This window comes from Taudactylus pleione, unplaced genomic scaffold (genome assembly GCF_031769625.1).
Source record: "Taudactylus pleione unplaced genomic scaffold, aTauple2 ptg000327l, whole genome shotgun sequence".
Classification (NCBI taxonomy): domain Eukaryota; kingdom Metazoa; phylum Chordata; class Amphibia; order Anura; family Myobatrachidae; genus Taudactylus; species Taudactylus pleione.
The window spans coordinates 5,134,049-5,278,227 of record NW_028284728.1 but is presented as its reverse complement, the minus strand read 5'-3'; the positions used below and the strand labels follow the sequence as shown (position 1 = coordinate 5,278,227).

The following is a 144,179-nucleotide window of genomic DNA, read 5'->3' as shown; positions in this document are numbered from 1 at the left end:
TACTACTACATTTTATTTATAGGGTGCCACAAGTGGTCCGCAGCGCCGTACAGTAAAGGGTACACAGAACATTACATTACAATACAGTAACCAAAATATAAATAGAACACAAGTAACAATTAGCAACACAATCCTCCATACACAGTACATCTCTGAAGGTAAAGGCTGTCATAGAAGTACTAGAGAAGAAGGCTGTGAGACAGTGGGGAGGAGTACCCTACTCCTAGGAGCTTTCAATCTACAAACACCTGGTGTTGTGCTGACTCCTGATTCTCAATGCGAGAGGCAAGATATTGCAACATCCCTGCAGCCTGCGATCCAGTGCCTGGGCCTGTACAAACTGTCACCATCAGGCTAGGTTGTTTCTCTGCGACGGAGTTGGAAGACGTGGATCCAGCTGAGGAGGGAACAGGAGGCGAGGAGCCTGGATCAGTGTCTTCCTCATCCACTCGTACCGGATGTTGGTGAGACCTGACCAAAGGCACGGAATCTAACTTACTGGGAGGTGTTCACCAGTAACCCCTCCAAGTGGGATTTGGGCTTAAAGTGCACCCAAATGAAAGAACTATCACAGGGAAACAAAGGGGATAGAAAATTGAGTTTATGAATAGAGTGGTGTATAGAATACACACTTAATGAGTTTCAGACACAGAGCTGGCACTTGAGGATGATGTAATGAGATGGTACTTAAACACGCACACTGTGGCTTCAGACGCAGAGATGGCACAGCAGAATGGTATCACGAGAAGGTACTTGATGAATGTACTGAGGCCCTGATTCAGAGCCGGACGCTCTGACAGAGCACTCGCTCTGAATCAGGGCCGTCCCTCTGTTTTTTTAGAGCGGCCTCCTAGCCGCTCGTATAGCTGTGGGTGACCACCCACAGCTATAGCGAACGGCCATGATGATGGTCGCAATGGTCAAGACCATTGCGACCATTGGGCTTGCGACGAGACCCTTGTGGTAGGGTCTCATTGCAGCAAGCCCTGGAGTGCTTTTGGCTCTAACAGAGCCGAAAGCACTCCCACTGACATCACTTGTGATGTCTGTGGGGCCTGCCCGAGATGGTAGGCGTTCCCATGGGAACGCCTATGTCTGGGCAGCCACACCCCCGGCCCCCCCACCAAAGGTACGAGACCCGGAGCGACGGTTTGCCTGTCACTATCCAGGTCTCGCACATGCGCACGATGGAGCCGGCTCCGTCATGCGCATGCGCACTGGGCCACCATTGACCCGCTTGCGAGTGCTCAGCGCTCGCGAGCGGGTCTGAATCAGGAAATTATATACTCAGAAAACGTTCTGAGTACAAACACCGTAGAACACACTAGGAACATGTCACTAGAGAGAACGGAGCATAGAACTTGGAACGCTGCAACAGCAAGATTACACTGGAAGTAACAACGTTGTACAAGCAACTTCCTGTTGTCTAGACCCCGGTTATATACCCTAAAGTAGCAGTCCATTGGAGGACACTGTCAGCTGACAGAACCCAATGCTACCATTGGGTAAAGGGTTAGTCAGGTGAAAACAGACTGTCATGGAACCACAGAAACCATATCACAGAGCGAGCACATGGACATCCTAGCAGACCCCAGGTATAATCCTCAGCGCATCACTCGCCACCACACCTGGTGTCTGACCACTCTAGAGATCAGGGGAAGCCGGCACTGAGGTGAGTAATGGACGATCATAGGCCGCAACCTGACACTTCTCCTGTTGTCCAGACTGATCAGGGTGAAGAGTATGAGGTAAAGGAGATTATTGATTCTCGTTTCAGGAAAAGTAACTTACATTATCTGGTGTATTGGAAAGATTATGGTCAAGAGGAAAGATCATTGATTAAAGCTTCTGATGTTCATGTTCCAGATCTAATCAAAAAATTCCATCTCAAGTACCCTGCTAAGCCCCATCCTAAGTGTCCAGTGGCCTCTTGTGAAAGGGGGGGTACTACCACAAATCAGAGTCTTAGCATTGCTTTCAGACTCAGACATTTGTTTATTTCAGTTTCCAAGACATCCCAGGGATGCCTCCCTGTGATTAACTAATGTGCTCACCTGGTCAGTCTGACCAATGGCTATTCACCGCCTCCTATTTAAACCAGTTCTGTAAGCAGCCCATTGTCTGAACAACGTGTTCCTATCCAGGATAGCTCTAGGCATGCTCCAGTATCCTGTGATCGTGTCCTTTGTGACGCTATCTGCAACTTCGTGGATTCTCACCGCTGTGTTGTTACCTGTCAGTGCCGTAGTGTCCATGCTGCATACAGACCTGTTCCAACCACTTCATCTCAGCTAGCAAGTATAATGCTTTCCATCTGCAGCTATGTACCATCACCTATCAGTACAACAGCTACTTTGCTGCATACCAACTTGTTACTCCCCAGTGCAGAGCTGGCGAGTTCAACCGCAGTCTTGCAAGTACTTATGCTATTGTGCTCTATGCTCAGTGGTTGTCCAGGTTATCAGGTTAAACTATTGTGCTGACTTGTATTGGTTTCCCTACACTGTGTGCTATTGTTTTGGGCTGGTACAGAGATGGGTGTTGGTTTCAGGGCTAGCGTTCAGGTATCCAGTAAGCTTGTTACCTATCCTGACTCTCAGTTTCTGAGTTCCTCACTTGTTCCAGTTCCAGGTCTTGCATCAGAGCTGTACCATAGTTACAGCTTCCGTAAGTTGTACTCTAACTACATAACACTGATTCCTGGCTTGAGATCTGAGTTCCTATCTACCAATACTATGCTTTTTTGAGTACCGGGAATCACACTTGCCACTGGAGTATATTCTTGGTCTTACAGGCCTTCACAGGTCACTAGACGAGGGGTTGCCCAGTGACCTGGTCTGTTCACTCTGGTTCTAGTCCAGTAACCAGGCATATCACAAGTCTGTGGTTCCTACACTGTCATTAGTGTACCTAAGCTTCTGTTCATACCCATGAGCCAAAGTATCATCAAGCCACCTCATTTCCTATGCACGTCAGTCAGACCTAAGGGTCCCGAGCCACATCTACATAATACCCAGACCACGACAAGCAGTTGAGGATTAAGCAACAATCAACATCAGAATATAGAGTTGGATTATACATAATAAACTTTTTTTGCAACCTAAAACAAAGAGCTAATAACAGTGCCATGCAGTCATGTAAAAAAACAGAACATTATAGTGTTCACGCTAGGTTGTTATAGCAGACATTTCCCGCCATCTGCAGCTATTTCTGTGTCTCTGCTTCGCACTCAGGACCTGATTCAGGTTGGTTCGCAAGGCTGCATTCGCACGCAGCCAGACGATGTTTGTATTCTGCGCATGCATAGCAATGTGCATGCGCGATCTGTAACATGCGATGGGAACTGCATGAGCAGAGGCTACGCAGACACAAGGCAGAGTGATTGACAAGAAGTGCCGTTTGTGGGTGGTGACGAGGGAGTGGACGGGCGAACGCAGGCGTTCGAACGCCGTTGCAGGGGCGTGCATAAATTATACACAGCGAACCCATATGCAGCCTGAGTACTCACTAAGTGCAGGAAGTTTAGCAACTTCTGCAACAGGGTCATCTAAACCACAAGTGTGCGTGCAGCTCCAATGTTACCGATTATTTAACAAATTTCCACATTAGTACGGATGTTAGAAGAGGGTAAAGGGGTGGCATTATGTAGTGCTGGGCATCTGCATCTTGTGCTGCGATGGAAGTGCGAATACATTCATTAGCATATTCTCGCTCACCCCCCCGGGGTGCGTGCAATCAGGCCCTCAGCACAAATCCACAGCATATATCTGCCCTGCAGCAGCCAGCTCTGAGGTAAATACTTGGATGTACATGTGTTATGGTATATTTAATGAATTTACAAAATTGTTTTGTGGCATATTATGTATCCAGGGCATTCTACTGGCATAACTATGACCTTCGGGCATAGGCATGTGGCATATTATGTTTTGGGGCACTTTTCTGAGGCATAGTATGATTTTGGGGTTCTGCTGTGAAGCATATGATTAATTTAAGACACGTGTGGCATATCATGAGTTGGGGGCACTATGTGTGGCATTATTATTTGTTTGGACAGTTTTCTGAGGCATATTATCAATTGAGGGCACTGATGCGTGTCATTATGAATTGTGAGCACTGTTGCATGTCATTATGAAATGTGGACACTGCTGTTGTGAGGTTTATTATGAATTTGGGGCAAATCTGTGTGGCATAATATGGATTGGTTGCACTAATGTGCCATATTATCTATAACCACAATCTCTGCTCTGGTGGTAGCCACATCCAACTTCATGCATGAGAGGTCCGCAATTGCACATGCCCAGTTACAAGGGAGGAAATGTAAAGGGAATATTTTTATTACAGAAGGCAGTGGCACAGTTAGGACCAGGAGCTGCCACCACATTAAGGGGTCTATATATCAAGCTGTTTTTTACATAAAATTATGCAGAAACTGCAGTTTCTGCATGACTTTATGTATCGTGCCTATGTACTATTAGCACAATGCAGAAGATTTCACAGAAATCACCGACAGAGTGCTAATTAGCACTTCAGATCACAGTCCTCGTTATTATCAATGGGGACTACAATCTGACCCCTTTGTACCAAACTCCAAAATGTGAAGATTCTCGGAGCTTAATCCCGGTAGTTTACACCATCTTCAGATGGTGTAAACTGCTTTAAGCCTGTGAAGACTCCAGGAGCAGGAGTGAGATCTTTCAATCTCTCTCTGGCAGCCCCCAGCTGGCTCTGGAAGCTGACACTGTGCGCATGCACAGTGGGGAAAGTCTTTCACTTTTGTGAAAGACTTCTACAATTTGCAAACGCTATCCTAGCAAGTTCCCCTTTGTACATAGCTGGGATAATACAAAGCGATATTTATAGATAAATATCGCAGCTGGTCCGCGATTATTTCGATTATTAGTACATAGACCCCCTAAGTGATTTAACTGCACCCTATAAGCTCTTCAGCATAGAAAAATTTATTGAGACTCGAAAATTGTGACAAAGGAAGAGGAGGTAGGTTGAAATATACACAATAAATAGGTGCCTTCTATAAAAGGTTAGCAGGGGTGCAACTCTCCCACAGATCATAAAGAGAACATTAAGGGGGTGATTCAATTGGGAGTGAGGTTTAGTGAGGTAAAAAAACCTTGCGCCCCATTTTGGATTACCGCGGGTATGAACGCACCCGTTACCCGCGGTGTCCAATTAAAAAAAAAATGGTTGCAGGGTTTTCAGAGCCCCGCAACATAAAAAAAATAAAACTAAAAAAATTATACTCAGGTGTCCAGGGGTCTCACGTTGTCTCCGCGGCTCCCCTTCCATCTTGTCACTGGAGAGGGGACTTCTGGGAGTCCCGGGGGCTGCTGGGAGGCTCAAGGGCTGCTGGGAGATGTAGTTCTCCCAGCGCTGGCTACAGGGGGAAATACACTTACACGGTGGGGGGGGGTAACACACACAGATACTCATAAAGCTGCGCTCTCTCACACCCAAAAGGGGGCGGGTATGCAAATTCCATGATCGCACTGTCTGGTGTAAGGACGCCCTTTATGTCTTAGAGAGCGACGGCAGAGTGAGCGCACGCCGGTATAAAGACTTCTCTTTCTTAGCACACGTCATCTCTAGGAAGTGTATGATTAATCGGAACCATCTAGAGCCATCGGAGCTGCACGCAGCCCTTGAGGTAGACCCTACCCCAGCGCACGCACTGCGATCACTGCAGGCTGAAATCAACAAAATGACGTGTACAATGACGCTTCCATGCTAATTATGGATGCCCATTAAACACCGTTTTGATGCCAAGACACGCCTGCGTTCACAGCACCACTCCCCCATTCACAAGCACTTTCCCCTGTTACCACCCTCAAATGGCACATTCTGTTACTCAAATTAGCGTCCAGTCTGTTTTCTACGAGCGCACGATTCCCGGGCGCAGTGACTGGTTCACGCATGTTTATTTTGTCGCATACGCATGTGCAGACGGGCGACAATTGCCCATACGAGCACTTGTGGCTTAGCGTCTGGGTCTGAATCAGGCCATAAGTAAGCTAATTCTAAACTCCAAGTTGCTTAATTAGTCCTCAAAGGGGGTGCCGCCAGGGTCCCAGAGCAAGTCCTGCTGAATTTTCCTAAAATTAATGGTTACAGGAAAAATCAGACTTGCTCTGGAGGTGCGAGTAAAAAGACGCGGTCATTTCTATAGAATTAACTGTGTCCCATTTTCAATCCCCTAACTGAATAGCAAAACCCAGCACCGTGGGGTTTCTAAATTTCCTGCCTGCAAATGGATTCCCCCCTAAGTAATAGCATGATCAGAGATGCAAAAAGAGGATAAAAGCTCACAGGCAGTACTGGAGAAAAGTGTTGAGCAAAAGCAGAGAGGAAGAAACCCCCCTATACAGAACCAGTGCAATAGGGTGACAGAGGGTAACTGTGACGGACAAGACCTGACGTCCATATAGGCATCCTGAAAATTATAAAACATATTTCCACAATGATAAAAGAGAAACAAGAGAGAACATAATTTGGGGGAAATGTAAAGCTTGTAGGACAACACCCATAGGGCCTGTCCCATCCACTGCAGCCCAAACACACAAACCTGTATAACTGGATGCACTAAGGGCAGGCAGAGCGGGCTCCCGGGGCATTCAAAATTGTTTTCCTTCTGACTCATCTCAGGTGACTGAAACCAGTGAAAACCTTTCTGGTAACTTCCACAGTGATTTACTAAATCAGACTTTCATTTGTGCCGTAAGTTGGTAAATCTGGCAGCATCGCTTCCCCCATAGAGACCTACTGGGGCTGCGGCTGCCGGCAGGAATGGAGGAATCGCAGCTGAGATCGGAGATATGTGCTGTGGTCCCCCCTTTATACATGGGAGTGAGCCTACATTTTTGTGGTTACCCCCAGGTGTTTTTTGGGTAATAAGCCGCAAATATTTAATGACCATGTCGACCTTCAGTACCTGTCGACCTATTGCCTGTCTATCTTCCATTGTCTACCCAAACATTGTCTATCTAGACAATGAAGACCTTATGATCCACACCCGTGTATTACATGGTTTCCTGACTGCTGTCAGTGTTAAGAGACAATGTGCATCAATGTAGCAACATTACCTGGTTGTATAATAAATAATTATATATTGCTTCACTTATATTTTAAACATGCTGTTAGAACAGGAAGCGAAAACGAAACCACTTACAACTGGCACTTAACAGAGAAATAACTCATCTTCTATGCCAGATTTCCTAGCATGGAACAATGCAGCCCCATACCCCTCTGACCCACCAGCATGGAACAATGCAGCCCCATACCCCTCTGACCCACCAGCATGGAACAATGCAGCCCCATACCCCTCTGACCCACCAGCATGGAACAATGCAGCCCCATACCCCTCTGAACCACCAGCATGGAACAATGCAGCCCCATACCCCTCTGACCCACCAGCATGGAACAATGCAGCCCACATACCCCTCTGACCCACCAGCATGGAACAATGCAGCCCCATACCCCTCTGACCCACCAGTATGGAACAATGCAACCCACATACCCCTCTGACCCACCAGCATGGAACAATGCAGCCCACATACCCCTCTAACCCACCAGCATGGAACAGTGCAGCCCCCATTCTGACTGCACCACCAGCATCGTACAATGCAGCCCCTAGACCCCTCCTGTACCCACAGCAAGGAGGAATGCATCCCCCAGTGTCCCTGCACCCCACAACATGAAGCAATGCAGTCCCCAAAGCCCCTGCACCACCAGAATGGAGCAACACAGCCAAAAAGACCCCCCCCCAAAAAAAATAGAGATGCAGCTTCTAGACTTCCTGCACTCCAAACATGAAGCAATGTAGCCCCAGACCCCCTGCCCTTCTATCAGCAGTGCAGCCTCCAGACACCCTGCAACCCCCACCATGGAGTAATGCAGTCTCAGACCCTCTGCCCCTCCATCATCTGCATTGCAGCCTCCAGACACCGTGTATTCCCCCACCATGGAGCCATGCACCACCCATAATGGAGCTATGCAGCCCCCAGTACTCCTGCACCCTCATCATGGAGCAAACCAGCCCATAGATGCCCAGCACCCCCCATCATAAACAATGAAGTCCCCAGATACCATGCACCAACCAGCATGGAGCACTGCAGTCTCCAGGTCCCCCTCCCACATCCATTCTCAGTTCTGCCACAGCCAGTCCCAGCACAGACCTGGCAGTTTGTTATCTGCAAGGGCAACAACGTGTGATCATATGGGAGAACTCTCAGCTCTACTGTTTCTGGGTATTATCAGGGAACTACAGTTCTTGGCTTTGACTCACTGATGCGGGATCCCCAGTGCTCACACTACGCGCCCCCAGAACCCCACCACGTCCAGCCCGCACTCTCACCCCACTCAGCCGGATTCCGCCCTCTGTCATCGATGCCATCCTGCTTGAAGCACAAGAATGAATGAACTAGTGATTAAGAAAGAAATCAAGAGCAGAGAGCAGAGGGCTTCCCCTGGGCACTGGCCAATGACAGAGCGCCGCTCATCTCCTGCCCGGGCAGTTCAAACACTTAACCACAAGACCGGGCGGAGTACATTCACGTGAGAGCTTTTTGCAACATTCTTTAAATATTACATGTTCCTTTCGGTTTCTTTTATAATTTGCAGAATAGAATAGAAACAGCGCTGTAGTGGTGAATAATTTGCACAATTATATATAGGTAAAAAAAAAGTTTTTATTAAAAGACAGTTTTATTCAATGTGCATTCATAAGCATCTAATACAACTAATTTATAGTCATGCAATATTCACATACACATAATTCTATAGAATCACCTGTTTGCAGTTATCTTAATATTAAATGGGTGTAATCCAGAATATTATAATAAGTAATATGTCCCCACAAAGATTTAATTGTTGAGCACGGACATAACAACCAGTCTCTGATATTAGTTGTAAATAAAGCCAGCATATAGCTGCCGTGTACTCCAAAATAGTCACTCGCCACCAGTTTCCAACCACTATGAGGGTTGGAAAATAAGTTGCCGTCCGCCAGCTTCTCAACAGTGAAAGCCCGACATGGTACTATTGATAAGCTTTTAAATCAACCAGCATGCTGGGGAGGCTTGCTGGGACCTGCAGTTCTACTTGTAAAGACAATGCTTACTATTCTCTTTTTACACTACACTTACACTATCAACCCGGCACCCACCGCCCACAGGTCCCGGGGATAGCACCGGACTATCAGCCTAGGCTTGGGTTGCCCTGTAGAGGGGGACCCCTTTATTGGGGGGTCCCCAGCTCCCCAGGGATCCCGTTTCTGTGCTGACTAGCGGTCAGGAGTAATGTTTCGGCTGGTGAACCCGGTGATAAGGTTTCCCTGGCTGTGACATTATCCCCCTGCTAGAAAGGGTCCGGTGCTGGTTGTGGAAGTTACAGGGGAACCCTATGCATTTTTCCTCTGGAATTCCAGAACCAGGACCGGATCAGAACCCGGTGCTGGTTGTGCTAAGTACAGGGGAACTCTACGCAATTTTAAAAATGTTTTCCTTGTACTTACACAACCAGGACTTTCTATGAAAAGTTTGGGGCCAGTTGTGTATTTAGGGGGGACCCCACATCATTTTTTTTAAAAACATTAATGCTTTACAAGCTTTTTACAGTAAGATATATGCATGCATCTCACTGATGTATGCATGTATCTGTGTAAGAACAAACTGCTCATGCTGAAAATGAAAGCATGAAGCAGTTCTATTCATTTGGGGCTTGAAGTTCGTTTTAGATTGGGATTTGCTGTTCGATTTGGACATGAACCTGCAAAATTGAACAGCAAATCCCCTCTTAAACTGAAACAAGATCGAATTTGAGTTCAAAATCTAAAGCAAGATCCATTCTTTGTAAAGTTGACATTTGCTGAGGGATTTTGCTGTCCAAATTCGATTCGATCTCAGGAGATTTCAGAGATTCATAAAAATGAATCTCTAATCTCTAGTAAATTTACTCCATGGACTGTTAGGGTGCCCTGAGTACAGAGTTTGAGAACCTCTGAGACAACCCCAGACCCCCCCCCCCCCCCCCCGGAGAAGTGGGCAAGTCTCCCGGTCGGCTGCCTAAAACCCTCTTACAGCTCCCACAAAAACCCCCAGCATGGGGGAGGGGGCGGTGATGTGATTCACGTTGAATCGCATCATCATGGCCCTGCCACTTGCTTCACAATGCCAGTCATCTCTGCATTTTGTAGCGGAGGTGGGGCCAAAATGATGCGATCGCGTGATCACTGCAGCGCTTTCTAATTCCAGGTAATATCCTTAGCCTTTCCACGCACCCCGCTATGCCGACTGCCCAATTCCCAAAGGCATGCATGTCTTGTATCACTAGTTCTCAATGCAGAAGCTGCACCCAGACTGAGTGGTGCAAACCATTGATGGTTCACCATAGATTATTATTGTACCATCGATGGTTATCCCTAGAACACAGGACCTGATTCAGACCCACTCGCTAGGATGCATTCGCTCATAGCTGGCTGATGTTCGCATTGTGCGCATACGTACGCATAGCAGTGTGCAAGGGCAACCCGCAGCAAGAGACCAGAAAGCTGTCGCTCGCTGCGCATGGACAGCCCAGCATAGTGAGTGACAGGAGAGGCCGTTTGTGGGTGGTGACAGGGGCTGACCACTATAAACGGGGGAGTGGAGATGCGAACGCAGGTGTGCCTAAGCTTCTCAACGCCATTTCAGAGGCGTGCATAAATTATAGGCAATGTCATGGTACACGTCACCTGGCTGGTTTTTACACTGAAGTGCTCGCAGTGCAGGGTATGGTCAGCCTAAAACGCTGTGATTGTCGGGAGGCTCCCGGCAGTCCCAGAGAGTAGGCAAGTATGCCGCAGCCTCGCCCAGTGCTGGCACAATGTGGAGTGTGACACCATCCGAGGGGGTTGACACCAAAATAGCAGAGCAGTTCTGCTACTTTGGTGTCACCCCCTTGGATGGTGTCTGCCGATGCGGTCTGCACCCCTCAAGTGATACCACTGCAGGGACCACCGGCTAGGAATGGCCATCAGAAGGACACCATCAAATAGTTGCTGCTATAGCAACATGGTTTGCGATAGCATGTGACCATTGTTTAAAAATAGCATTAGATGGTCAGCCATCGATGATGTACTCTGTACTTATGTAGTTACCAATTATAGTTAGTGCATCCCCTGTCATCACCAAACACCAGGAAACCGCCATAGGAGTGAAACAACTAAAAAAAAATTATTTTTATCAGAATAAAAAAATCAATGGTTATGAACCGTCAGATTATGACAGCCATCTCTGTAATTTTTAAACATATGTTTAGTAGTTTATCAATGCCTTGCATGGGGAAACTATGGTATGAGAGCCACAGTGATGGCGCATGCAGAGTTGGGGGCGGTCTGAGTATCCAGAAACCACCCTGACAGACAATTTTTTTCAAGATTGGCCACAGGAGCCAACACAATGTCATAGGCCCCGCCCCTCATGACAAAATACCATAATTGGGGTGGGGTCTAATGACTTGATGCCCACTCCTGCCCCCATCCACAGCCTGCAGCTGCTGCATAGTAAGTGCATGTAAGTGTAAACGTGTGTGTGTAGTATATGTGTGAAATAACAGCCGTCGCAGTCAAGGCCGGCTCAAGGCAAGTTCTGTCAGTGTCCCTGCACAAAGGCACCATAACTGCAACCTGGGCGGCTCCAGGAGAACCCTACCCTCCACCCAGATCCTGAAGTTATTGGTATATTAACTCAGGGGGAGGCAGCGGGGAAGCGAATGAGCGGAGGGGAGAGCAGTGGGAGTGTCGCACAGGACATCACTGGGTACCAAGAAACTAACACCATGCAGCCAGTGTTGGTGCTACAGTCCCTCAGACACTCAGCCATGCACCCTGTAGCCTGTACAACTTCTCAAAGTGTCTGAAAAATGCTCCGGACTAGGGAGATGGTAGCAGAAGAAAGTCCACAAATGATATGGCTTTGAGAGATGATTGTGCAGCTTGGAGCTGGTTGCAGAAGAGAGTAATAGTTGATGCGGCTTTGAGAGCCAATGGTGTGGCTTGAAGCTGGTTACAGAAGAAAGTACACAATTGATGCGGCTTTGAGAGCTGATGGAGCTGCTCGGAGCCGGTACCAGAAGAGAGTAAACTATTGATGTGGCTTTGCAAGCTGATGGTGCGGCTTGGAGCCAGTAGCAGAAAAGAGTAAACAATTGATGTGGCTTTGCAAGCCGATGGTGCGGCTTGGCACCTGTAGTAGAAAATAATCAACAGTTGATGTGGCTTTGAGATCTGGTATACAAGTTTGTGTACTAGTTTGTGTACTAATTTGTGTACTGCAGCTTTGAGAGCTGATACACAGGTTTGAGTACCAGCTTGTGTACTGCTGCTTTGAGAGCCGGTACTCAAGTCTGTGTTCTATGGTACAGCTTTGTGAACCGGAGGCAGCACAGAAGTTTCTGGTGCGGCTAGGGAGCCGTTGGAGAGACTGGAGAGCCGGAGGCTACACGGAAGCTGCTGATGTGGCTAGGAAGCCGTTGGAGCAGCTAAGAGAGCCGGAGACACCACGGAAGCTGCTGGTGCAGCTAGGGACCCATTGGAGAGGCTAACAGAGCCGGAGGCAGCAAGGTGATACTGCTGGAGTATACCAGAGTACCCTTTCATGAGGTGCTATAGAATGTTGACGGTGCGGCTGAGCCGAGTGTACCTACAAGGAACGCTATAGTCGATGAGGCACCAAAAGGCCAGCGTGTACAAATAGGAGGACAAGCCAATCACACTGTGCTATGGATAACAGGTGACGACTTGAGGCGTGCAGAACGCCTAGCAACTGAGGGAACCGGAACAACAGCGTCATGAGAAGGTAAACTGCTAGAGGGAGACAAGTCATGACCGCGACTTGTAGCAGTCACATGCAGCCCTGTACTCACTAACACATCACTCATTTCCTGATATACTCTGTGCTTCTGAGGGACCCGGCTCTTTTCACTATATAACTTTCAGACTGTACTCTGGGCCTGATTCAGAAAGGATCGCAACTGCTAATATGCACGCAATTGGCCAATTAAGACTAAATAAAGCCTGGAAACATTAGTCCCAAAATCCCGGCAATTTTAGGTTCAAATCCCGGGATCCCGCCAATCCTGGGATTGGCCTCCCTTTACAGATAAAATCATGTAACCTTGACCTGTTGTTGTTCCTATAGTATTAATAACACAAATAACAGTCATGTCCACTCTAGTTGACCACCTCACAGCACCTGAAATCAGGAGGGAGGGACTTAAATGGTATCCAAAACACGCAAAATCCGTTTTTTTAGATCTGAGTTGCGTATTGTGAGAAGACCCAAGTCGGGCCTCGGTTCTACTCAGAACCACAAAGTGATCTGAACCCCTAAATTCAGGTGGTGTTCGGGTTTCTCAAAAACCAAACTGCTCATCAAGCTAATAAGTTAACCAAACGCAACTAGTTTTTATGCCTGTAGTAGATCCTAGAAAGGGGGCCAAGGGGCATGTGTGACAGGGAGGAATGTTGAAATCTGCTTCATCAGCCTCAATCTCTGATGCTTAATGTCGTGTTTCACCTTATCAGGCCCAGCGCAGAGTTGACCGATGACACAAATCTTATCTTCACGCAGTGGAGACAGAATTTGGTGATGTGAATCATGTCATCAAGAACCCCACCCACTTCTCCAGAAAACGAAGTGAGATCCAGGAGGGTGACTCTCTTGGGTGGGTGACTCTCTTGAATATTCTCACTAACAAGGTCCATGTGCCTCATGAATACATGTTGTATCTATCACAGTGGCAGAGAGGCAAATTGGTGTTTAATCTCCTTGTTGCAGACATCAGACAGAGGCATATTTCTTTGAGAAAAACAAAGCTATTTATTTAGCTACAGTATGTAAGATTTACAGCAAGACAAAGGAGGTTGGGTATGGGATGCCAGCGCTTGGGATCCCTGCAGTCAGAATCCCGACGCCGGCATCCCGAAAGGGTTAGGATACCGACACCTGTTGGTAAGTATCATAACCCTCCCTCCCTGCAGCCTAACCTAACTCTGCCCCCAGCATCCTAACCCTAACACTCCCCCCCAGCAGCCTAAACCTAACCTTTCCCCTAGTGCCTAACCCCTAACCCCAATACTTACCATTAGGATGCCAGAGGTTGGGATCCCGGTGCAATGATCCTGACAGGTGTCGGGATTTAGACACTGGCATTCTAAGCCCCGATTGTCGGTATTATAGCTACATCCCGAGAAAAGAGCAGTGAAAAAAAGCAATTGAAATTTGACAAGGATCACACACATACAGCTGAAAGTGAGCTGGACAATTTGACAACAGTGTGATGCCTCATATATATGTGCCCTGTTTTATTGTTAATATTGGGGCATACTACTGCAATGGACACAGCCCCTATCTGTGGTTTACTGTATGTTGTGGATTTCATTGGTGACAGTGGACACTTTTTTTGACACAGTTGTCTTTTGGGGTTTTCCCCACGTTTGCACCCCAAAATAAAAATGTGCCCTTCTTTTCTCCTGCTATTCAGGGGCAAATCTTTTTCACCTATTACATTGCATTGACTTTCCGCGTAGGTGAAAAACAGCTGGAATTGAATTTGGAGATAAGTTCCGACCACGGGAAAAGCCGTGATCGGCGTTTTTTTTTCACGGAAAACGGCTTTTCATGTCTAATTGAATATGGCCCTAAGGGGTAAATTTACTAAAGTGAGAGTTTTTAGAAGTTGTCGAAGCTGAATAATTGGCTGAGACAAGTTCAGTTTAAAATGTAATCGCGACGACGCCATTTTGCGACTGGCCTCAAGACACCATCTTGTGAATGGCAGCAAGACTCCATTTTAGAAAAGAAAGCTTACACAAGCGCCATTTTGTCAAAAATACATAGTACACAATCCACAGTGCAAAATTGCTAAAAGTAGCAATTTTGCTACTCACAACGCAAAGTTGCTAAAAAGTAGCATGAACAGCTTTTTCACAATCTTCCCCAAAACACCTACCGATGGTGTTTAGCAGACATAAAATAACTTTCCAACACATTAAAATCATCACAGACATATTTGAAAAGTAGCAAAGTTGCTAAAAAGTAGCATGAACAGCTTTTTCACAATCTTTCCAAAACACCTACCGACAATGTTTAGCAGACATAAAATAACTTTGCAACACATTAAAATCACCACAAACATATTTGAGCAATAGCAAAGTAGTGGTGTTTTCCCCTGCATTCATATTAACACATACGCGACGTAGCAAAAAGTAGCAAATTAGTGGTGTTTTCCCTGCACTTCGTGTTAAACATAGGACAACACAAAATAGCTATTTAGACGCACAGCCAGCTTTTTAGTGATCTTTCCCAAACCCATACTGGCATGCTCACACACATACACAGAAGCCTTTCCAACTTAGTGCTGGTCGCTAAGTGCCCCACAGACCCTCAAATGCACAACACAATTTAATGTCATTTCTCCCCACATACACATTTGAAAGCAATGGTCCCACAGCACGAAAGGAATGATTATTATTTGGTTTAATCGCAATGTCAGCATATAAAGAAGTGAATGTTTTCTGTAACTATGGTTTAGTAAATGGCAAGTGCACCATGATTGGTGCTGTCCTGATCTACTCTGTTCCCACAGCGTTCCGGTGGCATCGGTGAGAAGACCAGAACATGCGGCTATGAAATATGAATGATAGAGAGAATAACTCCTTGAAATGTTGTATGCCATAGTTTAGACTAGATTTATTATGCAGCGGGAAAGTGGACACAATCAGGCTGTTAGAGGCTGGGTTGAGTCTTTGCACTGACCTATGAATTGTACCGTAACGGAAGAAGCAAAAAGAGGAACCAATGAGAACCTGCCAACGTATTCTATTGTATTGCTTATCCCAGTACGGGTATATATGTGAGTGCTCTGAAACGAGATGCCAGTCTGCGGTGGTACTGTTATGCTGTTTCGATGAAGGTTTCATTACTGATGCCGGTATCTGGTCCCAGAGCGCACGCGTATGTATTGACTGTACCTTATGACCTAATAACTGTACAATTTATTTTGCGCTCATTGTTAGCTCATAGCGTGGTAACCTCTGTACTTTTACCTGAATAATAATCTTTAGCACGTTGGACCGCTATTCCACTGTCTTAGAGTTTTATTAATGGTATAATTCAACACAGTGCTAATTAGCGACACCTTATGGTTTTAGGAGGTATAGGCAGGTTTTGTCTTAGAGGTTCTAGGCAGGTGAATCTTAGAGGTTTATAGGCAGGAATGTACTAAAGGTTCATTGCACGATTCAACAGTTGGGGGCTTGTAGGTTTATCACGTTATCTGATACATGGTAACACTTGGTCAGTTCTCTCTCAGCAAAAGGGTGGAGGCGCCTTGTGAGAGACGCATTAGTCTTTCATTACCACAGTGTTGCTGAGAGCGTACTGCCGGTTATTGTGTAGAGGAAGTGCTGATCAGAATCCAGGGACAAGGAGAGAAAAGTTGTTTTTTCTCGTTGATAAAAGTTTAGAGGGAGTAGCCTAATAGTGTTTAGGTAATAACACGTGGGTCTGGTCGCATCACTGTGTACGCGACTAGTCGCACAAATTGTGTACACGTACTACCGGTTGTGCTGCCACGTGTTTGAACAAAGCCATTGAGGTTTACATTTTTTTCTATTACCAATATCTGGGTTAAACGTGTATTTTTCTGCACAGGAAAAAAGTATGTAACAGTGAATATTTGTTGAACAAAGTTAAGGGTATTGTATGATCCTTAAGGGCTAGGTGCAAGGGTTAGCCTAGTCGCTCGGTAAGCAGCTTTACCGTTCTATACACAGTAGCAGGTGTACATGTTGTCTTTTGTTGTATAGAGGTGTGTGAGAGTGGCCGACATATAAACTCTCATAGGCTTGGAAGTTGCCTTACTAAATCTTATCTGGGTGTGGAAGTTGCCTTTTTCAAATCTTATCCAGGTGTGGAAGTTGCCTTACTAAATCTTATCCAGGTGTGTGGGCGCCGCCGACTTAATTCGTCCGCAGGTAAGTGAAAGTATCTTGATTGTCTTTCACCGGTTTAATTTTTTATTGGGAAGCGTAGGAGTTGTCCCAGAATGGGAGCCATGCAAACAGTAGAAATGTTAGGCAATGATGTGCTGCTAATGGAGGCGCCGATCGGATCGGCCCGTCGTATCATGCCTACTAAGTACGGTACTTATGCAATAAGGTATTGTGATTTATGGTTTAATATGACGAGGAAGAGTGTTAGACTGTTTCCCAGAATTGGTAGTTTTGATAAAAATGTGTTAGACAATGTCCGGGATCACATCAGTTTGATGCGCTCCCGAGAGAAAAAGGTTAAATATTTTGAATGTTTAAAACTGTGGCAGCACAAGGGGGAAATGTGGCTGAAGGAGGTACCCGCGACGCAAGCAGGCGTCGCGGGCACAGTCTCGGGCAATGCGCCGGTGACGATAAATAGCGCCGCGGACGCATCACTTGATAGCGCGCACGCACTGCAAGGTAGCATCGCAGAAGGTAGTACAGATGGTTCACGCGCACCACCACCACCCTATGCGGATGGGGGTGTAGGTGCAGTCAATGAAAAAAAAAACCATAAAAATGTAACAAACAATTTGTACCCTCTCTTAAGCAACCTTAAAGAAAATGTTTATGATGTGGATGATGAGCCTATTGTAATGTCTGCCATTTCCCATGCTGTGCAAATGATAGATGCTGCATCACCACAATCACGGGTGGTGCCGCCATCTCCATCGGTAACAGCAAGGGAAGTGTTAACACACTCTGCACCCATAGAGGAAGTTGTTAATACCATACGTAGCAGTAGCAGATTAAACCCCCAGCCAGGTAACCAGGTCAAAGGTTGCAGCGCTACCGGTCTGCATCCCATTCGGACAATAACTGTTCCAAATGGAAATGCAGATGCAAACGGTATAGTGAACATGAGGGAAGTAGTAATGCATTGTCCTTGGACAAGAGCAGAACTAAATTCCATCATAAATGATTTCCCCGATCCCAAAAAGGAATTAGCCAAATGTCAAAGATTTTTGAGAAATTTGGGTAGTTCACATGAGCCCACTAATAAAGATTGGCGTGTGGTGTTAAGGGCCTGTCTGCCACGCAATACCGACGTGACAAAATTTATCATGGATTGTGTATTTTATGGTGACGTCCCCTTAACAGATCAAGTAAACCAAGGTAACATTTCCCGCATAGTAACTCAATTGGATATATATTTTCCAGTAGTAGTTAACTGGAACAAAATTTAAACAGAAAGACAGTGAGACTGCAGAAGATTACTGCGATCGGGCTCTGCAGGCTATCACCCAGTACACTGGGATAGAGGATATTAAAGATAGCACTCACCACCAGGGAATGATAGTCACAGTACTTGTGGACGGTCTGATAGAGAGTTTAAAAACTCGGGTACAGACCTCACAGCCTGGCTGGCGGGGACTTACAATAGATACCCTCATAGAAACCGCCATTGAACATGATAAGAACATCTCCAAAAAGAGAGAAGCCCAGAGCGAGAAACTGATGGCTGTCAGTATACAAGCTCTGGAGGGAATGACGGTAACATCACAGCCAACAGACACGCTTGCACTTGCACACACACCCACTCTCACTAACCCCACTCAACAACAAATGCAACTCTATCCCACTAACCCGATGCAACCACAGGTCCCAGGCTATCCAACAACTTCTTATCCCCCACAATACCCTTACCCTCCCTATCCTTACCCATATCCACCACCTTTACCCTCTGCGCAAACCTCACAACACCACATGTCTTCACCCGAAACACGAACATGGTTTAACTGTAAACAAACAGGACACTTAAGTAGAAACTGCACAGTAAAAGGTGTAGGAATCCCACATTAGGGAAAACCTAGATATCCCCATAAAGGATATGCACAAAGGCCAGAAAATGTTCAACAGGCACCAGCTCCAATTGTAGCCGTAAATGCTTTATTGGAGAACGGTAGCCAATGCTAGGGGTCAGGTCATACCTGTAGTCTACAGATAGTCAGGTTAACGGGAAGTACTAGGGAAGAACCGGTCATGATGGTTGATGTAGCTGGTACTGAATATCCTTTTCTTGTAGACACAGGGGCGACCAGGTCAGTGATGAAATCTCCCATTAATTTACAGGTGACCAACGAGACAGTACCAACAATGGGTGTAACAGGTAAAGTGGAACGTTATCCTTTAACAAAGTCCACAGAGGTTACTATTGGGCCGTTGCATACCAGACATTCTTTCCTTCTGGCTGCTGCGGCTCCTACTAACCTACTGGGCAGAGACTTGTTATGTAAGATGGGATGTGTTATATATTGCACCCCTGATGGTGTATATTTAGATATCCCAGAGAGAATGGTATACGAGGTGCGGGATATGTTAGACACTCCTCAAAGGATAATGTATCACTCTACAGTTTTAAATGAAACCCCATCACAAGTAGACGTAATGTTGTCCCTAATTCCAGATTCCCTTTGGACTAAGGATGGACAGGACACTGGATTAATGGCAAATGTAAGCCCTGTAATGGTAAACTTAAAAAACGGTAGGCAAGCTCCAAAAATTCCCCAGTACCCACTAAAACAGGAGGTAGAATTAGGGGTGTTTCCAATAATTGAGCGATTGTTACAACAAGGAATTTTAGTCCGTACAGCTAGTGTAGCCAACAGTCCCATCTTTCCAGTGAAGAAGAGTGGTGGGAGGGGCTATAGGCTGGTACAAGACCTTAGAGGTGTTAATAAGGTAGTAGAGAGCCAATTCCCCGTAGTGCCAAATCCAGCTGTCATTTTGATGCAGATCCCACCAAATGCAACCCATTTCACTGTCATTGACCTCTGTTCTGCTTTCTTATCTGTGCCTCTCCATCCTGCCTGTCAGTATCTATTCGCATTTACATACAGAGGTTTACAATACACATGGACACAATTACCCCAAGGTTTCATAGACAGCCCCAGTATCTTCTCCCAGGCATTGCACGACTGTTTACAATCTTTTCAACCTGCCAATGGATCTGTTCTAATTCAATATGTGGACAATTTATTGCTATGTTCTGACTCATTTATGTCATGTTTGAATGATTCTAAACTTTTGTTACTTCATCTCTCACAAACAGGACACACGGTGGCTAAGGACAAACTACAGCTGTGCCAAACCAGAGTAAAATATTTGGGACACTGCCTAACCAAGGGGTTACGACACCTTACAACAGATAGAATACAAGCCATACAAAACATGACACTGCCCCAGAATCAACAGCAAATTTGTACTTTCTTAGGAATGTGTGGATATTGCCGAATGTGGATCCCAGGTTTTTCTATTTTGGCCTTACCTTTACAGGAATTAGTCTCTTCCTCAAAGCCCGATCGTGTCATACACACAGAGGAATCAGAACAGGCTTTCCTTAATCTTAAGGATAGTCTGACAAGAGCTCCTGCATTGGGAATACCTGATTATGAAAAACCTTTTGATTTGTATTGTACGGAAGCCAATGGTTGTGCTGCTGGTGTCCTTACACAAAAACATGGTGATGCCAGTAGGCCCGTAGCATAGTACAGTGCCCAATTGGACACGGTAGCAAGATCACTCCCCACTTGTTTGAGAAGTGTAGCAGCTACCGCTCTATTGGTGAGTAAAAGTGAGGATGTAGTATTGGGCCATGATATGATTGTCTACACTCCCCATGCTGTATCTGCTCTGTTGAACTCAGCTCAAACCAGACACGTCTCCTCAGCTAGGTTCACCAAATGGGAACTAGCCCTAATCGCTCCTGCAAATATTACTGTTAAACGTTGCAGCACGCTGAATCCAGCAACATACCTACCATATGTACAACATGATGTACAAAGGGTGGAAGGAGAAGAGTTGCTGGTGGGAGGTGAGTTCGACAGACATAATGATACGCACGATTGTATGACATATCTGAATCAGACCTTTACTGCTAGACCTGACATACATGACACACCTTTAGAGAATGTGGATGTAACTTTTTATATGGATGGGAGTTGTCATAGACAAACAGACACAGGTGAGTTATGTACAGGTTATGCTGTTGTAAATGACACAGACATCATGGAAGCTAAACCTCTCGGTCCTCCTCACTCGGCCCAGGTGGCAGAGTTAGTAGCACTGACTAGAGCATGTGAACTGGCAGCAGGCAAATCTGCTAACATTTACACTGATTCGAGGTACGCGTTTGGGGTAGTGCACGATTTTGGGGCTCTATGGCATCTGAGAAATTTTATGACACCAGCAGGCACACCAGTTGCACACTCCCGACACATAAAACATCTCTTAGAAGCAATCCAACTGCCCAAGGCAGTGGCAGTAATTAAATGTAAAGCCCACACATGTGAGGATGGCCCGGTGTCACTGGGCAACAACAGAGCCGATGAAGCTACAAAATGGGCAGCAGGATTAAAAATGTTTTCTCCAACTGAAACAATTATGTAATTCCAAACCGTTGACATGCTAAAATTAATTGAGATGCAAAATTTGTGTTCAATTCAGGAAAAATCCATTTGGAAGTCCAAGGGGTGTGGGCAAGAGTCCTCTGGGCTCTGGAGGGATGGACATGGTAAACCAGTAGCCCCCAAGGCATATTACCACAGCATGGCTGAGGCAGCACACGGTCTGACTCACCTGGGTAAACAGGGTATGTGCAAGTTGGTGAGGGCATACTGGTGCGCACCAGGTTTTTCTTCACAAGCAGAGAAGATAGCAATGTCCTGTCTGACCTGCTTGAGAAAGAACATAGGGAAAGCGATCCCTACCGAACCGTCCCACATTCCACCGACTGATGGACCTTTCCAGGTGATACAAATTGATTTCATCCAATTACCACCCTGCAGGAACCTTAAGTATGTACTAGTGTGAACAGACATATTTTCTAACTGGGTTGAGGACTACCCAGCGGCCACTAATACTGCTGCATTTACTGCCAAGAAAATAGTTCAGGAATTCGTATGCAGGTATGGTATCCCTAGAATCATCGAGAGTGATAGGGGTACCCATTTCACAGGTGATGTTTTCCAAAATATGTGTAAGCTGATGGGTATTAATAGCCGACTTCACACCCCCTACCGACTGCAAGCCAGTGCCAAGGTAGAGAGGATGAACGGGACTATTAAAAAATAAGCTAAGTAAAATCATGGCAGAGACTGGACTAGGATGGCCAGAAGCATTACCCTTGGTCCTACATAGCATAAGGACCACTCCTAGACCTCCTCTGAATCTGTCTCCATTTGAAATATTGTTCGGTAGACAACCTCATTTGATTATAAGTCCACAGGAAGATCTAAAGGGTAACAACGAGGTAACTGTAAAGTATCTTATATTAATGAGTAGGCAGTTAAAGCAACAGCAGCAGAAACTGAAATTGTTGTCTAATGATATGCCTGAAACTAACTGTCATGATGTTGAACCAGGAGAATATGTAATGATCAGAAATTTCTTGTGTTCAGGTTGTTTGACTGACTGGCGGGAAGGTCCATACCAGGTGCTGCTGACGAGTACTACATCTTTGAAGGTGGCCGAGAGAGATACCTGGGTCCATTCGACTCACTGCAAAAAGGTCAATCAACCGGTGGAGAAACAAGTCAGAGACAAGGCTGATAGTGTGGACCTGTCACTCACGAGCTTGTTCCGGGAGGATTGAAAAGGTCATAGTGAGATACCTGAACCGAGAGAAATTTTGCAGAACTTGTTGTTAAAATGGACAGGCCTGCTGTGTTCATTTTCATATTCTCTTTTAGAGTCTTCACCATCCTGGTCAGTCCAGGGATATCCAGTGTCTGTGATGGGGGACCGATTGAGGAAACGGGAGCTGATGGCAGTGCCGATGGAGTGGAGACAGGAGGAGTGCAATGCCAATCAGGGGAGTGTCTTTCCAATCTTAGTACTGTTATTGTTAAAAGAGCTATCATTCCGGATACTGAGGATTCCTGTATTTGTGAGCTTTGTGGGTCCCTAGTTGATGAGAACTGTATCCAACGGTGCCAACCAAAATATAATCCGTACCGGGGAGGGTATCCTTTAGAGGATTATCATAGCATGGTAGGCAAAGTGTTAAATCAAACTGATTGCTGGGTGTGTTCACATGTGCCCCAGGGACAGCATAACATAGGGTTGATGCCATTTCCGCTGAATTCCCGGGAAATTTTAGAATTACAAAAAGGGAAAACATTGGATGGAAAATTCCTCTCATCCAAACCACCTCATTTCAAACTCTATCAATTCCAAGTAGATAGATCACTTTTGTGTTTGAACATAACCAACCACAATAAACCCGGGAGTTGGGAAGTGATGGGGAATAATCAGACGATGACCTTCTCACAAAGAGCTGATAATGAGTCCATAAACTATGATCTGCTACGCTCAATTAAATCCAGTGGGAAACATTTTAGGTACCGGTATACATTGAGTTCCACCAAAGAAATGATTGGTAAAGTACCAGATGGTTATTGTGCTAAAATAATACAACCAGAAACTTGCATATACCAGATGGAAGAGCCTGAGATAGGATTGTTTGCAAAAGAAATGTGCTAATGATAATGATGCATACCATTCCTTATGTTCTCCCTGATAATGTATATTTTATATGTGGAAGAAAAGCGTATAAATGGCTCTCCCCGAGTTCCGATGGTTTGTGTTACCTGGGAAGAGTAGTCCCAGAAGTTATGACCCTCACACATGTTGAAATGCTGAGTATACATAAAAACACACCGTCACCATATCTTCACACTCAATATGAACACAGAGGCAAGAGAAATATGATACCTGGTGATATGCATAAAGCCGCTCAGTTAATCAGTGAGAGAACTGGCTTCCAAGTTCTAGTCGCCCTGGATCCCACCAGAATTGCTAGGGGTACATTAAATTTTAGATATATCCAAGAACTTGCTAAATTAATAGATAATATCACCGAGATGTACGAAGACACATTCAGGTACACAGGGAGGGAATTGCAAGCGTACAAGAAAGAACTGGTGCAACACAGGCTAGTGTTGAATTATTTAACAGCTGTTACTGGAGGGTATTGCATAACATTGGCGACTCAATTTGGAGTAAAATGTTGCACCTATGTCACCAATGATACCAGCGACCCTAAGGAGGTGATAGACCGGAAGATGGATGAAATTCTGCAGCTAAAGTGGGAATTTCGCAAGAACCATAACGCTTCAGTGGCTGAAGTAGGGGAAAAGATAGAAGGATGGGTGTTATGGCTGAACCCAGTGAAATGGTTCTCGGGTCTAGGGGAATGGGTCCAGGAAGTGATCACCAGCATAGGCAAATTCTTGATCCTTATACTGATTGTCATCATAGTAATTGGCATATGCGTCCGGTGTGTTCCTATTGTGTTGAAGTGTGGAAAATGTAAAAACAGAGTGAAACGAAGGAATGAAACTATGATGGTGGTTAAAAATGATAATATGTATACTGAGGTAGATACAGAACTGCATTACAATCCTGAGCTAGGAAGTACCATCATTTAAATGTATAATATTTAGACATGCATAGAGGATATTATTGAAATGTTATTTATAGAACACCCAGACAATGTAAAGTCTCAAATTCCCCTTCAAGACTGCTGTTATAAGACTGGTGCATCCCCGCACCTGTCACATGATCTCCCAAGATCCGTGGTGTGCGTATAATAGTAGTTTTATGTCCCCACCCAGAGACACATTATTGATGGATTAAGAACCACCTTGTGCCATCCCATAATAACACTAAATAATATATAAATGTAAGCCTAAATTAAATCCTAATAGCAGATTGTGATAGCATGTTGTTTGCTATCAAAGGGTGGACTGTCGAAGCTGAATAATTGGCTGAGACAAGTTCAGTTTAAAATTTAATCGCGACGACGCCATTTTGCGACTGGCCTCAAGACACCATCTTGTGAATGGCAGCAAGACTCCATTTTAGAAAAGAAAGCTTACACAAGCGCCATTTTGTCAAAAATACATAGTACACAATCCACAGTGCAAAATTGCTAAAAGTAGCAATTTTGCTACTCACAACGCAAAGTTGCTAAAAAGTAGCACGAACAGCTTTTTCTCAATCTTCCCCAAACACCTACCGATGGTGTTTAGCAGACATAAAATAACTTTCCAACACATTAAAATCATCACAGACTTATATTTGAAAAGTAGCAAAGTTGCTAAAAAGTAGCACGAACAGCTTTTTCACAATCTTCCCCAAACACCTACCGACAATGTTTAGCAGACATAAAATAACTTTGCAACACATTAAAATCACCACAAACATATTTGAGCAATAGCAAAGTAGTGGTGTTTTCCCCTGCATTCACATTAACACATACGCGACATAGCAAAAAGTAGCAAATTAGTGGTGTTTTCCCTGCACTTCATGTTAAACATAGGACAACGCAAAATAGCTATTTAGACGCACAGCCAGCTTTTTAGTGATCTTTCCCAAACCCATACTGGCATGCTCACACACATACACAGAAGCCTTTCCAACTTAGTGCTGGTCGCTAAGTGCCCCACAGACCCTCAAACGCACAACACAATTTAATGTAATTTCTCCCCGCATACACATTTAAAAGCAATGGTCCCGCAGCACGAAAGGAATGATTATTATTTGGTTTAATCGCAATGTCAGCATATAAAGAAATGAATGTTTTCTGTAACTATGGTTTAGTAAATGCAAGTGGACCATGATTGGTGCCGTACTGATCTACTCTGTTCCCACAGCGTTCCGGTGGCATCGGTGAGAAGACCAGAACATGCGGCTATGAAATATGAATGATAGAGAGAATAACTCCTTGAAATGTTGTATGCCATAGTTTAGACTAGATTTATTATGCAGCGGGAAAGTGGACACAATTAGGCTGTTAGAGGCTGGGTTGAGTCTTTGCACTGACCTATGAATTGTACCGTAATGGAAGAAGCAAGAAGAGGAACCAATGAGAACCTGCCAATGTATTCTATTGTATTGCTTATCCCAGTACAGGTATATATGTGAGTGCTCTGAAATGAGATGCCAGTCTGCGGTGGTCCTGTTATGCTGTTTCGACGAAGGTTTCATTACTGATGCCGGTATCTGGTCCCAGAGCGCACGCGTATGTATTGACTGTACCTTATGACCTAATAACTGTACAATTTATTTTGCTCTCATTGTTAGCTCATAGCGTGGTAACATCTGTACTTTTTCCTGAATAATAATCTTTAGCGCGTTGGACCGCTATTCCACTGTCTTAGAGTTTTATTAATGGTATAATTCAACACAGCGCTAATTAGCAACACCTTATGGTTTTAGGAGGTATAGGCAGGTTTTGTCTTAGAGGTTCTAGGCAGGTGAATCTTAGAGGTTTATAGGCAGGAATGTACTAAAGGTTCATTGCACGATTCAACAAAGTGGAGATGTTGCCCATAGCAACCAATCAGATTCTAGCTATTATCTTCTATGAGGTGCTAGAAAAATGTTAAATACAATCTGATTGGTGATGGTGAACATAAGACCGAGAAGGCACATTGAAGGGTGAAGAAAGGAAGGGGCAAGAGGGTATGGGAAGGGCACTACGGCAGACTACAGGAAGCGTACCAGATGTCTTACCATGAGCTGTGGCACTTCTGCCTCTTTTGATATCCTGACACAAGGGTCTATTTGCTAAGCCTTGGATGGAGATACAGTGAATGGAGATAAGGTACCAGCCAGTCAGCTCCTAACTGTCATGTCACAGGAAGTGTTTGACTGTTAGGAGTTGATTGGTTGGTACCTTATCTCCGTTCACTTTATCTCCATGAAAAGCTTAGTAAATAGACCCAACAGTCCAGGATGCAAAGCACCACACCGGACTGTGTTCGGCATGAGCTAGGGGAATCTGTGCTACTCAATCTCTGGTGTGGTCCATAGGCAAACTAGGCCAAGGGGCAGGATGCACTATAGTAAAAATGTGGTAAAAACCCTGTTTTCTGGGTTTTTCCGCATTTTCTGTATGCATCATTCTCCTGGCCGTCGGGTCTCCTATGTGGTGGGTAGCCCTATAGAAGCCTATGGGCTTACCCTATAGTTACCCTATAAAACCCTATGGGCTTCTATGCGTCGTGCTGCTATGAGGGATCCGATCGGATCCCTCCCAGCATGCCCTGCAGCCATCGTGTCACTTTGCACATGCGCCAATGGACACCCGGGTCAAAAACTCGGAAGTCCACAGCGCATGGCATATCACAAAGGACAGCTCTTATTGGATGTTAGTGCATATGCGATCAGCAGGGAGGCGGTGTCCGGTGGTAAGTCAAACCTAGCACGCTCTTCAGTGATGTCCTCCTCTACTCCAGCAGCGAGTCCGGTTAGCAGGTACTTCTACTGCTCTGTCTCCTCAGTGGCGGCTCCATCTGGATCCTCTTGGTTATAACTACAACAGGGACTTCAGGTACTCTATTATTTCAGCAGTCCTCTGGCAAGCGGGGTCTTCTAGCAATACTCCAGTCTACCTCTGGAGGGCTGCAGGCACTCTTCGCAGGTTCTTCTTCAGAGAGAATAGATTATCAACATTTGAAAAAATGTTTAATATTAATACGAATTCTGATAATGCAGAACTGTTGGATGATGACTTAGAGGGTATTATTCCCAAATTAGAAATCATCCTTCAGAAGGAAAATATATTGTGGTGGGAGGTAATAACTATTGAAACATACTTAACCCACAAAATAATCCCACGGGATCTTAAAAGTGTTAAAGTAGCGAGTTTCTCTACATCCACAGAAGATTTTAAAAATGAATGGGATAGTATCATCAAAAATTGTTCATTCAGACTAATGGAATTAATCATGAAAGAAATTGATAAAATAGGGGAAGAATAGACACGTTAAAATCTTTTGCAACCCCTTTTTCAAACTTGGAAGATTTCAAAGAACTCAAGAGTGGAATTGAGTTTAGAATCATGAGAGCAGAAATGGCACTTTGACACAAAAGAACAGGGGGATCTGAATAAGGGGGAGAAGAAGTTAACAAAAAATATGTCAGATAAAGTGACTTTTGAACATTCACCCCTCAATTTGAAATATAAAAAGAGAAATCCCAATAAATCCAAATCAGTTTAAATATAGAAATACAAGGAGGGATGAAGACGATCTGTTAAGAAATGGTATAAACATGCAAAAGAGTATAGATATAAAACTTCAAAAGAGAAGAGTAAGATATATTGTAGCCCTAGTATAAATAATTGAAAAACCCCTGTTAGATATAAAAAAACAATTTATTGAAAAAATAAATCATTACCCATCCAACTGGGAGGAATGACAGTTGCCCCAGAGGAGAGCAAATGAGAGGAACTGGAGGGAAAAATCACAAAGTAGATCTTTTAATCATAACAAAAGTGCATCCACACTCCATGATCAATATGAAACAACACACCATAATTACTTCTCTCCATTGAGAAATTTGGAAAGAAATGAGACACCTTTTTTAGACGAGAGATGGAGATCAAGGAGACATCGATAGGTGCCTATAGATTTACACATCGGGGGAAAAGAGGGGGACAGCTAACTTCAAAAAAGAAAAATAGAGTCAAACAACATAAAAAAGAATGACTAAAAAGAAGGTTAACATACTAAATATTCAGACAAGTTCAAGTGAAAAAAGGAAGTATGCTACTGTAAAGATTTTCAATTTAAGTACACACAGTTTATCAAAAGAGCAAAGTTCATTACTAGAAAAAGGTTTAAAATATGCCCCCACAAATTTGATTAATCCTTTTGAAATATTTGTGGATACTCAGAAATTCATTCATAAAATTGCAATAAAAGAATTCTTTCTGAGTAAAAAAAAGAAATCCATGGCTATTTGGAATATGTCACCCCAACTCCTTTCTATTTTTTTCCCAACATGTAAAGGATCCATTCATAGACACCTTTAATGCTCTAATAATGGAGGACTTTGAAAATATGAATAAGACCAAAGGAAAACAAAATAATTATGTACCCAATCTAACGAATAAAGAATGAAAAGCCATAAAAGAACTAAGGGAAAATTATAAAATAATTATTAAGCCAGCGGATAAAGGGTGGGCGTTCATTGTCATGGATATAGAGAAATATGAGAAAGAAATGTATAGACAACTGGGTGATACAACCACATATAAAAAAATATGGTCAGATCCCAACAAATCAATTTTTGAGAAATTGAAGTGTCTTGTGAACACATTTTTTAAAAAAAGAAACAATCACAGATAGAGAGACACAATTTATTGTTAATGAGAACTGGGTTATTCCAGTCATTTATTTACTACCTAAAATACATAAAAGCCTCTTGGATCCACATGGTAGACCAATAATTTCGGGTGTTGAGTCGATTTCAGCAAACCTTTCTCAATATATTGATTTTTGCTGCAGCCATTGGTATTACAAAACCGATCACATTTGAAAGATACTAGAGATTTCATTACAGGCCTTCAGAAAATAACCTGGGTGGAAGGCGATATTTTAGCAACAGCAGATGTGTGTTCGCATTACACAATTATTGATCATAATCTAGGAAGAGAGGCATCTAAATATATTTTAGAACAAAGTGAAATCCCTAAAGAACACCAAAAATTTTTATTGGAGAGTATGTTATTCATTTTCAATAATAATGTTTTTTATTTAAAAATTTATTTTATATACAAAAGAAGGGTACTGCAATGGGCACTATGATCACTCTGAGTTATGAAAATGTATTTATGGGCAAATGGGAGTTAGACAACATATGGAACAACAACCCCTTCAGAGTGAACCTAGTGTCCTATATGTGGTACATCGATGATGTATTTTTATTTGGAGGGGGGTAGGGAACTTTTAGATGAGTTTTTTTATATCTGAATGATAACCAGCAGAATATCAAATTTACTTGTGAATTAAAGGAGGATACCATGAATTTTTTAGACATCACAGTCTATATTGAAGATGGAAAAATCCTCTCCAAAAATTATAGTTGGATAAATTCTATTCCAAAGGGTCAAATAACCCACCTTAGGAGGAACTGTACAGATTCAAAAGTGTTTTTGAAGCAGGCAACTGATATGGGCGATAAGTTTGAGGCCTGTGGTTATGACTCCATGAAAGTAGAGGAAATTATAGATAGAGTTAGAGATGTAGACAGACAAGAACTCTTAAAGCCTATGATTAAAAAGGATACATATAAAAAATTCCAATTTGCCTTTATTACAAATTATCCTAAAGAGCATAAAACCATTGAAAAAATTGTCAGAAAGCATTGGGGACTATTGAAGAAAGATCCAGTAATTGATTCACATCTCTCTCCGAATCCAGTCCATATATATATATAGAAGGGCACCAGACCTAAAATCTAAATTAGTATCCAGTACCCTAAAAACAGTGGATTCGATCCCACTTATAAAAACAACAGGATTCCACAGGTGTGGTAACTGTGTGGCATGCAAAAATATTATATATATAGGAAAGACTAAATTTGAGAAGATTTTGATTAATGGAATTGAAGTAGAAATTAAAGATTTCATTACATGTCACTCAAAAAATGTGATTTATGCCATTCAATGTTCCTACAAGAAAACCTACATTGGTAGAACATCCAGGCCACTCAAAATTCGATTGGGTGAACACCTTAGGAATGTGAGAAAGGGAGTTGAAACACATGCCCTCTCTTCACACTTCAAGGAATACCATGATTGCTCAAGTGCGCACATTGAGGGCTTTTATGGGATTCAACAAATTAAAGATAATAAAAGGTGTATTAGTACATCCAAACTTTTGGCTCAAACTGAGATGAAATGTATCTATCTATACAAAACCTTGATTCCAACGGGTCTAAATAAGGACTTAGAATTAAAATGGTTTGTGTAATATATGTAAAGGATATTATTTACGACATGAGGGATGGAACATAACAGCTGTTTGTATTTGAGTTATTTTAGACCTATAAAAACTTGGATTAAGATGTTACTCGTGGAATATCTATACATGGACTAAGGTGCGATAGTACCCATGAAGATACATAATCCCGTCACAAATTACCGATCAAGGAAGAGAAATAAGATCCTCAACATGGACATCTGGCCCCAGATGACATCAAGACCCTTATGTGGGACTCACAAATATAAAAATGAGAGATCTTTTCATGTTAGGTCATTTGTGTATATCGTGTATGTTTTTTTATATGGTATGAACATATTCTTACTAGTGCTTTGCAATCACTCAGATCAGCTGTTTGGATAACATACTTTTAAAAAAACAAACAGCTGATCTGAGTCATTGCAAAGCACTAGTAAGAATATGCAGCTTGGAGAATGGATAACATACTTTTTAAAAAACATTCTCCAAGCTGCATATTCTTACTAGTGCTTTGCAATCACTCAGGTTAGCTGTTTGTTTTTTAAAAAGTTTGTTATCCATTTCCATCTAGCAAGCTACATATTGTTCTTACATTTCTGCATCATGGAATTTATTTCTGTTAGGAAAGATTGAGATGTAATGACTTGATTGTAATTTGTATTACCTGGGTGGGGATGTTGTTCAGTGATGCCTAGTGTATTGTAGGATACTGCTTGTGTTTACACAAACCCAGTGCCAGGGTCGTTTCTAGGGGCGGGCGACCCGTGCAATCGCACGGGGCGTTCCGCCCTCAATGCAAGATACGCCGGGTCCGACTCCTGCATGAGCGCTAGCCTGTGACAACCTGTCTCCCTCCTCAACCAATCGGGTGGCACTACAGTAACTTCACGTGCACACGGCGCGCACCCAATAGCCGCCTTCCCTCCTCTCCTCCTGGGTGTCACATGACAGGAAGGGGGCGGCACACACATCAGCCGCACTGAAGAGTCTGTCCGGATGCCGGCTGCAAGTGACCTCCTCCTACTGCTTGCTGCACTCGACTCCTCACTCTCTCTCTGGGTGGTTGCCAGCTGCGCCTGCACTCCAGACTGGGCAGCACTGACTGGGCACGGGATAGAAGTGTGGCAAGCGCACAGCAGCTTCAACAGGTTCTAACTTCCAGGTAACTAAACTGCTCCTCTGCGGGGGGAGGGGGAGGGAGAGCGCGTGCAGCGTGTAAATAATGTCACTGTCAGTTGCGCAGGGTGCAAGCTGCCTGCAGCAGCATGTTGGGGCCTGGGGGGGGGGTGCAGCTTGTGTAATATCAATTGGGGGGGCAGGGGTGCAGCATGATGAGTAATATATGCTGGGGGGGTGCAGCGCAGCATGTTTAATATCAATTTGGGGGGGTGCAGCCTTTGTAATATCAATTGGGGAGGTGCAGCATGATGATGAGTAATGTATATGCTGGGGGTGCAGTGCAGCATGTGTAATATCAATTTGGGGGTGCAGCATGATGAGTAATGTATATTCTGGGAGGGGTGCAGCATGTGCTATGTCAGTTGGGGGAGGGGGTGCAGCATGTGCTATGTCAGTTGGGGGAGGGGGTGCAGCATGTACAGGGCCGTTTCTAGGGATGGGCGACCTGTGCAATCTGGTGGCACTACTACTTGGGGCTTTACTATTTGGGGCACTACTACAGAGGGAGCATTACTATTGGGGCCACTAATACAGGGGCATTAATACTGGGGAATGTATACAGGGGACACTACTACAGGGGGCATTACTATTGGGGCAATACAATTGGGGACACTACTACAGGGACCATTACTATTGGGGGCATTACTGATGGGGGCACTACTAATGGGGGCATGGCATAGGGAGCACTACTACTGGGTGCACTGCATAAAGGGCACCACTACTGTGGGCTCTGTATAAGTTGCACTACCACTGTGGGCACTGCATAAGGGGCATAAATACAGGGTGCACTGCATAAGGGGCACAAACACAAGGGGCACTGCATAATGGGGACCACTACAGGGGGCACTGCATAATGGGCACTTTTGCCTGAGAGCCAGTGGGGGGGGAGCCTAAGACCTGTCGGGCTGGAATTGCAAGGGAGGGGGCTGGAATGAAGTGTGTATTATGTGAATCTTGTTTTTTCAATGTGTTTTTATCATGTGGTCCAGGATTTCAAAATGTATTTTATGTGGAAGTGGTTTGTTGCAGTGTAATCCTGAAGTGTTTTTTTCAGTGTATTTTATGTGGACCTGGCTTGTATTTTCAATGTGCTGGTCTCGCCCTCCAGCGTGACTAAAAACGGGTGTGATACAAGGTCATACTCCTGCAAATGTCACACCAAAGGCATGCACAAACAAATGCGGCGTGAGCTTGACAGCTAGGCCACACCCCATTTTTTGAGCGCGCGCCTACGCCGCGCGCATCCTGTCAGTCTTTCTTTTAACTACATATATTTTTCAGTGCTTTGCCTCTGACAGGTTAGCCACCCCTGGGCTCAGTAGTCACAGCGGCTGACATTCTGTGGTCTTTCGAGACCATGCTCTCTTACTGTGATACCACACCCCCTCTCGATGAGGCCACACCCACTCCGCTTCTGGGGGGGGTGCATTTTGTCTGCTCGCACTGGGAGCCTCAGACCCTAGAAACTGCCCTGCCCAGTGCTAAATTTCTTCTTTGATTAGTGGAGCATTTGTGCTCAGCTGTAGCATGTCTCAATCAGACTTTCTTTAAATTCAGAAACAGTATAGAGGCAGCTGTGGATGATGATGGCAGCCGTGTATTATAAGCACTAAGTGTGTTATAACACAAAGTGTAATTTATGTAACAGTTAAAAAACAGTTGAACAAACATTGAACAACATCTATGACAAGGTAATTCCAATAGCATTCCTAGTAGTTTGTGTGTTGTATATTTTTGAATGTTTTGAAAAAATGTATTTCAAAAACTTCTATTAATGATCTCACTCCATGGAATCATCTCTAAGGCTACTATATCCTTTACTCTCCCTGCAGCCCATCTTTCTGTACATATTGCTACCTCATTACTTTTCTCTCCTCTTACAAACACACGTGAGCTTTTCAATTATCTATACACATTGACAATAACATCCACAACCTCTCGCCATAAAAATCATTCAGATAAATCCCACAAATATATATATATCTCTCCTGTTGCTTCTATTAGCTGGTGACATATCACCAAATCCATGCCCAACAAACATGCCACACCCACAGCGAACTAGAAATCCAGCTAACCTCATAAACATTGTGTGCCTCCCTTCACCCTCCAAGTCACTAAAATGTGCCTTATGGAATGCACGCTCTGTCTGCAACAAATTAACATTCATCCATGACCTCTTTATTTCAACCAACCTCAACCTTCTGGCAATAACAGAAACATGGCTCACACAAACAGACACTGTCTCCCCTGCTACACTTTCACATGGTGACCTACACTTCTCACACACCTCCAGGCCTGGTAATTGTAAAGGAGGTGGGGTAGGAATATTACTCTCCCAATCTTTCACATTCACAGTTCTCCCACAGGTACATTCACTCACATTTACATCATTTGAAGTACTATCAGAACTTTCACCCCTTTCTCTCTGCGAGTTGCTGCTATCTATTGCCTGCCTGGGCTACCTCAACAATTTCTGGAACATTTTTCAGCCTGGCTCCCTCACATCCTATCCTCAGACATCTCCACCATCATTATGGGTGATTTCAATATCCCCATTGACAGTCCACAATCTCCTCATGCCTCCAAACTACTCTCTCTAACTTCCTCTCTTGGCCTCTCCCAATGGACTGACTCCTCTACTCATAAGGAGGGCCACTGCCTTGATCTTGTATCTACCAGACTATGCTCAGTTTCTGATTTCCCTAATGCTCCTTTCCCTCTCTCAGATCACAATCTTATCACCTGCACACTCTCCTCCATTACATCTACTGTACCTCAATGTCAGTGAAATCAACCAAACCTCCTAAAACCTGCAGAAATATTAATGCTATTAACTTTCAACAACTATCTACCTCTCTACAACAACGACAGACTGCTGCATCACACCTAAACCAGATTCTAGAAAAATCCCTCGATGAAGTAGCTCCAGCTACCCATCACACACCACGTAGACTTAGACGTCAACCGTGGCATTCTACTTAACAAGGCATCTACAAAAACTCTCACGTAAAGTAGAACATCAGTGGCAAAAGTCTCATACTCCATGTGACTTCCTCACATATAAGACTATATTCAACTCTTATTGTACTGCTGTGGACGCTGCCAAACAAACATATTTCCAATCTCTTATCTCAAGCCTCTAACCCCAATTGACTTTTTAATACATTTAAACTGCTTCTTACCCCTCCCTCACCCAAGCCACCTGCTACTATCTGTGCGCATGATCTTGCTTCCTATTTTACGGACAAGATTGAAAATATCTGAAATTAAATGGTATGTTCTTCCTCAGCTAGTGACCTGCTCATTCCCTACCTTAACCCTCTGGCACATTCTCTTCATTTGACCTCACAAACAAAGATGAAGTATCTACACTCTTCTCATCCTCCTACTCTATTACCTCTCCTCTAGATCAGTAAAGCTCTGTCTCCTGTTCTCATCCCAACCCTAACTAAAATCTGAAATCTCTCTCTCTCTACTGGCAACTTTCCATCACTGTTCAAGCATGCAGTGATTACTCCCATTCTGAAAAAACAAATTTCTGACCCTAACACTCTCTCAAATTACCGTCCTATCTCCCAGCTCCCATGCCCCTCCAAGCTATTCACATAGATATTTTTTTTATCACTGTTCTAATTGTTTATTATTCATGTCATTTTAATTCTTTCTCATTTCATTAACACTTATTGATTTATCTTTACACATCTATTCTTTACACTTCACTATCACCTTTTTTCCCCTTTTTATGTGATGCCATGGGGATGATCCTGGGCTGGAATTTTTTGGGGTACCTTGCTTCTGGGACGTGAACCCCTTAATGTTAGGGACACCAGTATAGAGGAGCATTGACGATGGCCTGGTGCTTATTCAAATATTTGCAAATGTATGTAACTAATACCTCTGAATCACTATTATCATGTAGGATTTAAGTATTTTTTGTTAACATTTCTGCAGTGTGCTGGAGGGAATCTCTTTTTTTCTATGGTTCAGTGTAAACCCCGCCCTTTACAAGCACTTGTGCTATGTCATTAAGCTGATATGAGTGACCACCATACTTTTGGTTTTTCGTATCTACACTTTTCTCATCCTCCTACTCTATTACCTCTCCTCTAGATCCTATACCCTCACAAATATTGCAATAGTCTCCTTACTGGTCTTTCCAAAAACAAGCTATCGCTATTACAATCCATTATGAATGCAGCTGCGAGGCTTATTTTCCTAACATTCATCATCTGCTGCCCCGCTCTGTCAGTCCCTCCATTGGTTGCCGGTTTTCTACCGTATTCAATACAAAATACTGTTACTTACACATAAGGCCATTAACCAAACCACACCAACATACATCCCTTCACTCATCTCAAAATATCTCCCAACCCGACCTCTCCGCTCAGCACAAGATCTGCGTCTCTCATCCCCACACATTACTTGCTCCCATTCAAGACTTTTTTCAGGCTGCACCCACTCTATGGAATGGCTTACCACACACAATAAGACTTACCTCTAGTCTTCAATCCTTCAAGCGTTCCCTGAAAACTCCCCTCTTCAGACAAGCTCATCAGATTCCAGAACCGACCACATAACCTTCATAGCTTTCAAGTCTTATTACATCCCCTCTCACAGTCCACACATAACCTCACACATTATCTTTCCTTCACATACTCCTGACATTTGGCCGACATTCCTGTGTGACTGGATCATGCAACCCACCAAGAAACTCTGCATTCTGGCTGCACCAAATTGCAATATATAGCACCTATCCTTGTGTATCAATGCCTATTTCCCTATAGATTGTAAGCTTGCAAGCAGGGCTCTCTTGTCTCAATGTCTGTCTGTTATTACCCTGTTTTGTTCTCTAAATGTTTCCAATTGTAAAGCGCAATGGAATTTGCTGCGCTATATAAGAAACTGTTAAGTAATAAATAAATAAATAAATAATATGTAAGAAATATGTGCCTTTCATTCTGTTGAACTCTCCCCCAACAAAATGAGGTTGCTTAGAGATGTAATATCCACCTTATTACACTACATTTGAGTAGGACATTTGTACTCATATATATTTATATGAGATACAATTACTAGCCTGGACAGCATGTTTCACTTTGATTTATTACACAAGTGCCTGTGCGGAGTCATGTGATCATTCCAGGAAGTATGGATGGAACGCAAGTGACCCGCGCAGCAGTCTCGACCAGGAGAGGAAACGGAAGCCATGTGACCTCCAATGCGGCCACGTGTTGCTTTAGGAAATGTAGGTGGAACGTTGGTGACTCGCATACTTCCGTGTTCAGCCGATATCCCGTTTATACATGTATCGGGAGTACTACCACGGTAAAATTGGGAATGAAAGGCACTAGATCCCAATACTATATGTGATTAAGGTGGAAGAAACTTGCTTTAGAAATATTCTGTTGGCATGATTGATGTTTGAATAAAGAAAGAAAAAAAATGTATGATGTCATTTCCTGTATAGTTTTGATTGGTGGGCTGTTCTGTTAAATACCTGGCCCTTTCCACATAGTCCTCACTTCTCTTGATAAAGGCTCTGAATGAGCCAAAACCGGTTGACCTGAAACACTGTGAGGACTCTTTTTAACTTTATGCTTATCCCTGCAGACATTGAGGTAATTCACCATCCTTTTTTCATAGGTTAGGGGCTCACGGGGTGGAATTAGGGTTAGGCACCCCCCAGGAGGGTTAGGGTTAGGCTAGGGAAAGGGGAGGTTAGGGTTAGGCACCCCTGGGGGAGGCTAGGGTTAGGCAACCCCCGGGAGATGTAGGTTTAGGCTGCGGGGAAGGGGTGGTTAGGTTTAGGCACTTACAGGGGGGTTAGGGTTAGGTACCCCCCAGGAGGGTTAGGGCTAGGGGAGGGGGGTTAGGTTAGTAAATAATTAAAATACTTACCTGTTGGGATCTTCACTGCCGGTTTTCCAGCGTCGGGATTTGAACATGCGTCCGGCTGTATTTCATACCGATCCCCTCAGCAGAGCCCTTCTTTTAAAGAGCAGACTCTGACTTGCTCTGCCCCTAGAGCCCTGGTCTGGCTCTCCTTACTGGTCAGGTATTACAAGAGAATTGTAGGAGGAAGAAACAGAGGACTGGAGGAGCATGAGACAAGAAGATGGCCTGAGTTACAGTATGTGAACAACTTAATAGAAAGTTTAGAGACTGGGATTAGGGATAAGTAACAAAACAAAATCTGAAGCAGGCAAGCAGGGCCATAGGGAGGGGTGTGCAAGGAGTGCAGGAATGCCCAGGGTGCAGGAACCTGGAGGTGGCACTGTCATTGCCCCACAGCCTCTGCATTTGGCTAGCAGGGTACCCGAAATGCCATATTCTGGTCAGGAGTGCGGCTTTGGTGCTATACGGAGTGTCCAAAGGATACCCTAGGCATGCGGCCTGCAGTGTGTAGAGCATTCCATAGCATCCAGGCAGCTCTCTACACGTCTTGCAGGATGTCACGGGTTTGGGCAGAGCCAACACATGGCGCCATGGAGTCCTACTCTGGCACTAATGGCAGGGAGAGAGGACACAATAAGCACAAACCATAGATATGGAAGAGGCAAATAAATAAAATGTAAAGAGAACAAGTAAACAATTAAATGATTGGAATAATATAGTTAATAAAAGGTTATCTATCTATCTATCTATCTCATATCTATCTATCTATCTATTTCATATCTATCTATATACCTCATATCTATCTATCTATCTATCTATCTATCTATCTATCTATCTATCTATCTATCTCATATCTATCTATCTATCTATCTCATATCTATCTATCTATCTCATATATATGTATCTATCTATTAATATATCTCATATCTATCTATCTATTAATATATCTCATATCTATCTATCTATCTCATATCTATCTATTTCATATCTATCTATCTATCTCATATCTATTTCATATCTATCTATCTATCTATCTATCTATCTATCTATCTATCTATCTATCTATCTATCTCATATCTATCTATTAATATATCTCATATCTATCTATTTATCTATATAATATCTATCTATATATCTGATATCTATCTATCTATCAAGGGTCGAATTAAAGGGGGGGTTGTCCCGTGGCCCCCAAACATAAGGGACCCCCACACCCACTAGGGGTTAAAGTGGGCCAGAACGGGAGACAGAACCAGTTCCGCCTCCTCTGGCCCACCTTACCCCGGTGCCGCAGGGAGGCTCCATTAGCCTGGCGCCCGCTGAGATTTTGTTACCAGCGGGCGCCCAGATCCCTCCCCGCAGTGGCAGTTGGAGACTGGAGCCTACACCTGACCTCCGGCTTTCGGCTCCCGCATTTCGAAGGAGTGGCCTGCAAGATGGATGTCATCATGGAGGCGGGGCTTAAGGTAAGTATTGTGGGGTTTTTTTCCATATAAGTGGCTTTGCTACAGGGGGCATTACTACAGGGGGCACTAACACAGGGGGCACTACTACAGGGGGCATTACTACAGGAGGCAAGCATAGGGAGAACTGCATAATGGGCACCACTCTTGGGGGCACTACAACAGGGAGCACTGCTCAAAGGGCGCTACTACTGTGGGCTCTGCATAAGGGGAACTACCACTGTGGGCACTGCCACTACTAGGGACACTGCATAAGGAGCACCACTACTAGGGGCACTGCATAAGGGGCACTACCACTACTGGGGGCACTGCATAAGGGGCACCACTACTGGGGGAATTGCATAAGGGGCACTACCACTACTGGGGGCACTGCATAAGGGGCACCACTACTGGGGGAATTGCATAAGGGGCACTACTGCTGTGGGTATTGTATAAGAGGCACTACTACTGTGGGCATTATGTGTATTAGGGGCACTACTACTGTTGGCATTGTGTATAAGGGGCACTACTGTGGGCATTGTGTATAAGGGGCACTACTGTGGGCATTGTGTAAAAGGAGCACTACTGTGTGTCATTACATGAATAAAGGACACTACTATGTGGTGTAATGTGGATAAGATGCAAATGGTGAGTAAGGGTTAATTAGATAGGGGACATGTCTCCTATCAGTATTTAACAAACAGCGATGAGCTTATCTTATCGCTGTTTATCAATGTACCGTTTACGAGCAACATGCCCCCACATGTTTATGGACCAGGGGTCCCCACAGACCTTAATAGAGCCCTGTATCTATCTATCTATCTATCTATCTATCTATCTTATCTATCTGTCTATCTAGTCCAGGCTTGCCTACCTTCCCGATTTGGTTTGTAGCCTCTCGAATATCGGGCGCCGCTCCCAATCCCCCGGAAAAGCAGACAAGCCTCCTGGCTGCTGTCTGCCCAACTGGCTACTAATAGAAACCCTCACAGCAGGGGGGAGGGCACAATGATGCGATTCAAAGTTAATGGCGTCATCGTGGCCCTGTCCCCTGCTTCACAATGATAATAAAGAAAAACAGGTGAGCCTCTCATCTGTCTATATATAATTATATCTCAAACTGGCAGCTCCACCAGCAGGATCTGCTACCTGCTAAAAGAGAGAATCTACGCGGCACTTGGCTAGTGGGTATAATATAACATTGTGACAATATTACATGCTGGCAGTTATAAACTGTATTAATCAGAGACACATCCACAGACATGTACTTTATTTGGCAGTAAAGAGGAGTTCTTCATTTATAGATGTGTCATACCTATATAGGAATCGGCATTAGGAAAGTGGATAATAATTATTGAATGAACCTGGAATAAAAGATCAAAAGATTGATGTGAATTTTTTGGATTACTGTATAGAACTTGGAGCAAGCATAGCACTGAATTGTTATATAAATTGTATTGTACACATATGCAATAGTGTTATTAAATTATTTCTATAAACGTTTGTGTGGTTTCTCAAACAAGCGTTCCATCTATATATTCTTCTAGCTTATTCTGCGTACACACATATCGTTATCGTTCAGTAGGCCAAAAAATCGTTAATTTTCAGCCCCAAAACGATGAACGATAACTACCAATGTGCGCTCCCATTTGTAGTTGGTAGTTATTGTTCATCACCCGAACCTCTCGTCCAACCTGACGATATTGTCAGGTTGAACCTGTTCGGGGATGAGGGAGGGAGCCCGGCACTGAACTAAGTCGTTCTTGATTTCCTTCAGTGTTTCTGCTCAGTGTCGTTAATGACACTGAGCACACCCCTGCCAGGGACACACAGGACGATTTTGTTCATGGAGCAAATCGTCCGGTGTGTATGCACCTTTAGAATGATAGCCACATGTATCAAAATATCTCATTCAGATGTTTTCAATGAAAGTATTCTTTTTCTCCTATTGTAGCATTTCTCTGTCTTGTCACATATTTAGACTAAATATGCCTACACGCTTAGCTATATTTTATACGATTTGCCTGATTCCGACGCATAGTGACGACAAATCGTGTAAAATATGCCCAAATCGTGAGTGTCCACTAATGATGCCAATGCACATCCCCGCAGGTCGTACATCGCATCTTCAGATCTGCCATGCCGTAGGGCAGATCTGACAATCTCAGTCACGATGCACTGGAATAGTTAGGAGGCACGATAGATCGTTTGTCACATTAGACAGTTTTTAACACCAAATCGTGCCCACGACTGCCATGGCGCTGCTGGGGAGAGTTCAAGGGGAAATCAGACACAATGTCAGATCGTGAGCACATCGCCAAGTGTGTAGGCACCTTGACACTTACATAATCATTCTTACTGGAATGCCCATAATGATATCTTTAAAACTCAATCTGTCAGTCAGGAAAATAACCAATCTTGTGGAAAAACACTTACATTCAATTTCTTTCTCTTGTGCCCATAATGGTATATTTGCCTCAGCAGAGTCTTATGTATCCAGGGTACAACATGAGGAAGTTGAAACCCTGGCACCACTCTGACGCAAGACCTGGAACTGCTTATTGCATCTATATTCTGCATAGAACTTCATGCAATTGTGTGCGGATTTAAATGTACAGTATTTGACTGTCTCTCTTGCACAGATTTGTTTTTTTTTCCTGTATAGTCTGTATTGGTCAGTGAAGCATAGTTTATGGTATATATCTGGCCTGGTTTTTGCTGGAACTCAGAGCAAGTTATCTCCTTTGATCAGCAGACCAATTGAGTCAGATGTAGCCTGTCTTAATCAAGGATACCACTCCTTTATATTCAGTCTAGGGGCAGCTGGGGCTGTTTTCAACTGGGGTTAAAAGCACCAAGAGGGGAATTCAATATAAAACGTAAACTTCGCTGTCGAAGTTTACGTTTCATATGGGAGCTTTTACCTGGGATAAAGTATTGGGCGCGCACCCGCTTATCCCCGTATTCAATATGAAACTAACGAAAATGGGAGCCTGCGAAGTGGGATTTGCGTAAAGTTACAAAATTTTCCTTAAAAAAATTGTAGGACCCCCCTAAAGTTGTAAAAACATGGGGGATCACTATGGGTACCCTCGTTTTAACCTGCAAATGAAAGTCGGGGATTTAAATAGCCACAGCAGGTGTTTTTTTTCCCGACATTGAAGAAGTGTTGCAGAAGAGCACTTAGGTTATTTTTTTCATTTTTTTAAGTGGTCCCATCAAATTTGGGGTACATGAAAATGGGTACTAGCATATTTTTATGTCCCTAAAGTAAGTTTTTAAAAATTCTGCAACTACGCACCTGCCGCTAATAGCCTATTCTAGAATACACCTGCCGCATACTTGCAGAATAGCCCTGAACCTATTTCCCTATTTTTAAACAATTTTTCCCATTTTTTTTTTCACCCCAATTTTTTTATTAATTTTTTGGGGTGTTCCTTTTTTTTTTTTTTTTGACAGTTAATTTTAAAATGTTATTCCCAAGGGTGCAGGCTATTTTTTTTCAGCCTGCACCCCTAAACCCCAGTTCTGCACTTTTTTCCCCACCTATTCAGTGGTGAAAAGTTATCCCCGCTTTTTTTCAAAGACTTTTCGAACCACTGAGCACAGAGTAGAACAGCAAACAAGTAGCATGCAATGTCCAGCATATATATGGCATATACCACAGGTGAATACAGTTCAGGTAATAGGAATGGTATACTTGCAAAATGGAGTGCGATGGTATGCTGACTTGTATACAGTATGGAAACAGCAGACCAAGCAGGTAACAGAATGATGGTGAATGGTTCCCAGTTGGTGAATAGCGGGATCACTGTTAACTGGTGAAGTGAAGTCACAGCAACAGGTGAGTAGCCAGAACACAGCAACAGTTGGAATGTAGGAAGCCAGCATGGACGAGGTAATTGGAATATCCCAGTGTTACGGATGGTCACCTAGGATTCACAGTATAAGACACCTAGAACCACACTGATGAGGTATTCTGCCAATTACAGCCACCTGCTGTTCCCTTAGAATGTTAGACACTCACCGGTACTTAGGTGGCCGCTGGAAGTAATGCAGCTGTGGTTGGTACAGACTATGGATTTGGCTCAGATGGTCTGGGTGTAGATCTATTTGCCTACAGTAGGTACAGCTTTGAGAGCTGAGGTGCAGCTTTGGGAGCTGAGATGTGGCACTCAAGGCCACACCTAGCAGTTACTTATGCTGCTAGGTGTGGCCTTGCATGCCGAGGCACAGCCTTGAGGTCTAAAGTGTACTTTCGCAGCAAGGTGCAACCTTGAGGGCTGAGGGGCAGCCTTGAGGGCCGAGGTGTTAGTTTGACAGCAAGGTGTGGCAATGAGGGCTGAGTTGCAACCTTGAGGGCTGAGATGCAACTTCAGCAGCAAGTTGCAGCCTTGAGGGCCAAGGTGCAACCGTGAGAGTTGAGGTGATCAGAGCAGTGTGGATGTTGCTACATGGAGTACTGTAGCCGCAGGCACAGATCAGACCAGAGAATACTGCTGCTCATTGCATTGACACATCTAGATGGTGTAGTGAGAGTGTGGGTGAGAGATACAACGATGCGGCAGTGAAACACAGATACAGGCACAGACGGGTAGGAACATGACTGGCAGGAACCAGAAAAATATGAAGAACCTGCGTTGAACCCACAGGCTTGTAAAAGGTAAGGAACCAATAATCTTGCAAGGCAAGTTATTGAGGGTAGTCCGTCAGCCAGTATTCCCAAGATCACGTGCAGCAGTCCGGCATCTCAGACAGCAACTGTGGGTGCCATCCCAGTACGGGGTATGTATGTTTCTCAGCAATAGAAGGAACTGTCCGGATGTGTGGCTGGAGATCAGGATGTCCTGGAAAAGGTGCGACAACCAGGACATGAGGATGTAACAAGAAGTGCCGGGAACTTTTGACACCCAGCACCCAATGGTATACAGGTCTGTAGCAGTGTGGACGCGGATGCCGGCAGGTAAGTGATACACAGCAACAGATGATCACTAGCTGAATAATGGAGTAGCAGGAAGTCACAGAGGACACAGTACAGGATGCACTGTACTCCTGGAGCCTTGAACTATCCAGGGTAGGAACACAATGTTCAGGCAATGGGTTGCACACAGGAGTTAGCTTAAATAGGCAGTGGTCTCTAGCCATTGGCCTAGAATACCTGGTGAGTGCCACAGGTGAGGTAATCACAGGGAAACGTCCCTGTGATGTTTTCAGACAGAAATAAATGAAAGTCTGTTTTTCACAGGAATGCTAAGAGTGTGACAGTAAGTATGTGTATGTATGTTGTGTATGTGTGAGTGTGTGTAAGTATAAGTATGTTGTGTGAGTCTATGTAAGTTTATGTTAGTGTTTTTAAGTGATTGTGTGTGTGTGTGTGAGCCCCTTGGAAGGCAGCTACTGGGAGAACTACATCTCCTAGCAGCCCCTTGGCCTCAGCCCGCTCGACTCCCAGCAGCCCCCTCTGCAGATGACCGGGAGACATGGAGACCACCAGAGACCAACGGACCGGTAAGTAGGTTTTCTTTTACACACCGCAGGGTTTTTGGTGCTGAAAGCCCAGGGTGCATTTCTTTAAATTGAATACCACGTGTATCAGGAGCACACAATTCCACAATTGGATACGAGGTCTGCATGCTTTTTGCAGAGAAAACCTTGCTCCCAATTGTATATGTCCCACATAGTACAGTGCAAATTTTTAGGCAGCTAACTGCTGCAAAATAAGAATGCTTTAAAAAATAGAGGTGTTAGGCAAAGTGAATGAACAGAAGAGAAGTCTAAATCAAATCAATATTTCTGTCAGGAACCATATGGGAAGTTCCTCAGGAGAAGACAAAAGCCAGGGGGTTATGGCAGCTAGAGAACAACCAGGTAATTGACAGTACAAGGTCTCACTATTGCGGCAAACCCAGGTTTGGCTAGACCTGCCCAGAGGAGCAGAGTCTCACTTACTTGGTGGTCTTCACCAGTGACCCCTCCAGTTGGGATATGGGTTTTGCTGCACCAAGTGAGCAGGTCGCAGTCCTCTGGACAGCTACCTGGGAGTGGCAGGAAGACTGGAACTATATTAGAATGAATTAGCACTGGGAATCCTAGGGATGTAATAACACTAGAGGTCTGCAAAATAACTCAATAGCTAGGACACAAGGGATCAGCTAGAACTGAATACTTGAACACAGGAGAACACAGGAGATCAGCGTATGAACTGAATACTTGAACACAGGAGGACAGTGTATTAACTGAATACTTGAACACAGATCAGCATATGAACTGAATACTTGAACACAGGAGATCAGCGTATGCACTGAATACTGAACACAGGAGATCAGCATATGAACTGAATACTTGAACACAGAAAAATGTAACACAGCATGTACTGAGAATTGCTAGAGATCCAGCTGAGAGCTAACTAGTAATTAAAATGAATGCTGACATGAATGCTCTTGAGAAAGTCAATGCAGAAGACTAAAGCAGATTGGCTGCAAGGAATGCCAATCAAGTAACAAGGCACCTGATTGGCTAAGTTTCAGTATATGGGACCTGTCAACCTGGTGAACGGGTTGATTCTATGATTAAGCGGTTAAGGAAAACGTGCATCAGAGAGACACTCGGCAGATGGCACATGTTGCTGGCATGGTCATGATTTAATCTAGCTCCCTCTAACTCCCTCCAAACATGTTTAATATTTTCAAAATGTTGAATTGATTATATGTGCAAGAGTAACAATAAGTTAGTACCGCTAGCCAGTATACAATAAATGCTGGAAAGGATAACTATTAAGTTAATACTGATATTTACACTGATACAGCATTGTGAAATAAGATTGTTTAACATTTGGCAACATAATAAAATGCAGATTATGATTGACACAAATAGTTACTGTGTAACTTTTCTCCAACATGTCAAGATATGTAGCTGCTCACACCAGAATGATACACATGAGACTTAGCATTAAGCGCTGATGTGAGTAGTATAATTAGGAGCATTACTGCTGGTATCATAAATCACTAGTATTTATAAACACTGTGATTCAATTCTGATTCAGTTTATCCTGATGATTTTATTGATAATGTTGTACAGGGGCATTTCTAGAGAGGAGGGGGCCCATGTGCAGTCTTCGACACAGGCCCCCTCTTTTCTGTCTGTGGGCCGGTAGTGCACTGAAAAATGCGAAGCCAGCGCCGGAGTTATAGACTCTGGGCACTAGGATGTGCCCATAGCCTATAGTATATGCACAGGTCACCGGGAAAATGGCCGCCACGGCCAGTTGTTTTATAGTGCCGGACCACGCGCTGACGTGGGACTCCGGAGTGGTAAGTAATATTATTGGTGCAGGTGGTGTGGGGCCCGTGTTTCCCACACACCCTGCACCCGTTATAGATATGCCCCTGATGTTGTATAACAAGAGAACAATGAAGGAAATAGATACTATATAGAGTGTGGCTATCTAAACATAAACACCATGAACCTTCGATATCTATGGGGTTAACCTCTATATATTGGAGTAATAACCCAGACTCTATACTGGAAAAAGAGGTTTTAGATAATAGTAACAACGTCTGACTGACACATAACAATATTCCTGATTAATTGCTATATATTTAATGGAGTAATGTGAAAATATACATATATAATTCTCAACATACCTCTGTATTAGTTGATGAGGATGCAGAATATATGTAATGCAACTACCTCAACAATAACAGAGGAGTAATTTATTGTTACATTGATTCAGTTAGGCAAGTAAACAAACTAAATCAAAATTACCACTGCTCTATACTGTGTTAATTTATTCCCAGTTTGTGCCAATCAGACCTATTCAACATTGTCATTAATTAATATGGAGACCAATACATGATATTTACATGATACTGAGGGTCATTAGTGCCCCACTTTTCTTCTTTTATGCATTTGATTGTATCTATTATTCTGGGGTGCATCTTCCTACTGTGATAATTGAAATGTACCAGTATACTAGGGAAGGAATAATTTAATTTGATATCTGTGTGGGTATTTTGTTTTGCTTATCACCACAGTAATATAGAAAGGCAGCTGGGGAACCGATCAGCACAATAATAACAACACAAGAGCTGTAAAGTAAAGACCTGGAGTTCAGTGAGAGAACTTAACTGACACACTGGAAGTCAGCTTGGGAGCTGATATAAATAACACTGATATAAATAACACTGGAGGACAGCCCGAAGGCTGAAGCAACACACTGAGGACTTAACACGGAGAAACATTGGTGAGTATCACAGTCACTGGAACAGCAAAGTTGAACAGCAATTCCCTGTTCCAGGAGACAGATTAAATACCCCTTGGTAGCTGGTAATTGGATCAGAGGATCAGCTGTGTGACCACAGGAATACCATTGCGAAAGACTAGTCAGGTGATATGGACCAACATGGCTACACCCATGCCCGACACCCCGGAACCAGGATGCATGCACGGAAGCCCTAGCAGACCCCAGGGAGAATACTCAGGCACCACTCACCTCCTCTCCCAGCGACTGAAAACCTAAGCCCAAGGACACTGGCATGGAAGTGAGTAGCAGCCGATCCCAGGCCGCATCCTGATAGTACTCCCCCTTTCAGGGTCGACTCTAGTCACCAAGAAGAGCAGTAGAAAAACTTAAAAAACTTGAAACTTGAGACACCAGAAAAACTTGAAAAACTTCTTAAATCTTGATTGTGTTTCAGAAATCCTTCCAACTTTTGTATCCAAGAAAATTACTTTTGTCCTCAGAGCAGGTAGACCACTCACCCTTACTGCAAATGGAACTTTCCTCACCTAGGACATCCAATGTAACACCAGTATGAGGATCTTCTTCTAGAAATGAAGTACATAAAGACTTGATAGGTGGAACTGTAGATTGATATCTTGTATGGCAGGTGGATCTTTCTTCCATTCTTGGAAGAATAGGGTCAAATATCAAATCAAATGGTCTTCACGAAAGGAGTATTGTACAGGATCAAATTCAGACTCAGAGTCTGTAGCCAAAAGAAGAACGGAAGAGTTAATATGACTTGAAAACCCAGAGGATTTCGGAGATGAGCAGAGGGAAGCATAACCATTCTGATGGTATCAGGTTGTTGGTCTCTAATAGTTCTTCGAGTCTTTTTTCCCTTCCGAACAAATTGACTCAGAAGTTTTGTTTATCTCGGGGTTTAGTAAGGCCATAGTATGCTGGATCTTGAAAACTTGATTTTGCATTGATTGTGAAGAAATGGAAGACTGAGCACCAGTAGACTTTTTGGAGAAACCAGTAGAAGACTTATGCGAAAGCTCAGAACTAGAAACTTTACCAATGAAAGTGTTAGTAGGCAGACTCGTAGGAGCAAATCTTTCAAATACAACTGTATTGAAAGCATCCATATCTTGAAGGATTAGATCCTTGGATTATATGGGGTAAATTTACTAAATGGGAGTTCTATTAAGAACTGATGTTGCCCATAGCAACCAATCAGATTAAAAGTATTATCTTCTAAAAGGTGCTAGATAAATGAGAAGTAGAATCTGATTGGTTGCTATGGGCAACATCAGTTCTTAATAGAACTCCCATCTTAGTAAATTTTCCCCTATGAGTGTGTTAGCCCATTTCCAGGCCTCACCTCTGAAACTTGAAGGAAGAAATTTAACGATGTTTGAAGAAGTGATACCACATTTTGGAACAGTTCTCATAAGGGCTTCCACCTGTCCAAACAAAGTGACATACTGTGTCATATGTCCATCAAATAAATGAACGTTGGAACATCAGATGAGTTCCGGGTGGATGAATTACCATCAGGAGTAGAAATGGAACTACCTTGAGATTCCACAGACTGGTGAACAGAAGACATAACTGAAACTAATTGATGTTCCTTACTTAAATCAACAGATGGAACCGATGGAAAACCAGAGGAACTGGAGTTGGATATACTCAAAGAGGCCCTTGACCGGCCAGGTAGAGTCGAATTAGTGTTATACAACCCGTCATTCTCAAGTAAGATATGCTCGGAAAATGATTCATTGTTGGGCAAGGAGTACATTAATTTGAACAAACCATCCACATCAATAATCTTGATCCCAAGACTCTGCCTTCTTCTGTTCGGATTCATAACAATCACAGTTCATGATGAGATAGTTGGTTTCTAATATTTTCAGTAACTTTGCCCCAACACACTCTGTTAATGGCTTGAATAATTTATTTTCCCATGAGTCTCAAGACCCCCAATGATCACAAATGTCAGACCTTCAATGTAATTATCAACTCCCTGGGAAGTCTGATTGACATCAAGAGCTTGTGAAGCACATATGAGAGTTCCCAACTGGGATGGACAGGTCACTTGAAGCTTCCATCTGAAGTATAAAAATTGGAACCCCCTTTTGGGGCAGGACACTTGAAATCCTCTCCTGGGCAATGACACTTTGAACTCCCTCCTGGGGAATGAAACATGAAACAGACCTCCTCTTGGGGTATGAATCTTGTAAACCCCTCTTGCAGCATGATACTTGAAACAGAGATCCCCTCTTGGGGTGTGAAACTTGAAACAAAGATCCCCCTCTTGGGGTGTAAAACTCGAAATAGAGACCCCCCCTTCGGGTATGAAACTCGAAATGAAAACCCCCTCCTGGGGCATGAAACTCAAAACAGAGACACCCTCTTGGGGTGTGAAACTAAAAATGGAGACCCCCTCTTGGTGTGTGAAACTCAAAAGGAAAATCCCCTCCTGGGGCATGAAACTCAAAATGGAGACCCCCTCTTTTGGGGTGAGAAATTCTTAATGAAAAGCCCCTCGTGGGGTGAAAAACTTGAGACCCCCTCCTGGGGTGAGGAACTTGAGACCCCTCCTGGGATGGGAAACTAGAAACCCCCTCCTGGGGTGAAACACTTGAATCCCCCTCCTGTGGTGTGAAACTAGAAACCCCCTCCTGGGGTGAGAAACTTGAGACCCCCTCCTGGAGTTAGAGACGTGAAACACTCTGCTGGGGTACGAGACTTGAAATCCCCTCATGGGGTATGGGACTTGAAACCCCCTCCTGGGACAAGAGACTTGAAAAAGAAGAGCTTAAATCTGGAAGTTCAGATTGTTTTTCAGAGATGACAGGATGGAGTCTTCCATTAGAACCGGAAATTTCCGGACTGAGGGCCTGATTCAGAGTTGGGAATAGAGTGAGATATATTTCTCAACTGTGAACCTGAACAAACCATATTGCAATGCAAGGGGTGTAAATACATTTATTTCATTTTGCATGTAGGGTTAATACTGGCTGATTTTGCATGTAGCCCACAAATACTGCACAGCTTTATTATTACTGTAGAATTTAGATGTCAGTTTGGAAACACTCTTCCCAAATCTAAATCTCTCTGCACATTTTAAATCTTCCCCACCTGCAGTGCAGCATGGTTTCACCAAGATGATCAGTTGAGAGAGATATCTCTCTCTATTCCCAAGTCTGAATCAGGCCCAGAGACCGGCAGAGGCAATATCCGAGCTATGACCAGTAGAAAGGGAATCCAGGCTGTGACCAGCAGAGGCAAAATCCGGGCTGTGACCAGTAGAAACGGAATCCGGGCTGTGACACGTAGAAACGGAATCCTAGCTGTGACCAGTAGAAATGGAGTGAGAAGTGTCCCTGACTTTAGGAGGTTGAAATATTTTCCCAAAATTTCCTAGACGAGGGTAGAATCATCTTGTAACAGGGCCCCAATCAAAAACGTGAACTTTCTTTTGCTTAGTGGACATCAACTCCTTATCTGTATCTGAAGAAATGGAAACCACTGATGAGCAGAACTAAAAGCACAGACGTTGGGAGTCTCACACTTGCCACCACTTCTCGGTGGGCACAAAGTACAGTCTTTAAGTGATTGTCATAACCATAATATAAACACAGATGTAGTTCCCGACGCCGCTGATTTTCAACCTCAGTAAGTTTAGGGCGCAGGAAACTTTGATGCCTTACTTTAGTTTGATTGGAGATGTGAGTAAAGTCAGGAGCAGTACTAGAAAGCTTGGGAATAACTTTAAAAATTTTGGGAAGCCGACAGGGCTAAATTTACTAAAGGACGATTTGGCATTTTGAGTGATTTGAGGTGCAATTTTCTTTCGATTTGGCTTCGATTTTGCTTTTGGGTATTTACTAAAGGCCAAATCGAATGTAAAATCAGACTTCAAATTGAATTTTGAGTCAAATCGTCCTCAAATTGACAATCGGAAAAACATTGGTACTTATACGTAGCCCAACACACAAAAACCTTGGGCGTGATTCAGACCCACTCGCGAGCGGCTGTCCGCTCGCAAGTGGGTCGATGTTCTGGACTGAGCATGCGCACGACGGAGGGAGCTCCGTCGTGCGCATGCGCCAGACGCGACGAGCGAAGGAAAGTCCTTCGCTCGTTGTGTCTGATCAAAGGGGGCGTGCTGTTGATGTTGATTGACAGCACGCCCCCTTTGGTAGGCGTGCCGGGGGCGCGCCTCCCTGACTGGAGCGTTCCCACGGGAACGCCTCCCGTCAGAAGCCGGCCCACTGACATCACTAGTGATGTCAGTGGGAGTGATTTTGGCTCTGATAGAGCCAAAATCACTCCGGAGCTTGCGGTTGAAATCCTCAACCGCAGGCTCCGGCTCGCAGTTTCGATGGTCGCGATGGTCACGACCATCGCGGCCATCAAACTGCACGCTCGTATAGCCTGTGGGTGGTGACCCACAGCTATACGAGCATCCAGGAGGACGCTCCATTTTCATGGAGGCCGGCCCTCATTCAGAGCGTGCGCTCTGCTCTGAGCGTACGGCTCTGAATGAGGGCCCTTATTTGCTATCATTCGATTTTAAATCGACCTCAAAATCGGACTTCAAATCGAACTTCAAATCCCCTATACAATAAACCTGCTTCATGCTTTTGATTTGAGCATGAGCAGGTCAGATTGACACAGATAAATGCAGACATCAGTGAGATGCCTGCATGTATCTCACTGTAAAAAGCAAATAAAGAGTTACATTTAGAAAAATATTGACGTGAGGTCCCCCCATATCAGAAAGAGCACAGGACTGCTGAAACCCAGTTCTGGTTGACTAAGTACAGGGAAAAAATGACGTAGGGTCTCCCTGTACTCAGTACAACCAGCACTGGGCTATGGAAAGCAGGGCTGGTTCTGGATTTACAGGGAAAAACTTGCGTACCGTTCCCCTGTAAATCAGAGAACCAGCCCTGGACCCTTTCTAATGGGGGACTGATGCCACAGCCAGGGGAGCCCTGTCACCGGGCCCCCCTGCCGCAGCATCAGCCCTGACCGCTAGTCAGCCCAGGCCAGGGATCCTTGGGGAGTTGGAGACCCCTTCAAAAAAAGGGGTTTCCCTCTCCAGGGCACCCCTAGCCTGGGCTGATAGCCCGAGGCTATCCCCACCACCCTGGGCGGTGGGTGGCGGGTTGATTGTGTAGGTGTTGTGTAAAAATAGATAAAAATAAACATTGTCTTTCCAGTAGAACTGCAGGTCCCAGCAAGCCTCCCCCGCATGCTGGTACTTGGAGAACCACAAGTACCAGCATGCGGGGCATTAAGGGCCCACTGGGACTTGTAGTTCACCTGTAAAGAAATGTTGCAAGAAACACACACACACCTTACAAAGTATAAGTTTAATACATATATACACACTCACACAAACTCACCTATATTACCTTGAGTACCTTGAGGCATCCATGGTTTAAAATAATAAAATGAAAACCCGACCATCACATTAAGGAGTAATCATTCTAACCAGAATAGTTACTCCTTCCTGAATGAAGCACACAGATGCGGCTTACTCCTTTGAAGCTCCGTGTCTGTGCATTCATTGGCAGAGAGAGGTCAGGCCCCGCCTCTCAGCCAATGAATGGCTCTATCCATTGAAGTCACTGGTGGGAGCCGCAGGATAAACTTTAGTTACTCTGCGGCTCCCACCATTGAGTACAACTGAGGAGCTGTGTATTGTTCCTATTACGGCCAAAGCCAGGTTTGGCTAGACCTGCCCAGAGGTGAGTCTAACTCACTTGGTGGTCTTCTCCAGTGACCCCTCCAGTTGGGATATGGGTTTTGCTGCTCCGAGTGAGCAGGTTGCGGATCTCTGGACAGCTACCTGGGAGTGGCAGGAAGACCAAAACAATATTAGAATGAATTAGCACTGGGAACCCTAGGAATGTATTAACACTAGAGGTCTGTGGAAGAACTAAATAGCTAGGACACAAGGGATCAACTAGAACTGAATACTTGAAGACAGGAGACCGGCGTGTGAGCTGACTAGTTGAACACAGTAGAACAGCGTATGAACTGAATAATTAAACACAGGATACCGGTGTGTGAGCTGAATACTTGAACAGAGGAGATCAGCGTATGAACTGAATACTTGAACACAGGAAGACAGCATATGAACTGAATACTTGAACACAGGAGAACAGCATATGAACTGAATACTTGAACACAGGAGAACAGCATATGAACTGAATACTTGAACACAGGAAAATGTAACACAGCATGTATTGGGAATTGCTAGAGATCCAGCTGAGACCTAACTAGTAATTAGCATGAAAGCTGACACCACAGTAACACAGAGAGGCAGCTGCAGAACTGAACAGCACAATAATAACAACACAAGAGTTGTAAAGTAAAGATCTGAAGTTCAGTGAGAGAGCTGAACTGACACACTGAAAGTCAGCATGAGAGCTGATATTAATAACACTGGAGGACAGCGAGAAGGCTTAAGCAACACACTGAGGACTTAACACAGAGAAATACTGGTGAGTATCACAGTCACTGGAACAGCACAGTTGAACAGCAATTCCCTGTTCCTGGAGTCAGACTGAATACCCCTGAGCAGCTGGTCATTGGATCAGAGGATTAGCTGAGTAACCACAGGTCTACCATTGGGAGAGACTAGTCAGGTGATATGGACCAACACGACTGCGCCCATGCCCAGCACCCCAGAAATGAGGTCGCATGCATGGAAGCCCTAGCAGACCCCAGGGAGAATACTCAGTCACCCCGCACCTCCACTCCCAGTGACTGAACACCTAGGCCCAAGGCTGCCGGCGCAGAGGTGAGTAACGGCCGATCCAATGCTGCATTCTGACAATTTGGTGTGACCACCCTTTGACTTCAAAACCGCATCAATTCTTCTAGGTACACTTGCACAACATCTGGGATTTTGTAGGATTTTATTCAGGTGTATGATTAACCAATCATACCAACCAGGTGATAATGATCATCATTTTCATATGTAGGTTGAGACACAGTCATTAACTGAAACAGAAATAGCTGTGTAACAGAATAACAAAAGTAATTATATATACATATATTATAACAATAGGGACAGACAACGCTGTCCTAATATATTATATTGGTTTCTGGAGATAATGAAAACAGATGTGTCAGACCTTAAATAATTTTAATTGACCCACATAAAATCTTTCCAATAATAAATATGAAAAATACACAATGGGCATAACATTCACTAAGTAACAAACAAATAACACAATGTACTGTAACAAATATAAAAACAATAATGTTGCAGATCTCTTTGGCTCTTTTGATTGTATAAATAGCTACAGCAGTTCCTTTAGGCATGTTCCAGGAACAACCTCTCTAGTTAAAATTCCAAAGATTACCGGCTGTGTATTGTTAATACTGACACCTCAATAGTGAAAAAAAGGAATAGTGTCCCAACTATGGGCCTTGATCAGAGCAGGAAGCTCCCTGGGGCTTGCGCTTGCCGAGACCCAACCTTAGGGTTTTGTCGCAAGCCCCGATAGTCGCGATGGTCCTGACCATTGCGACCATCAACCTGGTCGCTCGCTAGAGCTGTGGGTGGTAACCCACAGCTTAGCTAGCGACCAGGAGGCCGCACTTCACACCACAAGCGGCCATCCTCATTCAGAGCGACCGCTTTTATCTAGGGGTGTGCACCGACCACTTTTCGTGTTTTGTGTTTTGGTTTTGGATCTGGATCTTTCTTCGTGTTTTGGATCTGGATTGGTTTTGCCAAAACCACCCTTCGGTGTTTTGGGTTCTGGGTTTTGTGTTTTGGATCTGTATTTTTTTTTTAAAAAGCATAAAAACAGCTAAAATCACAGAATGTGTTGATTTTTCTGCTCCTATGCTATTATTAACCTCAAAAACCTTAATTTCCACTCATTTCCAGTCTATTCTGAACACCTCACACCTCACAATAGTGTTTTTATGTCCAAAAGGTTGCAACGAGGTAGATGGATGACTATGCTAAGCGACACGAGTGGGCGGCACAAACACGTGGCTCATCTAGGAGTGACACTGCAGTGGCAGTTTGAAAAACTAGGCCCCAAACAGTACATAATTCAAAAAAAAAAAAGAGGTGCAAGATGGAATTGTCCTTGGGCCCTCCCACCCACACTTATGTTGTATAAACAGGACATGCACACTTTAACAAACCAATCATTTCAGCGCCAGGGTCTGCCACACGACTGTGGCTAAAATGATTGGTTCGTTTGGGCCCCCACAAAACAAGCTGGCAATTAATCTGTCCCTGCACAAACTGGCTCTACGGAGGCAAGATGTCGTCCTCATCCTCCTCATCCACCGATTCCTCACCCTCTTCAGTGTTGTGTACATCCTCATCCTCACAGAGTATTAACTCGTCCCCGCTGGAATCCACCACCACAGGTCCCTCTGTATGTTCTGGAGGCTGGTCTCCCTGGAAGAGTTGATAATTCATTTTTATGAACATCATCTTCTCCACATTTTGTGGAAGCAACCTCCTACGCCTTTCGCTGACAATGTTCCCGGCAGCACTAAAAACTCTTTCGGAGTACACACTGGAGGGGGGGCAACTCAGGTAAAATAGAGCCAGTTTGTACAGGGGCCTCCAAATTGCCTCTTTTTCCTGCCACTACAGGTACGGACTGTCTGACATGCCTACTTGGATGCTGTCACCGATGTAATCCTCCACCATTCTGTCAATGGTGACAGTATCATATGCATTGACAGTAGACATGTCAGAAATTGTTGCCAGGTCCTTCAGTCCAGACCAGATGTCCAAACTTGGTCCTGCCTGCCCTGTATCACCGCCAGCGGGTTGCTTAGGATACCTAAGTTTTTTCCTGGCAGCCCCAGTTGCGGGAGAAAATGAAGAAGGAGCTGTTGACGTGTCACGTTCCGCTTCAGCTGATAGTGTTTTCACCAGCAGGTCTTTGCACCTCTGCAGGCTTGTGTCGGCCAGAAAGAGAGATACCACATAGGCTTTAAACCTAGGATCGAGCACGGTGGCCAAAATGTAGTGGTCTGATTTCAACAGATTGACCACCCTGGAATCCTGGCAAAGCGAATGAAGGGCTTCATTCACAAGTCCCACATGCCGAGCGGAATCGCTCCATCTTAGCTCCTCCTTCACGTTCTCCAGCTGCTTCTGCAAAAGCCTGATGAGGGGAATGACCTGATTCAAGCTGGCAGTGTCTGAACTGACTTCACGTGTGGCAAGTTCGAAGGGCTGGAGAACCTTGCACAACACAGAAATCATTCTCCACTGCACTTGAGTCAGGTGCATACCCCCTCCTTTGCCTATGTCATAGGTGGATGTATAGGCTTGAATGGCCTTTTTCCACCGCATCACAACCTCTTGCTTCAGGTGATGGCAGGTTCAAGAGTGTTTGCTGGCGCTCCAGTCTTCGGCACACAGTCGCTGAATGGCGAAAGTGGCCAGAAATTTTTCGGGCCACCCAAAGCGTCTCCTGCACGCCCCTGTCGCTTTTCAGAAAATTCTGCACCACCAAGTTTATTGTGTGAGCAAAACATGGGACGTGCTGGAATTTGCCTAGATGTAATGCCCGCACAATATTGGTGGCGTTGTCAGATATCACAAATCCCCAGGAAAGTCTAAGTGGGGTAAGCCACTGGGCGATGATTTCCCTCAGTTTCTCTAAGAGGTTGTCGGCGGTGTGCCTCTTACTGAAACCGGTGATACACAGCGTAGCCTGACTTGGAACGAGCTGGCGCTTCTGGGATGCTGCTACTGGTGACGCTGCTGTTGTTGCTGCGTAAGGTGATACATCTACCCAGTGGGCTGTCACAGTCATATAGTACTTAGTCTGCCCTGTTCCACTTGTCCACGTGTCCGTGGTTAAGTGGACATTGGGTACAACCACATTTTTCAGGACACTGAGGACACCTTTTCTGACGTTTCTGTACAGTCTCGGTATCGCCTGCCTAGTGAAGTGGAATCTAGACGGGATTTGGAACCAGGGACACACTACCTCCATCAATTGTCTAAATCCCACTGCACTAATGGCGGATACCGGACGCACGTCTAACACCAACATAGCAGTCAAGGCCTCAGTTATACGTTTTGCTTCAGGATGACTGCTGTCGTACTTCATCCTCCTCGCTAAGGACTGTTGGAGGGTCAATTGTTTAGTAAAAGTAGTGGTGTTCCTACTTCCTCTCTGGGATGATGAACGACTCCCAGCAGCAGCAACAGCAGCAGCGGCAGCAGGAGGCGTAGCAATGCAGGAACCTCCGGAGGAATCCCGGACAGGAGAGTCAGTCATGCCAGTGACATGGCCTGCAGGACTACTTCCGATCCTGACTAAGGAGGAAATTGATGAGGAGGGAGTTGACGGTGTGGTTTGCAGGCGCTTGGATACAACAGGACAACGGGATTTAGGTGTCCCTGGACTGCTTACGGTCTTAGCCAAAGTTTCTGAACTTGACAGTAACTTTTTATGAACGCGCTGCAGGTGCCATATAAGGGAGGATGTTCCTAGGTGGTTAATGTCCCTACCCCTACTTATTTCACCTTTACATATGGTACATATGGCAAGACAGTTGTTGTCTGGATTTGGATAGAAATATTGCCAGACCAAAGAGGTGGAATGTTTGGTCTTCTGCCCAGGCATGACTGTGATGGGCTTTTTCATCCCACGGACAACAACTGTCTCCCCCGGAGCCTGATTTAAACAAACCACATCACCATCAGAATCCTCCTCGCCAACTTCCTCCTCAGTGCCAACTACACCAGTATCCTCATCCTGTTGTACTTCAACAGTGACATCTTCAATTTGCATATCAACAAGTGGACTGTGGGTGCTCCTTTCAGCACTTGCAGGGGGCGTGCAAATGGTGGAAAGAGCAACCTCTTCCCATCCAGTGCTGGGAAGGTCAGGCATCGCAACCGCCACCACACTTGGACTCTCCTTGGGGATTTGTGATATCTTCTTAGAACGCACAGTTCTTCGCTGTGCTTTTGCCAGCTTAACTCGTTTGATTTTTTTAGCAGGAGGAGAGCTTCCATCGTCATGTGAAGCTGAACCACTAGTCAAAAACATAGGGAAAGACCTTAGCCGTTCCTTGCCACTCCGTGTCGTAAATGGCATATTGGCAAGTTTACGTTTCTCTTCAGATGATTTAAATGTTTTTTTCAAGGTCATTTTCCTGAACTTTGTCATTTGGGATTGTATGTGCCCTCTACTATGACATTGGGCATCGGCCTTGGCAGACGACTTTGATGGCATGTTATCGTCTATGTCATGACTAGTGGCAGCAACTTCAGCACTAGGAGGAAGTGGTTCTTGATCTTTCCCTATTTTATTTTTATTGGAGAAAGTTTGGTCCTCAATTTATGTTATATTGATATATACGTGCGGCTAAGGCGCACACAAACACAGAAAATAATTTTTTATTTTTGTTGGATACTAGTGCACTTTGTGGGTTACACCACCCATTAAGAAATGAGCCAGCCGGCCCTTTACTTATGGGACACAGGCGCACGCTTGGCGCTGCTCCTTTGTTGATGCATGTGCAGCTACAGCCCACACAATTCACAAACACAGAAAATATTTTTTTATTTTGTTTGGAGTGCCCTTTGGGGGTTACAGCACCCTTTGACGGACAAGCCAGCCGGCCTTTTACTTATGGGACACAGGCGCACGCTTGGCGCTGCTCCTTTGTTGATGCACGTGCAGCCACAGTGCACACAATTCACAAACACAGAAAAAAAAAATTTATTTTGTTTGGAGTGCCCTTTGGGGGTTACAGCACCCTTTAACGGACAAGCCAGCCGGCCCTTTATTTATGGGACACAGGCGCACGCTTGGCACTACTTTGTTGATGCACGTGCGGCTACTGCGCACACAATTCACAAACACAGAAAAAATTTTTTTATTTTGTTTGGAGTGTACTTTGGGGGTTAGAGCACCCTTTAACGGTCAAGCCAGCCGGCCTTTTACCTATGTCAAAGGTGCACGCTTGGCACTACTTTGTTGATGCACATACGGCTACTGCGCACACAATTCACAAACACAAAAAAATATTTTTTTTTATTTTATTTGGAGTGCCCTTTGGGGGTTACAGCAACCTTTAGCGGTCAAGCCAGCCAGCCCTTTACCTATGGGACACAGGCGCACGCTTGGCGCTGTTCCTTTGTTGATGCACGTGCAGCCACAGTGCACACAATTCACAAACACAGAAAAAAAAAAAATATTTTGTTTGGAGTGCCCTTTGGGGGTTACAGCACCCTTTAGCGGTCAAGCCAGCCGGCCCTTTACCTATGGGACACAGGCGCACGCCTGGCGCTGCTCCTTTGTTGATGCACGTGCAGCCACAGTGCACACAATTCACAAACACAGAAAATATATATATTTTTTTTTGCACTTGGGGGGAGCACCCCTGATGGACAGAGCACCCCCTGGACAACACTACAGCACCCCTTTAGGACTGGGACACTGCATAGGACTTTGGAGTGGACACAGTCCCTATGGGCAACTGATATCACGGTCATTCCTTGGTCATTCATATCACGGCCCCCTCTCACCCATGATTTCATTTCTGTGCCTTATGTCCGAGTTTGACAGGTTCGGACGTGATTTGAGTGGCCAAGGAATAGGCAGAAAAGATGTCCTTACTCAAGACCATATTGAAAGTTGCCAGGAGGAAAACTAACTGGTCAACAAATGCTTTATAACATGTAATTGAAAACCCATCAGGGCTAGGGCTCTTGCCTGTAAGTGAGGCTTTGATAGCTCGGCAAAACTCTGTTTCAGTAATAGGAGAATCTAATGCTAGTAAGTCAGTTTCTGAAATACAAGTCAGGCAAATCTCATTATTATGAAGATGCATGTGCTGAGAAGTTAGCATTGGGGAGAGGTTAGAACAGTTTGGAGTAGAGAGCCTGGAAAGCCCAATGACCTGTGAATCTGTAAATTTCATAGTGCCACAATGATCTTTAATACACTGAATTTAGGTCAGACCTCTGGGTCTGGAGAGCTCTAGCGAGTAACTTGTCAGGCTTATTCCCCCATTGAAAATAGTGATTCCTGCACCCTATATATGCCTTTTTGAACCTTCATGTTGGAGACAGTTCAGAGATGCACTAGCATTTTGAAGCTCCACTAAGCAGGGCCGGCACTTCCATTAGGCAGCTGCCTATGGGCGTTGGGACCTGAGGGGCAGCACTCTGAGGCTTCCTTTGAGAGGGTATGGTCCTGCCTCTCCCAGAAGCCACTCCTAGCGAGTAACTTGTCCGGCTTTTTTCCCCCATTGAAAGTAGTTTTTCCTGCACCCTCTGTATGCCTTCATGACACCTTCATTTTGGAGACGGTTCAGAGATGCACCAGTATTTTGAAGCTCCACTAAGTTATTAGGGGATAGTGAGGATTTATGTCTTGTCTATAGATCTCAGATCTGGAGAAGGAGTGCCTCCGACATTCCAAACGTTGTTTCTAAAAAAAAAGACAACGATTGATTTCACTTCCCTTGAAGAACAACTTTGTGAGCTTCTCACAGTGTACTGTAATCTTGGAAATATCTGTGTCATTGAAAGCAATGTAGTCAACCATATCCTCCTCGAGTTGAGATTTACAATAGGAGTTTTGTGCAAGGATACTGGGTTTAGACTTAAGATCCATTAAATTTTACCGTATCCCCTAGGATTCGCTGGTCAGACAGGTCAGGAGAGAGTAAGGTATAATCACCTTAACTGCAAAAATTAATGTGACACTAATGAGGACAATAGTTACCATATAATCACAGGTACTAGGACCCCCTTTTAAAGACACCTGCCCAAATTTAACCAGTCTCCCTACAGAGACCCAACACCATCACACCCTCTCCTAAGTGGTCCTCATTCTCCACTGGAGAGGGAAGTGTAGGCTGGACCAAAGTGCGGGAGGATCAGGCTAGAGATTTACTCCAGAAGGAGAGTTTCCCCTAACTGGTGACTAACAGGGATTGGCCAGACTGCCGAGCTACTGTACATTTAAGAACAGTCAGGTAAGGCGTCTCTGCAGACTTGTTTCCAACTCCCTTTATCTGTGCCATACCTGATTAACACCAAACAATAACCGTCACCCAACCAAAGGTGAAAATCCAGACTGTGTGCTGTGAAGGTGAGGGGGCGGTCTGATAACCCATATCTTGGACTCCTCACAGCCCTTCTCCTTCATAAATCGGGAAGGCAGTTGTTAATCTGGAGTCAGGTCCATGACTTTCGACTCAGCCAGGTGGTTGACACAGTTCGGAATTCTCCTCTTCTCTGCATGACAGCCCATCGGGTTGGCATGCCCTTTCCTTCTTTTGTGGGAAATAACAGTTAAACCCTGGTAATGACAAACTTCATCTCAATAGTTTCCAATTTTCACTTGACGATTGCTTTAACCAGTGGAGGGGTTATGGTCAGTAATCACAGTTAACTCCTGGCTTTAGAGGTAGGGTTGCAACTTCTTTAAAGCCCACACGATTGCTAGGCACTCTTTATTCAATAGTGGAGTAGGCTATTTCTCGATCCACCATTTTTCGAGGGAGCTACAGTATATAATGGGAGGCTCTCTCCCATCCATCCCCACTTGACTTAACACAGTACCCAACCCATAGCCCAATGCATCAGTTTGTACCAAGAATCTACAAGTAAAGTCTGGAATGGCTAATAATGGGGATTGGGTCAAGAGAGCACTTGAGACCCCTCCATGGGCTATGGCACTCGAGACCCCTCCAGGGACTAGACTGCGAATCAGTTCAAATGCCAAATTTTTTACATGTTGCATCTCAGACCTGAAATGTCCCAGATCAAGTTTGAGCCTGCAGCGAGGTCAGGAGAGCAAAAAGTGTTCAAGACTGGCACAATGAAAACACAATTACTTATGTCTGCGAAAAGCTTGAACTGCCTCAGTAAGGGGAGCACGATGACCACTCAAAGCCATGATATATCTGGTTACTGGCTGTTCAACTTTAGAAGCTCCCATGACACACGGAGTGGTGACTCTCTCAGTATGGGTGCAGTAGAAAGCCCCATTTGGGTTACAGAGATGCAGATTTCCGTCAACAGTTCAGGAACTACAGTAGTACTGGAAGGGGAAATGGCTTGGAGGTGCAGACATTTTCATAAGAAGTTCAGGAAAAACAGGCAGAGTCTGTGCTATTTGGTCACTTCACAGCTCACAATATTGTTCACCAACATAGGCCAAAGGCTGGCTGGCTAATCTAAGCAACCAACAGAGCAGCAACACAAATACACGGCCGTTATTTCTGTTTACAAATGTTTTGCAAATGTATTAGCAATAACCAATCAAACTAACTCGCAAATACGTTCAATAGAAAACAATACAACACAGACATTTGCTAAAAATTTGTGCGTGGAATATCCTTGCTCAAAACAAATAGTGAACAAGCAGCACACAAAAACCCTAAACCATGTGTAAATAGCAACAGCAAACATGAATGCCCCCTACACAAATACACATGCCCCCAGCACATGCCTATTCTCAGTGCCCAATCTGTATTTCCCTCCTGGGGGTGCTGGGCCTCTGATAACTGGGACTCTGTGCTTAAGTAAAGCCCCGATCAATCAGCCTTTTTGTTGAGCAGTTCTCCAAAATCTCCCCAACCATAAAAACAGCGTTCCGTACCTGCGGGTCAGAAACAGTCCATGGTACAGTGCGGGTCGGATACAGCGCAGATCAGATACAGTGTGGGTTGGATACAGTGCGGTTCGGATACTGTGCGGGTCAGATACAGTGCGGGATATAGTGTGGGTTGTTTACAGTGCAAGTCGGATACAGTGCGGGTCAGGTACAGTGTGGGTCGGTTACAGTGCTGGATACAGTGCAGTTTACAAGTGCAGATTGGATACAGTGTGGGTTGGATACAATGCGGGTCAGGTACAGTGTGTGATATAGTGTGGGTTGTTTACAGTGCAGATCAGATACAGTGTGGGTCGGATACTATGCTGGTCGAATACAGTGCGGGTCAGATACAGTGCAGGATTTAGCGTGGGTTGTTTACAGTGCAGGTCGGACACAGTGTTGGTTGGATACAGTGCAGGTTGGGTTGGATACAGTGTGAGTCGGTTACAGTGCGGGATACAGTGTAGTTTACAAGTGAAGGTCGGATACAGTGTGGGTTGGATACAGTGCGGGTTACAGTGCAGATCAGATACAGTGTGGGTTGGACATACCAATAGTGCACTTACTGTGACAGCGGTGTCCATTTTGGCTGTGTCGGCAGTGCGGAGGTGCCAGCGGCGTCCTCAGTACAGGGTGCCAGCAAAAAATGGAAACTACATAAAAAAAATAGCATTTTCTACAAATATGACTTGGGACACACATCTATAAACATACGCTTTACATGGATTTAAATAAAATAATAATAATAACTATAACAACAATAATATATTTAGGTTTACTCTAACCGGACTAGACATCCACTTTGGAAGGTAACATTTCTGCTGATTTAAGGTGGATTATAAACATTTAGGATGTTTGTTCCGGACGTATGTTTCAGTATTTTGGCATTGGCTGTTCTCCTCATTTTATGTTATTTTGAAATATTGATAGTGTACATAGAAACTGCCCCTGTTTGCTTTCTTTGTTTTGTTTTAATTTGAACATCCATTTTTTTTTTTTTAATCTCTGAACATTTTGTACCTTTTGATGTAAACTGTATCTGAATATTAACCAGTGGAGGTTGACCAAAACTGCCGTTTAAACAATAAAATAAAGTCTGCTCCAAAAGCTGCTGCCGGGGAATGATCATTACAGTAAACTCACCAGGGAAGGATCAGCTGGGTCTTAAAACTAGCCAATGGGAGCTAATTGACACAGGAGTCTGGGGACGGGCTAATCAGACACGCCTGTCAATCACACAGAGACCCAGCTGATCCTTCCCCAATCGGCTTAGTGATAGTTTCCCGGCAACAGCGTTTGGAGCAGACTTAATTTTATTGTTTAAATGTCACCCCCCTCCCGGCAGTGTTGGTAAGGGCTGCAGCTCCCACCTTCCCACCGCCACTGATATTAACTTTAAAAACTTTCATCTAAAATAGAAAACAAGTCTCTCAATGTAATTTTAATATTTGTTTTCCTTACAGAACATATGAGCAACTTCCACAGGTACTGTATATATGTATATATTCTTCTTCTACATTAAACAATCTGATGCTGGTTTTATCACAATGTGATAATATTTAGCATTATAATAAGATATATTTATATTGCGGGAAAAATAACATTTCTCTAATTCTTATGTTGGTGAAGGTCTCTCGTACAAGTAGAAAAAGGCAAGCAGCTGTGGATCAGACATATGATATCCCAAACCCCTTCATGGAAGCTACCATCACAATGCCTGAAAGCACTGCCCAGCCTAATACCCAACCGGACAGGTAAAATATAATTAATGCCTTTTTTTATTTTTATAACTTATTTAAAAAGTGTCAAAAATATTTTAGACAAAAACCACAGCAAATGTCTGTGCCTAGAAATAGAATGAGCGACTAAACAGTAACAAAAACAGACAGCAGAACACATCAGCATACTCATGAACAGATATCACGGTCATTCCTTGGCCACTCATATCACGGCCCCCTCTCGCCCTTGATTTCATTTCTGTGCCTTATGTCTGAGTTTGATAGGTTCGGACGTGATTTGAGCGGCCAAGGAATAGGCAGAAAAGATGTCCTTACTCGAGACCATATTGAAAGTTGCCAGAAGGAGGAGAACTAACTGGTCAACAAATGCTCTATAACATGTAATTGAAAACCCATCAGGGCTAGGGCTCTTGCCTGTAAGTGAGGCTTTGATAGCTCGGCAAAACTCTGTTTCAGTAATAGGAGAATCTAATGCTAGTAAGTCAGTTTCTGAAATACAAGGGAAATCAGACAAATATCATTATTATGAAGATGCATGTGCTGAGAAGTTAGCATTGGGGAGAGGTTAGAACAGTTTGGAGTAGAGAGCCTGGAAAGCCCAACGACCTGTGAATCTGTAAATTCCATAGTGCCACAATGATTTTTAATACACTGAATTTAGGTCAGACCTCTGGGTCTGGAGAGCTCTAGCGAGTAACTTGTCAGGCTTATTCCCCCATTGAAAGTAGTGATTCCTGCACCCTATATATGCCTTCTTGACACCTTCATTTTGGAGACAGTTCAGAGATGCACTAGCATTTTGAAGCTCCACTAAGTAGGGCCGGCGCTTCCATTAGGCAGCTGCCTATGGGCGTTGGGACCTGAGGGGCGGCACTCTGAGGCTTCCTTTGAGAGGGTATGGTCCTGCCTCTCCCAGAACCCACTCCTAGCGAGTAACTTGTCCGGCTTTTTTCCCCCATTGAAAGTAGTGATTCCTGCACCCTCTGTATGCCTTCATGACACCTTCATTTTGGAGAAGGTTCAGAGATGTACCAGCATTTTGAAGCTCCACTAAGTTATTAGGGGCAGTGAGGATTTATGTCTTGTCTATAGATCTCAGATCTGGAGAAGGAGCGCCTCTGACATTCCAAACGTTGTTTCTTAAAAAAAGACACCGATTGATTTCACTTCCCGTGAAGAACAACTTTGTGGGCTTCTCACAGTGTACTGTAATCTTGGAAATATGTGTCATTGAAAGCAATGTAGTCAGCCATATCCTCCTCGAGTTGAGATTTACAATAGGAGTTTTGTGCAAGGATACTGGGTTTAGACTTAAGATCCATTACATTTTGTCGTATCCCCTAGGATTCGCTGGTCAGACAGGTAAGGAAAGAGTAAGGTATAATCACCTTAATTGCAAAAATTAATATGACACTAATGAGGACAATAGTTACCATATAATCACAGGTACTAGGACCCCCTTTTAAAGACACCTGTCCAAATTTAACCAGTCTCCCTACAGAGTCCCAACACCATCACACCCTCTCCTAAGTGGCCCTCAATCTCCACTGGAGAGGGAAGTGTAGGCTGGACCAATGTGCGTGAGGATCAGGCTAGATATTTACTCCAGAAGGAGAGTTTCTCCTAACTGGTGACTAACAGGGATTGGCCAGACTGCCGAGCTACTGTACATTTAAGAACAGTCAGGTAAGGCATCTCTGCAGACTTGTTTCCAACTCCCTTTTTCTGTGCCATACCCGATTGACACCAAACAATAACCATCACCCAACCAAAGGTGAAAATCCAGACTGTGTGCTGTGAAGGTGAGGGGGCAGTCTCATAACCCATATCTTGGACTACTCACAGCCCTTCTCCTTTATAATTCGGGAAGGCAGGTGTTAATCTGGAGTCAGGTCCATGACTTTCGACTCAGCCAGGTGGTTGACATAGCTCGGAATTCTCCTCTTCTCTGCATGACAGCCCGTTGGGTTGGCATGCCCTTTCCTCCTTTTGTGGGAAATAATAGTTAAACCATTGTAATGACAAAGTTCATCTCAATAGTTTCCAATTTTCACTTGACGATTGCTTTAACCAGTGGAGGGGTTATGGTCAGTAATCACAGTTAACTCCTGGCTTTAGAGGTAGGGTTGCAACTTCTTTAAAGCCCACATGATTGCTAGGCACTCTTTTTTTTCAATAGTGGAGTAGGCTATTTCTCGATCCACCATTTTTCGAGGGAGCTACAGTATATAATGGGAGGCTCTCTCCCATCCATCCCCACTTGACTTAACACAGTACCCAACCCATAGCCCAATGCATCAGTTTGTACCAAGAATCTACAAGTAAAGTCTGGAATGGCTAATAATGGGGATTGGGTCAAGAGAGCACTTGAGACCCCTCCAGGGGCTATGGCACTCGAGACCCCTCCAGGGACTAGACTGCGAATCAGTTCAAATGCCACATTTTTTACATGTTGCATCTCAGACCTGAAATTTCCCAGATCAAGTTTGAGCCTGCAGCGAGGTCAGGAGAGTAAAAACTGTTCAAGACTGGCACAACGAAAACACATTGACTTATGTCTGCGAAAAGCTTGCACTGCCTCAGTAAGGGGAGCACGATGATCACTCGAAGCCATGATATATCTGGTTGCTGGCTGTTCAACTTTAGAAGCTCCCATGACACACGGAGTGGTGACTCTCTGAGTATGGGTGCAGTAGAAAGCCCCATTTGGGTTACAGAGATGCAGATTTCCATCAACAGTTCAGGAACTACAGTAGTACTGGAAGGGGAAATGGCTTGGAGGTGCAGACATTTTCATAAGAAGTTCAGGAAAAACAGGCAGAGTCTGTGCTATTTGATCACTTCACAGCTCACAATATCGTTCACCAACATACAGTAGGCCAAAGGCTGGCTGGCTGGCTAATCTAAGCAACCAACAGAGCAGCAACACAAATACACGGCAGTTATTTCTGTTTTCAAATGTATTAGCAATAACCAATCAAACTAACTCGCAAATACGTTCAATAGAAAACAATACAACACAGACATTTGCTAAAAATTTGTACGTGGAATATCCTTGCTCAAAACAAATAGTGAACAAGCAGCAAACAAAAACCCTAAATTATGTGTAAATAGCAACCGCAAACATGAATGCCCCCTACACAAATGCACATGCCCCCAGCACATGCCTATTCTCAGTGCCCAATCTGTATTTCCCTCCTGGGGGTGCTGGGCCTCTGATAACTGGGACTCTGGGCCTCATTCAGAGGCGGTCGTAGGATGCAAGCGGTCATTCTGAAACAGGGCGGCCGCTTGCATCCTGAACGGCCGCCTCCATGTCGGTCGTTAGGCTGTGGGTTAACACCCACAGCTCTAACGACCGCTAAGGGTGATGGTCAAGACCATCGTGAACATCGGGGCTAACGACGAAACCCTAAGGTAGGGTCTCGTCAACCTTAAGCCCCAGGGAGCTTCCTGCTCTGTTTGAGCAGGAAGCTCCCCACTGACATCACTGATGATGTCAGTGGGGCCGCCCCCAAACGGTAAGCGTTCCGACAGGAACGCCTCCGTTTGGCCGGGCACGCCCCCGGCCCGCCCAGCAAAAGGAGCGAGCTGTCACTCAACATCGACAGCTCGCCCCGTCTGCTACGAGACCCCTAACGACGGATCACCCGTCTTGCGCATGCGTACTGGAGCAACATCGACCTGGTTGCGAGCTCTTAGAGCGAACGACCGGGTCTGAATAAGCTCCTCTGTGCTTATGTAAAGCCCCAATCAATCAGCCTTTTTGTTGAGCAGTTCTCCAAAATCTCCCCAACCATAAAAACAACGTTCCATACCTGCGGGTCAGAAACAGTCCGTGGTACAGTGCGGGTCGGATACAGTGCAGGTTACAGTGCAGATCAGATACAGTGTGGGTTGGATACAATGTGGTTCGGATACTGTGCGGGTCGAATACAGGGCCTGATTCAGACCCGGACGCTATTTGCGGCCGCTCGCTGGCTAAAAGGGGCCGGCTATTTAAATCATGCTCTCGCACTGCGTCGCGTAAAGCTGCCCACTAAGTAATAGCGAGCGGCCAAAGACGCCCCTTTGCCACCTGCAACACACGTCATCTACGGCAGTTGTAGGATTAATCGGGAACATCGAGAGCCATCGGAGCTGCTCGCAGCGCTTGCGGTAGCCTTTTCCCACCACAACACTGCGAGCAGTTCAGGCTAAAATACAAACCAGTCACGTGTGTAATGACGCTACTTTGCTAATTATGCACACCCATTAAAAGCCGTTCTGACGGTCGGGCACGCCTGCATTCGCACATACACACCCCCGTTTACAAGCACCATCCCCTGTTACCACCCACAAACGGCACTATCTGTCACTGAAAATAGCGGCCTGACTGCGGGCTAGGGGCGAGCACTTTCCCATCGCAGTGACTGGTTTGCGCACGCGCATTGCTAATTATACGCATGCGCAGTTTGAGAAAAATCGCTTAATGCGAGCGAGCGCAGCATAGCATCCGGGTCTGAATCAGGCCCACAGTGCGGTTCAGATCAGTGGTGGATCCACGGGGGTGCGATTAGGGCGATCGCCCCCGTACACATAGCCCTGATTCCAGGAAGTCTCCCCTACACATTTGAATGTGACTGTCACTGTCAGTCAGCCTGTCAGCGGCAGTACATCCGCGGGCTACAGCACGCATGCGGCAGCGACACAGTGACAGATCATGTGTGTGAGTGACAGTGACAGACTGTCTTACTCACACTCGACGGGGGCAGGGATAGCCGGGCGAGCGGTGTGTGGTGGCGGTGCGGCGGGCAGGCTGAGAGAGCCTGAGTCTCTTCCGCGGCTGGCCCTCTTGTCGTCCTTTGTGCACATGCAATGTCAGATTTCTGACATGCGCAGTCACGCAGTGAGGAAGCTGGGAATGGGATCCGTCGAAGCGGGCACCAGTTCTTAGGAGGCTGAGCAGCGGAGCAGACGGCTGTTGGATGAGGATCATGGTGGTCAGACTCAGAAAGTGAGAGTTGTCTTGTCCTGCGGCCTCCCTGTCACTTATTACTGTGAGTCATGGAGCATATTATTAGGGGTGGGGGTCTCTGTCTGGTGCACATGTGGGGCCTGGTGAGAGGGAGCCTGCTCTGCCTTTAACTGTGGGGCTTATTATTGGGGGGGCTCGAGGGAGGGGGTCTGGTGCACATGTGGGGATGGGGAGAGCCACTTTGAAAGGCATATTATTATTGGGGGGGGTCCCAGGGGTCTGGTGCACATGTGGGGCTCACTTGGAAGAGGAAGCTTGCTCTGTTTGTGGGGCTTCTTGTTGGGGGGTGGGGCAGGGGGGTCTGGTGCACATGTGGGGCCTGGTGGGAGGGAGCCTGCTCTGTAGGGCATATTATTATTGGGGGGGGGGCTTGCACTGTCTATGGGGCTTATTGTTGGGTGGGGCAGGGGGGTCTGGTGCACATGTGGGGCCTGGTGGGAGGGAGCCTGCTCTGCCTTTAACTGTGTGGCTTATTATTTGCTCAGTTTTATTCATGATCTATTTCCTGTTAATACTCATATTCAGTTTGTATGTTTTTTTTAGTATTTTTTTTAATGGGAGGGCAATTGTAAGTGGGAGGAGTTATAAATAGAGAGGGGAGGAGTTAGTATAAATTCTTAAACCGCCCCCCCTAAAAGTAAAGTCTAGATCCGCCACTGGTTCAGATACAGTGCAGGATATAGTGTGGGTTGTTTACAGTGCAGGTCGGATACAGTGTGGGTTGGATACAGTGTGAGTCGGTTACAGTGCTGGATACAGTGCAGTTTACAAGTGCAGGTCGGATACAGTGTGGGTTGGATACAATGCGGGTCAGATACAGTGTGGGATATAGTGTGTGTTGTTTACAGTGCAGGTCAGACACAGTGTGGGTCGGATACTGTGCGGGTCGAATATAGTGCGGTTCAGATACAGTGCAGGATATAGTGTGGGTTGTTTACAGTGCAGGTCGGATACAGTGTGGGTTGGATACAGTGTGAGTCGATTACAGGGCCTGATTCAGACCCGCTCGCGAGCGCTGAGCGCTCGCAAGCGGGTTGATGTTGGCCCAGTGCGCAATGCGCACGACGGAGGCGGCTCCGTTGTGCGCATGCGCGGGACCCGGATAGCGACGGGCAAGCCGTCGCTCCGGGTCTCGCTACAAAGGGGGCGTGCTGTCGATGTTGAGTGACAGCACGCCCCCTTTGGTGGGCGTGCCGGGGGCGTGGCTGCCCAGACGGAGGCGTTCCCATGGGAACGCCTACCGTCTGGGGCCGGCCCCACTGACATCACAAGTGATGAGTGGAAGTGGGAGTGCTCTCAGCTCTGATAGAGCCAAAAGCACTCCAGGGCTTGCGGCAACGAGACCCTACCACAAGGGTCTCGTCGCAAGCCCGATGGTCGCGATGGTCTTCCTGGCTGCTCGCTATAGCTGTGGGTGGTCACCCACAGTTATACGAGCAGCCAGGAGGCCGCTCTAATAATGAAGAAGGACGGCCCTGATTCAGAGCGAGCGCTCTGTCAGAGCGTCCGGCTCTGAATCAGGGCCACAGTGCGGTATACAGTGCAGTTTACAAGTGAAGGTCGGATACTGTGTGGGTTGGATACAGTGTGGGTTGGATACAGTGCAGTATACAGTGCAGTTTACAAGTGAAGGTCGGATACAGTGTGGGTTGGATACAGTGCAGGTTGGATACAGTACAGATCAGATACAGTGTGGGTTGGATATACCAATAGTGCACTTACTGTGACAGTGGTGTCCATGTTGGTGGTGTCGGCAGTGCGGGGTTCCAGCAAAAAATGGAAACTACATAAAAAATTGCAATTCCAACAAATATGACACACATCTATAAACATACGCTTTTACATGGATTTAAATAAAATAGTAATAATAATAATAATAATATATGTAGGTTTACTCTAACTGGACTAGACATCCACTTTGGAAGGTAACATTTTCTACTGCTTTAAGGTGGATGAGAAACATTTTGGATGTTTGGTCCGGATGTACGTTTCAGCATTTTGGCATTGGCCTTTCTCCTCATATTATGTTATTTTGAAATACTGTAAACAGTGTACATAGAAACTGCCCCTGTTTACTTTCTTTGTTTTGTTTTAATTTGTACATCCATTTTTTTTCAGTCTCTGGACATTTTTTTCCTTTTGATGTAAACTGAATCTGAATATTAACCACTGGAGGTTGCAAGGTGGGGGCTGCCGTTTAAACAATAAAATAAAGTCTGCTCCAAACGCTGCTGCCGGGGAATGATCATTACAGTAAACTCACCAGGGAAGGATCAGCTGGGTCTCTGTGTGATTGACAGGTGCAGTGGATTAGCCCGGCCCCAGACTCCTGTGTCAGCTATCTCCCATTGGCCAAAACTAGCCAATGGGAGCCAGCTGACACAGGAGTCTGGGGGCGGGCTAATCAGAGATGCCTGTCAATCACACAGAGACCCAGCTGATCCTTCCCCAGTGAGTTTAGTGATAGTTTCCCGGCAGCAGCGTTTGGAGCAGGCTTAATTTTATTGTTTAAATGTCACCCCCACCTTGCCACCGCCACTGATATTAACTTTAAAAACTTTCATGTAAAATAGAAAACAAATCTCTAAATGTAATTTTAATATTTTTTTCCTTACAGAACATATGAGCAACTTCCACAGGTACTGTATATATTGTGATATCTTGGGGGTAATTAGCTCGGCAGAGGGTGGATTGGTGCAGTGTTTAGGTGCTTAATGAGGGTCCATACACAGCTTTCAAGTAAATAAATGATGCTTTACTCTCCAGCATGGAAAGTCAGGAAACAAACAGAAAATAATAAACAACCTAGCCCCTATTTAGGGTGTCTAACTCACTACTTGAACCCTCTCTATAAGTGTGCAGCTAATCTGCCAATAAAGTCTCAGCCTGCTTCTCTACAGGTCTATCGCCGGCTCCAGCCTGGCTTGGCTGCTAGAGCTATACAAAAACAGTCAGTCTCTGTGCCTTCCCTGTATCCTCCAGGTATACAGTAGGCCCTGGCTTCCTTAGCCTGCAGCCCAGCTGCTTCAATTTCACACAGTCTGAGAGTTTGGGGTCCCCCCTGCCTCCTGCAGGTACAGACCCAGGCCTCCTGGCCCCCAATGGCTTGCTCAGTTTCACTGGGCTCTCTAGCTGCCACAGTCTCACATAGACTGTCTTCAACAGCAGCCTGACTGGTCTGCCTTCTCATCAGCCCACAACTGAGCTCTCTCCACAAGGCAGCCCTTACACAACTTCCCAGAATCCTTTTCTTCTCTGTGTGGGCGGATCTCTCCTGCCCCACACAGAATCTGCTGCTCACCAGTGCCATCTCTGGTGATACTGCCACAATATTATGCATTATAATAAGATATATTTATATTGCGGGAAAAATAACATTTCTCTAATTCTTATGTTGGTGAAGGTCTCTCGTACAAGTAGAAAAAGGCAAGCAGCTGTGGAACAGACATATGATATCCCAAACCCCTTCATGGAAGCTACCATCACAATGCCTGAAAGCACTGCCCAGCATTATACCCAACTGGACAGGTAAATATAATTAATGCCTTTTTTATTTTTATAACTTAGTTAAAAAGTGTAAAAAAATGTTTAGACAAAAACCATCACAGCAATTGTCTGTGTCCAGAAATAGAATCAGCAATTAAACAGTAACAAAAACAGACAGCAGAACACATCAGCATACTCATGAACAGATATCACGGTCATTCCTTGGCCACTCATATCACTTCCCCCTCTCACCCTTGATTTAATTTCTGTGCCTTATGTCCGAGTTTGATAGGTTCGGACGTGATTTGAGCGGCCAAGGAATAGGCAGAAAAGATGTCCTTACTCGAGACCATATTAAAAGTGGGCAGAAGGAGGAGAACTAACTGGTCAACAAATGCTCTATAACATGTAATGGAAAACCCATCAGGGCTAGGGCTCTTGCCTGTAAGTGAGGCTTTGATAACTTGGCAAAACTCTGTTTCAGTAATAGGAGAATCTAATGCTAGTAAGTCAGTTTCTGAAATACAAGGGAAATCAGGCAAATATCATTATTATGAAGATGCATGTGCTGAGAAGTTAGCATTGGGAAGAGGTTAGAACAGTTTGGAGTAGAGAGCCTGGAAAGCCCAACGACCTGTGAATCTGTAAATTTCATAGTGCAACAATGATCTTTAATACACTGAATTTAGGTCAGACCTCTGGGTCTAGAGAGCTCTAGCGAGTAACTTGTCAGGTTTATTCCCCCATTGAAAGTAGTGATTCCTGCACCCTCTCTATGCCTTCTTGACACCTTCATTTTGGAGACAGTTCAGAGATGCACTAGCATTTTGAAGCTCCACTAAGCAGGGCCGGCGCTTCCATTAGGCAGCTGCCTATGGGTGTTGGGACTGAGGGGCAGCACTCTGAGGCTGCCTTTGAGAGGGTATGGTCCTGCCTCTCCCAGAAGCCACTCCTGTCGACCCTGTGAAACCTGCCTACCCCAGTGACGGGCTCCCATCTATACCCTTGTCCAGATTTCTCTCCTGCCCCTGGAGCCTCCATAGGGTTAAGCAGTTTACACCATCTTAAGATGGTGTAAACTACTGGTACTAATCTCCAAAAAGCTTTGCTTTTTGGAGTTTAGTACATAGGGGTCAAATCATAGTCCCCATTTAGAATAATGAGGACTGCAATTTGCTGTGCATTGTGCTTTTAGTACATAGGAACACTACATAAAATTGTGCAGTAACTGATGCATGGGCTCACTTCAGCAGGCTGCACAAGGATTTTCTCCCAATGGTTCCACACTCCTGCTCCACTCTCTCTGTAGCTGAGCAAATACCCACAGCACAGCACTTCCATCCACACCTTTTGCTTTTCCGGCCCCCCTTCTTCTCCCTCTAACCACACTCACTCCTGAGTGGTCCTCAATCTCCACTGGAGAGGGAAGTGTAGGCTGGACCAAAGTGTGGGAGGATCAGGCTAGAGGTGACGTGGAATCGGGTCCAGCTGAGATGTACTCCAGAAGGAGAGTTTCCATTAACTGGTGACTAACAGGAATTGGCCAGTCTGCTGAGCTACATTTCAGAACAGTCAGGTAAGGCATCTCTGCGGTCTTGTTTCCAACTCCTTTTTCCTGTGCCCAAACTGATTAACACCAAACAACAATCATCACCCAACCAATGGTGAAAATCCAGACTGTGTGCTGTGAAGGTGAGGGGGCAGTCTGATAACCCATTAGCTTGCACTCCTCACATACCTTCTCCTTCTTAAATCGGGAAGGCAGGTGTTAATCTGGAGTCAGGTCCATGGCTTTCGACTCGGCCAGGTTCTCGACGTAGCTCAGAATTCTTCTCTTCTCTGCGTGACAGCCCGCCGGGTTGGCATGCGCTTTCCTCCTTTTGTGGGAAATTATAGTTAAACCCTTGTAATGACAAACTTCATCTCAATAGTTTCCAATTTTCACTTGACGATTGCTGTAACCAGTGGAGGGGGTTATGGTCAGTAATCACAGTTAACTCCTGGCCTTAGAGGTAGGGTTGCAATTTCTTTAAACCCCACACTATAGCTAGGCACTCTTTTTTGAATAGTGGAGTAGGCCATTACTCGATCCGCCATTTTCAGAGGGAGCTATATAATGGCGGGCTCTCTCCCATCCTTCCCCACTTGACTTAACACAGTACTATAATATTTTTTGGACACTTTTTTAAGGGGTTAATTTGGTGAATGCTCCAGGTTTTTCACAGGCTGCTGTAGTGTGTTTGCGCTGGTTATATAGATCCTTTTCCTTTATTTAACACAGTACCCAACCCATACCTACCCCAAAGCAGCAGTCTTTACCAAGAATCTACTAGTACAGTCTGGGATGGCTAATACTGGGCATCGGGTCAAGACTGTTTTTAACATATTAAAATATTTTTCACATTCAGATGTCCATAATATCTGGAGAATTATTTTCTAGGATGTGTCTTTCACTTGTGGCCAGTGCAAGGCTTGTCCCTGTATGTAAAAAACAACCAAAGTTAAAGATAAATACAATAAAGAGATCATCATTGATAACTACATTAGCTGTAATACCACTGAGGTCATTTATTGTATTACCTGTGATCGTAACACCAAATACGTGGGTATGACCACCAAAGCTCTGAAAAACAGATCCGTAATGAATCAGGCCCTCAAAGAATACAGAAAGTACAGTGTGTTTGTCTAAGTGCATTAATTGTGAACATTCCAATCTGTGTTTTCAATATTAGCAACAGTCACACTGTCACACAATTTTACACATTATGATAATTTTAATTATATTCACAGATGGTCACTATTACATATTTTTACCCTCTCAACTTCACACTATAATTGTTTATTCACTTCCATTTTTATATTTATTTTATTAATTTATTTTATTTATTTCACATTTTTTCATTCAATAATTTATATGCTACTTGCGACTCACCCCGGCTACGCACGGGAGCAAATTTGAATTTATGGCGATTGTCTTATTTTACCGAGGTATTATAAGATTGCCTTGTATACCACATTAGTTGGTTTTTCCTCCTGAAGTTAACGCGAAAACATTTAGTTTTGACGTGACACGCAAAAGGGTCACGTAAGGTTGTCCATGAGAAAAACAGTCTCCACTTATGTCAGCTGTTACGTAATGTCATGACAAAGCAGACTCTTACCGGAAATTAGACTCATTTGAAATTAAAGAATAGTTTTTCACATAAATGAAATAGGAACGGTAAAAAATGGGAAAAACTGAAATGTTTCAATAAACAGGGCTAACATCAATTTTTCTGGAGAAATCAGATAATACGTACCAATCTCTACAACGGTTTAGGTGGCGTAAGCCAAGAAAGCGACTGGACGTTTGTTTTCTTATTGACTTGCATCACTAAAATCATCACTGCTCAGCTCCCTTACGTCATACATTAATGTCTCATACACCTAAACCTTCCTCCGCAAATGCTCTATAGAATAGTGAAAATTGCATCAAAATCCGTCCAGAGGTTCACGAGATTATAACACTAACCCCCCCTTACCGCTCTTAACCTAACCCTCCCAGGGGGATGTCTATCCCTAACCTCTCCCTGGAGGTGCCTAACCCTAAACCTCCCCCCTAGGGGCGCCTAACCCTAACCTCCCCCAAAAAAACAACGCTAACCCCGCTAACTGCCCTAAACCTAACCCTCCCTCCTGCGGCTAAGAGGATGAGCGCCCCGGACCTACCAAGTTCGGGCCCACGTCGTCCTGGATTATGATAGGTGTCGGTATTTCAACACCTATCATGAATCCCTAGCCGCCATTCTGCCATCGGGATTGTGACCGGTGGCCGCAACATAACTACATCCCATTCAAATATAGCCGGATTAAAGTGGGAAGAGGTATGAAATACCACCGGCCGCATGGCCGGCAGTTCGAATCCCGGCAGCGTCAGGAAGACAAATGAAGAGATCCCGGCAGCGGCAGCCCGACAGCGCTGGAAATCCTGATCGTCCGTAGGTGAGTAATTACTAACCAAACAGCCCTAACCCTAACCCTCCTTAGGGGTGCCTAGCCCTAACCTCCCCCCCTGTGCCTAACCCTAATCCCCCCTCTAAGGGCCTAAACCTAACCCCCCCCCTTCCCCGCTGCCTAAACCTAAGTCCTCCGGGGGGGTGCCTAACCCTAACCTCCCCCCGGGGGTGCCTAACCCTCCCTCCCCCTAGCCTAACCCTAAACCTCCCGGTGGGGTGCCTAACCCTAAGGACCTCATTCAGAGCCAGACGCTATTTGCGGTCGTTCGTTCAGAAAAAAGGGGTGGCTATTCAAATGAACCGTTCGCTCTTTGCGGTCTGTTCACGCCTCTATGTCTGAACGAGCGAACAAAACTTGCAGTCGTTTTTTGGATAACTACGCCCCCTGGCCGCTCGCATCCTACGTCATGTCTGCTATTTATTTGATTAATCGAGTACATCGACCAGCGTATGAACTGCTCGCTATTCTTGTGGTTGGTTTTTCCTTCCACAATCTTGCGAGCAGTTCTGACTATAAAATAACCCAGTGACATGGTTAATGACGCTGCTGTATTAATTATGCACACCCATTAAACGCCCGTTTTGACCTTTAAGCACGCCTGCGTTCTGATCTCCACTCCCCGTTTTCAAGCACCTTCCCCTGTTACCACTCATATACGCCTCCTCCTGTCACTCAAAATAGCAGGCATTCGCTATTTAGCGAACAAACGATTTTCGGCCGCACTGACTGGTTCGCGCATGCGTATTACGATCCGTACGCATGCGCAGTTGGGCAAATATCGCTCGGAACGAACGTGCGGCCGCTCACGAGCGGCTCTGAATCAGGCCCTAAGTCCCCCCGGGAGCCCTAAACCTAACCCTCCCCCAACGCGGCTGTCCGCTCGCGGCGCCCGGCATCCCTTCGATCGGGATGCCGGGCGCCGGTCTCCCGGCGTCGGAAAAATTACAGGCGTCTAGATTTAGACGCCTGTCATTTAACCCTCGCCGGGATAAAGCAGTCGGGAAGCCGGCTATCGGGCTTACGTCAGCCAGCTTCCCGATTGCATCCCTTAATATGTGTCTATTTCATATAACTATGTTGCTAGTAAATAGTAGAGATGTGCGCTGACCCCCGTGTTTTGGTTTTCGTTTTGAATCTGGATCTCCCCTGGTTTTGGATCTGAATCTGGTTTGGGATTTTTTTCCTCCGTGTTTTGTTTTCGTGTTTTGGTTTGGATCTGGATTTTTTCTTTAAAAAATCATAAAAACAGCTAAAACCACATAATTTGGGTCTGTTTTTGTTCCTACAGTATTATTAACCTTAATAACAATGATTTTCAGGCATTTCTAGGCATTTTTAACTACCTCACAGCTCACAATATTGATTTCACTATTTTTCACCAATATAGGCCAAAGGCTGCAGCGAGCTGGCTGGCTAAAGTAAGCGACAGAGCAGCAGCACAAACGCACGGCTGTTTAAAAAAATATCAGACATCTATGAAACATTGCCACACAGCCGTGGCAGACAGGATGGCAGTATAATAAACTATAATAATGTCAGTCGGCAATGCCCCAAATTGTGCCCAATGTAAAGGAAAGAGGCGCAAGATGGAATTGTCCCTCCCACCCACTCTTATGTGGGATAGTAAAAAGGACATGCACAGTTTAACAAACCAAGCACTTTAGCGACTAGGACTGACACTTTCGTGGCTGAACTACTTGGTTTGTTTGGGCCCCACAAAACATTTTTTGGAAGGACTACCTTCAATTATTAAGGAGGAGGTTGATGATGAGGGTGTTGGTGGTGGAGATTGCATGTTATGGTCCAAACTGCTGGTAGCTGATACTAGACTGCTTGTTATTAATTTACAAATTATAATTTTGTTAAACAAATTGCATGAACTCGCTGCAAATGACGTAACAGGGAGGAGATGCCTAGATGGTTAATGTCCCTTCCTCTGCTAACTTTGGCTTTACAAATGGAACAGATGCCTTCACAACTGTAGTCAGAATTTAGACTAAAATAATTCCACGTTGCTTTTCTGGATTTCTTTTTATCATTAGCAAGAACTGCTGCCACTGGTGGCTGATTTACACAAACCACATCCTTATCATCATCATTGACATTAGCGTCAGATAGGACACAAATTTCCCCCTCATCCTCCTTTTGCACTTCCTCCACGCTATCATCCTAATTTTTTATTATTTCAACATCTAATACTAGCACAGCCGTCATGGCGTCAGTGATCCGCTGTGAAACTGGGTGACAGCTGTTATACTTACTTCCTTTATCAAAGGACTGTTTAATAGTAAATTGTTTTTTTAAATTACTTCCGATCACGAATGAGGATGTAGATGATGATGCAGGTGTTGATGTTGGAGATAGAAGGTGCTTGGATCCCACAGAGAGAGAGCAGGTAGGTGACACTGGACTTGTTACGTTTTGAGTTTTGGAACTTGGCGACATACACTTTGATATTTGATGAATGCGCTCCAAGTGACGTAACAAGGAAGAGGTTCCTAGGTGGTTTAGGACCCTCCCTCTACTCACTCTTGCATGGCAATGGGCACATATGGCTTGACAACTGTTGTGCGGACCGGGTTGGAAATAATTCCACATGTGAGAAGTAGATTTTCTTGTCTTTTGTCCCGGCATGACAACAATGGGCTTTGGCTTTTTCAATCCATGGGCAACAGCTGTTGCCTTACTTACAAAAAAGAACATCCTCGGCATCAACATCCTCATCACCAACATCTCCATCATCAACATCCTCATCATCCTTAGCACCTTCAACTACCAAAATATCCTCCTCCATGTGCAATTCCACAGAAGCATCCTCAATGACTACATGTGCAAGATGTTGACTGCCCTTCCCCACATTTACAGAGGGCACACAAATGTTGGAACTTGGAGGATCCTCCAGTAAACTAGTGTTTAGGTCGGGCACACACATGACAACCGCGGACACACTTGCACTCTCCTCGGGGATTTGTGATTTCAAATTCTCAGGGCACACAGTTGGTTTTCCCGGAGCTGTTTTAACAACTTTCACATTTTTAATTGGACCACCACCACTACTACTACAAGCAGAAGGGCTATCAGCAGTCTTCATAAAGAAAGGCCAAGGCCTTATCCTTTCCTTGCCACTTCGTGTAGTGAATGGCATATTGCTAATTTTTTGTTTATCTAAAGTCAAATATCCTTTCAATTTTTTTTTCTTAACTTCAGTAAAACCTGCTTTACCATATCGATGGCGTGACTTAAGCCCTGGGGCAAGGGCCTTCCTAGAGGACAAGGAAGTTGACGGCCTTACACTGCTGGAGGCAGCTACAACATGTGGGTTCTTGGCCTTGCTCTCCTGTCATGTGACAGCCCTCCATATTTTCTGCAGTCTAGAAGCAGTGTCACAATCACCAATAGTGTAGCCAAGGTGCGGTTACAAAATTCACATACATGCAGTCGTGCGCACACACAAAAATATTAGAAAAAAAGACAAATGATGATTTTTATTTTTTGTCAGCTCCAGAAGAACTTGGGCCCAGAGCACCGATTGATCACGACGGGAGTCGGGCGGCACAAGGTTGCAACTTGCGTTGCTGGCTGGATCTTGTGCGCTACTGCGGTTAAGCCTATCACCCACGAGCACGCACAGAAAAATATAAGACACTTTGTTTGATTTTTATTTTAGCACGACTGGAGTTGGGCTGGCTCTTGTGCGCTACTATGGTTAAGCCTAACACGCATGCACACACAGAAAAATATAAAAGATACTTCGAAATTTTTTTTTTTTGAAGTCCAGAACTTGGGCCCAGACATGGACACAGCACAAGCCCAGGACACAGCAGACAGCACAGTGACAGCACCGTGACCAGAGACCAGAATGGATCAGCAGTCACCAACCCAGGACACAGCAGACAGCCCAGATGGACCAGGAGACAGCACAGTGACAGCACTGTGACTAGAGACCAGAATGGACCAGCAGACAGCACAGTGACAGTGACAGCACTGTGACTAGAGACCAGAATGGATCAGCAGACAGCACAGTGACAGTGACAGCACCATGACCAGAGACCAGAATGGATCAGCACAGACAGCACAGTGATAGTGACAGCACCGTGACTAGAGACCAGAATGGATCAGCAGACAGCACAGTGACAGTGACAGCACCGTGACCAGAGACCAGAATGGATCAAATGAATCAGCACTCACCAGCCCAGGACACAGCAGATAGCACCAGCACCTCTCCCAGCCCTACACTACCCATCCTCCCTGTTCAGTCTCCACAGCCGGAGTGAAATGGCGTCCGTTGCATGATCCCTTATATACATTGATCATAGAGACGAAAGCTCGCGAACCGCAAGATTTCGTCTCTATGGTTTTGCCTCGATTTGAAAGATCCGAGTAAGGCGGGAACATCCGAGCCTGCTTGGATCCGACTCGGTTATGCTAAATTCGGGTGGGTTTGGAACTCTGGAATCCGAACCCGCTCATCTCTAGTAAATAGTACATATTGTAACAAAACCATTGTGGTTTTCTGTGAGCATATAAGAATCTATTAACCTTATGTCCCGCCTTTATTCTTATCATTTAAGACACATACTGTATGTGTCACTCATTACAATAAATGCCTATGATTGGCTGAATTGTACTATATCTCATCCCTCTATGGGGAGAGAATACTTTGCTGTTCACAATCCTATCCAGTGAAATGAGCGTCAGCAGCAAGGGGGGATAATTGATGCTACTCAGTGCATGGAACAGCATCTCGGAGCTTAGGAGAGACTGATCTGTTTACATGCCGCAAGACACTAGCCTGCTCACACAGACACGCTGAACACAAGATACGAGGGTTGTTTAAAAAGTAATGCCTAAATGCTCATAACTCTGAAATGATATGCAATATTTATTTGAAACTTTGTCAGTTTGTAGTTTAATATGTCTGCTAGCTATATATGTATTTTTGTTTAGGTAGTCCAAGAAATACCATGGAATCCAAGATGAAACAAAGAGCAGTCATTGAATTTCTGGAAAAAGAAGGCTGCAGTGCTACAGAAATCCACAGAAGACTGAAAAAAGTGTATGGTGAGCGTACAAGTGACTATAGCAATTTCAGAAGGTGAATGAATCATTTTCAATAGGGAGAATCATCCATGTGCAACAAACCTCGTGGTGGCAGACTATCAACTGCAGTGACAGCAGAGAACCGACACAAAGTCAATGCCCTGATTCAGAAAGACCGTCGTGTGACCATCAGAGATGTCAGTGATGAACTTGAATGTAGCCATGGCACTGTAAAAACACTCATCAATGATTTGGGATATCGTAAAGTGTGTGCTAAATGGGTTCCAATGCAATTAACCAGGGATCATAAGGCCCAGAGGGTGGAAGTGTGCAATGACCTTTTGACCAACTTTGAAGCCAACCCTGAGACGTTTTTGGAAAATGTCATTACAGGAGATGAGAGCTGGGTATTCCTTTATGAACCAGAAACAAAGGCCCAATCAAAGCAATGGAAACACCCAAGTTCACCTAGGCCAAAAAACTTTAAATCACAGCGATCCGTAAACAAAGTCATGGCCACATTTTTCTGGGATTGCCAAGGTGTTATTCTCGTCGTTTACTTGGAACCAAAGCAATCAATCAACAGTGATTGATACATCATTACACTTAAGAAGCTGAAAGAAGCCATCCGCAAGAAAAGGTCAACAATTCCACTGTCAAATGTCATCTTACACCACGACAATGCCAGACCTCACACTTCGATGGCAACATTTGCGGCCATTGCCAAAATGGGTTGGGCAATAATGCCACATCCACCATACAGTCCTGATTTGGCCCCTTCTGACTTTCATCTCTTTTGGCCCTCTCAAATACTGTCTCTGGGGTCAACATTTTGAAGACATAGAGGTTGTTAAAAATGCCATATGTTCCTGGGTCAAACACCAACCACTGGAATTTTTCCAAAGTGGATTCACAGCTTGGGTTGAGAGGTGGAGAAAATGTTTGAGGGAAGATGGTGAATTTTTTGAGTAGAGTCATTCTGTTACTAAGACTTCAAAGTATTTTACTGCAAAATGTAATATTTATTTATTTAAAATTTGAGTTGTGAGCATTTAGGCATTACTTTTTGAACAACCCTCGTAACACTCTAATTTCCTCACACTCTCACCATCATGATTCCCCATTTTGCAGCCTTGCAATGTTTATAATATCAGGACTGTTTTGTTAATAATAGCTGTTAGCATATGCAATATTTTCCTTCCATCCACATAGGAAACCTGTGTCTGCTCTCTCTTTGCACTGACCAAGCACTGATCACTGCATAGCAATAAGTGAAGCAGCAGAAGCAACACACCTGCTGTACACTATTCCTCTGTGTAAATACATTATACACTGTCTATAACAGGGATGGGGAACCTCCAGCCCGCGGGCCGTATAAGGCCCGATGAATAATTTAGTCTGGCCCTCTGAGCTTTTTTCTGCTAGCCTCATCTGGCTGTCAGGGTGCCTAGAATGACTACCTGTATAAACTGGTCATTCCTCAAGATGACCTTTGCAGGGGGTCAATTTAAAATTCCAACCTCTACAATTGCATGGTCTGTGTCCCAGTTCAGGAAGACCTGAGATACTGGTACAGTATATAAGCTTGCTGCCCCCTGGTGGTAACAAATCATACATGCTGGCCAGTTAGTACCTGCGTGTTAGGAATCAGGTTCTTTATGTTCCTTGTGGTGTACTGTCCCTCTCCCAGAACCAGATCCATTGCATTCACCCCATCCATCACCTCTGGCTCAGCGGGGACGAATCCCCTTGTTTTCCACTCTGATTTGATAATCCTCGGTGCATAATATACCAATGAAATAGGGGCAGAATGAGCCCTAGGGAAAGGGACAGAGGTTCATAAACATTCTTGTTGTAGGTGCCCAGTCTGATTTCATGATGACTTATCTGGTGCCAGTAGTCTCGGTGGTTAAAACATCAGGACCTGAATGTGGTTCTCTGTAATGATTGGGCTGGATCCAGAGGATCGATCATGAAAGATCGGCCTTCCCAGTCTCCAGCTTGTTCCAAAATCTGGTACACTGGGAGCTCTCCATGTTGGTCAATTTGTGACATAGGCCCTCATTCAGAGCCGTACGCTCTGAGCAGAGCGCACGCTCTGAATGAGGGCCGCCCTCCATAATTATGGAGCGTCCTCCTGGACGCTCGTATAGCTGTGGGTCACCACCCACAGCCTATACGAGTGTGCAGTTTGATGACCGCGATGGTCTTGACCATCGCGACCATCGAAACTGCGAGCCGGAGCCTGCGGTTGAGGTTTTCAACTGCAAGGCCCGGAGTGATTTTGGCTCTATCAGAGCCAAAATCACTCCCACTGACATCACTAGTGATGTCAGTGGGCCGGCTTCTGACGGTAGGCGTTCCTTTGGGAAGGAAGGCACGCCCACCAAAGGGGGCGTGCTGTCAATCAACATCGACAGCACGCCCCCTTTGATTAGACACAACGAGCGAAGGAAAGTCCTTCGCTCGTCGCGTCTGGCGCATGCGCACGACGGAGCTCTCGCCGTCATGCGCATGCGCAGTGCACAACATCGACCCACTTGCGAGCGGACAGCCGCTCGCGAGTGGGTCTGAATCAGGCCCATAGTCATCAACTAGCTCATCGGTCTGCTGCTCCAGGGAGACCAGTTGCTGGTCTGTAATCCACTCCTCAATCTCTGCGGCCATTTTCAACATTACTTGTTCCAGGATTACTATGTTCAATATCTGCTCTGCGGATGATGTCCTCTCTATCCCTCCAACCATTTGCTGCAGACATAGATATATTGTATAAAATTCAAAAGTCAACCTTATTGGCTCTAAATATCTTAACACGTCTACGGATAGCCTTATCTGATTAATTCAAACCAATTTTATATGAAATAGGATAACATCACTCTCATTTATTACTACACATATACCCTTTTATAGAAAACATCTTAACCCTATGGTTTCACTGAGCCCCTTCGGTTGCATAGATGCAACCGAGGGGCCTCATATTACTCTGCTTTGTACACCAAAACATTAGGGGTATCACCAGTGACGGCTCCAGGGGTAGGGCTGCAGTACAGTCCAAAATTCAAATAGGGGAGCCACACCAACTGCCAGTGAGTCTTGGCCGGCGATGTTTGGCAGCATTTGGGGTGGCCGTTGGTGTGCCACCCCTTTTTGAATTCTGAACTGCTCTGCAGTCCCACCTCTGGAGCCCCCACTGGGTATCACTACAATGTCGACATTAGAATGTTGACGTGGTTCAAACTGTTGACAGGCAACATGTTGACTTCCTCAGAATTTTGACATGTTTACAACGTCGACATTGGGACTGTCGCCATGTGACATGTCGACATGCTGAGGATGCCAACAGTTATGTTGTGGGCAGGAGAGTTAAGCTGCGGGGGGTTTGGGGGTTAGTAGGCTGATGTTTTTCCTAGGGTGCAGAGAAACTTTGCACTGGCCCGGCTTAGTCGTCATCTTAAACAGTTACATCAGCCACCTGATTCCAGTAAGCCCTGAGATAATTTGGCATGGCAGCCTTGTATCTGGGGGTGGTTATTTTTTTCAGACAGAAGATAAAACAGTGAAGGATAAGCAACAGAGCACAATACATGATGGTAAACCAGCAGATCCTGATAGGAAAGTAAAAAAAAAAAAGTTTTTTTCCCGGTATAGGAAAAAGAAACAGGAACAAAAAGTTGTAAAACACAAACTGATAGTAGACCAACAGGAATGGATAGAATATTCTAAAAATAATATTTATTTATATATATTTTTTTATTTATTTACAAAAGTCTACTGATGTATAATGATCCAGTACACAAACAGATATCACTCAATTTGCTATTTTTCAAATTTTATAGTTTCATAATATGATTTAATGTATTTTATTTTTTATTATCTTTAGGCTAAAACACCAATCTCCTATAGATTGTTCTCTGATCACTGAACCGGAGACCACTATACATTCAGAGAGGAGTGACGCAGAAGACACTGATAATGACATTTGTGATTTAACTGATGAAAAAAGCAGCACACCCAAACCAGAGAGTTATGCAAGCAACCTTAGTCTTCGCTCTGTCTCTATGGAGAGTTTGGATAGTGAGCCTCCAGAGATGCAGGGTACGGGAGGGATGGTTATAGCCGCCACCCAGACAGCGAGACCAACCATTGAAAAGGAAGAAGATTCCAGCAACTATGTTGGCTTTCAAGAAAGCCAGCAGGTACCAAATGAGAACGTCCCCTCCCAATGCAATGGAACCAACACACATGCAGAGCATAGACACCAAGCAAATAACCAGCATGGTCACACGTCTGCTGTTGGACATGAAAAACAATATTACAAAAAGAGCTGTAAAATGAAACATTTAGAGGATCACTCAGCCAAAGCACCAAACCAGCATTCAGATCAGTGTACACAGACTGATCTTGTCCAAACGGACCAGAGAGCAAGTGATTTGAATGAAAGACAACGGCATATTGAGGTATAAAATTTATATTCTACTTCACAGGTTCTCAAACTCGGTCCTCAGGACCCTAAACAGTTCATGTTTTCCATTTCTCCTCTCAGAATCGGCTCAAATGAAATAATTAGCTCAACCAGTGGATCTTGTAAAACGTGTCAGTAAGTAATGATTACACCTGTGCACCTGCTGGGTGACCTGGAAAATATGAACTGTGTGAGGTCCTGAGGATCGAGTTTGAGAACCACTGGTCTACTTTAACAGTATGCATTGAAATACTGTACATAAGTCGTTTTCTCTGAAGAGTGTAATCTCTATAAAGGTACACTTGAGTGGAAAGATGTTGCTGAGTAATACAAAGGTGCACGTGTCTGATGGATGCTTTGGTCATTAATGGCTTTTCATGGTGTTTGGCTACCAGCTTGGTGCGCACCTCTATCTCCCAATCCACTATATATAAAGTACATGTGCAGATTACACTGATGTGGTATAAATACACTGGGGGCAATCAGGAGATGGCTAATGCTACACTATGAAGTTAGGTGGATTAATGCATGGGTTTCCAAACTCGGTCCTTAAGGCCCCCTAACAGTCCAGGTTTTAGGGATATCCATGCTTGTGCATAGATGGTATAATCGAACTGACTGATGTACTAATTAAGGGCCTGATTCAGACCCACTCGCGAGCGGCTGTCCGCTCGCAAGTGGGTCGATGTTATGCACTGAGCATGCGCATGACGGAGGGAGCTCCGTCGTGCGCATGCGCCAGACGCGACGAGCGAAGGAAAGTCCTTCGCTCGTTGTGTCCGATCAAAGGGGGCGTGCTGTCAATGTTGATTGACAGCACGCCCCCTTTGGTGGGCGTGCCGGGGGCGTGCCTCCCTGACGGGGGCGTTCCCACGGGAACGCCTCCCGTCAGAAGCCGGCCCACTGACATCACTAGTGATGTCAGTGGGAGTGATTTTGGCTCTGATAGAGCCAAAATTACTCCGGAGCTTGCGGTTGAAAACCTCAACCGCAGGCTCCGGCTCGCAAATTCGATGGTCGCGATGGTCTCGACCATCGCGGCCATCACAAAGCACGCTCGTATAGCCTGTGGGTGGTGACCCACAGCTATACGAGCGTCCAGGAGGACGCTCCATGAAAATGGAGCCCGGCCCTCATTCAGAGCGTGCGCTCTGCTCAGAGCGTACGGCTCTGAATGAGGGCCTAAGTCTCCTGTTCTTAAGTATGGATATCCCGAAAACCTGGACTGTTAGGGTGCCTTGAGGGCCGAGTTTGGAAATCACTGGGTTAATGTATATCTCCAACTTCCGACATTTAGCAAGGACAATCACGCCATTATCTTCCCCTGTGTTTTATTTCCTGTCTGTAGCTAGGTAAGTCAGGTAGTGGCTTGTTATTTCCTGTAGTGCAGGGCTTTACCTCTCTCTTGGTCCCTGTGATGCTCCGTCAGTTAGTGAAGCTGTGGACAGGGCTGGGGAACACCACCAGACGGCTGACTTTGGGAGCAGATCTGGCTGTGAGAATGAAAAAAAAATGTGGCCCAGATGCAAGGTGTTATACCAGATAGTTCAGTTAGTAACCGTGTATTTCTTTTCAGTATTTCATAGGGTCTGTGGCAAAGAAAGATGATAGCAAGTCACAATTTATATAAAGTCTATGTAGCCTGAGACTCAACATTATTATTTCTCCAGTTGGGGGATACTTTGATCATATTGGGGTGTAATGGGTAAAGAAGGAATGTGGTCACTTTAAATCTGGAACACTTATTTGTGCTCCCAACCAGGGCCGATGCTAGGGTGTTCGGCGCCCCCCTAAAAACTATAAATTTGTGCCCTCCCATATTCTATGAAAGGACAGCGTGCGCAGCAAAAAAAGGGGTGTGGTCTCATGGAGTCCCAAGCCCCCTTTACCTCATTCCCATTGGAAGCACCCAGTTTCCTGATGCTGGAAGCCCTGTGGAGCAAGGTCACTGTTTCTCCAATGGGTGGTAACATCTGCTGTGGCTAAATTCATTAACCACTTAACTGGCGTGGTCTAACGGTGCTGTCACGGTTGCATCACATGTGATTGCGCCACACGCTGTGTCCCCTGCCTTTTAAAGAAGCTGACTCCCTGGACCCGAGGTGGTGATGCAGCGGTCCATGACAGCCGACATGACTGCCGGAATCACTCCCTCCGAATGCAGTGTGAATGGCATTCTGGAATACATGTGCTGGGGACATAAGTGCGAGAAGGGGAACTTTGTTACCGCCACCCCACCCCCCGAGCACTATTTGGCTGATCTCTACGAGGGCTGATTATCAGTTCCCCCTGACATGACATTCTACAAGACACAAGGGGTGCTCATTGTTTATTGTGATATGTTGTATATTTTTATTTTATTTACATAATCCGCTGAATGAGTCTGATGGTCTGATTCAGCATGAATCGCTATTCTGCTTATGGGCACTCAACTGCATTGCTAATATCAGTGGTGCTATTTAAATGTGGGCATTCACATTGCGTACACAGCCTGACATAAGGAAGCCCACTTCCCCTTACTCACATCCGTATACTTGGGCAACATAGCGAAACAATTGGTAATACTGAGTAACATCGGACCCATACGCACAGGTAAGGCAGGTCAGACCTCACTCAGGAATTACTAACTTCTGCGCACACTATGAGGCCTCAGACTGCGTATGGTATCACTGTGGATAATTTATGCACACCCATGCAACGGCGTGGAAACGCACTGGCACGCCTGCGTTAAAACATGTGGTGTCCGTGTACTGTCTTTTTTTAATATTTTGTTATTTTGTTTTATAGTTTTTTTATACAGGTGCCAGCGACCTGCTAGCACAGTGGTTCTCAAACTCGGTCCTCAGGACCCCACACAGGTCATGTTTTCCAGGTACTCATTACTCACTGACACAATTTAAAAGATCAGTAGGTGGAGCTAATTATTTCACTTGTGGTTCTGTGAGGAGACCTGGAAAACATGCACTGTTTGGGGTCCTGAGGACCGAGTTGGAGAATCTGTGTGCTAGCACTTGTGGTTCTACAAGTGCCACAGGGCAGGCTTGCTGGGACCTGTAGTCCCACTGTGAAGAACAATATTAGTACTATATTTAACCCATTACCCTTACATCCACCGCCTCCAGGGATGCAGGAAAAAGCCCGGGCTTCTCCCTAGCCCTGGGGTATCCTTGGGAGTGGGGACCCCTTTTTTGAGGAATCCCCACTTTCCGAGGAATACCAGAGCTGGGGTGACCAGTTCGGGGCTGTAGAATGTTTTGGCAGGGGGGACCCCACACTGTGTGTGTCCCCTGCTGTGACATTACCCCCGGCTGGTTGAGCCCGATGCAGATTACTCGAAATACGTGGGAACCCCACACTGTTATTCCCCCCACTTTTCCAAGACTAGAACAGGCTCAAAAGTCAGAAGCTGATTATACTTGGGGGGGGGTGCCTTTTTTTTTTTTAATATATATTTAACTCTTTTTTTTATACTACTGCACACAGAAGCACTGTACAGATCACACTGATCTGTGTACTGCTACTGCTGAACGTGCAGCTCACTGGCAGGTCTATTCATTTCAGTCCAAATATGCCTGAACCTGCACATGATGAAACACGATTCCATACATCATTGGAAAACACGATTCAGTCAAACATTATTCTTAGTAAATTTGTGTGTGTCACGCGTCCCAGCAATGCCCAGTGTATTTCAATCTCGGCCAGACATGATTCTTGGTAAAAATACCAATATGTGAACAATTATGTCATGTTTATGTTTGAGAAGCCTTGACTCACTGGGCCTCATTCAGAAGTGGTCGGAGGATGCAAGCGGTCGCTCAGAAACTGGGCGGCCACTTGCATCCTTACCGCCCGCCTCTGTTGGTTGCGGTCGGTAGGCTGTGGGTTAACACCAACAGCTCTAACGACCGCTCCGGTGATGGTCGCGATGGTCAGAGACCATCGCGACCATCGGGGCTTACGACGAGACCCTAGGGTAGGGTCTCACTTGTCGTAAGCCCCGGAGAGCTTCTGGCTCTGTCTGAGCCGGAAGCTCTCCACTGACATCACTAGTGATGTCAGTGGGGCCTCCCCCAAAGGTAGGCGTTCCCATGGGAACGCCTCCGTTTGGGCAGCCACCCCCCCGGCCCGCCTTCCAAACGGGGCGAGCTGTCAATCAACATCGACAGCTCGCCCCCTTTGGATCGAGACCCGCTACGACCGGCGCTGTCAGTCGTAGCGGGTCTGTGGGGGGCCATCGACCCGGTCCGAGCGCACCGGCGCTAACGACCGGGTCTGAATGACCCCCACTGTTTGGCACTTATTGTTTTCCCGAATCTGCTCCCCTTACTGTAGGGATTTCATGAAGGGTTTCATTGGGTAGTTTATATGAGGTTGTAATAGTATACGTGGGATATATCACTGAGATCCATGAAATTTTAAAAAAAAAGGTTGGTTCCCTAAAGAATGAGAAAGTCGAGCCCCCTGTGATAGGGTTTGTCTTACCTGGCAATACATGATAGTAAGCACCATTTTCAAGAATATGAATATCTCTCTAATGGACAGATGTACTAAGGGCCTGATTCAGAGGTGCACGCTATTTGCGTGCGCTTGCTCTGAATCAGGGCGTTTTTTTTTTTTCTTTAGTTTCGGCCTCCAGGCCGCTCGCAAAGCTGTGGGCGACCATCGGTATTGCGAGGAGACCCTAAGGTAGGGTCTCAGCACTCGCAATGCCGAGTGGACTTCCTGCTCTAATAGAGCAGGAAGTCCACTGCTGACATCACGAGTGATGTCAGTAGGGCCGCCCACAAATGGCAGGCGTTCCTTCCAGAATGCCTCCGTTTGTGCAGCCACCCCCCCTACCTGCCTATAAAAGGGGCCAGCTGTCGATCAACATCGACAGCCGCCCCGTTTTGTTGCGAGCCCCGGAGCGAGTGAAGTCCTCACTCGCTCCACAGCTTGTGCATGCTCCGCGCGTGCGCACTGGGCCACCATCGACCTGCTTGCGAGCGCTATGCATCATGCCCTAAGCTCTGAAAAGTTAAAAAATGGAGAGTGATAAACCACCAACCAATCAGCTCCTAACTGTAATTTTTTTTTTCAAACACAGCCTGTAACATGGCATTTAGGAGCTGATTGGCTGGTAGTTTATCACTGTCCAATTTATCACTTTTCAGAACTTAGTACATCTAGAATTGATGAACTGATTCCTAACTCACCGTACAGGGGGCCTGATTCATTACGGATCGCAACTGCAACAGTGTACGCAGTTGGACGATTGTTTCGTACTGCACATGTGTATGCATCACAGTGCGCGAGTAAGCATTGCGATCACTCTGCCATCACGCACGCAGACAGAAAGCCATTGCAGACTGAGGGACAGACCGTCAGCGTTTGGGGGTGGTGATGGGGGAGTGGTTGGACAGACGCAGGCGTGTCTGTCTGTCTGAACGCCATTACATGGGCGTGCATATATTGTCCACTGCGATGGCATACGCAGTTTGTGTACCTTTTGCACGCGGCGAGGTTAGTAAGGTCAGAGCTGTTGTATTTGTGCGTGAGGGGCCGATGTTACTCGATGTTACTGATATATACGCAGCATTGCAAGGTATTACGGATGTGAGATAGCGGTAGTGGGCAGCTCTATGATGGCTGTGCAACGGCATTCTTTAGCATATTTTCACAGCAGAACTGCGTGCGTAATCACAGCCGCTATCGCAATAACAATCCGTAATGAATCAGGCCCAGTGATCCCTACATAAGTCCATTAAGTATAGTGCTGGAATTTGTTATAATGGTGAAACAGGAGTAAGTGGTGGAAATGCGTTTCTGTTCTCTCAGGGCCTGATCCAGCAGTGCAGGCAAATGCACTGCTGAACGCAGATTCTCGATTATCAGGAATCTGTGCGTGCGCAGGACCCATTCTGCGAGTGTGCAGAATAGGGGTGTGCACCGGCCACTTTTCGTGTTTTGTGTTTTGGTTTTGGATCTGGATCTTTCTTCGTGTTTTGGATCTGGATTGGTTTTGCCAAAACCACCCTTCCGTGTTTTGGGTTCTGGGTTTTGTGTTTTGGATTTGTATTTTTTTTTTAAAAAAGCATAAAAACAGCTAAAATCACAGAATTTGTTGGTTTCTCTGCTCCTATGCTATTATTAACCTCAATAACCTTAATTTCCACTCATTTCCATTCTGAACACCTCACACCTCACAATAGTGTTTTCATGTCCAAAAGGTTGCACCGAGGTAGCTGGATGACTATGCTAAGCGACACGAGTGGGCGGCACAAACACGTGACCCATCTAGGAGTGACACTGCAGTGGCAGACAGGATGGCAGTTAGAAAAACGAGGCCCCAAACTGTACATAATGCAAAGAAAAAAAAGAAGTGCAAGATGGAATTGTCCTTGGGCCTTCCCACCCACCCTTATGTTGTATAAACAGGACATGCACACTTTAACAAATCAATCATTTCAGCGCCAGGGTCTGCCACACAACTGTGGCTGAAATGATTGGTTCGTTTGGGCCCCCACAAAACAAGCTGGCAATTAATGTGTCCCTGCACAAACTGGCTCTACGGAGGCAAGATGTCATCCTCATCCTCCTCATCCACCGATTCCTCACCCTCTTCAGTGTGTACATCCTCATCCTCACAAAGTATTAACTCGTCCCCACTTGAATCCACCACCACAGGTCCCTCTGTACCTTCTGGAGGCTGGTCTCCCTGGAAGAGCTGATAATTCATTTTGATGAACATCATCTTCTCCACATTCTGTGGAAGCAACCTCCTACGCCTTTCGCTGACAAGGTTCCCGGCTGCACTAAACACTCTTTCGGAGTACACACTGGAGGGGGGGCAACTCAGGTAAAATAGAGCCAGCTTGTACAGGGGCCTCCAAATTGCCTCTTTTTCCTGCCAGTACAGGTATGGACTGTCTGACATGCCTACTTGGATGCTGTCACCGATGTAATCCTCCACCATTCTGTCAATGGTGACAGTATCATATGCAGTGACAGTAGACATGTCAGAAATTGTTGCCAGGTCCTTCAGTCCGGACCAGATGTCCAAACTTGGTCCTGCCTGCCCTGCATCACCGCCAGCGGGTTGCTTAGGATACCTAAGTTTTTTCCTGGCAGCCCCAGTTGCGGGAGAAAATGAAGAAGGAGCCGTTGACGTGTCACGTTCCGCTTCAGCTGACAGTGTGTTCACCAGCAGGTCTTTGCACCTCTGCAGGCTTGTGTCGGCCGGAAAGAGAGACACCACATAGGCTTTAAACCTAGGATCAAGCACGGTGGCCAAAATGTAGTGGTCTGATTTCAACAGATTGACCACCCTGGAATCCTGGCAAAGCGAATGAAGGGCTTCATCCACAAGTCCCACATGCCGAGCGGAATCGCTCCGTCTTAGCTCCTCCTTCACTTTCTCCAGCTGCTTCTGCAAAAGCCTGATGAGGGGAATGACCTGACTCAATCTGGCTGTGTCTGAACTGACTTCACGTGTGGCAAGTTCGAAGGGCTGGAGAACCTTGCACAACACAGAAATCATTCTCCACTGCGCTTGAGTCAGGTGCATACCCCCTCCTTTGCCTATGTCATAGGTGGATGTATAGGCTTGTATGGCCTTTTGCTGCTCCTCCATCCTCTGAAGCATATAGAGGGTTGAGTTCCACCGCGTCACAACCTCTTGCTTCAGGTGATGGCGGGGCAGGTTCAAGAGTGTTTGCTGGCGCTCCAGTCTTCGGCACGCAGTCGCTGAATGGCGAAAGTGGCCAGAAATTTTTCGGGCCACCCAAAGCGTCTCCTGCACGCCCCTGTCGCTTTTCAGAAAATTCTGCACCACCAAGTTTATTGTGTGAGCAAAACATGGGACGTGCTGGAATTTGCCCAGATGTAATGCCCGCACAATATTGGTGGCGTTGTCAGATATCACAAATCCCCAGGAGAGTCTAAGTGGGGTAAGCCACTGGGCGATGATTTCCCTCAGTTTCTCTAAGAGGTTGTCGGCGGTGTGCCTCTTACTGAAACCGGTGATACACAGCGTAGCCTGCCTTGTAACGAGCTGGCGTTTCTGAGATGCTGCTACTGGTGACGCTGCTGCTGTTGCTGCGTAAGGTGATACATCTACCCAGTGGGCTGTCACAGTCATATAGTACTTAGTCTGCCCTGTTCCACTTGTCCACATGTCCGTGGTTAAGTGGACATTGTGTACAACGGCATTTTTCAGGACACTGAGGACACTTTTTCTGACGTTTCTGTACAGTCTCGGTATCGCCTGCCTAGTGAAGTGGAATCTAGACGGGATTTGGAACCGGGGACACACTACCTCCATCAATTGTCTAAATCCCACTGCACTAATGGCGGATACCGGACGCACGTCTAACACCAACATAGCAGTCAAGGCCTCAGTTATACGTTTTGCTTCAGGATGACTGCTGTCGTACTTCATCCTCCTCGCTAAGGACTGTTGGAGGGTCAATTGTTTAGTAAAAGTAGTGGTGTTCCTACTTCCTCTCTGGGATGATGAACGACTCCCAGCAGCAGCAACAGCAGCAGCGGCAGCAGTAGGCGTAGCAATGCAGGATCCTCCAGAGGAATCCCGGATAGGAGAGTCAGTCATGCCAGTGACATGGCCTGCAGGACTACTTCCGATCCTGACTAAGGAGGAAATTGACGAGGAGGGAGTTGACGGTGTGGTTTGCAGGCGCTTGGATACAACAGGACAACGGGATTTAGGTGTCCCTGGACTGCTTACGGTCTTAGCCAAAGTTTCTGAACTTGACAGTAACTTTTTATGAACGCGCTGCAGGTGCCGTATAAGGGAGGATGTTCCTAGGTGGTTGACGTCCATACCCCTACTTATTTCACCTTTACATATGGTACATATGGCAAGACAGTTGTTGTCCGGATTTGGATAGAAATATTGCCAGACCAAAGAGGTGGAATGTTTGGTCTTCTGCCCAGGCATGACCGTGATGGGCTTTTTCATCCCACGGACAACTGTCTCCCCCGGAGCCTGATTTAAACAAACCACATCACCATCAGAATCCTCCTCGCCAACTTCCTCCTCAGCGCCAGCTACACCAGTATCCTCATCCTGTTGTACTTCAACAGTGACATCTTCAATTTGCATATCAGCAAGTGGACTGTGGGTGCTCCTTTCAGCACTTGCAGGGGGCGTGCAAATGGTGGAAAGAGCCACCTCTTCCCGTCCAGTGCTGGGAAAGTCAGGCATCGCAACCACCACCACACTTGGACTCTCCTTGGGGATTTGTGATATCTTCTTAGAAAGCACAGTTCTTCGCTGTGCTTTTGCCAGCTTAACTCTTTTGATTTTTTTAGTGGGAGGAGGGCTTCCATCGTCATGTGAAGCTGAACCACTAGTCATGAACATACTAGGGATCGACCTTAGCCGTTCCTTGCCACTCCGTGTCGTAAATGGCATATTGGCAAGTTTACGTTTCTCTTCAGCTGATTTAAATGTCTTTTTCAAGGTCATTTTCCTGAACTTTGCCATTTGGGATTGTATGTGCCCTCTACTATGACATTGGGCATCGGCCTTGGCAGACGACGTTGATGGCATGTTATCGTCTATGTCATGACTAGTGGCAGCAGCTTCAGCACTAGGAGGAAGTGGTTCTTGATCTTTCTCTATTTTATTTTTATCGGAGAAAGTTTGGTCCTCCATTTATGTTATATCGATTTGATATATACGTGCGGCTAAACACAGAAAATAATTTTTTTTTTGGTTTGGACTGGAGTGTACTTTGGGGGTTACAGCACCCTTTAACGGTCAAGCCAGCCGGCCCTTTACTTATGACACAGGCGCACTCTTGGCACTACTTTGTTGATGCACGTGCGGCTACTGCGCACACAATTCACAAACACAGAAAATTATTTTTTTTTTGGTTTGGACTGGAGTGTACTTTCGGGGGTTACAGCACCCTTAACGGTCAAGCCAGCCGGCCCTTTACTTATGACACAGGCGCACGCTTGGCACTACTTTGTTGATGCACGTGCGGCTACTGCGCACACAATTCACAAACACAGAAAATAATTTTTTTTTTGGTTTGGACTGGAGTGTACTCTCGGGGGTTACAGCACCCTTAACGGTCAAGCCAGCCGGCCCTTTACTTATTACACAGGCGCACGCTTGGCACTACTTTGTTGATGCACGTGCGGCTACTGCGCACACAATTCACAAACACAGAAAATAATTATTTTTTTGGTTTGGACTGGAGTGTACTTTCGGGGGTTACAGCACCCTTAACGGTCAAGCCAGCCGGCCCTTTACTTATGACACAGGCGCACGCTTGGCACTACTTTGTTGATGCACGTGCGGCTACTGCGCACACAATTCACAAACACAGAAAATAATTTTTTTTTGGTTTGGACTGGAGTGTACTTTGGGGGTTACAGCACCCTATAACGGTCAAGCCAGCCGGCCCTTTACTTATGACACAGGCGCACGCTTGGCACTACTTTGTTGATGCACGTGCGGCTACTGCGCACACAATTCACAAACACAGAAAATAATTTTTTTTTTGGTTTGGACTGGAGTGTACTTTTGGGGGTTACAGCACCCTTTAACGGTCAAGCCAGCCGGCCCTTTACTTATGACACAGGCGCACGCTTGGCACTACTTTGTTGATGCACGTGCGGCTACTGCGCACACAATTCACAAACACAGAAAATAATTTTTTTTTTGGTTTGGACTGGAGTGTACTTTGGGGGTTACAGCACCCTTTAACGGTCAAGCCAGCCGGCCCTTTACTTATGACACAGGCGCACGCTTGGCACTACTTTGTTGATGCACGTGCGGCTACTGCGCACACAATTCACAAACACAGAAAATAATTTTTTTTTGGTTTGGACTGGAGTGTATTTTCGGGGGTTACAGCACCCTTTAACGGTCAAGCCAGCCGGCCCTTTACTTATGACACAGGCGCACGCTTGGCACTACTTTGTTGATGCACGTGCGGCTACTGCGCACACAAGTCACAAACACAGAAAATAATTTTTTTTTTGGTTTGGACTGGAGTGTACTTTGGGGGTTACAGCACCCTTTAACGGTCAAGCCAGCCGGCCCTTTACTTATGACACAGGCGCACGCTTGGCACTACTTTGTTGATGCACGTGCGGCTACTGCGCACACAATTCACAAACACAGAAAATAATTTTTTTTTTGGTTTGGACTGGAGTGTACTTTCGGGGTTACAGCACCATTAACGGTCAAGCCAGCCGGCCCTTTACTTATGACACAGGCGCACGCTTGGCACTACTTTGTTGATGCACGTGCGGCTACTGCGCACACAATTCACAAACACAGAAAATCATTTTTTTTTTGGTTTGGACTGGAGTGTACTTTTGGGGGTTACAGCACCCTTAACGGTCAAGCCAGCCGGCCCTTTACTTATGACACAGGCGCACGCTTGGCACTACTTTGTTGATGTACGTGCGGCTACTGCGCACACAATTCACAAACACAGAAAATAATTTTTTTTTTGGTTTGGACTGGAGTGTACTTTCGGGGGTTACAGCACCCTTAACGGTCAAGCCAGCCGGCCCTTTACTTATGACACAGGCGCACGCTTGGCACTACTTTGTTGATGCACGTGCGGCTACTGCGCACACAATTCACAAACACAGAAAATAATTATTTTTTTGGTTTGGACTGGAGTGTACTTTCGGGGGTTACAGCACCCTTAACAGTCAAGCCAGCCGGCCCTTTACTTATGACACAGGCGCACGCTTGGCACTACTTTGTTGATGCACGTGCGGCTACTGCGCACACAATTCACAAACACAGAAAATAATTTTTTTTTGGTTTGGACTGGAGTGTACTTTGGGGGTTACAGCACCCTTTAACGGTCAAGCCAGCCGGCCCTTTACTTATGACACAGGCGCACGCTTGGCACTACTTTGTTGATGCACGTGCGGCTACTGCGCACACAATTCACAAACACAGAAAATAATTTTTTTTTTGGTTTGGACTGGAGTGTACTTTCGGGGGTTACAGCACCCTTTAACGGTCAAGCCAGCCGGCCCTTTACTTATGACACAGGCGCACGCTTGGCACTACTTTGTTGATGCACGTGCGGCTACTGCGCACACAATTCACAAACACAGAAAATAATTTTTTTTTTGGTTTGGACTGGAGTGTACTTTGGGGGTTACAGCACCCTTTAACGGTCAAGCCAGCCGGCCCTTTACTCATGACACAGGCGCACGCTTGGCACTACTTTGTTGATGCACGTGCGGCTACTGCGCACACAATTCACAAACACAGAAAATAATTTTTTTTTGGTTTGGACTGGAGTGTATTTTCGGGGGTTACAGCACCCTTTAACGGTCAAGCCAGCCGGCCCTTTACTTATGACACAGGCGCACGCTTGGCACTACTTTGTTGATGCACGTGCGGCTACTGCGCACACAAGTCACAAACACAGAAAATAATTTTTTTTTTGGTTTGGACTGGAGTGTACTTTGGGGGTTACAGCACCCTTTAACGGTCAAGCCAGCCGGCCCTTTACTTATGACACAGGCGCACGCTTGGCACTACTTTGTTGATGCACGTGCGGCTACTGCGCACACAATTCACAAACACAGAAAATAATTTTTTTTTTGGTATTGACTGGAGTGTACTTTCGGGGTTACAGCACCATTAACGGTCAAGCCAGCCGGCCCTTTACTTATGACACAGGCGCACGCTTGGCACTACTTTGTTGATGCACGTGCGGCTACTGCGCACACAATTCACAAACACAGAAAATCATTTTTTTTTTGGTTTGGACTGGAGTGTACTTTCAGGGGTTACAGCACCCTTAACGGTCAAGCCAGCCGGCCCTTTACTTATGACACAGGCGCACGCTTGGCACTACTTTGTTGATGCACGTGCGGCTACTGCGCACACAATTCACAAACACAGAAAATAATTTTTTTTTTGGTTTGGACTGGAGTGTACTTTCGGGGGTTACAGCACCCTTAACGGTCAAGCCAGCCGGCCCTTTACTTATGACACAGGCGCACGCTTGGCACTACTTTGTTGATGCACGTGCGGCTACTGCGCACACAATTCACAAACACAGAAAATTTTTTTTTTTTTGGTTTGGACTGGAGTGTACTTTCGGGGGTTAGAGCACCCTTAACGGTCAAGCCAGCCGGCCCTTTACTTATGACACAGGCGCACGCTTGGCACTACTTTGTTGATGCACGTGCGGCTACTGCGCACACAATTCACAAACACAGAAAATAATTTTTTTTTTGGTTTGGACTGGAGTGTACTTTCGGGGGTTACAGCACCCTTAACGGTCAAGCCAGCCGGCCCTTTACTTATGACACAGGCGCACGCTTGGCACTACTTTGTTGATGCACGTGCGGCTACTGCGCACACAATTCACAAACACAGAAAATTATTTTTTTTTGGTTTGGACTGGAGTGTACTTTCGGGGGTTACAGCACCCTTTAACGGTCAAGCCAGCCGGCCCTTTACTTATGACACAGGCGCACGCTTGGCACTACTTTGTTGATGAACGTGCGGCTACTGCGCACACAATTCACAAACACAGAAAATATATTATTTTTTTAGCACTTGGGGGGAGCACCCCTGATGGACAGAGCACCCCCTGGACAACACTACAGCACTCCTTTAGGACTGGGACACTGCACAGGACTTTGGAGTGGACACAGCCCCTATGGAGAACTGACTGCACAACACAGTCCAGCCAGCCCCTATGGACTTTGAAGTAGTGGACACAGCCCCTATTAACAACAGCAGCACAGCACAACACAGCCAGCCCCTATGGACTTTGAAGTAGTGGACAACAGCAGCACTACACTACACTACACTACACAGCCCTAACTCCCACCCTCCCTCTTCACTGTCCACAGCCGAGTGAGAAAATGGCGCCGACGCGGGTACCTTATATAGGATCCAAAACCCGCGAGACTCGGAAGGCGGGATGATGACGTTTTGCCTCGATTTCAGATCCGAGTCAGGCGGGAAAAGTCGAGCCTGACTCGGATCAGACTCGGATCGGGGGGGCTCGGGGGGGTTCGGATTTCAGAAATCCGAACCCGCTCACCCCTAGTGCAGAATGGGTCCTGCGAAGACAAACGCAAGTACTTGAATGCCTCTGCTTGATTGACAGGCAGAGGCATATAAGGGGTGCTGTGGGGGTCGGCCGGCGTTCCCGGGAAACGGGGCGTATCGGCCCCATTTTCCGGGAGTGGCCAGCCCAGGGACTGCATGTACGTACGCAGTCTGCTGGGCTCGCAAGCCGTCCAGCCTGAGTAAGCTGATGCTTACTTAGCTACCCGGCCAGCCACCATTGCAACCATCATCCACCAACCTCTGTCGCAGTGCTGGGATCGCAAATGCAGCAGGAGGGGGTCCTACACCTCCCGCTGCATTTGCATTATTGCAAGGATCACAATTGCAAAGCTGCCTGCATGCATACATCATCTATAGCCTGCGTGCATACATCATCTATAGCCTGCGTGCATACATCATATATCTATAGTCTGCGCGCATACATCATCTATCTATAGCGTACCTGCAGATTTGCAATTGCGATCCTTGCTGAATCAGGCCCTGAGTCCTTTCCAACATGAACGTGAGCTGAATATTGTTGTGTGTTTGATAGAGGGTAGTTTTAAAAACCAAGCAGTGGATTGGAGTGACATTTTCAATGTAACAGAGTATTATGAGAAAACTCAGATTTAAATGTGGGGGTATGGTAGAAACCGTCTGCATTTACAATGTCACAATATTCACAATTTTGTATTTTTATTTATTATATACTGTTTAAAACCACCTATATTCATTACAGGAGGAAAACAAAATGAGACTAAACCAGGAGACATGTCTTCTTCAGAAGGAGTACTTTTACCAAACTGCTGTGAGTTAGGTTACCCTCCACCTCAAACACCTGCTGCACTTATTGATTGCTTTTAGTTTTTCTACACATCTTTGTCTATGTCATTCCTGCGCCAATGTCATTTTCACTTTATCCCTGAAATTCCTATCTGTATTGCTATTGCTTTTTACCACTGCTTCACATCTATGTAATTTTAACATACTGTATATACTCGAGTACAAGTCGACCCGAATATAAGCCGAGGCACCTAATTTTACCACAAAAAAACTGGCAAAACTTATTGACTCGAGTATAAGCCTAGGGTGGGAAATGCAGCAGTAAAAATGACGAAAGGAAAAATATACTGCAAGCTCACATCCATCTGCTTACTGTGGTGCGCAGTGCCAGGGTTAAGGCCCGTACACACTGGGCGACTGAGCTGAAAGCCACTCAAGCTTGGTGTTTTGAGCGGCTTTCAGCTCAAAGCCGCCCAGTGTGTACGGCCCCGGCGATGAGCGGTGTTGCGCGCTCCCGCATCATCGCCGGGAAAGCCGTTCATCTGCTGGTATTACCAGCAGATGAGCAGCTTTGCGGACGGCTTTGCATAGCGCTGTGCTATGGAAAGCTGTCCACCCCTCATTGACAGCGCCGGGCAGGGGGAAAGCCGCGCAGAGCAGAGCAGGTCACCAGCGCAGAGGAATCAGACAGGGCAGCGCACCTCGGGGATATCTCACACTGCTACCGCCGGCCACCTCAAGCAGGTACTTTTCATTGTGGTCCTGGAGCATCACTCGAGTATAAGCCGAGGGGGGGCTTTTTCAGCACAAAAAATGTGCTGAAAAACTCGGCTTATACTCGAGTATATACGGTAGTTTATTTTGGTATTTTATCCCTGCACCCATAACATCTCCCGTTTATTCATCTTTATTAAGGCACTTCCTGCAGCAGGAATTTGCCTGTACAACTTTGCTCCTATGGTGGTTTTCTACTGTGTCTGCGTCCCAGGCTCCGCAGTGTACCTTTCCTATGTACTCTCTCATGTATGCTGTTTTTACTGCTATTTAGCGTCTCACATCAAGTACTGGTTATTACCACTATTCAGCCTCTCACATCAAGTACTGGTTATTTATTACCACTATTCAGCATCTCACATCAAGTACTGGTTATTTATTACCACTATTCAGCATCTCACATCAAGTACTGGTTATTTATTACCACTATTCAGCATCTCACATCAAGTACTGGTTATTTATTACCACTATTCAGCCTCTCACATCAAGTACTGGTTATTTATTACCACTATTCAGCATCTCACATCAAGTACTGGTTATTTATTACCACTATTCAGCATCTCACATCAACTACTGGTTATTTATTACCACTATTCAGCATCTCACATCAAGTACTGGTTATTTATTACCACTATTCAGCATCTCACATCAAGTACTGGTTATTATTACCACTATTCAGCATCTCACATCAAGTACTGGTTATTTATTACCACTATTCAGCATCTCACATCAAGTACTGATTATTATTACCACTATTCAGCATCTCACATCAAGTACTGGTTATTTATTACCACTATTCAGCATCTCACATCAAGTACTGGTTATTTATTACCACTATTCAGCATCTCACATCAAGTACTGGTTATTTATTACCACTATTCAGCCTCTCACATCAAGTACTGGTTATTACCACTATTCACCATCTCACATCAAGTACTGGTTATTTATTACCACTATTCAGCCTCTCACATCAAGTACTGGTTATTACCACTATTCAGTGTTCATATCAAGTGTAGCTTACCATCACTATTCAGCATCTCATATCAGGTACTGGCTATTGTTGCAATTCTGTGTTTCATATCAAGTACAGCTTACCATCGCTATCAAGTACAGCTTACCATCGCTATTCAGTATCCCATATCAAGTACAGCTTATCATCGCTATTCAGTATCCCATATCAAGTACAGCTTAACATCGCTATTCAGTATCCCATATCAAGTACAGCTTACCATCGCTATTCAGTATCCCATATCAAGTACAGCTTACCATCGCTATTCAGTATCCCATATCTGGTACAGTTTACCATCGCTATTCAGTATCCCATATCAAGTACAGCTTACCATCGCTATTCAGCATCTCATATCAGGTACAGCTTACCATCGCTATTCAATATCCCATATCAGGTACTGGCTATTGTTGCAATTTCATATCAAGTACAGCTTACCATCACTATTCAATATCCCATATCAGGTACTGGCTATTGTTGCAATTCAGTGTTTCATATCAAGTACAGCCAGAGTTGGACTGGCCCACAGGGGTACAGGGGAAATCCCCGGTGGGCCCCACTGCCTGTGGGCCCACCCCCTTCTCTAGGTGTCAGGTTCCAGACTTCAAATTATAGATTGTTACTCTATTTGATGGTCAGTGACCAGGAAGACTGATCAGCATGGGGGATTGGTTCCTCTCTATACAAACTACACCAAGATTTGCCCATTGGTTAGCCAAGCATCTGTGGTGGCTGACCGCACCCTTTAAGCATGTTCCCCTAACACTGCATTCCTCGATGGGCCATTCATGGCCCAGTCCAACAATGAGTACAGCTTACCATCGCTATTCAGTATCCCATTTCATGTACAGCTTACCATCACTATTCAGTATCCCATATCAAGTACTGCTTACCATCACTATTCAGTATCCCATATCAAGTACAGCTTACCATCACTATTCAGTATCCCATATCAAGTACAGCTTACCATCACTATTCAGTATCCCATATCAAGTACAGCTTACCATCGCTATTCAGTATCCCATATCAAACACAGCTTACCATCGCTATTCAGTATCCCATATCAGGAACAGCTTACCATCACTATTCAGTATCCCATATCAAATACAGCTTACCATCGCTATTCAGTATCCCATATCAAATACAGCTTACCATCGCTATTCAGTATCCCATATCAGGTACAGCTTACCATCACTATTCAGTATCCCATATCAAATACAGCTTACCATCACTATTCAGTATCCCATATCAAATACAGCTTACCATCACTATTCAGTATCCCATATCAAATACAGCTTACCATCGCTATTCAGTATCCCATATCAGGTACAGCTTACCATCACTTTTCAGTATCCCATATCAGGTACAGCTTACCATCACTATTCAGTAACTCATATCAAGAACAGCTTACCATCACTATTCAGTATCCAATTTCAAGTACAGCTTACCATCGCTATTCAGTATCCAATTTCAAGTACAGCTTACCATCGCTATTCAGTATCCCATATCAAGTACAGCTTACCATCGCTATTCAGCATCCCATATCAAGTACAGCTTGCCATCGCTATTCAGCGTCTCATATCAAGTACAGCTTACCATCACTATTCAGTAACTCATATCAAGAACAGCTTACCATCGCTATTCAGTATCCCATATCAAGTACAGCTTACCATCGCTATTCAGTATCCCATATCAGGTACAGCTTACCATCGCTATTCAGTATCCCATATCAAGTACAGCTTACCATCGCTATTCAGTATCCCATATCAAGTACAGCTTACCATCGCTATTCAGTATCCCATATCAAATACAGCTTACCATCGCGATTCAGTATCCCATATCAGGTACAGCTTACCATCACTATTCAGTATCCCATATCAAGTACAGCTTACCATCGCTATTCAGTATCCCATATCAAATACAGCTTACCATCGCTATTCAGTATCCCATATCAGGTACAGCTTACCATCACTATTCAGTATCCCATATCAAATACAGCTTACCATCGCTATTCAGTATCCCATATCAAATACAGCTTACCATCGCTATTCAGTATCCCATATCAGGTACAGCTTACCATCACTATTCAGTATCCCATATCAGGTACAGCTTACCATCGCTATTCAGTATCCCATATCAAATACAGCTTACCATCGCTATTCAGTATCCCATATCAGGTACAGCTTACCATCGCTGTTCAGTATCCCATATCAGGTACAGCTTACCATCGCTATTCAGTATCCCATATCAGGTACAGCTTACCATCGCTATTCAGTATCCCATATCAGGTACAGCTTACCATCACTTTTCAGTATCCCATATCAGGTACAGCTTACCATCACTATTCAGTAACTCATATCAAGAACAGCTTACCATCACTATTCAGTATCCAATTTCAAGTACAGCTTACCATCGCTATTCAGTATCCAATTTCAAGTACAGCTTACCATCGCTATTCAGTATCCCATATCAAGTACAGCTTACCATCGCTATTCAGCATCTCATATCAAGTACAGCTTACCATCACTATTCAGTAACTCATATCAAGAACAGCTTACCATCGCTATTCAGTATCCCATATCAAGTACAGCTTACCATCGCTATTCAGTATCCCATATCAGGTACAGCTTACCATCGCTATTCAGTATCCCATATCAAGTACAGCTTACCATCGCTATTCAGTATCCCATATCAAGTACAGCTTACCATCGCTATTCAGTATCCCATATCAAATACAGCTTACCATCGCGATTCAGTATCCCATATCAGGTACAGCTTACCATCACTATTCAGTATCCCATATCAAGTACAGCTTACCATCGCTATTCAGTATCCCATATCATATACAGCTTACCATCGCTATTCAGTATCCCATATCAGGTACAGCTTACCATCACTATTCAGTATCCCATATCAAATACAGCTTACCATCGCTATTCAGTATCCCATATCAAATACAGCTTACCATCGCTATTCAGTATCCCATATCAGGTACAGCTTACCATCACTATTCAGTATCCCATATCAGGTACAGCTTACCATCGCTATTCAGTATCCCATATCAAATACAGCTTACCATCGCTATTCAGTATCCCATATCAGGTACAGCTTACCATCGCTGTTCAGTATCCCATATCAGGTACAGCTTACCATCGCTATTCAGTATCCCATATCAGGTACAGCTTACCATCACTATTCAGTATCCCATATCAGGTACAGCTTACCATCACTATTCAGTGTCTTATATCAAGTGCAGGTTATTCTCGCTATTCAGTATCCCATATCAGGCACAGCTTACCATCACTATTCAGTATCCCATATCAAATACAGCTTACCATCACTTTTCAGTATCCCATATCAGGTACAGCTTACCATCACTATTCAGTATCCCATATCAGGTACAGCTTACCATCGCTATTCAGTATCCCATATCAGGTACAGTTTACCATCGCTATTCAGTATCCCATATCAGGTACAGCTTACCATCACTATTCAGTAACTCATATCAAGAACAGCTTACCATCGCTATTCAGTATCCCATCCCAAGTACAGCTTACCATCGCTATTCAGTATCCCATATCAAGTACAGCTTATCATCGCTATTCAGTATCCCATATCAGGTACAGCTTACCATCACTATTCAGTATCCAATTTCAAGTACAGCTTACCATCGCTATTCAGTATTCCTTATCAAGTACAGCTTATCATCGCTCTTCAGTATCCCATATCAAGTACAGCTTACCATCACTATTCAGTAACTCATATCAAGAACAGCTTACCATCACTATTCAGTATCCAATTTCAAGTACAGCTTACCATCGCTATTCAGTATCCAATTTCAAGTACAGCTTACCATCGCAATTCAGTATCCCATTTCATGTACAGCTTACCATAGCTATTCAGCATCCCATATCAAGTACAGCTTGCCATCGCTATTCAGCGTCTCATATCAAGTACAGCTTACCATCGCTATTCAGTATCTCATATCAAATACAGCTTACCATCGCTATTCAGTATCCCATATCAGGTACAGCTTACCATCGCTATTCAGTATCCCATATCAGGTACAGCTTACCATCGCTATTCAGTATCCCATATCAGGTACAGCTTACCATCGCTATTCAGTATCCCATATCAAGTACAGCTTACCATCGCTATTCAGTATCCCATATCAAGTACAGCTTACCATCGCTATTCAGTATCCCATATCAAATACAGCTTACCATAGCGATTCAGTATCCCATATCAGGTACAGCTTACCATCACTATTCAGTACCCCATATCTAGTACAGCTTAACATCGCTATTCAGTATCCCATATCAAATACAGCTTACCATCGCTATTCAGTATCCCATATCAGGTACAGCTTACCATCGCTATTCAGTATCCCATATCAAATACAGCTTACCATCGCTATTCAGTATCCCATATCAAATACAGCTTACCATCGCTATTCAGTATCCCATATCAAATACAGCTTACCATCGCTATTCAGTATCCCATATCAGGTACAGCTTACCATCACTATTCAGTATCCCATATCAAATACAGCTTACCATCGCTATTCAGTATCCCATATCAAATACAGCTTACCATCGCTATTCAGTATCCCATATCAGGTACAGCTTACCATCGCTATTCAGTATCCCATATCAGGTACAGCTTACCATCACTATTCAGTATCCCATATCAAATACAGCTTACCATCGCTATTCAGTATCCCATATCAGGTACAGCTTACCATCGCTGTTCAGTATCCCATATCAGGTACAGCTTACCATAGCTATTCAGTATCCCATATCAGGTACAGCTTACCATCGCTATTCAGTATCCCATATCAGGTACAGCTTACCATCACTATTCAGTATCCCATATCAGGTACAGCTTACCATCACTATTCAGTGTCTTATATCAAGTGCAGGTTATTCTCGCTATTCAGTATCCCATATCAGGCACAGCTTACCATCACTATTCAGTATCCCATATCAAATACAGCTTACCATCACTTTTCAGTATCCCATATCAGGTACAGCTTACCATCACTATTCAGTATCCCATATCAGGTACAGCTTACCATCGCTATTCAGTATCCCATATCAGGTACAGTTTACCATCGCTATTCAGTATCCCATATCAGGTACAGCTTACCATCACTATTCAGTAACTCATATCAAGAACAGCTTACCATCGCTATTCAGTATCCCATCCCAAGTACAGCTTACCATCGCTGTTCAGTATCCCATATCAAGTACAGCTTATCATCGCTATTTAGTATCCCATATCAGGTACAGCTTACCATCACTATTCAGTATCCAATTTCAAGTACAGCTTACCATCGCTATTCAGTATTCCTTATCAAGTACAGCTTATCATCGCTCTTCAGTATCCCATATCAAGTACAGCTTACCATCGCTATTCAGTATCCCATATCAAGTACAGCTTACCATCGCTATTCAGTATCCCATTTCATGTACAGCTTACCATCACTATTCAATAACTCATATCAAGAACAGCTTACCATCGCTATTCAGTATCCCATTTCATGTACAGCTTACCATCGCTATTCAGTATCCAATTTCAAGTACAGCTTACCATCGCTATTCAGTATCCCATATCAAGTACAGCTTACCATCGCTATTCAGCATCCCATATCAAGTACAGCTTGCCATCGCTATTCAGCGTCTCATATCAAGTACAGCTTACCATCACTATTCAGTATCTCATATCAAATACAGCTTACCATCGCTATTCAGTATCCCATATCAGGTACAGCTTACCATCGCTATTCAGTATCCCATATCAGGTACAGCTTACCATCGCTATTCAGTATCCCATATCAGGTACAGCTTACCATCGCTATTCAGTATCCCATATCAAGTACAGCTTACCATCGCTATTCAGTATCCCATATCAAGTACAGCTTACCATCGCTATTCAGTATCCCATATCAAATACAGCTTACCATCGCTATTCAGTATCCCATATCAGGTACAGCTTACCATCACTATTCAGTATCCCATATCAAGTACAGCTTACCATCGCTATTCAGTATCCCATATCAAATACAGCTTACCATCGCTATTCAGTATCCCATATCAGGTACAGCTTACCATCACTATTCAGTGTCTTATATCAAGTGCAGGTTATTCTCGCTATTCAGTATCCCATATCAGGCACAGCTTACCATCACTATTCAGTATCCCATATCAAATACAGCTTACCATCACTTTTCAGTATCCCATATCAGGTACAGCTTACCATCACTATTCAGTATCCCATATCAGGTACAGCTTACCATCGCTATTCAGTATCCCATATCAGGTACAGTTTACCATCGCTATTCAGTATCCCATATCAGGTACAGCTTACCATCACTATTCAGTAACTCATATCAAGAACAGCTTACCATCGCTATTCAGTATCCCATCCCAAGTACAGCTTACCATCGCTATTCAGTATCCCATATCAAGTACAGCTTATCATCGCTATTCAGTATCCCATATCAGGTACAGCTTACCATCACTATTCAGTATCCAATTTCAAGTACAGCTTACCATCGCTATTCAGTATTCCTTATCAAGTACAGCTTATCATCGCTCTTCAGTATCCCATATCAAGTACAGCTTACCATCACTATTCAGTAACTCATATCAAGAACAGCTTACCATCACTATTCAGTATCCAATTTCAAGTACAGCTTACCATCGCTATTCAGTATCCAATTTCAAGTACAGCTTACCATCGCAATTCAGTATCCCATTTCATGTACAGCTTACCATAGCTATTCAGCATCCCATATCAAGTACAGCTTGCCATCGCTATTCAGCGTCTCATATCAAGTACAGCTTACCATCGCTATTCAGTATCTCATATCAAATACAGCTTACCATCGCTATTCAGTATCCCATATCAGGTACAGCTTACCATCGCTATTCAGTATCCCATATCAGGTACAGCTTACCATCGCTATTCAGTATCCCATATCAGGTACAGCTTACCATCGCTATTCAGTATCCCATATCAAGTACAGCTTACCATCGCTATTCAGTATCCCATATCAAGTACAGCTTACCATCGCTATTCAGTATCCCATATCAAATACAGCTTACCATCGCGATTCAGTATCCCATATCAGGTACAGCTTACCATCACTATTCAGTACCCCATATCAAGTACAGCTTAACATCGCTATTCAGTATCCCATATCAAATACAGCTTACCATCGCTATTCAGTATCCCATATCAGGTACAGCTTACCATCGCTATTCAGTATCCCATATCAAATACAGCTTACCATCGCTATTCAGTATCCCATATCAAATACAGCTTACCATCGCTATTCAGTATCCCATATCAAATACAGCTTACCATCGCTATTCAGTATCCCATATCAGGTACAGCTTACCATCACTATTCAGTATCCCATATCAAATACAGCTTACCATCGCTATTCAGTATCCCATATCAAATACAGCTTACCATCGCTATTCAGTATCCCATATCAGGTACAGCTTACCATCGCTATTCAGTATCCCATATCAGGTACAGCTTACCATCACTATTCAGTATCCCATATCAAATACAGCTTACCATCGCTATTCAGTATCCCATATCAGGTACAGCTTACCATCGCTGTTCAGTATCCCATATCAGGTACAGCTTACCATAGCTATTCAGTATCCCATATCAGGTACAGCTTACCATCGCTATTCAGTATCCCATATCAGGTACAGCTTACCATCGCTATTCAGTATCCCATATCAGGTACAGCTTACCATCACTATTCAGTGTCTTATATCAAGTGCAGGTTATTCTCGCTATTCAGTATCCCATATCAGGCACAGCTTACCATCACTATTCAGTATCCCATATCAAATACCGCTTACCATCACTTTTCAGTATCCCATATCAGGTACAGCTTACCATCACTATTCAGTATCCCATATCAGGTACAGCTTACCATCGCTATTCAGTATCCCATATCAGGTACAGTTTACCATCGCTATTCAGTATCCCATATCAGGTACAGCTTACCATCACTATTCAGTAACTCATATCAAGAACAGCTTACCATCGCTATTCAGTATCCCATCCCAAGTACAGCTTACCATCGCTATTCAGTATCCCATATCAAGTACAGCTTATCATCGCTATTTAGTATCCCATATCAGGTACAGCTTACCATCACTATTCAGTATCCAATTTCAAGTACAGCTTACCATCGCTATTCAGTATTCCTTATCAAGTACAGCTTATCATCGCTCTTCAGTATCCCATATCAAGTACAGCTTACCATCGCTATTCAGTATCCCATATCAAGTACAGCTTACCATCGCTATTCAGTATCCCATTTCATGTACAGCTTACCATCACTATTCAATAACTCATATCAAGAACAGCTTACCATCGCTATTCAGTATCCCATTTCATGTACAGCTTACCATCGCTATTCAGTATCCAATTTCAAGTACAGCTTACCATCGCTATTCAGTATCCCATATCAAGTACAGCTTACCATCGCTATTCAGCATCCCATATCAAGTACAGCTTGCCATCGCTATTCAGCGTCTCATATCAAGTACAGCTTACCATCACTATTCAGTATCTCATATCAAATACAGCTTACCATCGCTATTCAGTATCCCATATCAGGTACAGCTTACCATCGCTATTCAGTATCCCATATCAGGTACAGCTTACCATCGCTATTCAGTATCCCATATCAGGTACAGCTTACCATCGCTATTCAGTATCCCATATCAAGTACAGCTTACCATCGCTATTCAGTATCCCATATCAAGTACAGCTTACCATCGCTATTCAGTATCCCATATCAAATACAGCTTACCATCGCGATTCAGTATCCCATATCAGGTACAGCTTACCATCACTATTCAGTATCCCATATCAAGTACAGCTTACCATCGCTATTCAGTATCCCATATCAAATACAGCTTACCATCGCTATTCAGTATCCCATATCAGGTACAGCTTACCATCACTATTCAGTATCCCATATCAAATACAGCTTACCATCGCTATTCAGTATCCCATATCAAATACAGCTTACCATCGCTATTCAGTATCCCATATCAGGTACAGCTTACCATCACTATTCAGTATCCCATATCAGGTACAGCTTACCATCACTATTCAGTATCCCATATCAAATACAGCTTACCATCGCTATTCAGTATCCCATATCAGGTACAGCTTACCATCGCTGTTCAGTATCCCATATCAGGTACAGCTTACCATCGCTATTCAGTATCCCATATCAGGTACAGCTTACCATCGCTATTCAGTATCCCATATCAGGTACAGCTTACCATCACTATTCAGTATCCCATATCAGGTACAGCTTACCATCACTATTCAGTGTCTTATATCAAGTGCAGGTTATTCTCGCTATTCAGTATCCCATATCAAGCACAGCTTACCATCACTATTCAGTATCCCATATCAAATACAGCTTACCATCACTTTTCAGTATCCCATATCAGGTACAGCTTACCATCACTATTCAGTATCCCATATCAGGTACAGCTTACCATCGCTATTCAGTATCCCATATCAGGTACAGTTTACCATCGCTATTCAGTATCCCATATCAGGTACAGCTTACCATCACTATTCAGTAACTCATATCAAGAACAGCTTACCATCGCTATTCAGTATCCCATCCCAAGTACAGCTTACCATCGCTATTCAGTATCCCATATCAGGTACAGCTTACCATCACTATTCAGTATCCAATTTCAAGTATATCTTACCATCGCTATTCAGTATTCCTTATCAAGTACAGCTTATCATCGCTCTTCAGTATCCCATATCAAGTACAGCTTACCATCGCTATTCAGTATCCCATATCAAGTACAGCTTACCATCGCTATTCAGTATCCCATATCAGGTACAGCTTACCATCACTATTCAGTATCCCATATCAAATACAGCTTACCATCGCTATTCAGTATCCCATATCAAATACAGCTTACCATCACTATTCAGTATCCCATATCAAGTACCGCTTACCATCGCTATTCAGTATCCCATATCAGGTACAGCTTACCATCGCTATTCAGTATCCCATATCAGGTACAGCTTACCATCACTATTCAGTATCCCATATCAGGTACAGCTTACCATCGCTATTCAGTATCCCATATCAGGTACAGTTTACCATCGCTATTCAGTATCCCATATCAGGTACAGCTTACCATCACTATTCAGTATCCCATATCAAATACAGCTTACCATCGCTATTCAGTATCCCATATCAGGTACAGCTTACCATCACTATTCAGTATCCCATATCAGGTACAGCTTACCATCGCTATTCAGTAACTCATATCAAGAACAGCTTACCATCGCTATTCAGTAACTCATATCAAGAACAGCTTACCATCACTATTCAGTGTCTTATATCAAGTGCAGGTTATTCTCGCTATTCAGTATCCCATATCAAATACAGCTTACCATCGCTATTCAGTATTCCATATCAGGTACAGCTTACCATCACTATTCAGTATCCCATATCAGGTACAGCTTACCATCACTATTCAGTATCCCATATCAAATACAGCTTACCATCACTTTTCAGTATCCCATATCAGGTACAGCTTACCATCACTATTCAGTATCCCATATCAGGTGCAGCTTACCATCGCTATTCAGTATCCCATATCAGGTACAGTTTACCATCGCTATTCAGTATCCCATATCAGGTACAGCTTACCATCACTATTCAGTAACTCATATCAAGAACAGCTTACCATCGCTATTCAGTATCCCATATCAAGTACAGCTTACCATCGCTTTTCAGTATCCCATCCCAAGTACAGCTTACCATCGCTATTCAGTATCCCATATCAAGTACAGCTTATCATCGCTATTCAGTATCCCATATCAAGTACAGCTTACCATCACTATTCAGTATCCCATATCAAGTACCGCTTACCATCGCTATTCAGTATCCCATATCAGGTACAGCTTACCATCGCTATTCAGTATCCCATATCAGGTACAGCTTACCATCACTATTCAGTATCCCATATCAGGTACAGCTTACCATCGCTATTCAGTATCCCATATCAGGTACAGTTTACCATCGCTATTCAGTATCCCATATCAGGTACAGCTTACCATCACTATTCAGTATCCCATATCAAATACAGCTTACCATCGCTATTCAGTATCCCATATCAGGTACAGCTTACCATCACTATTCAGTATCCCATATCAGGTACAGCTTACCATCGCTATTCAGTAACTCATATCAAGAACAGCTTACCATCGCTATTCAGTAACTCATATCAAGAACAGCTTACCATCACTATTCAGTGTCTTATATCAAGTGCAGGTTATTCTCGCTATTCAGTATCCCATATCAAATACAGCTTACCATCGCTATTCAGTATTCCATATCAGGTACAGCTTACCATCACTATTCAGTATCCCATATCAGGTACAGCTTACCATCACTATTCAGTATCCCATATCAAATACAGCTTACCATCACTTTTCAGTATCCCATATCAGGTACAGCTTACCATCACTATTCAGTATCCCATATCAGGTGCAGCTTACCATCGCTATTCAGTATCCCATATCAGGTACAGTTTACCATCGCTATTCAGTATCCCATATCAGGTACAGCTTACCATCGCTATTCAGTAACTCATATCAAGAACAGCTTACCATCGCTATTCAGTATCCCATATCAAGTACAGCTTACCATCGCTTTTCAGTATCCCATCCCAAGTACAGCTTACCATCGCTATTCAGTATCCCATATCAAGTACAGCTTACCATCGCTATTCAGTATCCCATATCAAATACAGCTTACCATCGCTATTCAGTATCCCATATCAAGTACAGCTTACCATCGCTATTCAGTATCCCATATCAAATACAGCTTACCATCGCTATTCAGTATCCCATATCAAATACAGCTTACCATCGCTATTCAGTATCCCATATCAAGTACAGCTTAAAATCACTATTCAGTATCCCATATCAAATACAGCTTACCATCGCTATTCAGTATCCCATATCAAATACAGCTTACCATCACTATTCAGTATCCCATATCAAATACCGCTTACCATCACTATTCAGCATCCCATATCAAGTACAGCTTACCATCGCTATTCAGTATCCCATATCAAGTACAGCTTACCATCGCTATTCAGTATCCCATATCAGGTACAGCTTACCATCACTATTCAGTATCCCATATCAAATACAGCTTACCATCGCTATTCAGTATCCCATATCAAATACAGCTTACCATCACTATTCAGTATCCCATATCAAGTACCGCTTACCATCGCTATTCAGTATCCCATATCAGGTACAGCTTACCATCGCTATTCAGTATCCCATATCAGGTACAGCTTACCATCACTATTCAGTATCCCATATCAGGTACAGCTTACCATCGCTATTCAGTATCCCATATCAGGTACAGTTTACCATCGCTATTCAGTATCCCATATCAGGTACAGCTTACCATCACTATTCAGTATCCCATATCAAATACAGCTTACCATTGCTATTCAGTATCCCATATCAGGTACAGCTTACCATCACTATTCAGTATCCCATATCAGGTACAGCTTACCATCGCTATTCAGTAACTCATATCAAGAACAGCTTACCATCGCTATTCAGTAACTCATATCAAGAACAGCTTACCATCACTATTCAGTGTCTTATATCAAGTGCAGGTTATTCTCGCTATTCAGTATCCCATATCAAATACAGCTTACCATCGCTATTCAGTATTCCATATCAGGTACAGCTTACCATCACTATTCAGTATCCCATATCAGGTACAGCTTACCATCACTATTCAGTATCCCATATCAAATACAGCTTACCATCACTTTTCAGTATCCCATATCAGGTACAGCTTACCATCACTATTCAGTATCCCATATCAGGTGCAGCTTACCATCGCTATTCAGTATCCCATATCAGGTACAGTTTACCATCGCTATTCAGTATCCCATATCAGGTACAGCTTACCATCACTATTCAGTAACTCATATCAAGAACAGCTTACCATCGCTATTCAGTATCCCATATCAAGTACAGCTTACCATCGCTTTTCAGTATCCCATCCCAAGTACAGCTTACCATCGCTATTCAGTATCCCATATCAAGTACAGCTTATCATCGCTATTCAGTATCCCATATCAAGTACAGCTTACCATCACTATTCAGTATCCCATATCAAGTACCGCTTACCATCGCTATTCAGTATCCCATATCAGGTACAGCTTACCATCGCTATTCAGTATCCCATATCAGGTACAGCTTACCATCACTATTCAGTATCCCATATCAGGTACAGCTTACCATCGCTATTCAGTATCCCATATCAGGTACAGTTTACCAACGCTATTCAGTATCCCATATCAGGTACAGCTTACCATCACTATTCAGTATCCCATATCAAATACAGCTTACCATCGCTATTCAGTATCCCATATCAGGTACAGCTTACCATCACTATTCAGTATCCCATATCAGGTACAGCTTACCATCGCTATTCAGTAACTCATATCAAGAACAGCTTACCATCGCTATTCAGTAACTCATATCAAGAACAGCTTACCATCACTATTCAGTGTCTTATATCAAGTGCAGGTTATTCTCGCTATTCAGTATCCCATATCAAATACAGCTTACCATCGCTATTCAGTATTCCATATCAGGTACAGCTTACCATCACTATTCAGTATCCCATATCAGGTACAGCTTACCATCACTATTCAGTATCCCATATCAAATACAGCTTACCATCACTTTTCAGTATCCCATATCAGGTACAGCTTACCATCACTATTCAGTATCCCATATCAGGTGCAGCTTACCATCGCTATTCAGTATCCCATATCAGGTACAGTTTACCATCGCTATTCAGTATCCCATATCAGGTACAGCTTACCATCGCTATTCAGTAACTCATATCAAGAACAGCTTACCATCGCTATTCAGTATCCCATATCAAGTACAGCTTACCATCGCTTTTCAGTATCCCATCCCAAGTACAGCTTACCATCGCTATTCAGTATCCCATATCAAGTACAGCTTACCATCGCTATTCAGTATCCCATATCAAATACAGCTTACCATCGCTATTCAGTATCCCATATCAAGTACAGCTTACCATCGCTATTCAGTATCCCATATCAAATACAGCTTACCATCGCTATTCAGTATCCCATATCAAATACAGCTTACCATCGCTATTCAGTATCCCATATCAAGTACAGCTTAAAATCACTATTCAGTATCCCATATCAAATACAGCTTACCATCGCTATTCAGTATCCCATATCAAATACAGCTTACCATCACTATTCAGTATCCCATATCAAATACCGCTTACCATCACTATTCAGTATCCCATATCAAGTACCGCTTACCATCGCTATTCAGTATCCCATATCAGGTACAGCTTACCATCGCTATTCAGTATCCCATATCAGGTACAGCTTACCATCACTATTCAGTATCCCATATCAGGTACAGCTTACCATCACTATTCAGTATCCCATATCAGGTACAGCTTACCATCGCTATTCAGTATCCCATATCAGGTACAGCTTACCATCACTATTCAGTATCCCATATCAAATACAGCTTACCATCGCTATTCAGTATCCCATATCAGGTACAGCTTACCATCACTATTCAGTATCCCATATCAGGTACAGCTTACCATCACTATTCAGTATCCCATATCAAATACAGCTTACCATCGCTATTCAGTATCCCATATCAGGTACAGCTTACCATCACTATTCAGTATCCCATATCAAATACAGCTTACCATCGCTATTCAGTATCCCATATCAGGTACAGCTTACCATCACTATTCAGTATCCCATATCAGGTACAGCTTACCATCGCTATTCAGTAACTCATATCAAGAACAGCTTACCATCACTATTCAGTGTCTTATATCAGGTACAGCTTACCATCACTATTCAGTGTCTTATATCAAGTGCAGGTTATTCTCGCTATTCAGTATCCCATATCAAATACAGCTTACCATCGCTATTCAGTATCCCATATCAGGTACAGCTTACCATCACTATTCAGTATCCCATATCAAGTACAGCTTACCATCACTATTCAGTATCCCATATCAGGTACAGCTTACCATCGCTATTCAGTAACTCATATCAAGAACAGCTTACCATCGCTATTCAGTAACTCATATCAAGAACAGCTTACCATCACTATTCAGTGTCTTATATCAGGTACAGCTTACCATCACTATTCAGTGTCTTATATCAAGTGCAGGTTATTCTCGCTATTCAGTATCCCATATCAAATACAGCTTACCATCGCTATTCAGTATCCCATATCAGGTACAGCTTACCATCACTATTCAGTATCCCATATCAAATACAGCTTACCATCACTATTCAGTATCCCATATCAAATACAGCTTACCATCACTTTTCAGTATCCCATATCAGGTACAGCTTACCATCACTATTCAGTATCCCATATCAGGTACAGCTTACCATCGCTATTCAGTATCCCATATCAGGTACAGTTTACCATCGCTATTCAGTATCCCATATCAGGTACAGCTTACCATCACTATTCAGTAACTCATATCAAGAACCGCTTACCATCGCTATTCAGTATCCCATATCAAGTACAGCTTACCATCATTATTCAGTAACTCATATCAAGAACAGCTTACCATCGCTATTCAGTATCCCATATCAAGTACAGCTTACCATCGCTATTCAGTATCCCATATCAAGTACAGCTTATCATCGCTATTCAGTATCCCATATCAGGTACAGCTTACCATCACTATTCAGTAACTCATATCAAGAACAGCTTACCATCACTATTCAGTGTCTTATATCAAGTGCAGGTTATTCTCGCTATTCATTATCTCATATGGCGGGGGGCATCTGTCGGTGGTGCTGGTGCCTGAGGGGAGCATTGGTTGTGCACGATCCTGCACAGGCATGTTGTCACTCTGGGCTTGTTTGGTCTGGCGGTGTTTCCGTCCGCTCCAGCATGGGCGCCGCCATCTTGCCTCTAGCCTTGTGATCTAATTGCCCTATCCTGGTGGGTCACACGCTCTCTCTGGCCTGTCACAGCGGAGCACTGGGTATTTAAGGGAGTTGAGAGCTCTCTTTCATTGCCAGTGCAATGTGTTTCTCAGCCGCCGCTGAGAGAGAGTTCCTGTGCTCACTTACTGCCTGTTGGATCTTTGCCTTAGCCTGCTTACCTGACCTGCTCAATACCCTGCTGGAATCCTCTGCCTCCTTCTATTGCCTCTCCCTTGCCTCAGTACCTGTGTCAGCTGTTACCCTGCACCCTGCCTCCACTTGCTAATCACCTGGACATTATCCATTCACTTCAGTCTGCACTTCACTACAGCCTGCAAATTCACTTCAACCTGCATTTCATTACAGCCTCACAAGACCCGGATTACTGGACTGCTCCTATCTGCCACTACCTGGACTTTTACTCATTGCTTCACCTCAGTTCCCATTTGCACTTTAGTTCCACGTTTTATTTTAAATCTGCTTCTGTATTTGCTCCTATCACCACCACGGGCCCACAACAAAACCAGAACATCACACATATCAGGTACAGCTTACCATCACTATTCAATGTCTTATATCAAGTGCAGGTTATTCTCGCTATTCAGTATCTCATATCAAGCGCAGGTTATTCTCGCTATTCAGTATCTCATATCAAGTGCAAGTTATTCTCGCTATTCAGTATCTCATATCAAGTGCAAGTTATTCTCGCTACTAGCATATCAAACTCCAAAGTACCTTTCTCCGCTCATCAGTTTCTGCATCTACTATACTCCAACCTCGTCAGTGCTTATATTGTCCTCCCATATCTAGCTCTGTATTTTCTCCAGGTGCCTACCCCAGTGGCTGCGACCTGTTCACCTGGTGCAGCAAAACCCACATCCCGATTGGAGGGGTCAATGGTGAAGATCATCAGGTGGATTAGACTCCGCGCCTTGGGGTAGGTCTCGCAAACATCTGGGAGAGACATATGAAGAGGGCTTATATATCACATTCCCATTTCTTAGCACCCACTGCCCTTGGCCCAGAGGTCCGTGTTCCTACTACAGGAGCCCTTAAAACACCAGGGCTTGACAGATGACTGATATTGCCTATTTTCTATTAACTGACAGATACTCAGCATATTTCCCTTGTTACCCTTTTTCCTTCTTCTCTTACTTTGTTACCTTTTGCATCTATGGTTTGTAGAAAATAAAAGATGAAGGAGATGTGTCTCTGTGATAATGACAAATGTTGTGACTGGTACTGTCTTAATTTATAACGTGAATTTTACAGTTTAAAAAGATGGATGAAGAGAAAAACAAGATGGAATCTCTAATTAACCAACTGAGGGCTGAAATAGCAAGGCTGAAAGAAGCGGCAAGGCAGAACGGTACCTAAACGGTACAGAAGAGATGAAAGGTATAGTAGTGACTGTATAGCAAGGGTCTGTATGCAGATATTTCCTAATCACCAATAGCAGTTACAATATCTTACAGAAAATACATAACAATTTTAACAATCTCTCCCGTCTCAGCCATACATACAGTATATACATACATACATACATACATACATACATACATACAATCACACACTACACATTTCAAAACATACATTTAATAAAGTCTGAATACCCCTATGTTGTGCCTGCCAATACCACAGTCTATCTTCACTGGTTCCTCTTGGAAGATTTGGTCCCAGAAGTAGGGTGCTTAGTGCTTATTTGGGGGGGGGGTATTTTTGCTGTTATTTTCATAGGCTGGTTATAGTATAACATTGCTAAACAAGAGTCAATAGTGAAGGATGATAATAGGGAACTGTGTTCAGTTCCTTCATGGGCATCCAGCGCATGGATATCAGTTACAAGGGAGTGCAGGACAGAACTGCCATTGTAGATTTAGACGTCTCAGTATACAAGGAATAGTGGAAAGCTGCTGCACAAGTGGAATGGACGGGCATCTACACCTTGCAGCACATGAATTTCCAAATGATAGAGCAGTTAGCTCCATTCAGGGGCGTTTCTAGAGAGGAGGGGACCCTTGTGCAGTCTCCGAAATGGGCCCCCTCCTTTCCGCCCGGCGGCCAGCAGCGCACTGAGCTGTGCGCGGCCAGCACCAGAGTTATAGACTCTGAGCACTAGAGTGTGCCCAGAGTCTATAGTGTCTGTACAGGTCATCGGGAAAATGGCCGATAGACAATATCTGCTTCTCCTGTCACTCACTCTGCTGGGCTGTCTATGCTGGGCAAGCGAACGCATCTTGATCTTGTGCACTGGTTAGCGCATACACAATGAGATGCATGCATAGAATGCGAACATCGGCCAGCTACAAGCGAATGCTTCATAGCGTCCGGGTCTGAATCAGGTCCTGAGTCATTTACATTTCTTAAAAACAGACAAATCTCAGGTGCACAACTCCAAATTATTAATAATATATAAATGCAATAAAATTTTGCAATCAATAGAGGTTTTTAGCATAATCTTGGCCAAGGTTATGGGCCTACCCACCACATCCAGGTAACCTCTTTAGGGTAGGTCCCTAACATACTAAGATTCAAATCCAGAGCACAGGACACCCCCAAACTAGCCCAGCTAAGCCGCCCCAGGACACCGCCATAGTAAGAAAAGTGCAGTGTGAAAGAGATAGTTAGGAGCAGTTACTGCTGCATATAAAGAATGAAAATAAAAAGTGAGGTACATATATAAAAAACAAACAGTGAAGGGTTAAAATGTGTTATAAAAGAAAATTGTATTATAATGCAGTGCCCTGAAACAGATCAACAAAGGCAATCCAGGGGGACCCACGCCCCAAAAATGAACCAAAGTTGCACTACAGTATATAAAACTTGTAGGACTTACCTAGAATTGTGCCTAATACCAGTGTGCATATACATTACAAGACTCCATGCTTTTAAACCAATAAGGTAGGGGTGCTAATCCAGACTGAGGGCGTCTCCCTTCCCTCAGGTGTGCAATAAAGCACATTAAATGGAGTATATGGGAAAGATTTCTGGACATCGGCCAGCTACAAGGGAGCGCTTCATAGCGTCCGGGTCTGAATCAGGTCCTGAGTCATTTACATTTCTTACCATCCACATTCTGCCAGCGTGATTTAGTGAATTGAGAGAAAAGTTCACATATGGGATGGTGTGTTATAGCAGGCTATGTATTTTATTAATCAGTGGGTGGTATCATCAGAGGGTGGTATCATCAGAGGGTGGTATTATCATAGGGTATCATCAGAGGCAGGTATCATCATAAAGTGTTATTATCGTAGGGTGGTATCATCAGAGGGTGTTATTATCATAAGGTATCATCAGAGGGTGGTATCATCAGAGGGTGGTATCATCAGAGGGTGTTATTATCAGAGGGTGGTATCATCAGAGGGTGTTATTATCAGAGGGTGGTATCATCAGAGGGTGTTATCAGAGGGAGTTGTTATCAGAGGGTGGTATTAGAGGGTGTTATTATCAGAGGGTGGTATCAGAGGCAGGTATCATCATAGAGTGACATCAGAGGGTGGTATTATCATAGGGTATCATCATAAAGTGTTATTATCGTAGGGTGGTATCATCAGAGGGTGTTATTATCATAAGGTATCATCAGAGGGTGGTATCATCAGAGGGTGGTATCATCAGAGGGTGTTATTATCAGAGGGTGGTATCATCAGAGGGTGTTATTATCAGAGGGTGGTATCATCAGAGGGTGGTATCATCAGAGGGTGTTATTATCAGAGGGAGTTGTTATCAGAGGGTGGTATTAGAGGGTGGTATTATTATAGGGTGGTATCAGAGGCAGGTATCATCATAGAGTGACATCAGAGGGTGGTATTAGAGGGTGGTATCAGAGGCAGGTATCATCATAGAGTGACATCAGAGGGTGGTATTAGAGGGTGGTATCAGAGGCAGGTATCATCATAGAGTGACATCAGAGGGTGGTATCAGAGGCAGGTATCATCATAGAGTGACATCAGAGGGTGGAATGACCTTTGCTTATTAGACATCTTTGCTGCACAGACATCTATTGTTATAAAGTACAGGAAATACAGAAAGATGGGGAAGATGATTGCAGCAGGGCAAGGACATTGTTATATGTTTTTGTTGGAAAGTAAATCTAACTTTTCTCTCTTGATTTACTTTATAGGTGAGGAGATGAGATGACTGAGGGTTTGTCTGACAATGATGGTGGTCTGGAAATGATTTCTCATTCAAAAAAAGGAATCCAAGAAAGAAAAAAAGAATTGCACAAGCATTACATTACACACTAGCTGACCTTGGGTCATGTAACAATTGTTGGATCCACATACAGTACATTCACCAATATGCCATATGTTGCTATAGCCATACAATGTACTATTATTACAGGACAATGACACATGGACACACCCAAATAAATGTACTGAACTGAACATTACCAACACAGACTCGCCTCATATGTAACCAATTAAATTATACACATATTACACAGCCAATCAATTATTATTCGTTATGATTTGTAATTAAAACCTATAAAGGCAATCAGAGAGAAGAAACAAGAATGGCCAGATTGTTTAATTGTAATCCTGCTTATTGGTTTTATATTGCATTCTTTGTTTTATGTTATTACGCTATATTATATAATCAAACCTGGTATCTGCGGTGTAGTGTGAAAGAACAATGGAGGCTTTACTTCTAAAGTAAATAAGGGATCATGTGTACACGTAAAAATCAGAAGGGTGGAAAGTCAGGAGAGGGTTAATAGTGATTTTTACTTGGCTAGAACCATTTTATTGAAAAGGCATTGAGGGGAAGATGGGAGCTGCAGAACATTGCACCTGCTAATACTGCTCACAAAGCTATCTAGAATAATAGATGAGTGTGTGATCATAGCTTGAGAGCTGATCAAGGTTGGATAATAAAGAGAGATGAGGGGGGTATAGGTATAAATTGCATTTTACATCCGTGGCTTCAAATGGACCAATAAGGTGTCACATTCAGATACTTAGTATATTACCATGGAAAGCTGCGCAGGATTAGATGGGGTAAGACTGAGAGCCAGCCTGGCCAGACATATTACTGATCATCACTGTAATGAAGTAGCCACCCGCGCACACAGGGGGGGTTTCTGAGAACCTAGAAACCCCCCCTGCCAGCTGCTCCATCGCTGCGCAGCTGAACTATTTTTTATTTTTTTAAAAGAGAAGCTCAGGCAACTGTGCCTGCTGTCATACTGTGCTGGCTGTAGGGGGAGCTGCAGCGGCAGCACACAGTCCCTCCTAGGCAGTTCACATGGCAGCACCAGCATTGTGAGAGGCTGAGAGGGAGCTGCTGCCGGTGACAGAGATCTGATGGTACTGCCGGCAGTCTCTCCTGGACTCCAGCTGCACTGCAGGTCTGTGTATAACATGTGGGGTGTAATGATGCCAGAGCTGTATTTATTTGTGTTTTTAATTGAGAGGTGTGTGTCAGTGTAGTCTTTGTCAGTGTGTGTGTGTGTGTGTGTTAGTGTGTGTGTCTGTAGTCTGTGTCAGTGTGTGTATGTCTGTAGTCTGTGTCAGTGTGTGTGTGTGTGTGTGTCAGTGTGTGTCTGTGTCAGTGTGTGTGTCTGTCAGTGTGTGTGTCTGTAGTCTGTGTCAGTGTGTGTGTTAGTGTGTGTGTCTGTAGTCTGTGTCAGTGTGTGTGTGTCTGTGTCAGTGTGTGTCTGTAGTCTGTGTCAGTGTGTGTGTCTAGTCTGTGTCAGTGTGTGTCTGTGTCAGTGTGTGTGTCAGTGTGTGTGTCTGTAGTCTGTGTCAGTGTGTGTGTGTGTATGTCTGTAGTCTGTGTCAGTGTGTATGTCTGTAGTCTGTGTCAGTGTGTGTGTCTGTAGTCTGTGTCAGTGTGTGTGTGTGTGTGTATGTCTGTAGTCTGTGTCAGTGTGTATGTCTGTAGTCTGTGTCAGTGTGTGTGTGTCTGTGTGTGAGTGTGTCAGTGTGTGTGTCTGTAGTCTGTGTCAGTATGTGTGTGTGTGTGTGTATGTCTGTAGTCTGTGTCAGTGTGTGTGTCTGTAGTCTTTTAGATTTTTTTTTTGTCATTGATTGTGTAACCTAGTATTTGGAAATCATCGTGGGGAAGGGGCTGGCCAGGTTAGGGACAGTATGGGTGGGAGCCCCGAGACGACCGCCCCTGTCGCCCTCCCTATAATCCGGCCCTGTGCATATTCATAAATCTCTGCCACTGTCTATTCACTCTCCTATTACTGACCAACACATTATCATTTGCAGTCTCTATCTGTGAATAACTTAATGAGATATCACTGTGCAAATGACACACATAGGCGGATTACTAAACTGTGAATATATGATCTGAATTGCACTATGAGGATAGCCATAATTTACTGTGAATATCTGACTTAACCTGCATTGTTATTATCATTTATTTATATGGCGCCACAAGTGTTCCTCAGCGCCTTACAAAGTACATAAACAAATAGGTTGACCAGTGACACAGTACAATACAATGCAGGACAAGGACAAGGATAATATACATTGCTACATTAGCGACCATAATACCCAGATAAGCAACAGAGCATAAGAAGTAATAATAATTATAACAATAATTTTATTTATATAGCGCTTTTCTCCTAAAGGACTCAAAGTGCTTTACATTTACAATGCATAATACAAAATAAGCTTAAACAAGGGCCATTAGTGACTGTTGGGTGAAGACGTAAGTCTTCAGTCTATTTTTGAAGGATTCTAGAGTGGAGGCCTCACGAACTGTGCGGGGAAGTGAGTTCCATAAGGTTGGAACCACAAAACTGAAAGCTCGACCCCCAGACACATTCGGCGAGATTCTAGGTACTGTTAATAGTTCTTCGTCAACGTATCGCAGTAATCGAGTAGGACAGTAAGGAATCAGAAGCTGCTTCAGGTACCTTGGGCAATGGTCATGTAGGGCTTTGTAAGTTACTAAGGCGATCTCGAAAAACAAATCGCTATCTGACAGACAGCCAGTGAAGGGAGTAGAGAATGGGTGTTATGAGGCTGGAATGGGGCTGGTTGGTTAATAGCCTAGCAGCTGCATTTTGTACCATCTGCAAGCGGTGCAATTATTTTGCTGGGAGACCAAGGTAGAGGGCATTGCGGTAGTCTAGGCGTGATGATATAAATGCATGTATGACTTTAGGCAGATCTTCTGAGGGAATTAAGTGCTTGATTCTGGCTATGTTCCTCAGATGAAAGAATGAGGATTTGACTGTAGCTGATACCTGATGTTTAAGTGTCAAGACACTATCCAGGACAACACCAAGATTCCGCACATGTTCAGTGTTTTGTAATTCTGATCCCCCAAGCGTAAGTCCTGTTGGTTTACTATGCTGTAGCCCTGTCCTGTGACCTATCATAAGGACCTCTGTTTTATCAGGGTTCAGTCGCAGCCAACTGGCAGTCATCCACTCCTGAAGCTCAGCTAGGCAGCCATTTAGGGTTGTTATGGGGGTCCTTTGTACCTGGAGCAAAGGACAGATACAGTTGTGCATCATCTGCATAGCAGTGGCAGACCAGGTCATGACGTCTGATTATTTCACCCAATGGTAGCATGTATACTGCAAAAAGCATGGGAAATAGTATAGAACCCTGTGGGACACCGCATGGAAGTGGCACTGGTGATGAAGAGTTTACTCCAGAAGAACCTCTCTGTGACCTGCCAGTCAGAAATAATTTGAACCAGCTAAGAACTGTGCCATCCAGTCCACAGAAATTTTTCAGGTGCTCAATTAGAATCTCGTGGTCCACAGTATCAAATGCTGCTGAGAGATCCAGAAGGATTAAGATTGAACTATCACTTCTGTCTCTTGCCATCAGAAGATCATTAAGCACACATACCAGGGCTGTTTCAGTGCTATGTCTTCTCCTGAATCCTGACTGGAATGGATCATAAATATCATGGGTAGACGGGTAGGTTTCCAGTTGCATTGCCACCACTTTCTCAATGACCTTTCCTAGAAAAGGAAGGTTTGATACTGGTCCATAGTTGGTCAGGCAGTCGGAGTCTAAATATTGTTTTTTTTAGAAGTGGTCAAACAATTGCTTCCTTTAGTGGTTCTGGAAAAATGGCTGATTGCAAAGAGCATTGAACTATTTTTGCAATTACAGGGCTAATAATGTATATACACCATATGAGAAGCTTGGTTGAGGCAGGGTCCAGGTCAGAGGTGGTGGGTCGCAATATTCTGATAATTTTAGCAATGTCTTTTACATCCATTATGTCAAAGCTGCACCAGGGAGACAGGTGGCTTATCTTGGCAGGCTTGGTAGTTTGGCACTCCTTTGATGGCACTGTGGGGATTCCAGCCCTGATGGAGGAAACTTTATCTGCAATTAATTTTGCAAACTCATTGCATCTTGACTGGGAGAGGGTTTCATCAAGCTGCAGGCATGCAGGTTGCAAAGCATCTCCACTGCACGGAAAAGCTGAGCTGGCCTATTGTTTGCTGCCTTGATCTCATTTGAAAGGAACTGTTTTCTTATGGGTGATTGTTGATTAATATTCTCCAATATGTTTGATTAGTGTTAACTTATCCTCTACCAGGTTCATCTTCCTCCATTGTCTTTCATGTCTACGCCCCCTTTTCTTGAGTTCACTAAAACTATTGTCAAACCAAGGGGTTGATGGTGTGGTATGCGGGGTCGTATATGCACAGGGGCGATAATATCCATTGCAGCTGTCAAGGGACCAAGGATCTTCACAGGCCCCCATTACTGCAGAAAGATCCAGGTTTGCTGCAAGAGCCTGGGAGGTCATGCCCCTCCTTGGACGATACCTTGTCAACTCAATGGGTAAAGTTCTATTTTGAGGGGTTGCGACTGAGAAGCGAATTGAGTGGTGGTCTGACCATGTGACTGGGTTTATATTTAGGTCAGAGACTTCGAATCCAATCTGGAAGACAAGATCAAGAGTGTGACCACTTATATGAGTAGCCGAAGGAATGACTTGTGTGAGGCCCAGAGCATTCATTGTGCACAGGAGATCTTGGCCAAGGCGAGAGAGCTCATCATCAACCCATGCATTGAAATCCCCAAGGATTAGCCATTTTTGATGCTCCAGAACTAGTCCAGCAACAATATCTGCAAATTCTTGGAGAAATATCTTTCCATTCCCAGGGGGGCGGTAAATGAGAAGTACTCTGAATCCTAGCAGCAATGCACTCAAATGAGTGAGTCATTTCCCTTCGGTGGACCCTAAGTTTAAGTGCTTTTTTAAAGCAGATGGCCACTCCCCCTCCCCTGCAGTTTAGTCTTGGGTTGTGAATGACAGAGTAATTTGTTGGAACTGCAGCTTCCAAGATAGGTGCTGCATTTTCGTCTAGCCAAGTCCCTGTAATACAGGCAAGCTCTGAAGATTCAATAAGGTCAGCAATTGTGGCAGTCTTGTTTCTTATAGATCTGACATTACAAAGGACGGACCTGATTGGGCATATCAGACGGCCTGTAGTTTTCTTTATATTGAGTGTAGGAGCTCTGGGGATGTAAGTCACAGTGCAAGAGCTTAAAGATCTGTTCTGTTCTTCCAAGCACAGGGCCGTTTAATCGGTACCACTTCTATTTGTCTCCTATATGAAACTGGTGAACCTGAAGGCAAGGAACTTAGGTGGTTACAGCAGATAAGACATTTTTGTCCTCGCTTCCCACGACTGCACCATTGAGTTTTTTTGAAAATGCCAAGGGATATAAGAATGGAAGCCTGTGCTGGATCAATAGGAACTGCTGTTCGTGGTGGGTGGAGTGAAAGCATAAAGCTGGAGGTGTAAAAATACATTGGGTCATCGATGAGAGAGCATGAATTGCATTTGATGATGAGAGAAGATCAAGCAGTTTTTCTGTTTCTGTTTTCTCAACTCTGTGTGTGATCCAGAAGTTATAATGGGATTCATGAACAGTCTAATTTAAATTGGCTATTGCTATGTCCAGTTGCTTCTCTCTTGTACAAAAGGTATATTTTGAATAAGGAATATCTAAATAAGCTAACTTGTCTTTTCAGTTGACGATTTAGAGTAACACAAATTATTCCAGGGCAAAGCAGGCTTGTGGAAAGGTGTTAGAAGCCATTCCTATTGTATAGGTGTGAAAATCCTAGTGTGAAACTCCTTTTGAAGTGGATATTCTGTGTAAGGGTTAAGATAACATGTCTTCATGGAAAAGAAAATGAGATCCTGGAGAAGAAAAAGTGTGGAATTGTGCTACTGACCTACTAACCTGCATTATCATCTGAATTGAAGTTTTATTATGGTGTATACACAGCAGTAATATAGATATACAATGTACTCTAAGCTTCTGTCTAATATATAATATTATAACAAAGGATAGATATTTATATACCTAAAGACAAACGAGTATATCACCGATATGTTTTTGATATGACTTGTATGATGCACAAATTTCCATATAACGATAGGAAGTAACTTCCTCAAGCATATTTATATCAATTATTCCTCCATGAAACTTTAATGGGAGGAATTTTTTAATATTAATTAATTCAATATTTATTTTGTACTCACTATATATTTGCGTTTTGTGTATTATTTTTTTCACTTATTAGTGTAGTGATTAAAGTTATATTTTAAATGCATTTACATATTTATATAATTTGAAGAGTGCCCCCACAAAGGAGTTTATTTTCAATCTTGCTTTATGTGATAGTTTTCGGTCTACACCTCCTGTGATTAACTGAAAGACTGTCTTTCTACTAATTGCACAGCTGGGAGAGTTTCAGAGCTTCTTTCAGTCAAAGGTGGACAATGTGGTCCTCCACCCGCAGATCAGGATACATCTCCATGAAAAGAGCGCTTTCTTTTCTCTGGATGTGGCAAGTGTATTGAGAATTTATGTCCATATACATGCACAGATTGTTGACCTGTGGGTTTTTCACAATGTCAACAAGAGTCTAACCAGCTTCCAAACAGGTCATTGCTATGTGGATCATGTCTGTTCATTACTCACCAGCTTCCAAACAGGTCATTGGCATGTGGATCATGTCTTTTCATTACGCACCAGCTTCCAATCAGGTCTTTGCCATGTGGATTAGGTCTGTCCGTTACTCACCAGCTTTCAAACAGATCATTTCCATGTGGATTCGTTCTGTCCATTACTGTGGGAGCCTCCTGGTCGGTGAGGTATGAGCAGTTATACTGGGTTGTCACCTGGACATCGGTGAATACTTTCACAAAACTTTACAAATGTAATACTTTTGCTCCAAAGATAAAGTTTTGTGCACAAGGTCAGGTGCAACTCAACTTTTAAGCCTTCACCCCTTTAGGAACAGCTTTGGGACATCCCCATGGCTTTTGGTGTATCCATCACGTGGATGCTAGATAAAAAATGTTTTGCTTTTTTTGGTCCTTGAATATCTTCCCTTTATGCTGTATGTGTGAGATGAGAAAAAAATATCCAATATAGTGTAGCATATGTAGTTGCTTTTACTATTTCAGCTTAATAACAGTTTATTTCAGAATCCTCCTCTCATAAATTCAATACTCCAACAATCAGAATACATGCAAATGAATGGGAAAAAATATCTAGCGCATTATCCTAGTAAAAACATTAATGATAACAGTAGTAGCACACTTACATAAAAACACAAGAATAAAATTCATCAAATTGAATTTGGGGCTCAATCTAGTGGTGTCCTGTGTGACTAACTTCCAAAAATTTCCTACATAGTATTGTTGTCATTTATTTAGCGCTACTTCCACCTTTTGGCCAAAGTTCTAATTGCATTGCTAAATATCTGTTACTTGGATATTGCATTTGTTCATAGTGCTGGGGGTGTATAATAAGGGCCGGAATATAGGCAGGGCGACAGGAGTGGTTGTCCGGGTGCCCCCACACATAGGGGCTCCCCACATACTTGCCAACACTACCGCATTCTGCGGGATGCTCCCATTCCACCAACCAGTCTCCCGCTGCCCCGCAGAGCCTCCCCATCCCCTGGAAGCCCCATCTGAAATAAGGACTGCGCATATGCGAATCCGGCAAGCATTCCAAATAGGCCAGCCATGCACCGCGGGTCCGTGGGCAGCGTTGGCTGTCCAGCCCAATAGAGCCTGTGTCCGGCCAGCCACCAATGCAGGCATGGAAATAATGCACTACAGTTTCTTTCTCCAGCGCCCATGGCAGCAGCAGCAGATCCCTCTATCCCCTGCACATCGGGAGCCACGGGGAGTGTGACATCTGGTAGGGAGAGTGATGGGGGAGCTGGCCCGGTGCAGAGAGTAGCTGTGGTCTGGTGGGGATATTGAGTTTGGTGGTGGCTGGGTCCGGGAGCTTGAAAGAGAACCTGGAGGACGAGGAGTGTCCGGTCCCAAGGATAGTGTCTATGGTTCTACCTCAGTGGCCCATAGGCTGACACTGACCTCTGTGTGTGTGTGTATATGTCTTGATAAAGGAGTTTGTCCCTCCGAAACGTTGGCAAACAATAGACTGTGTTGATGATATAATTTATGCTATCCAGTCCCGGCGTGCCTTTACACTGTACTGTGGATATATTAAGTTTTCAGTCAAGCGCACTTGGGCAAGTTGCATTGGATTCTATGAGTGACATTTTTTTGTGGAACTCCAGTCATTAGATTGTGTGTAGGCATGAGTGAACTTAAGTCCTAAATGTTTGGTATGTGCTACATGTTTGTTTAAGACATTTTATTGCTGGGTCTGTATTGGCTGGCTAGTGTGGGGTTGTCATTAATTATGATGCACACTTGGCTACATCTCTACTTAAATATCATTCACTAGGCTGTTTTAGCCTTGGCTGGAGTTAGCAGGCTCCTAAGTGCAGAATCACAATTGCAAAATAGATTTTAGGGAAAATTAGACTGTTAGACCCGCGTTAAACCGAAGGAAAACAGAAGGAGAACATTTCATCAAACACAACTAAACTGCTATCAATACTGCATATGGACACCTATGGAGCATCAAGTGTGAGTTCACTACCTCTTCACAACAAACACCTGCTGCCTGCATGACCAGGACATGCAACACTGAACTCCTTGTTTGATCATTGCACAGACATTAGCTCACTTGCTACTATTTGTGCTGCCTCTTTTTTCACAAAAATCTAAATTCTTATTTGTACCAATGCAAAGTAATCTCTAAACCTTGCATATACGGTCTGATTTACCATTGCTTTTGCCTAGCCTCACAACTTTCAACTTCTTTTTTATTACTCATTTTCAAAACACTTTAAATCACATATATTCTCCTCAATAAAAAAAAACCCTACTTTGTTCATCAAGCACACGCATTCACCAACAGTGTTCTTACACCAGCAATACGGCGACAATTGCAGTCCCTTAAAACAACCCTTCAGTTAAATAACATTTGGAGGCTGCTCAATCCTACAGATAAAACATTTCACTCTGCACTACACAATACTTGCCAGGTCTACCTGATTGCACCTTAACCCCATTATGAAGCGGTTATATTAAAAAAAAAAAATATATATATATATATATATATATATACACAAGCGGGATCATTCGGAAAATGTCCCTGCATTGATTATAAGGCACAATGATTCCTATGGCTACATGCATTTTCTGAAAAGTATCAGTGTGTTTTCATCAATATATAGATCTTACTAACTGTTTTGGGGTCATATACATTTGGATGTATATTAATTATATGACACACCTCTCAGATGTAGCAGTAAAATGTCCAAATATGCACTACACAGGTCTTGGTCCTGTATTGATGTGTTCTGTCAGATTATACGGGCCCCTGAGTCCAGGGGGGCCCACACCCAGACTCAGACTGGGCCTCCGGGTATTCCGTGAAATCCCCAGGTGGCCCCGGTGATTTGTAGTCACACCCTGAGGCTGCTGTGGCTTCTGGTGAGTACACTGTGGGCACTACAGTGTATCATAATGTATGGGGTACTACAGGAGGCATAATGTGTGAACACTGCAGGTGGCATAATGTGTTGGCAGTAAAGTGTAGCATAATGTGTGGGCACTACAGGTGGAATAATGGGTGGGCACTACAGTGTGGCATAATGTGTGGTCATAACAGGTGTCATAGGAAGTTAGGTTCAGGCACCAAAGAGGGAGGGTTAGGGTAGGGGGAGGGTTAGCATAGCGACCAACAAGTGTTGGTATGCTAACCCTGTCGGGATTCCAGCATCAAGATTCTCTCCGCCACCATCCCATACCCAACCCACATGCAGTTACTGTAGCAAACAAGTGTTGAATAGTGAGCCAGTTCCAAAAGAAGTTAGCAACTGGTTAGCATATTAAGCATGCAGTCACTGTAGTACAAATATTGCAATAAACAAATGTTGAATAGTGCGCAGGTCCAGCTCCACAAGGAACAGAGTCCTGCTAGTTTCCCTTTATGTGCAGCTGATTAGGAGGAAATAATCCTGGTGTCCAAGATAGAGTGTATAGCTCTGCAGACTGTGACTCCTACAGAATCTCCAGCTGCACAGGACAAAATTATGTTTGGATGTTATTAATACAGTTGTGGATTGGGCCACTGGGAAAATCCTGCTGGGCTTGTCCCATCCCCTCTGGCAGGCCGGCTAACACTACCTGCTGGGCCAGCTCACACTGCCTGTTGGCCCTGGCTGGCAGCCGTGCTACTGGGATTTGCATTCCACTGTGGAACCCAACCCATAAGCTGACGTCTGTTCTGGCTAGTGGGCACTTCTAGTTGCCATTAGCCTGTCTTATGAATCTTGGCTTGCAGCAGGGTTAGGTTGCAGGCAGCTGCTGCAGATCAGGCTCTGGAATCCTACACTCCCGGGACATGATCATCTACAGGTCCAGCAAATTGCATACTGTCAGCTGCATAGTGTACACAGTTTTGTGGTGCATTGCAGGAGGAAGGGAGTTGGCGTGTAAGAGTGAAGGCACCTTAGCATATCTGCTGTCTAGGGAGCAGTGCTGATAGATGTCTGCTAGTCTGTGTACTGAGGAATAAACCCGCAGTGTGGATGCATTATACGGGTACAGTTTTAGCTTCTTAGTACAACTTTTCCCATTTCTTCACCAGTGATTTTGCACTTAGCCAGCACTTACCTGTTACTTATATACAGTACATATGATGTTACAGGTTCTCTTCTATATTTATTGCTGTGCTCTTCTATATTTATTGCTATGATCAAAAGTTTTTAATAGTTATTATTTAATAGAAAAAAAATACAAAACACAGCAATGAAAATGGTTGTTTTGTAATTACAATATGTGTCAGCAATGCTGGTGAAAGGTATAGCATACAATTCTATGTGTCAGCAGCAATGGGCAGTCCCTCCTGAGCGGAACAAAATGGGGAACTCATGAAAAAAACACATTTATTTAGAGGTTACACCAGAACTGTTTCCAACATGTTCCAGTAAGCAGTTTAATAAGTTTGAATAATAGAAGTAGACAAGATTGTTGTCCATGCAACACATTGGGGGACATTTATGAAAACGGAGTGACTAAAAACTGGAAAGTGGAGTTTACTAGAACGGAATTCTTAAACACTAATAAGACTTCCGGTGGGCGGGGCATCTAGTATGGCCGCATTTTAGCTAGTCTCCTGAAAGTCCTTGCAGAATCTGCCTCCATCCTCATCTACACTGAAAATAGGGCTACATCTTTTCACTATAACTTGTCCTTGGTGTGGGGAATATTTTGGTGAGGCTATTCTCTCGGAGAAGAATATTTCTACCGGAGTCCAGCCGTCAGTGTGGATGGCCTTCATGACTGCCAGGGCCCCCTGGCATGAACCTGTCAGCAGCAGTTCCTCCCTCTATACTCCCCATCTGGCTGCTGCTTACCTGATCCATTGAGGTGGTGGCTGCTTTTGGGGTTGTTCTGAATGCTTTGCTGATGGAGCCTTGCTATCTGATTCCCTTCTCTGCTGCCATCTGCTTCCCTGTGCTGTGAGCTGCACGTGGTGACTCTCCTGGATGCCTGTGGCTGCCGGAGCTTGCTGTCTGGGACTCTTTTTGCAATTACTGCTGCTTTTTGGAGCCTGATCAACACTTATCCTGCTGGTGCCTGGCTAGGCAGTGTGCCCCTGCTGCTTTGAGTGCATTGCTACTCTTCTGGACAGGGGCAGAACTATGGGAGACAACGGAGGCGCCTGCCGCCGGGCTCCAACTCTGAAGGGGCACCTCCTCCATTGTCCACAACATATTCTCCCCAGTTAGGGCTGTAACTGTGCACCCAGAGTGTAAAGTCATGGCCACCTAATACATGGCACCTGAGAAGCCACCATACACTAGTGGAGAGCTCCATGTCAGACCATCAGCTGCTGCCTTTGTCTATCTATAGCCTGTCTGCATGCAAATTGCTACATTACAGTGTCAGCGGCTGTGATACGGGGGGGAGGGGGAACCAAATTATAACTTGCCTCCAGGCGTCTGGTATGAACTTACGCCACTGCTTCTGGAGCTGATTATTGGAGGTGTTGGGGGATATATCTGCATGCTGTCATATAAACTTCCTGTGTTATCAAAAAGCTGCTGAAGTACACCACCCTCGTTTATTGGACATTCCCTGTACTATCTTGCTGAGGTTGGTGGGGACTGTCACTTCTCAAAGCAGTAGTATTCTGTTATCACCCTTAGAATGTAAGCTCTCACGAGCAGGGACCTCTTCCCTCATGTGCTTCTCTTTACATTGTCTTCTACTCCTTACTCCCCATTAGGGCACCTAACACGGGACCGCCAACTCCCGGCTGCTTATTGTGAGTGCTTTAATTGCTATTGCAGCAATGTATATAAGTTGTGTCCTTGTCCTGCACTGTAATGTACTGTAAGTTACTTGTTTCTTGTTTCACCTATTAGTTCTATGTACTATGTAAGGCGCTGCGGAGCACTTGTGGCGCCATATAAATAAAGGATAATAATAATAATAATTTTCTTTGACTGTTACCGACTTATTTAATTAGTCCGTTTATTACCAGTATTCTCAACAATGTGTAGTGTTTTCTACTGGGTCTTTACTGACATCTAGTGGTGGGTACTGAAATTGCAACTGTCACTATTTCATGTTCTGTAATCTGCATTTGTTTTCTGTCTGCTTTCTAGTGTCACACACTGTTTTGTAATATGTTCATGTCTGAAACTCCTCAACAGGAGACATGTTCTCCCCTACCCCCTGTCCCTTCCATTTTATCAGGAGTGACAGTCATGTCATCAGTGTCCCTCACTGAAGCTTTTGCAAACCAGGTGGCCATAAAGTTGGCTTAGATCTTGCTACCTTATATTGATGCCAAATTGGACCACATGCTATCACTCTTAGACCATAACCCTGTTCACTTGACAATCCAAACCCCTGATCCGGGGCATGACCTGGCACATTTGAAAGACGAAGCCCCTTGTCCACTTACTCCAATACAGATAAGAGAGAGATTTGGAGACTGGTGGTGATACTCATATTAGCCCTGAAGCTCAGCCTGTTGTTTCTATGCCCATGCACATATTTGAGGGTGCATTATTTACTCCTGTCCCACCATCTTACAGTTGTCTTACAACAATGTACAGTTCTGATGCAGATCGTGATCCTCATTTCCATGACATTTGGGATTTGGATATGGGTATGGGAGCATCCCCGCAGATCGCTACCTATGCTTCAGCACATTGTGTGGCATATAGCAGATACCAGTTCTACTCGATTGGTCCCAACACAAAGCATATATTGTATATTTTTAGTGGCCTTTTAGGTGCCAATACATAAGCAGTAACTTAAGACCCAATCGTCTGCTTTAAACAATATGTTACCATATTTCTCAACAATAATTCTCTGATTTGATGGGGAAATCTTCCTATCTTTATGCGATTGCCAAGTGTTCGTGTACCGGGAATACTATATTCCCGGTACACGAACACTTGGCAATTGCTTCCCTACCCTTACTACTACTCATGGTTTGTGCTATATATATTACCCTGGGTCAGCACTTTTATCCCTGGTGGTCTATATTGGCTAAGACAAGAAACAACACTATGTTCTATTATCTAATATTCATACAGTTATCATAACTATTATTGTCTTAACACTGTGAGAGAGGCCGTGTATTTGTTTTTCACATGCCAAGGCCTGGATTCAATTTGAAGCGTTAAGACCGGATCCGGGTTAAGTTACCGCAGATGACATCATTATCGCCTGTTTTGGTTTTACCCCATATTCAATTTGAAGCACTTTGCGCCTAGGCGGAAAGTAAAGAATAGCAGGCGGAAAAAAGTGCAGAATTGGGGTTTTGGGGTGCAACATTGCGGGAACCCCCGTGCAGCCTTCAGACAGTCCCACAAAGGTAATCTGTGTCAAAATTTAAAAAAAACAAAAACTTATGGACACCCCAAAATTTACTTTGAAAAAGGGGGCGAAATAAAAAATATGTTTGGGTACAAACTTAAAAACTAGCAAACTTTACTCTGGGGGGGGTCCTCAAGTATGCCCCAGGTGTTTTTTTGATTGCAGGTGTTTGCAGCAGGTGGATTTTTCACAATTTTTTTCAAGTTCACTTTTTCAACTTTAAATACGCTGACCCCCATTTTCAACTACCCCAAATTTGCTGGGATAATTTATTTTCTGGAAAAAATACTCCTAAATACTATTCTGCATCAGGTACAGAAAAACGCTATTTAGCAGCTATTGAGCCCATTTAAAAACACCAAATACCTTCAGCTAGCCAAATCGGGGGGTACCATAGTGAACCCCCATGTCAGAGCATCATTTGGGGGGTGACATGCTGATTTCCCAAAAAATGACAGTACTTTCCGCTAGTTACAGTTTACGCATACATATAAAGTGATGCATGCCAGAATCTTCCATCTATGAGAAGGATTAAGTATATTCCTTGATTTGTATTTCTACACTTGTTTATCCAGCGCCACCTGGTAACACAATAACTTTTTTTGTTACATTGAAGTCGGCGTTAAGTCCGGGCCGCGTTAACTTAATGCGGCTCGGCTCAAATTGAATACGGCTCTTAGGGTTAATTTAGGTTTTATGATAGTTACATTTTTCACTCTGCTCCAGTAATTTCTGGGTGCAGAGATTTAGATTACATAGGTGGAAATTGAGAAAAGGTGAAGTTCTGAAGTGTACTCATATATACAGTAGTTAATTTAATTTATTTTTGTCTCTAGTACTTTGTGCAGTTCATTTACATTATTTTTTATGATTTGTTGTAATGCAATACTTATTTGAGATTACACCTTTCAATGTTTATCACTCTCGATCCTTATTTGCATTATAAAAATGTCAGGTATTACTGTGTTTCTATTTTGTATGCTTTGGAACTAATAAAAATATTATAAAAAAAAAAACACTAATAAATGTATAAAAGTGTTTTTTACCTGCCAGGTACGGGCATGGAAAACGAAGGCTGCTTAATTTCTCATACTCATAGATATGGGGTTAGAGAAATAAATGCCCATTACTTTCTGAAAAACAGAAGCAGCACATCCACATTGATGTGTCCCTAATGTAAGCAAAACTGTGTCCAGCTCCCCTCTAATAGATTTTTTCTCTCTCTTTGTACTCAGGGGCGCCGAGAGGGGGGGGCGGCGGGTACAGATTACCGGGGCCCGGGCTTCCTGAGTGGCCCGTGTCCGGCGCCGCTCCCCCTCCCTCACAGCAGCCCAGCACACAGCATGTGCTGAGCTGCAGTGGAGACTGCTCGTGGTTGCTGAGCAGCAGCCACAGCAGTCTCCTATGCCTGTGGGGGGGAGCGATCACACTGATTGCGCCCCCCCTGGCTTTGAGCAGGGCTGAGGGGGCCCAGAGCGCCCCCCTCCCCAGCGCGCTCCGCGGCGCTGCAAATCTTTTTTTTTTCCGGGAAGGGGGCGTGGCCACGCCTCCCACGGTTAGGCCACGCCCCCTATTACCCGGGCCCGCCGCGGCTCTCAGCAGGCCTGTTTGTACTTCCCCACCTAGTTATCTAACAGACATTGACCACAAAGTGACATCATATGATGGTTACTCAGCACAGTGGATAGCCACTCACTATATAGATACATGAGTCACTGTCACACTGTGTGCAGAAGGGTGGAGAGCCCAGAGGCAGTATAACGTCAATATTATCAGATGGTACAGTACTTCTCTATGCTTGTGTTATAAAAGCAGGACAAAAAGGTCAGGAGGTGGGGGAATTATGATGTATATTATCATAAGCACACCCCCACCTTATATTTTTGCACTATATTTTAAAACACAAAAAAAGAATGTAGCTAAACAAATAATATATTGACATCAGTCTGGCCACTCTTTCCTTAGTTTGGCCTGTGGGCACAACATGACATGCTGTTTTTATAAATATGTAAAATATTCTTACACATATATCCCTTTACTCGGGGAGTAGTGAAGACATCACTCAAAATCATAGGCTATATTTGTAGAGAAGTGATGTACAACAGCAGCATTCAGTGACGCATTGTACTGTATATGCCTCGAGAAACTTGTTCTGTTTCAGTTCAGAATTTGTGCCGATCACTTTGGAGTTCCAGGATCGGTATAAAAGCCTCCTTCATGCTGCCTTGTGCTTCTTTATTTTAATGGCACTCCATAGTGGACAAAGCAGATGCGAAAGAAGTGGCATTATTTTTATTGTCACCGATCCTCTTTATACTGGCAATTTGGCGTGTTGATTGCTACTTATCACTGATGTTTATCAATTACTATTTTATTTAGTGCAGAAAGAGTTTTGTACATTTATTAGAGCCATATAATGTAACTTTTTGGATTCAGCGATGAATTGATACTTTATGCCTCTTTTTTGTGTAAAATAAACATTTTCATAAAGCACATGTGCACAAAACATATTACACTGACATTTTATGCAGATTTGGTTGCATTTACACTTACAGCTCCTTATACTTTGAGGTGGGGGGGGGACATGTATGTACTGGCCTAGGACAGTAGGTGCCTGTTCAGACAAATGCAGCTTATGCAAGTCACAAAACAAATGTACACAGATGTACAACTGGAAAGGGACTTTGTAGCGGCATTAGCATAGAGTCACAAAAGCAACTGCAGCAAAAGATGCAAGGAAGGCCACGACTGCCTCCGACTCAGAATCAGGTCCTACGAGGAGAGATCCCACCTCCCATAAACAGACCCTGCCTCCATGAAGACTGCTTCCAGAAATTTCCCTGGCTAATTTTTAATCCCAATCCACCCCTGTATGAATATTATGTGGATAAGGACTACTTATACTAATTGAGTTAATAATACTAAATATCTGGACATTTTAATAATGAATTTATATCTGGAAAAATAAAAAAAATTATTAATCACTGGATTGAATAATGAGATTATAATTGACATAACAAAACATAGTTTTTATCAATTTCCACTAATTATCAATAAAATTGTTACTAATTATGTATATTACATTGATCAAATGTGAAAAGGATGTTTGTGTAACATGTTTTTAGAAGTGTGCAAATGGCCATATACTTTTTATTATGCGATATCTGATTTTGACTTAATAAACTGTTATCTGGTTGAACAGCACTTTCTATAGGAAATCTTACTTTTTTACTTATTGTCTTTGAGGTTTCAGCAATTCCTTATATTGAAAGCAGCAGTTCATCCTAGTAAAATTATTGCCAATTAAGACTAGCATATATACAAAAATTCCTTGCACAGGCAAATAAAGCCGACTCCTTTTTGGGGCACTCTTTTTAGTTCAAAATTGCATATGAAATCATATTAAAATATAATTTTTATTAGTATGCTCATTTAAAAAATATATATATGAAAAATTATTGTATTTTTTCAAAAAGGATTATATCTGTTTATTAAGTGGCCAGGATTCGGACCTCAATAACAGTAGATTGGGTGAAAATATTCAACTGGTGATCCCAAATTATTGTATCCCATAAAAATTTTATTGTTGTATTTACGGAAATCACAGGCAGAAATTTCAAGCATGTAGAATTCCACAGTGAAATTATCATAATTATATACCCACAGTGACAACATCCATAAACTAAACTTTATAGCTTCAATACTTCAGATCTGTAGAATTTATTCTCCACAGAAATAAAACACACACAGGGGTATTCAATATGGGAGCGAAAACATCGTTTTTGCGTTAATATCGGAGGTATGACGTCATTATCGCAGGTTTTACTTTTACACCGTATTCAATTTCAAAGACTTATCGCAGTTTTGAAAAGTCTTTGATAAAAAACGGGGATAACTTTTCACCATTGAATAGGTGTCGAAAAAAAGTGCAGGATTGGGGTTTAGCCTGCACCCCTGGCAATGACATTTAAAAAAGAACGGTGTCAAAAAAAAGTAAAAAAAAAAAATAGGGACACCCCAAAATATTAGTTTAAAAATTGGGGTAAAAAAAAAAATGGGAAAAAAAAGATTAACAATAGGGAAATAGGTTCAGGGCTATTCTGCAACTATGCGGCAGGTGTTTTCTAGAATAGAATTATAGCGGCAGGTGCACAAATGCAGAATTTTTAAAAACTTACTTTAGGGACTTAAAAATATGTTAGTATCCATTTTCATGTACCCCAAATTTGATGGCACCACTTAAAAAAGCGAAAAAAATAACCTAAGTGCTCTTCTGCAACACTTCTTCAATGTCGGGAAAAAAACACCTGCTGCGGCTATTGAAATCCCCGACTTTCATTTAAAGGCTAATACAGGGTACCCATAGTGATCCCCCATGTTTTTACAACTTTAGGGGGGTCTTACAATTATTTTAAGGAAAAATTCGTAACTTTACGCAAATCCAACTTGGGAGTTTCCCGTTTTCGTTAATTTTATATTGAATACGGGGATAAGCGGGAGCGCGCACCAAACTTTAACGCAGGTAAAAACTCCGATATGAAACGTTAACTTCGGCAGTGAAGTTAACGTTTCATATTGAATACCCCTCACAATCTTAGATCACAAACACAGCATATAACATAAAGAACCAAGAATAATTTATCTGTATTTTTATCTATTCTCTCTGCAAACAGACATCATTAGAAATTAGTGAACAGTGAAATAAAGTAGCTCTTGCATCAATTAAATTAGATCGTATAATGCATCATATGGTTAGTGTGTACAGTAACTCCAGCAACAAACCTGTTACATCATATTATCCATATAAGATTTAAACATATTCCCAATATAATATTAAATACCTTATTGTGTTAATTAAACACTATCATTCATTTGCAAGAGAGTATCCATATCGCTGTGCTTATATATGATAATTCAAATTGCAATGTAATTAGATAAAGTAGGACATCAAAGTGTCTCTCTACTTCTACTGACACTCATTATACCAAGTATTGAATGAGTGATGAGGGAGTAGAGGCTAGTGTTCAATGAAACAACAGTATAGTGGCTGTCTGTTAAAGATTACCAAGGTGTTAGATGTGGATCGGTATAAATTACTGCTGACAGCGGCAGCCCGACATGGGTGAAAATCCCGAACGGTGATTAAGGTAAGTAACCCTAATCTTTTCCCCCAACCCTAATCCTCCCTTAGGGGTGCCTAACCCTAACCTCCCCCCCCCAGTGCCTATCCCTAATCCTCCCTCTAAGTGCCTAAACCTAACCCCCCCTTCCCTGCCGCCTGAACCCTAACCTCCCCCCGGGGGTGCCTAACCCAACCCCCCCATCCCCTAGCATAAACCTAACCCTCCCAGGGGGGTGCCTAACCCTAAGTCCCCCCGGGAGCCCCTAACCCAACCCCCACCTGTGGCTGTCCACGCCCGGCTTACCTTTGAACGGGATGCCAGGCGTTGGGCTCCCGGCATAGGTAAAATGACAGGCATCAGGATTTCGACGCCTGTCATTTAACCCTTGCCGGGATTAGACAGCTGGGAAGCCGACTGCTTCCCATGATGAACCCCTTTTACCAGTAAGGAACTGCAGGGATCAAATGCGCCCAAATCAGTCAGACTAGCCACCAGAGCGAAAGATAAAATGTACCGGTGATCATATATTGAATCAAATGTTTCCTGGTGGTCAGAAAAATCTACACTATGTTAAATAAACAGATTCCCGGTCAGCCTCTATTTATCTGCAGAGGCACTGCTTTGTAACTCTGGCAGTGCAGGTTAGGAGAGCTTCAGCTCAGTGTCGGGAACATGAGTCCCGGTCAGCAGTATCTGCATTGTTGTTCCCTTCTGACGCTGACAGTGCAGGTTAGGAGAGCTTCAGCTCAGTGTCGGGAACATGAGACCCGGTCAGCAGTATCTGCATTATTGTTCCCTTCTGACGCTGACAGTGCAGGTCAGATGAGGTAAGGAACGGCTTAGTGACTGGAGCGTGTGTCGCGTTCAGCTGACCCGACACGAATGGGTTGATACGCGTTTCGCCCTGGGCTTGTTCACAAAAGGATACCCAATTGTGTATGTTTTTAAGTTTAAAATACAGTATTTATACTATGATTTGTTACCTACCAATGTCACACAACTTTGGTCTCGAATATGAGCAGCTTGGAATGACTTTCAAGAATTAGATTTTTCTGACCGAGTTTTGACTTCTATGCAACCCATTATGTGTTATGTAGGTTCAGCTAATCTACAAGAAGTACATGTCAAATTTATTAACAGGGCC

At 44.2% G+C, this 144,179-nt stretch overlaps 1 protein-coding gene across 1 annotated transcript; it reads left to right on the top strand.

Moving 5' to 3' along the window:
• The first annotated feature begins 69,918 nt into the window (after positions 1–69,918).
• LOC148509420 (uncharacterized) lies at positions 69,919–124,420 on the top strand. Its single transcript, XM_088443129.1, has 7 exons — positions 69,919–70,005; positions 72,601–72,622; positions 73,387–73,511; positions 86,386–86,962; positions 101,769–101,837; positions 120,959–121,084; positions 123,807–124,420. The coding sequence occupies exons 3-6, from the start codon at positions 73,453–73,455 to the stop codon at positions 121,061–121,063; spliced, it is 810 nt and encodes a 269-aa protein (XP_088299255.1). The 5' UTR covers positions 69,919–70,005; positions 72,601–72,622; positions 73,387–73,452; the 3' UTR covers positions 121,064–121,084; positions 123,807–124,420.
• The last annotated feature ends 19,759 nt before the right edge of the window (positions 124,421–144,179 follow it).

What these genes read in the sequence shown, in the direction of transcription:
- LOC148509420 (XM_088443129.1), top strand. Translation starts at nt 73,453, where the DNA reads ATGGAAGCTACCATCACAATGCCTGAAAGCACTGCCCAGCATTATACC. An exon ending in CATTATACCCAACTGGACAG is followed by an intron (nt 73,512 to 86,385) that starts GTAAATATAATT and finishes TATTATCTTTAG; the next exon opens with GCTAAAACACCAATCTCCTA. An exon ending in AGTACTTTTACCAAACTGCT is followed by an intron (nt 101,838 to 120,958) that starts GTGAGTTAGGTT and finishes TGAATTTTACAG; the next exon opens with TTTAAAAAGATGGATGAAGA.